Source organism: Equus przewalskii, chromosome 4, assembly GCF_037783145.1.
Source record: "Equus przewalskii isolate Varuska chromosome 4, EquPr2, whole genome shotgun sequence".
Lineage (NCBI taxonomy): Eukaryota > Metazoa > Chordata > Mammalia > Perissodactyla > Equidae > Equus > Equus przewalskii.
In genome coordinates this window covers 108,333,626-108,476,813 of record NC_091834.1, presented here as the reverse complement: position 1 = coordinate 108,476,813, position 143,188 = coordinate 108,333,626, and the positions used below count along the sequence as shown (strand labels likewise).

The 143,188-nt window shown below is 49.1% G+C and overlaps 1 protein-coding gene across 3 annotated transcripts; it reads left to right on the top strand.

Moving 5' to 3' along the window:
* Nucleotides 1-68,647: 68,647 nt before the first annotated feature.
* Nucleotides 68,648-140,260, top strand: VIPR2 (vasoactive intestinal peptide receptor 2). Of its 3 annotated transcripts, XM_070618123.1 has the most exons (13): nt 68,648-68,769; nt 71,237-71,336; nt 89,972-90,079; nt 92,691-92,788; nt 115,427-115,524; nt 125,064-125,205; nt 130,743-130,893; nt 131,620-131,680; nt 132,959-133,028; nt 133,468-133,559; nt 136,784-136,913; nt 136,981-137,022; nt 139,198-140,260. In XM_070618123.1, exons 1-13 carry the CDS (start codon nt 68,710-68,712, stop codon nt 139,369-139,371), a joined length of 1,326 nt encoding a protein of 441 aa, XP_070474224.1. In that variant the 5' UTR covers nt 68,648-68,709; the 3' UTR covers nt 139,372-140,260. The 3 variants fall into 3 exon arrangements, with proteins under 3 accessions (XP_070474224.1, XP_070474225.1, XP_070474226.1); XM_070618124.1 differs by lacking the exon at nt 136,981-137,022; XM_070618125.1 differs by lacking the exons at nt 68,648-68,769; nt 71,237-71,336; nt 89,972-90,079; nt 92,691-92,788 and adding an exon at nt 97,373-97,584.
* The last annotated feature ends 2,928 nt before the right edge of the window (nt 140,261-143,188 follow it).

Here is a 143,188-nt window from a genome sequence, read left to right as displayed (position 1 = left end):
CATTGTTCTAGGGGTCAGGTTATTATTTTCTGTTTTCCTACAAATATAGCTGTATTTTCCTACAGCTAAATGCCATACATTCAGTAGGTATTAAAAAACAATGACCTATAAAGAGAAGTTATAAGGAAGTATACCTTCAGAGAGCATGTATCACGTATGATTCAAACGTCCCTTTGACAATAGTCACAAGATTGCCCTGTTGGCACAGGTGATTGGTGGACACAGCAGGTGGTAGGTCTGCCGTTTGGAGCTGGGTGATCACAGGCGAGCCGGGTGGTCACAGGGTGGGCGCAGCAATCAGTTCCTAGCCTAGGGAAAGATGCTTATCCTTAAGGAAATGCCAATGTGGGGGAAGCTGCACCTTTATCTTAAGGCCATTTGTTCTTGTCTTTAGGACATACCAAATGCTTAAAGCAGATAGAAATGCATGTTCCGGGGCCAAGTTAAGCCCTTTTGGAAAAAACAAGGTCAGACGGAATTAGGTTTACACCAAATGGCTTCCTCATATACTCTAATATCCTACTGCTTGCCCTTTGTTTGTTAAGACACGCAGCTCAGTCCTCTAACTCTAGAGGCAAGCTGCTTCGGTCTGGTCTGCCCGCCCTGCGCTCTGGTCTGGGAACTCCGTCAACGCAATAAGCTGAGGGCCATCACATGTTTGTTTCTTCTCTCTCAGTGATCACATCCTTCCTTGACTGATTCCAGTGTCTCGAAAATTATTGTTTCATATACTTTGTCTGTTTTTTTGGTTGTTTCAGGCATAATGGTAATTATAGTCTCTGTTACTTCATCTTGTCTGGAAGCATAAGTCCTCATGCACGAGTTCATGAGACCCAGGCACGTTGAAAATGGCCTTCTGTAACGACCAACTTAGTATTTAACCTTGTAACTAATAGGAATTATGTTATATCTTTGCTAATCATGGAAGATGTCATTTGAGGAATGAAAATCTCAGTGTTTATTATCTATATAAAAGAGACTGGGAAATAAAAGTTTTGTTCAATACACCTAATAAATTCTTTCTTTGCAACATGTGATTACTGAAATATAATTTTGTGTTCAAAACATTGCAATTGTTATTTTCCTGACTCTTACTGACAGGGACCATATTATCTAGTACCTTTAAGAAGCATAGAAACACACACGTATATACACAGATATATACATATTCAAAGAATTATAAAAAGGAATTTCACTCATTTATACATATTTAAATTTACATGTGAATGATTCAAATTTACTGAGCCACTAAATAGTGTTTTAATCACCCACTGTAAATTCTATACCTCCCTCCAGGTCATCTCAGGAGTATAGACTTCATGGATCTTTTCCTGATTTTACAAACTAGAGATGATTTCTGCTTCCCCTGAATTCCTATAGTCCTTTGAGCCTCATGCTGCTTTGAACATGGGCAACACGAGCAGTTTGTGTAGCATCCACCTTACTCTGCCTTGATTCAGTGTTGTTAGTTGTCATATTTCCTCTGCCAGTGTAAAAGTTCCTTAAAAACAGCTTTATTAATTTTCAAAATCCTTCATAGCACCTAGCATGAGCACAGCAGTAGTTGGTGCTAAATAATCATCTGTTGAGTTGGTTTTAACTATTTGTGTTAGCCTTATATGATTTAACTTCAAACTCAGAAGCATCTTTTTAGCTTAAAACACCCACCGAGAGAGAGAGGAAGGTGCTAAGACAGTGCTTTGGACTGAATGACAGCCAAGGACAGGCATCAGAACAGCTTGTATGATCTTGCTCAGGGCCTGAAAGGGCCTTGGTCTCTGTCTCAGCCCTGATCTTTGCATGAGCCACCAGTTTACCTTTGGTTCACAGACTCTGCCCACAGTAACTACTGCAAAACAAACAGGAAGCTCAGGAAGACTGAATTCATAGAGCAGCATAAATCCATTCTCACTTCTGAGAAACTAACCCAAGTGCATGTAATCCTACTGTGAGCAACAATGTCATAAGACTTCCCAGCCATGATCCTAAGGCACCATGTTTCTATTATTATTCCTGCCCACAGGCGCTTCTCCTTTTTCTACACTCAGAAAGTGACTCTCACCTCTACCACTGTTTCTTCTTCCCAGCAAATGGCAGCACCATTCAGTTAGCCATTCACACCAGAAACCTGAAAGCTGTATTTGACACCATGCTCTCATCCCCTCATTTCCAAGCAATCATTAAATCATTGATTCTACCTCTGAAATTTTTATTAAATGTGTCCTCTGCTACCATTATTCCCTTCTATCCTCATCTCTTGCCTGGACGACTACGACGGCCACCATCTTGTCTCCTCGTGTCCTCCCTTGCACCCCAAATCCATCCTCAAGCATGCAGCCTCAGTGACATTTGTGAGATGTTAGTCTGATCATGTCACTCGCATGAGTAAAGGCTTCAATGGTAACCCTTTACCACTGGGATTAACCTTAGCATGTGCTTCACAGCGCTGCAAGGTCTGGCCCATGCCTACCTCACCAGCCTCTCCCTGCTTCCTTCTCTCTTTTGATCTGTGGACTTTTCCCTGACTCAGGACCTTTGCACATGCTGCTCCCACTCTACTGCTGTTTCTTTCCCCTTCACCTCACCAATTCCCACTCAACCCCCATCCCCAGTACAAGCTTTGTTTACATGCTTTTAGGATTAGTGGTGATGGGAGTTGGCACTCCTCTTAGAAATTGTCTGGTTCACCCGTATTTATTTTTTAATTCATGAATAAAATGAGTCTGAGAGAGGTCAAAAGACTAGCTTGAGGGACAGCTGGGTGATAACAGATATTTTAGAACTCAAATCTCCCACAATCTTGCATTTTTATGAAAGCAATACAAAAGCTGAATGCAAATAAATTGCCTGGTAGGTGGAACCTACAGAAAGTAGGAAATCTATCTACTATCTTTTCTCCACCTTGAATAGTTCCCAGCACTTAGTAAGTCCCCACAAATACTTGTTGACTAGGCAAATGGATAAGTTTCCCTACTCCATGCAACATAAATCTGTTTGTTACAGTGAAGTTGTGAGAATGCGTGATCTGTGTGGCATCGCCAACACCCCGTCCTTGCCCATCTCTTGCTGAACTTTAAGAAAGGCATAAATATGGATAAGCTCAGAAATGGATGTCTAAAATATCCAAGCAACACTTTTTAAAAGACTAAAGATACATGAAATAAAAATAAGACTAGCTTGAAAAGTGTCCCCTCACCTCTCCGGTCTGCACTATACAGAGTGGTTCCCAGTCCGGGCTGGACGTTAGAATCACATGGGAGGTTAAAAAAATCTAGAGGCCCAAGCTGTACCCAGGCCAGTAAGACCAGAATCTCTGAGAGCGGAGCCCAGGCATCAGTGCTTTTAAAGCTCTGCTGGTGATTCTCACGTGCAGCCGGTTTGAGAACCAGGCTATGAAGCTCTGTTAGCTCTTCGTGCAGGCCTCTGCCGCGTCTGTGATGATTTTCCCTCCTCCTTCTAACCATTAACAAGATATTCCTCAAAGCTTAAGGTAGAAACTCCTCTATCAGATCTGGTAGGGACTAGTACTTGGCTGGTTATATAAAAATTGAGTAAAGCGAGGAATCATTAAAAAAACTGCTGTTAGTGCAAAAAAATGGGGACAAATCCCCCCATCCCTGTGAGCACAGCCCTCTGCAATATGACTTCGCTGCTCCTTCCATTAAGAGTTGAATTTATGTCTTCACCTCCTTAAATCTGATGAGGTCTTCTGACTTGACTTGATAAATGGAATTCAGCAAGTGGATATTGTGAATTTCTAAGTTTAGGCTTCATGAGGCTGTGCTGTTTCTGCACTCGTTCTCTTGAAATATGGCCCTGGGGCCACCATGTAAGGAAACCCAGGCTAGCCTCCTTGAGGGCGAGAGACCACAAGGAGAGCTGACCAACCAATAGCCAACATGAGCTGCCGTAAACCTGAATGACACCATCATAGACCATCCAGCCCCAGGGGAGTTGTCACCGGACCGCAGCTGCACGAGTGACCCCAGGTAAAGCTCAGCTCTAAATATGAATCCACAGAATCATGAACAAATAAAATGGCTATTTTAAGCCATTAAGTTTTCAGTTGATTGTTACATGTAACTGATACATATACCTTAGAGATTTTATTCTGGCTTAAACAATCTCCAGATGTGTCATGGAGGCCTTTTTATTTTAAGTAAAGTGTCACCAATAAGTATTTTCTTTCTATTTCTATATTATCTTTCTTGCATAAACCACACCCATAATATAGTATCTGCAATGTCAAGTTTTGGATTTTTAAAAATAGTTCAAGATGTTAAAGACATTTATGGAATAATCTGATGCAGATGCCTCCTTGAATTTTACACTATTTTCCCAACCTTTTCCAGTTTTTTCTCCCACACATAACTTGGTAGCAATTCGATTTAATGACTCACCCTTATCAAGTCTTTCCAAAGCATTTTCAACTTGACTTCCCTAGAAATACTTCTTTTTCTCTTGGTACTCACATTTAATCAGTTTAATCTTTAGTTAAATTATGTAATTAAAATAAGCACAATTGACACAAACAGGTTTGGGGCAAACACACCGACTTTTGTGAAGTATACAACTCAAACTTGGGAGCAGAAGTAAGGACAGACTGGTAAGTAGTCACTAGTGGCTCTCGCACGACATGGGTGTGAACGTGGGTCATAACGTGTTACGAGTTGGGTACGTGGAAGCCAGTGAGGACATTGTCTTTCGCACATGACTCTCTGCTCTTTGTATGTACTACACACCCTCTCCCTCAAGGGCAGGTCCACAGCCATCGTTTCAAATTAGTTTCCGAGGTAGAACCAGACTGTCTGGGTTTTTGAGTTGCAAACATCTTCACCTCGATTTCTCTCTTGAGATTCTATCTTTTCTATTTCCTCCCTTCATGCCCTTCTCTTATACATGTTTTAAGTGTTGTGTTCTCCAGTTACTCTAAAGCTTACTAATCCCCTTTGTCTCTTACATTCCACCACATTTATAGGCTTCAATGTTCACTTTTACACTGTTGTGTTACTCACTACTCTTTCCGGTGTGTAATGGTTAATTTTATGTGTCAACTTGACTAGGCCACAGTACTCAGATACTTGGTCAAACACCAGCCTAGATGTCGCTCTGAAGGTATTTTTTAGATGAGATTAAAATTTAAGTCAGTAGACTTTAAGTAAAGCAGATTACCCTCCATCATGTGGGTGGGTCTCATCCAATCAGTCGAAGGCATTAAGAGAAAGATACTGAAGTCCACAGAGAAAGAAGGAATTCTGCCTCAGTTGAGATTCAAACTGCAGTGTCAGTTCTCCCCAGCCTGCTGAACTGTCCCACAGAATTCAGACTTGCCGGCCCTCAGAATTGAGTGAGCCAATTTCTTACGATCTTTTCCTATCTAGTATCTAAATAACTACTTATCTATCTATCTTTCTGTCTGTCTATCTATCTATCATTTGTTTATCCTATTGGTTTTGTTTCTCTGGAGAGAAACCTAACCAACACAGGTGCCATAGTCTTTTTTTCTCTAGAATGTAGGCTATTTAATGCAGTGACCAGAATGATACCTCGTTCTAGTGTGTTTACGTTATGTAACCATGTGGTAGTTTGCTGAGGACAAGACTGTGTTTATACGTCTTTGTGTTTTAGGTCTAGCACAATGTCTGATACTACAAATATTTGTTAAATGGATAAATCTCTTAGAATCAGATGATTAACAAAGGCTGAGAGAAAAGATAAGAGGAAACTTTAAAAGATGCCCAGATGAGCATAGGCAACAGATTTAGTGTTAACAATCTACAAAGTTCTAAAAGAAACCCAACTTGGATTTTGACTTAATATTTTCTTTCTAGAAATAAATATTTATGGAAAGATGGAGGTGTTGAAATTCAAAATAGGTAGTCTTAAGGAAAATATTTTCTGTACACAAAGCATATTAAATGTACAATTTTTCATGCTAGTAAGAGATTTTAAAGATTGAAAATATAATTTCAATAATGATAAGGATAGATTTGCATCTATGTCATTTCTTACAAGGACATTATGGCTATTCAGAACATACCACCAGCATTTGAAGCTGACATTGTGGAAAGTATTCCCATTTTTTCCAACAGGAAAAAGTAGATGTAGAGACTCAATCCTGGGTGGACTTTATTATAGTGTAATCAAATATAACATTTTAATGTTCAAAATATAAAGATTAAAGCTGATAAATGAGTATTTGTAAGAAGCAAATGAGCTCTAAATTTGTATTTTCATGTGATGTTTTCTTTTAACATTAGCAGGTTTTATCACACACTGCAATGAAGGGAAAACTCATTCCATTGAGCAGCTTAGGTACCCAACAGCAGAGAGAAATTGGTTTTATAATTTTTTCCCCATTAGTTTGGAGAGAAAATTGGTGATGACTAGAAAAACCTGAATTAACACGCTTCAAGTCATTTTAAACTCTTTAAAATAAGAAAATTGCAGATCTCTACATTATATCATTTATGTATGATTCCATATATGGAAGGTTCTTCTTGAATCTCCAAGGACCTGACTTCTATGTGTGAGATCAGCATTGGTCATGTGCAAGCAGTAATTTACTGCATATTTGAATATTGTGCTAAAACTATTAAAGCTTTTAGGAGGTAGCCTGTTAGTAACCATGACAACTTCTCTTAGGGAATTTCTTTGCTTAAATTAAAAAATATCAAGTGCTGATTGTTTTGCAGTAGTAAAATGTCAGGCTTAAAACTAAAATTATATATTGGGTATTATGAGAGCAGAAAAAGGTGACCAGTATCACCAATCCCTCCCTCTCCTATCAAGCCTCAGAGTTACAGAGTTCTTTCAAATTCATAAGGAACAAATGATTCTTTGTTTTCTCTTGAGGAGGGTTAGCTCTGAGCTAACATCTGCCACCAATCCTCCTCTTTTTGCCGAGGAATATTGGCCCTGAGCTAACATCTGTGCCCATCCTCCTCTATTGTCTATGTGGGATGCTGCCACGGCATTGCTTATAAACAGTGCATAGGTCTACACGCGGGATCTGAACTGTCAAGCCGTGGGCCCCCAAAGTGGAGCATGTGAACTTAACCGCTCCACCACTGGGCCAGCCCCAGAGACAGGTGATTCTTTATTCATAAATCTGTAAGAAGAAAATAGAGGGGAATGTTTTACAATCTTGGAAAGTGGAAGGTCTAAATATTTTACCAAAACCATAAGTCATAATGGAAAAAAATTAATAAATGTGACAAAGAAACTAGTGATTAGCACTTGATATGAGAAAAAGTGTGCAAACTAGATGACAAACAAAAGGCTAAAATTATTAATTTATGAAGAACTTTTACAATGGAACAAGAATAATGTGGTGACTAACATAAAAAGTGGCAGCAGATGTGAACAAATGATTAGAAAAAGAAACATTGACTAGTGAACATGAAAAATACTCTGCTTCATTTCAATAAAAGAAGAGGAATTTGAACAAATAACGTATTAGTAGTAGTAGTAGTAGCAGTAGCAGTATTTGCTGAGGAAGATTAGCCCTCGGCTAACATCTTTGCCAATCCTCCTCCACTTTATATGTGGGACACCTCCACAGCATGGCTGACGAGTGGTGTAGTTCTATGCCTGGGATCTGAACTGGCGAACTTGGGATGCAGAAGCAGAGCACACCAAACTTAACCACTGCACCATGGGACCAGCCCCAATAACATTTTATTTTATAACTTTCATATCTGCAAAGACTGCAGAGTAGGACAATACCCAGCACTGGTGGTGAACCGGCGAATAGGCACTATAAACTATTATTGGGAGTATAAACGTGTAAACTGATAGTCATCATGGGAGATAAATTGGCAATGTGCTTTTTTATTGAAATATAATTATCATATTATAAAATTCGCTACTTTATTTTATTTTTAAAAATGTATTGTCTGGAAAATGAGATAGCCAAATTTGTTAAATTTTATGTAAAGTAAAAGTAAATGGGCCATGAGAGAGGACTCAACACATCCTTTTATGAGCAAAGTGTGTGAGCTTGAGTGAGTGAACTGAAGTTTGTTATTTGATCCTTTTACTTGGTTCTCAGCTGTGCGGATAGTTGAGGATGCCAGGAGGGACTTGAATACATACATAATTATTGTTTTTCTCAAGAATTTGTAAAGAAAGACTTTGAATTTTAGGATTTCAGGTCAGATAGTTTTTCTGGACCAAATTCTACTTTTAAAATCTAAAATTCACAATTTTAAAGTGTATAATTCAGTAGGTTTTACGATATCCACAGGTTTTGGAACCATCGGCACTAATTCCAGAAGGTCTTCATCGCCCTCACAAGAGATCCCTACAGCACTACAGTCACTCCCCACTGCCTCCTCCTCCAGCTCCCGGCAACCATGATTCTGCTCTCTGTCTCTATGGGTTTGCCTATTTTGGGCAAATAATATAAACGGCTCATGAAATATGTGGCCCTTCGTGTCTGACTTCTTTAAATCGGCATATTTTCAAGGTCCATCCATGTTATAGCACGCATCAGTACTTCCTTCTTTTTATTGCTGACTAATGTTTCATTGCCTGGATAGACCACATTTTGTTTATCCATTCATCTGTTGATGGACATCTGAGTTGTTTCCACATTTTGACAGTTGTATATAAAGCTGTAATGAACATACCTATGCAAGTTTTTGTTTGAATACCTGTTTTCAATTCTTCTGAGTATATACCCAGGAGTGGAATTCTGGGTCATATGGTAACTCTGTGTTTACTTTTTGAGGAAGTGCCCAACTGTTTTCCAAAGTTGTGGCACCATTTTACATTCCACCAGCAATACACATTGCTGTTTACTAAGGGTTCTAATTTCTCCACATCTTCACCGACACTTGTCATTATCTGACTTTTTGATTCTAGCCATCCTAGTGGGTATGAAATGATACCTCATTGTGGTTTTGATTTGCATTTCTCTGATTGCCAATGATGTCAAGAATCTTTTCATGTGCTTATTAACCATTTTTACATCTTCTTTGGAGAGACATCTAATCAGATTCTTTGTCCATCTTAATTGGGTTGTCTTTTTAATTATTTAGTTGTAAATGTTCTTTGTATGTTCTAGATGCAATCCCTTATCAGATAAATGGTTTTCAAATATTTTCTTCCATTCTGAGGGTTATCTTTTTCACTTTCTTGACAGTGTTCCTTGAAGCTCAAAAGTTTTTAATTTTTGTCAAGTCCAATATTTTCTTTAGTTGCTCTGCTTTTGGTGTCACATCTAAGGAACCACACATTGCCCCAGGCAGCAGCAACTAATATATCAACATGCAAATGTTTTTGACAAATGCTCCCACGAAGCCACCTCAGCACAAGGAAGCAAGCCCTTTGAGCTGGTCCTCCAGGAAGGCACCAGACAGGTAAAACAATCAACTACCATTCCTTGTGAATGAGACCCATTCTGCCTCCTCTTGTGCTGGTGCCTGTCCCAAGACTGTGGGCTGTTAGCTTGAAGGCATCTGCCATGCTAGGGAGTGGAGTGTGGGACCAGGGTTAGTTAGAATACCACAAGACTCTCTGTTCTTACAGATATTTAGTCAACTTTTCTTGATTAAGTCCCCTGGTTGCTGACAGCTTTTGCTTAGTTTCTAGAACTGCAGAAAAGTTGATTTTGAGAATTTTTGCCAGTTTAGTCATGATTTTATGAAGAGATAGACTTTTGGATTTTCTTACTGTGCCATTTTTGCTTCTCCTTCTTTCTTGAAGGACAGTTTTCTGCATATAGAATTCTTGTTTGACTACTTTGCAGCACTTTGAATATGTCAACCCATTGCCTTCTGGCCGACATGGTTTCTGACGACAGATCAGCTGTTAATATTATTAAGGATACATTATATATGATGAGTCCCTTCTCTCTTACTGCTTTCAAGACTCTGTCTTTTGATAGTTTGATTTTTCTAGGTGTAAATCTTCTTGAATTTATCCTTCTTGGAATTCATTTGAGTTTCTTAGATGTGCAGATTAAAGGTTTTCATCTAATTTGGGAGGTTCAGGGCCATTATTTCTCTATATTCTTTCTACCCTTTTCTCTCACTCCTCTCCTTTGGGACTCCCGTTATGTAGACGTTGGTGCCCATGATAGTGTTTCACAGACCTCTGAGACTCTGTTTATTTTATTTCTTTTTCTTTCTGTTTTTCAGATCAGATAATCTCAATTGACTTATGTTCAAGTTTTCTGTTTCTTTCTTCTGCTAGCTCTAATCTGCTGTTAGCTACTGTACTGAATTTTTCCATTTCAGTTATTCTATTTTTCAACTATTTTATACTAGTTTATAATTTCTATCTGTTTATTAATATTCTCTATTTGGTGAGACATCATTCTTGTATTTTCCTTTAGTTATTTAGAGCTGAAACCAGGTCTAACAATAGCTCCTAGGACATATTTGTAATAGCTGATTTAATATCTTTGCTTATTAAGTCCATGTCTCTGATTCATCAGGGAGAGTTTCTGTTGACTATTTTTTTTCTATTATGGCTCAGACCTTCCTGTTTTGGGATATCTCATAATTTTTGTTGCAAACTGGGCATTTTAAATAATATAATGTGACAGCCTTGGAAGTCAGACCACTGCCCTGCTCCAAAGGGGCCACTGTTCTTTCTGTTTGTTATTATTGGTGCTGTTTGTTTTGTGACTTTCCTGAATTAATTCTGTGAAGCCTGTATTCTCTTTGAGATGTGGCCACGGAAGTCTCTGTTCATTTAGCTCTCTGGCCAGCTAGTGACTGAAGAGAGATTTCCCTAAACGTCTTGAACTGGGAAGTCGCACAGCCTCTGCTGTGGGGATCATGTGCTGGTGTCTCTCTAACGCTCTGGCAGGTGGTGTGCACACTGCCTCAGCCGTCATCCTGCTGTGGAGTGGTGTGGTGAGCCCCAAGTGGACACACAGGGAGAGATGTGGGCCTCTCAGTGCTCTCCTGGAGACATGCGTGTGACTCAATATCCCCAGGAACAGGTCGGGGCTTTTCAAAGCCCTTATGGATATGTTATCCCTCAGATTTTCCTTTCGTTATTCTGGTCAGCTTCTCGTTTGCCCCAAATATTGTCACTGCCTCAGGCCTTAGGCAGTTGCCACTGACTTTTTTCAACCAACATCCCAGGGAAAAGACTGTTTACACTGAGTGAGCTCTGAGTCAGGTCAAATAAAGACAAGTCCTTGAGTGGAGGTTTCCAGAGAACTGCCAGACATGTCAAGTAGGAGCAACTATCTGGGCATGGGCTTTGGGGAACTTCAAACCCGTCCTGCCCACTCTCATGGCTGCCAGGCTGCTCCTCTTCACGGCTGCCGCGCCTGGAGGCTGTTGGTTTTCAAGGCTACTGCAGACCGGTGGAGGAGGGTGAGAACAGGAAAGGTCAAAACATCATGAACATCATACCAAGATTCAGCCCTTTTTCTTGGATAAAAATTCTTTGGGTTGTTGCAAGCCTTTGGTTAATTTCTAGAATATTGAAAAAGTTTATTTTGACAATTTTGCCAGTGTTCTCATTGCTTTTATGGAAGAGTGGATTTTCAAGGTCCTTCCTCCACCATTCTGGGAATGCTGTTTAATCTGCACATGAAATCTTAAAATAATGTTTGTGTACTTACCTAGTAAAGTGTGGTTAACTACTAAAATGTGTAGTAGTCAGGGACTACTAAATAGGTAGAGATATAGCAAATGTGGAAGAATAATAAAAAATAAAGAATCTGTCTACTCAGACAAGCACCCTGGCCCCAAGCCAAGACTCAGGTCTCTCGGGAGAGGGTGTGGCTGCCACAGGAACACTCAGTGCATCAGGAGAAGAGACCCTTGTGGAGGGTGGGCCGAGGGAATGCGAGTGTCCCTATGGTGTGGCTGCCACCCCTCCCCGTGCCCCTCCATGGGCACGTGCCAGAAACAAAACCCCTTCCTCTTGCTGTTGACAAATCCTAACATCGCCAGCTGGCAAAAGAGATGTTGGCAGTGTCCAGTTCCCGTGTCACAAAGCAAGGCCAAGAAAGGTGAATTTGGATCAGAGAGGCAGTGTATAAAGCCAGCACAGCATCTTTTGATAAAGCAAATGTCCTCCTCTGCAACACATCCAGGCTCAGTCCCTCCCACGCAGACGCCGGCATTCTACGAACAACCCCCAAACCACAGTGTCTTCATTCAAATGATGCCTCGATTCATGGGAACACAGGCCGTTTATCCAGGAAGCCTTCATCCTATAAGTTGACCTTCAGATTTTTCGGATGCTCACCTGGTAGATCCCTTGAACATGTGAATTTTTTTCTTTTTAATGTTTTGTACCTCAAGTCTAGTTGGTTAAACCTGAATAGCAAGAGCCTAAGTTTTGTGAGCTTCCAATGCAATAACAGAATCGGCCACTTTGTGAAGCATAGCTCATGAACTGGCAAGTTGATTCAGACTCGTTATATTTAGTGGTATGAGTAAGTTCCAAGATGTAAACCAAGTTACAGAAGGGAACATACTAATGGGCAGAGTTGGGAGCCTCTTGGCAGCCGCCGGAAAACCACACACCACCCTCAGCGTCTGCAGCTGGCTCGCAAGATTTCCTGGGACAAAATCTCCTGGTAGAAAATTTTTAATAACTCTGTTTGAGAAGTCACCTTCCTAACACTGCCTAGCTACGTGTTCGTTTACAAAATAAAGTTGGTTTTGGGAAAACACGAGAACTAAATACAGTTGGCTGCAGGACACAATAAAGAGCTGTCATTGATGGAGTTTGGCCATTTCGGTATCACAGCTAATATGTTATGAATCTCCTCGTCATCCTGATGGCTTTCCTGCGGTTTCCCTTACTCTCCATCTAAGAGTGTGATATGAATCACCTCGTCCATCTACACTGGAACTTAAGGGGGGAAAGTAATGTAAAACGTAGTTTTCTGGAATATGAAATACAGGCAATGGGATGAAGAAGGAACAGGAGTAAACCCCTTTTTATCAGAAAGTCACTTCAGAGCACAGCCACTGTGCCCCAGGAGAAACTATTGGGAGCTACATTGCCCCGTACATGCTTGCACCAATCAGTCTGTGGAAGAAATGATCAATTTTGTTGGGGCTGTGGAGACGAGACAAGAAGAGAAAAAGACTTGAAATGACAGAACATGAAATTTCTGCAGTTGCCAAGATGATTTGGTGACTGGAATGCAAGGTCTCGAGGCAAATGTCCCTCTCTGAGCTTCCAGGAGGTAGTTTTCACTTGAGGCGGAATCAGAGGCAGAGGCCCATTTTCCAGTGTTGATGGCAGAGAGGCCAGGGCCCCAAACCACCCGAAACCCAGGCTAAGCCCAGAGGGCCCTGACCCGGGTGCCTCTCCAGCTTCCAAGCGGTGGTGTCAGATGCACTGAGCACACCCTGCGAGGCACCTGCCTGTGGGCCAGAGCTCAGAGGCCGGCTCCCCTACAGTCCCTCCAGAACAACTGACAGGCTCCCCTGTTGGTATTAGCCACCAGGAAACCAGGAATACTGGATGCCTGGCAGAGTGATTTCAAAACAAACATGGACCGTGAAATTTTTTCTAAAATTTAAAACCACTAGTCTTATCAGTGTCTTGAAGATGAAATAGCAAATAGGATATAGACATCTGTGGGCTCTCACATCCTCGCCTGCTCACAGAGGGGTGGCTTAGGAAGGGTCCATATACAATTGTCCATGACTAAAGCAGCTTGCTTTCCCCTGGAAACTGTGCCCCGGGCCAGTTCTGTTCCAGTAGCAAAGCCCAACCCAGTCGGGGGTTTAAGGGGTAACAGGGGCCTACTACGGCCTTGAGCTGCAGCTCCCTGCTTCATTAGCAGCTGCGTTGTTCACAGTCCTCTCTTCACTGCCTTTGCAGCAGGCAGGCTCTGTACCCCACTTAGTTCCATGCTGGGGAACACCCCCTAACCTTCTCCATCAACCCTATTGTGCACGTGGACAGTAAAGACTCCTCAGAAAGTGCAGGCTTGCAGGTTGCAAGAACGCAGTCTGCATTTCATCCACGCTTACTTCACACTCCCCATACTCAAAGAGCGAATGACCTGTGCAGCACCTGGAGACCCTATGATGTCATACTTGGGCCTTTTGTCTGCATGGGCATTAAACTCTTTATGGAAAATATGTTCTGCAAAAAATGTACCTTCTCACTTTTAAAATTAGCCAGGAGATGAAAATAATAGTTTTCCATTTTTGTTCTTCAAAAGAACAATTCGACCCTTGACCAACATATAGGTAGAAACTCCCTCCTAAGGGTCCAGCTGATTGCTTTTTGAGTCTAGACTAACTTCAGATTGAGCCTGTTCTCAGAGGTATGTAGGTGTAGCAACAGAAACTACTTCCAAGCTCGTCTGCAATCATTACTCCTGAGCAAACCCAGTTCTGTACCAGGTCTAACTGGCAAAGTCCACAGAGAATCACATCTTTTAAATGTCTGAAAAACAGTATCAAGGGCTTCATTATTAATAATTGCATTCAGCTTCCTTTGAAGCAAAGATACTGAATGTGGAGAAGGAAAAACAGACTTAAGTTCAAGCCATCTTTACTCTCGCTTTCCCTCACCTGGGTCAAGAAAGCGTGTCAAGGCCAACATAATCTTTGGAGTGAAAAGAGACGTTTTAGGACAAAGTGGCAGTTTAAGTTGTGTGTGGACATTAGCTCCTCACGGATCTGAGTCACAAGTTGTAAACGCCCCTGAGGGTTACAATTACAGCACCGAGTGATACCCACGGGGACACTTCCTCACACAAACTGATAAAATTCCACGTTGGCACAATTTCTAATCTGCTCCCTGCGAATCCAAGTTCCACGTATAGTGTGGCTCAGAGAGCACCGTGACCACTTGGCTCTCCTTGGCCACTCGACCCACCGGCTCCTGGAGAGTTCCCACAATCTCTCCAAGCCAGGGGTCCCAGCCCAGGCCCAGTCAGCGTCCAGCTCTGCCATCTGCAGCCACCGCTTCTCCTTTCTGAGCCTCTTTTTCTAACCTTTAAGATGTGGGTGGTCCTGCTCAGTACTAGGATTTTAGGGTTCTTTCTTTGAGGCTCATGTGAGTTCCAGCTTCCTTGTGAGGAAATGGAAAGAAACCCAGGTAAACCACAGAAACCAGTTTTGGGGTGTGGGTGGGGTGAGAGGCAGAAACAGTGAGGCTGTAGAGCCCCGTCCAGCAGCTTCTGCAGGGCAGGCCTACAGTCAGAAATCATTCTTGTTTTTGTCTAGGACAGGCATTTGCAAAAAACATTGTATTTCCCTTCAATCAATTTTCTATCTCCTCAGTTATGATTTTTTGAAAATATACACCATAAATTTGGCCTCTCCATAACTTTATTTAAAAAGTAAATCAACTAACAGGTATTTAGTAAAAACCTACTTTATAGTCATTATTGCTACACTGAAGCCAAGAGTTATATGCAAATCTTTTCCCAGAAAAACTTATTAGAGTGACCAAAGATTAACTGGTAACAAAATCAACAAGTAACTTGTTGGTAGCAATTCAAAGGAACAGCCCAGGGACGTGGTGGTGGACTGTGAGGACTGCCCGGAGTCCCCTGGCGGCACCTGCCCAAAGGCACCTGGCCTCAGGCCCTGTCACTTGCCCTCGTCTGAGTTCCTCTGTACCTGGAGGTGCAGACAGCCCCTGAGCCCCAATTCCGCCAGCATGCTGTGCCTGTCCACTGTCCCAGCTGAGGGATTCCCTCCCTCACCCCTGCTCCCACACATTTTGCGTGTACCTTTGTTATGTAACTCATCGCATCCACTGCAAAGTAAACTTTCAGTTGCTGGGATCATTCATCTTTTTACCACCGAGCCACAGTATCTGCCAAACACGCAATAGATCTCCTGTAAGTGATGAGTCGATTCGATTCTGTCTAAGAGCTCTAGTGACTGGAAATGGTCTCATAGAGGTGGCAGGGTTCCAGGTGGGCAGTGAGGATTCGGGATAAAATTCGGCCCCTGAAAGCTACAGCAAAGGCATTCTAGTGTGCAGGCCAGTGGGAGCAAAGGGAGGGAAAATAAAGGAGAGATCACAAAGGAAAAACAGACGAAGAGTTAGAATGGAGCCAGCTGTGAAGGACCTTAGACTCCAGGTGGAAGAGCTGCAGCTTGACTCGGGGACCACTGGGGTTCTTGAGCAGGAGCGTGGCACGCAGACAAAAAATACACATTCTTGATTGCTCAACCTGCCACAGACAACAGAGATCCCTTTTCGTAACTGGACCAGGAGACGAGGGTCTGGGATGGAGATGCAGAGGCCGCCTTACGAGAGGCTAGTCAGCTGTGAGAAAGGGATCAGCCTGGACGGTTAGAAAAAAGGCTTAGGACAACTGCCTTTAACTCAGTTGAATGTTTCTCTCCGTGACTAATTTAGTTAAGAAATTAGGAGGAATTTCTGTTGGTTCTGAGAGACATGACAATACTTTACTCGAAGAGGCTGTGAACTTTCCCTGTCTGCCTGAGGTTCCCTGGGCAACACAGCCATAACCCCAGCCAAACTTGGACGTGTTGGTTGTCACCCGGAGCAGCCAGAATTAGACGCAGCCCAGGGTGAGTACACATTGCAGCCTTGGGGAGGAGCCAAGGCTGACATCAGAAGAGCGGCATCAGCCGTCAGGTCAGGGGCAGGGGGACTGTAAACAGGTGAGACAAAAGGTCAGGCACTGGGGCAAGAACGCAAGGCAGGATGTATAGTCCAGCCACTTACTGTGGCCAATGGTATACATTAAGCTAAAACCAGTTTGCAAAAATTGAATTTACTGACTCACGCAGCTAAGTCCAGCAGGGTTAGTGGTCATGGACGATGTGACTGAGACGGGCCCAGTCTCTCCTCCTTTCTGGTCTGTTCTGCTCACGGTCTTAGCTCTGTTCTCAGGTGACACAGCTCACACACGGTTCTCTGAGCAACTCCAGCAGAAAGGAGGAATTCCCACTTTCCTGTAATCCTTTGGACAGGATCCCATTCTTTGTCTTGGGCCCAGAGTCCTCTCCTGTCCCTCTCCCTTGTCCCCTGCATCCCGGGTGCCATGTCCTCCTCCAGGTCCCGGATGCACTGCCTCTCCTGCAGGCTTCAGCACATGTTGTCCTACTTTTCCACCTGGAACAATCTTTGTCCAAGTCCTTGCCATCACCTGGGTCTCAGCTTAAATGTCGGTTCCTTTAGAAGGCCATTCCCGAACTCGGAGGCCCTGAGGAATGCGGCTTCTTCGCACCGTTTGCTATTTATCTTCCCCGGTAAACTGTGAGCTCTGGGAGGGCAGAGCTAGTGTGTGTGTTCCTACCACAGAATTGGTAACATAGAGTCAAGTTTCAGAGGCTCTTTGGGATCAAATACAGAAAAGCAGCAAATGTCTGTGACTGTGTGATCCGGCCTTGGCAAGCGCGCTTCTGTCCTCTGTTCCAGCGTCTCTCTGAGCTGAGCCCCGGCGGAGTGTAAGGGGTGTGTCTGGAGACCTGATTCCACGTGTGCCGCTGCGCTCACGTCCAGAGTGCTAGCTGGATCTGCCTTCCGGCCCTGCGCCTTCCCTTCTGCTGCTGAGAGGGCCACTTGCTGCTGTTGGCTCTCCCCGGGGTCTCTGGCACGGCCAGTCTAGGCGGAGCTTCCACGGCTGGGCAGTTGCACGCAACGATCTTGAGGTGCCTTGCATTGGACCTGTGCCTGTTCCTCCTTTGCTGCCGTGCCTCCTCCTGTCCTCTGTTGCCTCCTTGAGAGCCCACGTCTTCCTTGATAAAGCCTACATTTGGAAAGCTTTGTGAAACAGTCATAGGAGCTGCGAAATTCAGGCCGGCCCACTGGGTCTGAAGGCCTGGAGCTGGAGCTGTTCCACGTGCACCTCCCCAGTCACCCTCCAGAGAAACAGACAGGCGATGCGCCACCTACATAGCTAGGCTTTAGACCCAGGTCTCCAGGGAGCATTGAAGGGTGTGGAGAACACTATCCCTTTAGTCGAGATTTCCTACCAGTTCACCCCATATCAGAATCCCTGTAACCCAAAAGAAAGATATTAATAATGAGAAAGATCTTAGACTGAACCCAACGTCAGGGGTAACGTGGAGCCCTCTGAGAGGGCAGCTGGACCAGAGGGTCCATCAAGTGGGAAACTTACCGTAAACCAAGAGGAGGGTCGGCCATGTGCCAGTTCCCTGGGCCCTTTCACTACATGGCGTTTACACAACACAGGATGGGATGTGCCTTCTGGAGGAGTTGAGGTCGCTGGCACAGCGAAAGGCTTCAGAAGGACTGGCCAGTCAGGTGTGGCAGGTAAGTGGCGTGAGGCCTTCCTGGTGCCAGTGTGGCCCATCTGGTGTTGCTTCTGTTTGACCCCTCATGGCTTGCTGCCCTGGAAGCTGGGAGCCCCGGCTACCCCACCCATGAGCAGGTGTCAACACAGTGCCCACACCGAGGCCTGGAGCTTCTCCCAGATGAGGGAGGAGGAACATCAAACGGGCTGCCCCAGGCCCTTGGTTTCCAAGGGCATCCAAGGGAGAACTTTGTGGCTGTGCAAGTACTTTATAAGGATGGCCACTCAGAGAAAAGCCACTGATAAATCATTGAAACGGAGGCAAGGGACACTTTTATGCCATGATTTTCAAAAAGCAGTTTGCCTAGGGCCAGCCCCGGTGGCCTAGCAGTTAGGTTTGGTGCACTCTGCTTTGGCAGCCCGGATTCAGTTGTCCAGCATGGACCTACACCACTTGTCTGTTAGCAGCCATACTGTGGTGGTGGCTCACATACAAAAGAAAAAAGAGGAAGATTGGCAGCAGATGTTAGTTCAGAGCGAATCTGTCTCAGCAAAAAAAGAAAAAGAAAAAAGTTGTTTGTCTAAACCAATACAGTTCAATGGATAAAACACTGGCCAGGATGCTGGTCTCTGCTCTGACACAACCTGTGTGATGTTAGAAAAGTCTCTAAGCCTCTCTGTGCCCCAAACTCTCACCTGTGCAATGAGGAGGGCTAGCTTGGTCTCGCTAGAGCAGTTTCCAGCTCTGAAAGGTTTGAGTCTTTCCCACTCCAATACACTGGAATCCTATAACCATCTCTTAAACCTTCTGTCAAATGTGCTTCCTGACATTTCCTCCAACCGGTTCCTCCAAGCACACATAACAGCCAACTCCGGATCCTGACGCTACTGAAGCTCTGATTACAGATTCTCTCTCCAGTTTCGTAGTTCACTGCAAAACAAACCTTCGAGAGGGACAAAGTAAACCTTCCAACAATCGCGGCTCCTGAGTCTGCCCAGGATTGCTTCTGGGGATGTGTTGGTGGGGAGGACCGTGGCGGGCAAGAGGAGCCGGCAGCCCCGGGCAGGATGGGGAGTCGCAGGAACCCTCATCCCTGGGGCGTGGAGCTGGCTTCGCTTTCGGCAGATGCTGTTCTGATGTGCTTGTTGTCAGGACCACCGAACGACGGCCAGTCCTCTTGGAGGTCAGGTTTAGGGCAGAACTGTTGCTGCTTATAAACAGGCACAGTGGTGCGAACTTGAGAATCTTGTGGGATTCAGGGCAGTGGCCAATGGATTTCTCTTCCTTTCAGGTGTCTTTCTCGTCTGTACCTCTCTTTCCAGTTCCCTCTATGCTGCACGACCTCAGCCTGCCTTGCTGGTCCCCAGGCTGTCTCTCAAGTCTCACTGAGTCCCCAGCACTGCTTTCTTTTTTTTTTTAACTCTGAGGAAGATTCACCCTGAGCTAACATCTGCTGCTGATCTTTTGTTTTGTATATGAGCTGCTGCCACAGCCTGGCCACTGACAGATGAGTGGTGTAGGTCTGCACCTGGGAACCAGACCTGGGCTGCCAAAGCAGGGCACGCTGAACTTAACCACTAGGCCGTGGGATCTGCCCAAGCAACACTGTTTTCTTCAGGCCACTTCTCTGCCCTGAGGCCGGCACTGGTCCTCTGATTGCTGGTGACCTCAGGGCGACACTCCTGACACTGCTCGTCCCAGGCAGGCAGGTGGGCCCTGAGGCTCCTCCCATCCGTGTTGAGGAGTCATGGCCCTAAGTGGGCATGGATCCCAGGTGAGTTACCCAGGCTCTGGCCTCAGTTGTCAGGGCTTTGATGAAGCTCAGGTGAGATGGTGTAAGCATGATGCCTAATGCCAATGCCTTCACCTGGGCTTCTCTGGAGAGTCGCACAGCAGCTCACTCGCAGCCTCAGAGCTCTCACCTGGTGCGTGGAATCTCTGTTCACAGAGACGCCCCCCGCGATCACTGGGGTCTCCCTTCCTCTCCACCCTGGGGCTATGTTTGGCTGTAGCCTCGTCATATTCTGCAGGCTGGGCCCTTGCAGCGGGCCTCGTCTACCCCCATCCTCCCCAGTTCCACCTCCACCCTGCCCCCGGAGTTCCTGTGACAAGTGGAATCTGATCAGGGCACCCTCTCCTGATCCTCCGTCCCTGTAGGGTGAGCATTGACTCCACCAACTCGTTTCCACGGCCCTGCTCACCTGGGGAACTTGGATCGTGTGGGGCGTCCTGAGACGCAGTGCCAGACCATGTGCTCAGGCTGCACTCTGCCGGGACATGCGCCCAACAGCCCGGAGAACACCCGGTCTTCGTGACAGCACAGCGTCTAGGTCACCAGCTCCACCCAGTGCCCGGAACAAGCGGACCTGCCGATGTTCTCATTGTTGACCCCACTAGAACCATTCTTACAACATATTTCCTTAAAAGAGAAGCACTTTAAAACAAAACACACAAAACCAACTCACTGTATTCACCACAAATGGCCAATGCTCACAGCAGCACACCAGACGCCTCTGAGCAATGCGTACCCTCCCTTCCACCAGCAAGGTTGAGTATTCCTGTTCCTCAGCCTGTCTGTTCCTCAGCCTGTCTCTTCCTCAGCACGTCTGTTCCTCGGCCTGTTTTTTCCTCAGCGTATCTGTTCCTCAGCGTTTCTGGTCCTCAGCGTGTTTGTTCCTTAGCGTGTCTCTCCCTCGGGCTGTCTGTCAGTCTGCTCCTCAGCATGTCTGTTACTCAGCCTGTCTCTTCCTCAGCCTGTCTCCTCCTCAGCCTGTCTCTTCCTCAGCCTGTCTGTCCCTCAGCCTGTCTGTCCCTCAACGTGTCTGTTCCTCAGCCTGTCTCCTCCTCAGCCTGTCTGTCCCTCAGCGTGTCTGTTCCTCAGCCTGTCTCCTCCTTAGCCTGTCTGTCCCTCAGCGTGTCTGTCCCTCAGCCTGTCTCTTCCTCAGCCTGTCTCCTCCTCAGCCTGTCTGTTCCTCAGCCTGTCTCTTCCCCAGACTGTATCTTCCTCCGTGTGTCTCTTCCTCAGCTGTCTCTTCGTCAGCATGTCTCTTCCTCAGCTGTCTGTTCCTCAGCCTGTTTTTTCCTCCGCTTTGTCCTCCTCAGGTGTCTGTTCTTCAGGATGTCTGTTCTTCAGGATGTCTGTTCCTCAGCCTGTCTCTTCCTCAGCCTGTCTCTTCCTCAGCGTGTCTGTCCCTCAGCATATCTCTTCCTCTACCCATCTTTCCTCATCGTGTCATGCCCACCTGTACTTACTAACCAACAACACTAATTAGTAGCACACACATTGGAGAAATATGAACAGAGAATTAAAAACAGCTTTTTGTTTTATGGTAACTAAATTGAATGCTTTGGAAAGGATTGATTCATGCCTTTTGCTAAAAAAAATTGCTTGTTGAAATCAGTATGTAAAAAAGCCTCTAAAAATTTAAAAATTGTAAAAATGATGAACTGTGTTGTTCTCAAATGGCCTTACCTCAGTGTCCTTAAGTGTTTTTTCATTTTTACTCACACAATATTTGAACAGCACAGATGGTGTATCATGGGTGTGGTTTATTCCAGGAAAGATGTAGAATTTGAATCAGCAAACTTTGTTAAATGCAAAGCTACAGACTGCCATCAAAACACAAGTGAGTGAATGTACTTCTGTGTTTAAGGTGACATTTTCATGGTTTTCTGGTCAGATTAGTGGGCCAAGGGCTGCTGATGGAGTTGTCCATTCTCCGCCCTGGTCAGAATGCAGGGACCTCACCTCACTGTGCCTCCACCACCCAGCAGAGACCCTCACACCAAGCTGTCACTGAATATCTGCCAGATGAGTGAGGACAAATAAGCTCATTGGGCCAGTAAACTCACCTCGGCCAGCCTTGGCGCAGGGAGGAAAACTGACTGTCCTCCATCCTGCGTGGAGGCTCAGATTCTGTAAAGGAGAGAATGTCGAGGAGGCCCCCACACAGAACCAAACCTACGGAGGGAAGAGCCTCCGACCGGGAGCCAAGGGCAACTCTGATCGCCAGAGCCCTTCCTGGGTCACCACGTACTGCTGAAACTTTTCTGAAATGGATTGGTTCATATTTCTGGCTGAACACATTTGACTCTGTATGATTCAGAAGACACAGAAGCGTCTCGCTGTGGTTTGAGGCCTGGTTCAGAACATCAATTCTCACTGTTGGTAGGAAGTGTGGGAGACTGGGTTGAACCTGCACTGACCCCCAGGAATCGCCTGCTTGAAGGTCTTCTTCCCTGTGTCTCCCGTAATTCTCTGCAAACAGCTTGTTTTCATGTCATCTGCCTCTTTCGAAAGTCGAGTAAATCCTGCCCCATTTCTTTAAAATAAAATTCTGAATTGTTGGACTCTGATAAACTGGAACTTCCCCATGTTATTTTATAGCTAAATTACTAAACATTAGGCCTGGCTCCCCTCACTACCACCCCAAGGACATTTCCCAGGCTCGTGAGTCCTGCTCCACTGTGAACCTGCTCCCCTCACAGGGGACTGTCGGCCCAGAGACGTCTCCCAGGACTCAGAGCTCGTGGTGGGGAATCCTGAGCACTTTCCAAACCATCTGTGGAGAAGACTCACTTATATTTTTAATTTCCAAGTCATTACAGACCAATACTGTTATAAAATACAATAAAAATTAATTACCAGAAAAATAAAATTTAAAAAGATGTCCAAAAGCAAGCCCAGTTTTTTAATTAGATTCAAAAGACATAAAAACATATTTAAATACATATAATCAGGACAAGCATAGTGTAGGCAAATTACCAAAAACATGCCCATGGTTCACTGGCCAGTGTGCATGCTAGCGCACGTGTAATACTTTGTAGTTTTGCAATCGTAACTGAATGAAACCTTAGAAACAGCCATCACCCTGCGCCAGGGCTGAAAGCACCCTGCAAGAGCCAGTTTCAAGTCAGTGGGACGCATAAGCTTGCTTCTTGCTCTGCTTATCTCATCTAAGCTGGAGAGACGACGAGACGTACATGCAGGGGTAACGGACACTGACTTTTTTCACGTTTGGTCTTTAGAAACTTGGAGAAACCTGTCTGACAGAGGAGTGCTGATGGGATGGAAGAGGAGAGATTAAGCAATTTCAGCCGGTTTAGGATATCCCTTTCAACTTTATCCAGCGTGAAGCAAGCGACACCTTCAATCTCTCGTCAGCAGTCAGCACCAACCGTGCGTTCTGTAAAATCGCAGTCACTTCTCCATCACAGCTGACGAAGTAGTCCAAGGTACCACTCACTACGGTGTGGACCTGCTGTGCAGGAGAAGCGGGCGGTGCCCACGCACGTGCGAGCCCCACACACATGCGAGGAGCCCCACGCCCCCAGGCTGGCCTCACCTGGCAGACAAGGCAGGGCACTGATCACGCCTTGGGGGACTGTGAGGGGCCACATCCCATCAGGGTCCTGAAGGCTGACGCCCGACAGCTGCACTCAGCTGTCCATGGGCTGCACCCACACAGTCGCTCCTGGAACTCACCTGGAAAGGGCGGGTGTATCCTCAGCTCTAGCATTTAATGGGTTTTGGACAGCATTGTTGGGGGGTCGTGTGTGTGTGTGTGTGCGCACACAAGTGTGTGAGAAGTGTGTGTGCACATATGGAATGTGTGAGTGCGCGAGCTGTGTGCATGTTTGCATGTGCATGTGCATGCGTGTGTGAGATTGAGGAGGGACACGGGAGTTGCTGTGTGCTGCCCCCCATGGCTCCCTTAGACCCCAGAAAGCATCTGTTTGAACAGTGGTTTTCACACATGCACCCTTTTTTAAGCAGCAATGTTTTGAGTGAAATCGCCCACAGAAGTGCACCGTGTAAAACAGACAAGCCGAGTTCTCAGTTGACACTCGTGGAGGGGAGGAGAGACCCACCCTCTTTGCTGTGGCAGCCCACAGCAGCTTATCAAACCCTCAGCCCTCTACTCAAAGGTGAGGAAAGAACAGGAGATTCACGTAGGAGGAGAGCCCTGGAGCTCCTTCTGTCGAGATTCTGCCTATCTCCCTGCTCGGTGCCCCATTCTCCCCTGGGGTAACTGTCCCCAAGGTCAGTGGTGCTCTGAGCAAAACCTGGATTATGCAGCAGCTTGAAGCTGGGGTCCAGCCCTGAGCCTGCAGGCCCTTCTGGGGAGTGATGCTGAGCTTTACCCCAGTGACAGATTCATTAGCACTTAGGCCTAAATGACTAATGATCAATGACAAAGTCTGTGGGCGTTCTGAGGGGATCTGAGGCATTCAGTTCTGAAGGTGGGTGAAGGGGCTGTCCTCTGCCTGTATCAAGGCCAGTGTTCTGTCTGCTCTCTGAGGCCGGTGATGGCCACCCTGACTCTCTGGGCCTGGCTCCTTCTCTGGCATATAGATGACAGGAGCCCGAAAAATTTGATGAGGGAAGGAGGAAAAAAGGAAGAAAGGAAGGAAAGGAGGAAAGAAAGAGAAAGGATAAGAGAAATTCCCCTTGTGCATCAGTGGTTCAGCATCCTCATTTGCAGATGAAAAAACACACCCCTGATAGATTGACTTGTTCAAAAATACACAGAAATGTGCGCACCCAGCCAGAACATCTCACTTATCTGTCCATTCATGTATCCGAGGTGTACACAATGAGCTTCTACAATGTGTCGTATGGGGATGCTATGACAGAACACAGCTGCTGTCCCCACACAGGCCAGCTGGGGGTACAAATAGGTGAACAGATCATTGAAGGCATGACGGCTGCTAAGATAAGCTCGTGGAGGAGCTGCTAATCCCCCAGATGCTTTGGGGGCTTCCCTGGGAGGGGGGTCCCGTGAGCTGAGTCTTAAGGACCAGAAGGAGTTAGCCAGACAAAGGAGCGAGGACGACTGGGGAGGATTCCCGAATCTGTGGCCACATCCAACCCGAGGCACAGCTGGGAGAGATGGGCTGGCTCCACGGCCTCGTGCCTCAGTTATACACAGTGTCTTCCAAGGAACAAAGAGACCACACTGTACTTTATTATCTTAGTAAACATGACAGGTGACTCAGGGCGTGGCATCCTTGATCAAGACAGTTTGTAAAAGTAATATAAACACATTTGAAAAATTTTGAAAATAAACCAAAGGGGGAAATTCTTACCTCTAATCTTACCACTGAGCATGGCTAACACAACCGTTTGGATAAATTTCCTTATATTCTTTTTTATATGAATGTTTTGTGCAAAAAAATGTAATCATAGTATATGTACAATTTTGCAATTTGCTTTGACAGTAACCTTTGTACTGCAAGCACTGGTTCATGTTACTACACAGTCACCACTGATGTGTCTTCAGTCTGGAGCCACCCAAGGCATGGAAATCTGAGCCTCAGCCTCCCCGTTCCTGGGCGCAGGGTGCTGGCCGACACGTGGACTTAGACTGAGAGGTAGGAGTGTCCCCAGTCTTCCACCAGCGGATGAATGCCCACTGCATGCCAGGTGAGTGACCAGAAAGTTCCCTACGGCACCAACATTTCTGCATGGAGACTTGCAAATCGGGTTAAAAAACCAGGAAAGCTAGACAAGAGGATGGCGATGCCTGCTGTGTGAGCAGCGTGAAGAAAGCACCCAGGTGACAGGCTGAGAGTCCCTGCTGGGGCCAGGGGTAACCCACGCTAAAACCAGTTGTTTTATCTGTGAAGGGGATTATTTTTTTAAGCCCTATTTCCTAAGGTTTTCTCAAATAAGATGATAAAGGTTTTATAAACTTAAAAGCCAAGCAGAAAAATTAATATTACGTGACATCGCTCATTTCTAAGTTAATTCATAGTATCATTTTAGTTTAAACTAAAAATGTCAGATGAAATATTAATGGAAATTTTACATTTATTACAGAAGCAGTGAGAAGGAGCAGGCTGGGTGACTCTCCTGCTGATTTATTACCTTATAAAAGTTCCAGGAAATACATTTTGAAAAGACCATTTCCGGTCACTTTAAAGCACATCCCTGGGCAAGTGTCCAGGAGGCAGACACTTAAGCTCTTGGAGGATTTCAAATACATCCGCCGAGCGAGGACGCAGAGAAGACCGCACATCCTCACAGACCAGCCCTAGATCCCCAAGAGGAGAAAGAGTTTCAGAAAAATTGCTCCTCTGGGATTCCACCCGAGAGCTCGTCCTCGTCGGGGCCGGCCCTCAGCAGAACCGCAGAGCAGGCCAAGTTCACACTCACCTCAGACTGTCCTTCTTTTGTGTTTTTCTGTTTTTCACTGTTTTCCCACTTTTTGACAAATTTTGCCCTACTCAACCACTTCAATTATGTGGTCATTTCCTGTTTATTTTCTTCTCGTTGAAACTTCAGTTCCTGACACTCCTATTGTTGTTCATCCAAAGCCTGCTTTTTAAAATTAATTTATTTAAATAATTTAGCAAACCGTACAAAAGCGCTACCCAAAATAAAGACCAGGATGCCAGAATATTACTACCTCTGTCATAATAACCCCCCACACTTCTCCTTGGCCGATATCTTGTGTCACACTCATATGTATATTTCCATCCTGTACATACGTTCCTAAAAATCATATGGCTTCCGTTTTAGTAGTTTTTAATTCTTTGGGGGTTTTCATTTAGCACGCAAAATTACGTTGCTGAAATTCATTCATCCGGTTGCATGTAGCTGAGGTCTTAATTTGCAGTGCTATAAAATAATTAATTGTTTGAATATAGGGCAGTTTATTTTCCTGCTGTTTAGTCACTTGTCTTGTTTCCAGATTTTCTGTCACGTGAAGCATTCTTACTCACTTCTCTTGGTGCACACTCAAGGGTTTCTCCTGGGTCGCAGGAAATGTGAATGTTCGCACTCACAGCATAATGACAAAGTGCATTCCAAGCAGCTGTTCCAACATAACTCGCATGAGCAACGTGGACGGGTCTGTGTCTGCCCGTTCCCACCGCGCTCTCTCCTTGAATGGGAGTAAGTGACCTCTCAGCGTGATGGAGATGCCTTCTCCTGATCACTAATGATGCTGTGCCGTCGTCAAACATCTGCTAGGTACGTACTTCATTTTCTGTGGAGTGTGTGCTACTGTCTTTTGGACATTTAAAAATGATATTATTAGTCCTTTTCTTAGATTTCTAACAGTTCTTTGAATTACAGTTTCGAATCCTTTGTCAGTCATGCGTTGCACATAACTACTCCCACTTTGTAATGTGTTTTCAAGTTCTTTAGAGTAACTTGATTTTCTATCATCAACAGCACTTGTTGTCTCATTTAAGAAATCTTTTGTTGTCAAGGCCTGGAAGATATTCATCTGTGTTTTCTCCTGGTGTCTACCTGCTCTTCATTCTTTCTGGTGAAACTGAGCAATGCCACATGGGCACAGTCTCAGCCGTGTTCTCAGGTTGTACTAAACGACAGTGATGGGTTGGCCTTACCAGGGCTAAAGCACCTTTCCTAAACGTGGAACGGAAGGTCTGGATCCCCGATCGTGTGACTTAAGGTACCAGCTTGTTAGTGGGACACATGTTTTAAGGAGCACCCCCAACCCCACCGTGTCTCCGTCTATGGGAGAAGGGACTTGTTCCTCAGAATGGGGTCCTCAGTGCAGGCTCTCCAGGTTCCCAAGACACTGTGTCTTGGGAACGCTTCATATAGGCTTTATTTCCTTGCACTAGAAACTTCTCTCTTAGAAGTACTAAAAATGAATGATTTTGGATCATCCTGCTCTCAAGGCTCTTATTCCAAAATCAGCAAAATTCCTTCTTGCTGTGAAGGACTTTTTAAAATATTAGAAACAAGGCATTATCTTGATTCATCTTAAAAGCAAAATTACTCTTGAGTGATGTATATCCTAACTTTAACAGTGAGTCTAATACAAATGTAGACAATTTGCACTGTGATTTGAGAGAAATAATTTTGGCTTCCGTTGGACAAAGCCTTCCATTCTAAAAACAACACACACATTGCTTTACTCATTTCAACCAGAAAAAAAAAATAAAGGAAAGGAGTCCAACTAAGCATCAGAATCTTCCAAACTCGACGTCCAGAAAATGAAAACAGATGGATTGCACCTGGGTGAAGTATTCCTCAACTAGCAAACCAGGAAATTCCAGGCACCTCAACACCCACAGGAGGCAAGCGAGAGTTCAGACACACCGTGCTTCCCACATGTCACAAACACCCATCCTTTTAAGTACAACACAAATGAGAAAAGTGCACAAAACATAGATGTACAGCCCAGTGAATTGTCACAAAGCAAACACTTGTGTGAACACCACCCAGGTCAGAAATAGGATGTTGTCTGTATCCGGGAGGTGCCCATACCCTGGTCCAACCAACTCTTGCCATGTTCCCCGAAGGAAACAACTCCTTGGTTCCAGCTCGCTAGTTTACTTTGCCTGGCTTTGAACTTTATGGAATAGAAGAGAGTGCATTCTTTTGGGTCTGGCTTCTTTGTTGGCACATTTGGTGTCTGCCATGATGATCAACTCAGATCTACTTTCCAGATTCTTCCACCTGCAGGAAGTGCCATCAGCAGAGAACCCACAACTGTCTGCTCCAGTCCCGGATTGCTCAGCTGAAGAGTACTGCCTGGCCCAACGTCACACCTTTTACCAGGCCACCCCATATCCATTGGTGGATCCAGGTAGGGGAAGAAGTCCCAAATTAAGGGCCACTCTGGAGGATCATCCCGGCTCCAGAGTTTTCTGTAGGGTCTGCTGAGGCCTCTGTTGAGACTGCATCCCAGCTTGGAGTCTTCTTCACCCAGTCCTGCTTCCTTCCCTTTCACAGGTACTGACCCCAGAGCCCTCCACACTAAAACCCCAGCATAATCATTTCCATCTCATGGTCTACCCGGGAACCCAGTATGAACAGTTCATACCAGCAGCGGTATAAGAGGACAGAGACTGGGGCGCAATTTTGGAGCAAATAACCACCAGTGACAGGGCACTTATTGCAAGGAGAAGCAGAGAATGCCCCTGGCACAAGACAGGTGTGCCACAGCGAAAACTTCGACCAGTGATCAAAGAGGCAGGGTGTACTGGCAGCTGCGATATGACAGACATTTGAGAAATTGGAGAAAGGAACAGCTAGGAGGACAGTGGAACCAGATAGCAGTTGCTAACTTGAACAAATGGTGAAAAGAAGATGAAAGGGAGTGATTAGTCAGTAACTATGAGCTGAATGTGAAACCAGAGGGCCCTCAGTAGCATAAAAACGGCTCTCATCTCCTGCAGGAGGAAAGCAGGACCCATCACAGGATTCAGTCATGAAAGTGGTGGGCTCCCAAGAAGGTTAAACCCTCAAGTTCACCAGGTTTGCTCTGTCAGAGCCCGTGCCCACAGATAAGGGGGAGTCTGTCTGTTTAGAAGCTCTCTTACACAATAAGGGAAAGCACCCCAGCAGGTGGTGAAACACAGCTAGGCTGGCTCCTAGGAGCATGGAAAGAGTGAAAGAGCAAGGGATGTTTCCACCACATTAAGTGAGGTGGAAATACCAGAATTGCCGTGAAGGATGGTGAAGGAAGGATCAACAGGCTCAGAGAGGAAGCAAATATTGATAGAAGTTACATGTGATCCACAGTTGTATTTGGAGATTCCAGCACTCCTCTCAGTGATCAGTTGAGAAGTAGACAAAAATCAGTGAGGATGAACATATCTAACCCACACTGCCAAACAATTCAACCAATAGCAGAACATGTATCTCAAGTCATGTTCTCAAACACAGGCGGAGCGTTCCTTAAGATAGACCACATTCTGGGTCAGAGCTCTTGCTGTGCTTATTTGGTTATGCATATGACGAGTTTTGATGTATAGTATTTTCTTTTTATTTAGTTCCAAATATTTCTAATTTCTCTTTTGATTTGTTTTGACCATCAATTATTTAAAGTATATTCATTGTACCTGTTTTTATGGATATTTTGAGAAGTATGCAAAATAAGAGAAAATAGAGTAGAGCACCTCCATATAACTATCACTCATTTCAATGATCATCAACTTGGGGCCAGTCTTATTTGGTTTGTACACCCACACATTCTACTGGATGATTTTGAAGCGTATTTTAGTCAGCAAATAATTTCACCCATAATTATTTCAGCATGCCTCTCCAAAAGATAATTACTCTTTTAAAAACATAACCATAATTACATATCACACATTAAAAATTAAAATAATTCATTAAAACCAACAAATATTCAGTTAATGCAGAAATATATTTTTAATTTCTAAACATAAAGGGATTTTCTAGTTATGTTTTGCCTTCTTTTACTCCAACTTAATGTTGGAGTACTATGATCAGAAAAATATTTCATCTGATTTCAACCCTTCGCAATCTATTCAGCCTGCTTTATGGCTCAATACAGGCCAATTTTTACTCCATATGCACTTGAAAAAAATGTGTATTTTGATGTTCTGAGGAGTAGTTTTCCACATAAGTTAATCAGGCCTAGTTTATTACACTATAGTGTACCTCTTCTTAAAAATTCAAAGAACTTAGAACATGTTTTACTTCATTTACCACCTCACAAACCATATGTTATTTATATCATGTATGTGTGTGTGTGTTTATCTTCATTCATATTTACCACACAAATTCACTCTTTTCATTGGTCTTTATTCCTCCCTGAATTTCTGCGATTCTATCATCCAGTATCGCTATCCTCTGCTTAAAATATTTAAGCAGACTTTACACATTTCCTTTAGAGAATTAGCCCTTCTTGTGACAAAATCTCTCAATTGTGCTTGTAATAAATGTTTTAATTTTTTGTTTTCTTATTATTGAAGAATATTTTCCCTGGATATAAAATTCTAACTTGGCATTTTTATTTCTTTTAGCATTTAACAATAGCATTCTATTTTCTTCTGGACACTTTTTTTTTTTCCTGAAAAGTAAAGTGTCTTCTAATTATTATTCCATTTCATAATTGTCTTTTCCCTTTGGCTGCCTGAAAAACGTTCTCTTTATCATTAGCATTTGCAGGTTATACCATGTCATGTCTAAATGTGGTTTTGCTTGGAGTCCATGGTGCCTCTTGGAGCTGAGGTTTCATGTCTTTGTCGCAGTTTGAAATCTCAGTGATGTCCCTTCAGATGTTGTTTCTGCTTCCTTCTCTCCTTTCTCCTTTTGCAATTACAGTCACCACCGTGCTAGACTTTTCACTGTTTCCTCTATGCCTCTTAATCTCTTTCTTTTATATTCTTTTTGTATCTTCATTCTTCATTCTATAAATTTTCTTCTTAACTATCTTCCAATTCCTCTAATTGTCTCTTCAGCTCTGTCTCTATTAATCTCATTTATTCTTACTTTTGGTTATGGTTCTTTTTAATTCTAGAATTCCCATTGAATTCTTATGTCTTACGTGCATATCCTCCAAAACATCAGTCTTGTCTTTTATTGCCTTCATTTTATTAAGAATGGTGATTTTAAAGTCTTTTCTGATAATCCCACTGAACTTGTGGGTCTTTTTATATTGCCTACTATTTCTTGTATTTTTTCAATCACATTACTTGTCTCCTTGAAACAAAATTATTTTTTTAAATTTAGATGTGTACATTTTATATGAAAATATATATGTAGAATGTTTAAGGCCTAGGTTGAAGTTATCTTTCTTCAGAGAGAATTTTGTTTATTTTTAACAGTTAGCTGGGCTAAGAGCATCAGAGATCCCAGATCATCTTAATCCATTTCTAAGGACTGAGAGGATGTGAATCTGGCTGCCGCCTTTGCAAGAGGTGGTGTATTTCTGAATCTGCTTTGAAGTAGGCAAATCCCTGGTTTATCAGGTCCCTCATTTTCTCGGCAGATCCTAGATTCCGATTTTCATTCCTCTTTCCCTGAAAGGCTGTGTTGAGCTTCTCAGCCTCTCATTTGCCTTTGCCCTTTCAGAATCAGTGGATGCTTCTACAGGAGAAGCATCATTGGATTTCCTTCTTTTCCCCAGTCTTGGCCCCGTATCCCTGGTAGCTCTCTGAGGCCTTCAAACAATGCTTTTATCTTTGTCCAGCTTTCCTAGTTGTCGTCATCAGTAGGCTTTTTCTGATTTATCTGGTCTACCACAGCAAAAGTGGAATCTCCCCAAAATAATTTTTAAATTCAACTCATGAAAATTCTAAATGCATTAAATGGTGATTATGTTAGATATAAGGTTCTGAATTAACCACACTGAGGTGGTGGAAAAATAAAATGGACCTTACTCTTTGTGACAGAGACAGCCAATATCCATTTGTCCCTTCATTTTCAGGAATAGAACATCTGGTTTTTTACTGAGCATATGGCCACCTAAAATATAGCCTAACTTTTCAAGCCCCTCTTATAGTTAGGTATGCTTGAGTGCGTGATTTCCAGGTAGTGTCCTTAAAGAGAATGGCATGATTTTCTTCATTTCTTCTCCCATACTGCTGTCTAGAATGGAGAAACATGGCTGGAGGCCCTTTTACCCACCTTGGACAATGAGATGGCCTTGGCCATGGAAGACTGCAAGACAATACAACAAAATGGAAGAAGCCTGGCTTCCTGCCACTATGGATGATCATGCCAATATTCAATCAATCACTCTGGACTTCTGGAATCTTGTAGAGAAATAAAGTTCTATCTTGTTTAAGCCTTTATTGTTTTCTGTCTATTGTGACTAAAATACCCCCAAAGAGCTTATCCATAGGCATTAATTAAAAGGATACAGTCCCGGTGGCCTAATGATTAAGTTCGGTGAACTCCACTTTGGTGGCCAGGGTTCAGTTCCTGTGCACACACCATAACCACTCATCTGTCAGTGGTCATGCTGTGGTGGCGGCTCATACACAAAAAAGAGGAAGATTGGAAGCAGATGTTAACTCAGGGCAAATCCTCCTCAGCAAAAAAAAAAAAGATACCTAATATAAGACAGAACTTGGTAAGTGCCAAATGAGTAATATAAATCATATATACTATTAAAACTCACAGGAGGCAACTTGAGTCTTGTAAGTTACTTGAATGTTTAGTGAAAGAAGAATTTGAGTTTCACCCTGAAAGATGGGTAAGATTTACATATGCAAAAAGGAATGAATGCAGCAATAAACAGATGTAAAAAGAGATTAAAGATAGGTTTATGAGCAGGTAGTTGACCAAATTGGTGGAACAAACAATAGGATTCTAGTTGGGGACAGTGGGGAAATGTGACTACAAGTGTTGGCTGATATATGATTGGAGAAGTCCTTGAAACAAGCCAAAATGACTGGACTCTATCTGTTGAAAACTTATAGACAAAGAACGAACCTGATAAATATTTAATTATTCTGAGAACTGAAGTAATTCAGGGACTGATCCAAGCCATGAATTACAACCAAAGTCACCTTATCCTAGTGTGCTCTGTATTAACAGGCTTGTCAAGACTTTGAGAACCAAGACAAAGGACTTCCAGATCTTGGTATGGAGAAACTGCTCAGAGGAATCCCTTAGAACTGGAAAATGATGAAGAAAACTTGGTGGAACCTATTGCCTTACAGGGAGTTGAAACCAAACCAGAGATTTTGATGCAGAGGAAAATTATGATGATTTAAACATTTTTTTCTACCCCTCCAACAGGTTTTATCATTACATTGTCAGATGGAAAAAGTATTTGCTACAAGGCTCTGCTTTTTCTTTTAAGAAGGGCATTTCAAGAGGGGAAACCTGGCATGAGGGACGTAGGGAGACAAAGCTGTGCTTGGGAAGTCTGCTTTGAAGTGTGACTCCAATTACTGGAGATAACTGAAGAATGGGGCCAGAAGGCAGTCAACTCACCATGTAAAATATGGAATTTCAAAAAGAGTTTCCACGGAAAAGTTTCTTGCAGACACTTTTAAAAAATTAAAAATCCATTAGGAAGAAGTGGAAAGTTTGTTTCATAAAAATGTGAAAAGAAGGCTTTTGTGCATGAAAAGACCTATTCTGGAAATCATCACATCAACACAATGTTATCATTCCAGCAATTAGCTTCTTCTCTTCCTCCTAAATGGCGGCATTACAATTACCCACCTAGACCTGTGGGTGTTTGTGTGTCGTGGTGTGGGTCTGCATGAAGGAATGTAGCAGAGACAGCTATTTTCATGGAATTTTTGACAAGAAAACAAAAATATGAAAACGTTCACTTAGGTTGGGAAGGGAATCTGATTTTGAACTTTATTATGGAATGCACTGCGTTTTGAGGCAAACACAAATACCTTCTCTTAAACCATTGCCCACTCCTTCAACAAATCCAACAAAAGCCGTAAGTTGAGACAGAGTCTGTGTCCACCAAAATTCTCCCCTCCTTTTGTTCTAAGAGAATTTAACTGCGAACACAGCTGCCCAGTGACACCACACTTCCAGGCCCCACGCATTCAGGTGTGGTCATCTGACAAAGTGCGTGTGGCAAAGGACATGGACCACCTTTGTGTCTTGTTCCCAGCACCTCCCCAGTGCCGCCCCCTCAATCCAGCGGCTGCTCGTACAAAGCATCGACTCCACGCTGCCTTTTGCCTGAGCCCCTCACTGGCTGCTGTCTGGCCTTCTAAGACCTAGGGGACCAGGGGCAGGTTAGAGTGTGGGAGGGGAGAAGCCTTCTTCCAGACGGGAGAGGGCCCAGGCCCCTCAGCTCACACCCTCCACAGGAAGAGAGACACTGAAAAGGTCAGGCCTACAAGGAGGACGCTTCGAAAAGACACCAGGCGCTTACCTTCTCCCCGACACATGGGGCCTCTAGAGTCAGACCAACACCTCCCCTCTCACTGGGGGAAGCCACAGAGACTGAGATGGCGAGGAAAGGTAAATCAAATAGAACACGGATGGAAATGGCTTAATTTTCTGAGCAGAATTAGTTTCCATTTTATCACAAATAATTTCAAAAAAAAACGCCCTAAGTGGCTTCTATACTCTCTACGTACTGTGTTGGATACTTGGAGCCAAACTTGAGGGAGCTCAGAATAGTAGGGAAGATAGTTACGAATCCAAGAGAAGAAAACGTGTGAGGTGTAGACATACTTCAAGGAGGGGAATGACTGAATCTGTCTGGGGTGGGGGGAGCTAATGGGCTCCATCTCAGCTTATAGTCCTTAATCCATGGGTTTTGAAGGAGGAATAGGTGTTTGCTTGGCAGGCAAGTGCAAGAGACTCACTCCTGTGGTGTAAAATGTGAGATGGGGGCTCAGCTGAGACTGAAGATCAAGATAAAGACCGGGGCCACATCGTGAGGACCCTTAAACACTGCGCTGAGTTTGCATTTCACCAGGCAGGTGACTGAAAGCCGTGGAATTTTAAGTGGAGCAGTGGTGAGGTCAGAGCTTGGTTTTTGAAGGCATATCCTGGTGGCAGCAGGGAGCATGGATCAGAATCTGAAAACCAAGAGCAGGGAGGCCCACTGAGAGTCCTGTGGGTGGAGAGACGGGGCCCTGAGGTGGCACTGAGGTGGTGGAGACGGGGGAGGTTGAGACGTGTTCCAGAGGCAGGACTGGTGGGCAGGGGCCTGTCTGTAGGGGACTGAGAGGAAGAGGATGGGTCTGAGATGACTCCAAGACCCGGCTCCTGTGGTTTCCAGACTGTGGCGCCACAAACACAGGTGAGGTGTCAGCTCGCACTCAGCTTGGGTAAGTTGGGCTTAAACATCCCAGTGAGAATCAGAGTAAAGGCAGGTAGTAATCATGCCTGGTCTCCATCAGGCACTGCTCTGAGTGCTTGGCAAACACCATCACACAGCCATCCCTTCACAAGGTGCTGTTGCTATCACTGTCTTCCAGAAAAGCCTGAGAGGAGCAGGTGACAAGTCCAGGCAGAACTAAAATTTGAACATGGAGTCTCTGCTCTGGGCCACCACACGCGTACCCTCTCTGCTGCACAGCCAGGGCTACGGGTCCGCAGTTCAGATGAGAGGCAGGAGCTGAGACACAGTTCAGTCACTGAGCCAGAAATGGTCACTACAATTGCGGGAGTGCACGAAATTCATTCTCAGGCCAGCCAACTGGTTCTTAGTGAGCACCTTCCTACGTATCAGGTCCTGAGCTGGACGTCCTGGAGACCCAGAGACATGACACAGTACCTCCCCTCATAGCTCAAATCAAATGGTTCAATTTGGGGGAAGATAATCCTATTGTAGCATGATAGTGCTATAAGGAAATATATATATGACTCAAAGACGCATAGGGAGGAGTGTATGGGGAATGAGTTTAGAATAAGACAGGAGAGGAGAGGACCCTAGCAACACTGACAGTTCAGGAGATGTCAGTGGGAAGGGAGCCCACGAGGTGATTAAGACATGGGCCAAGGTGAAGGGGGAGAATCAGGAGTGAATGGCAAGAGAAGCTGCTGCAGGTGGAATATTTGTGCCCCCCCAGAATTCATATGTTGAAATCTAACCCCCAATGTGATGGTATTTGGAGGTGAGACCTTTAGGAGGTGACTACATCATGAGAGCAGAGCCATCACAGATGGGATTAGTGTCCTTATAAAAGGACCCCAGGGAGCTCCTCACTCCTTCTGCCAGGTGAGGACACAGCTAGAACACAGCTGTCTGGGGATGAGGAAGCAGGCGCTCTCCAGACACGGAATCTGCCAGCCCCTTGACCTTGGACTCCCAGCCTCCAGAACCGTGAGAAGCAAGTGTCTGCAGGTTAGGCTGCCTAGTCCCTGGTCCTGGAGTTAGAGCAACCTGAATGAACCAGAACAGAATCAACAGAGGAGAGCCTCAAGCAGCGCTGGCCCCCATGCCAAACACCACCAGGGAGCCAAATTGACCAAGACTGACCCCTGGGATGGGGCGATTAGAGGTCACAGTGGACGGTGCCAGCACAATTTTCATGGCTTGTTAACTTCAGTGGGCAAGGAGGAAACATGCGGCGAGGGAGCGAAGACGGTGAGCTCCGGCTCCTCTTCAGAAGATTTTGCCGGGAAGCCGCAGAGGAAGAGCTGGAAGGCAACCAGGAGAGAGCATGCGAGAAGGTTTCACATTCATTCATCTCTTCTTTGTTCCTCACGGGTTGTAAATTATTTGAGCACATTAACAGCCCGAGGTAGAGAGCTAAGAGTGCAAGAGATGTCAGAGTCTCGAGAGAGGAGAGTGAAATAGAAGAAAAGCATCCCAGCGGAGAGGGAAGGTTGTGGAATACGTCAAGACTCCTCGATGAACTGTAAGGACTCGCCATCCTCCACAGCCTTTGAGAGACTCAACTCTAAATCCTGTGAGCTTACAGCCCTTACAAGAATTGCCAAACTGTGAAAACACGAGAAGAACCATAAAATAGCTGCTCTTTCAAGTTTGACACGTGGTGACCTCTTTAGTTGTTTCCGTTGCTCCTGAGGTGAAATAGCATAGGTGCTAAATAGTAATTCACATCTAAATACGTTACACCTGGAAACATTCAAGAGTAAATGAGAACTTTACAAAAATCGTCCTATTTCAAGACCAAATCAATACCTGTTCAATGTGTCCCCCTAGAACCCCTTTTTAGAGGGTGGCAATTTGGATACCCTCTGCCCACAGAGCGTCAACTAAGAAGGAGGAAGGTTGTTGGGAGGCACAGGTGAAAGCGATGCTGAAATCAGAGTCTAAATTACAACCTAGGTTAATCTCCTGAGCTCAGTTAGCTGAAAAGCCCTTTTATTTCATTCCAGTTTCCTAACACACATCTGCCATGAGGTCTGTTCTCATTTCACTTCAGACCATGTGGTTTAAACACAGATAGAGCTCTGCTCTTCGTCCACATTTCCTTCTAAATTTGATTCTGTGTTTACTCAAGTGCAGACTTGCTGGTGAGCAGGGCCTGTCTGTCCAGAGATGGACCCTCTGCAAGGGGGCTCCTCAGGTAGCCTCGCCCTCAGCTGAAGACTTCACACCTGTCCATGTGGAGTAGGGACATTCCGTCGAGGGGTTTCTGAGCTTTCCAGGGCTATTTTTGAGTCCGACTTTAGGGATTATTTATTTTAAACAATTGTAGATCAAGAAGTCCCGAGTTAACAAAACAAAATGTTATATTAGGACCACTCGCTTTGTTGAATTTATATTAACAATGTCTCCATTTTCTTGTTCAGCGATACAGTTTTCTTTTCAGCAAAAATGCTTTTTGTGTGTGTGCTATGCAACATTGTACCAATAGTCAACAATAGTGAGTCATGCACTGAAAAATTTAAGAGGGTGTATTGTGTTATCACAATAAAACAAAATTTTTAAGAATGTTATTTTTTTAAACTCAGAGCATCCCCCTTCTCTGACGAGAGAAGAGTCATTTTTTCCCGCTGCTCTGGGGTTTTGTCTGTCTTTGGCTGCAGCACGTGAGCTGTGTTGTTCTGGGTCTAGATCTCTGGGCTTTCATCCTTCTTTCATTTCCTTTAATTTTTTGGATGGGTAGATTGATATTTTTCACCACGTTTGGGAGGTTGTCAGTTATATTATTTCTTTGAATTTTTTTCACTTCCTTCCTCTTTCTCTGCTTCGTTACTCCCATTCCACGTGTGTTGGGGCACCTAATGCAGCCCCAAACGTCTGCAGCTCTCTCTGATTTTTGTCATTTTCCCTCCATCCTGCAGTTGTTTGATCTCTGCTGATCTTTCTTCAAATGCACTGACTCTTCTGCCAGCTCGGATCCCCTGCTGAGATCCTCCAATGAAATTTCTGTTTTGGCTATTGTAATTTCCATCTCCAGAATTTTTATTTCATTCTTTCAAAAATTTCTCTCTTTCTTCACATTCTCTATTTAATGAGACGTTGTCACCATACTTTCCTTGAGTTCTTTAAGGAAGGTTTCCTGCAGTTCTTTGAAGATCTTTATAGTGGCTGCATGGAAGTCTTTGCTACGTCTACCATCTGGGCCCTGTCAAAGGCTGTTTCTGTTGCCAGCTTTTTTTCCCACGTATGGGTCACACTTTCCTGCTTCTTTACATATCTCAGAACTTTTTGTTAAAAACAGGATCTTTTAGATAATATATTGCAGCAACTCTGAATATTGATGCCCCTGCCTGGGATTGTTTGCTGGGTGGTTTGTTCAGTGCCCTGACTAAACTACTCCTCTAAAGTCTGCCTCCCAGCAACTCATGCCCACGAGCAACCTCTGATGTCTCTGCGGGATTTCTCCTATTTATCTTTTATCTTCTAGCCTGGCTACCTAAGTTCACCTTGGTGAAGGCGACTCATGCACACAAACGAGGGATGTGGTTGTGAGGAAGGACGAAGAGGAGGAGGTGAGGCTGGCAAAAACATCCACAATGAAGGGACACCTGGAGATGTTCACACTGAACGGGCAAAGGATAAATGTTGGAAGAGGATCCAAACCGAGAAAGGGGTGTCACAATCTACCACGTCACAGAAAAGATGCCTTCTTCATATGCTAAGTTAGAACACAAGAAGGTAAGCATTGTTCAAACTAGACTGAGACACTAATTCTTGATGTTTCTAATGTTTTAAGTTACATTGTACTAAATTTATATTAGTCCTACTGTTTTTCATTTCCCCATACATTCATAACCAGCAGTAAGAGAGTTTTTAATGTTTTCACAAAAAATTTTGAAGATCAGGAAACAAGTGTGACTTGTTTTTTCCATTGACTATTCAGACTGCTTGCACAGTTCAGCTTGCTTACCATTAAAGTGAGCGCAGCCTACATGCATATTTTAAGGAGTGTGGTTCTATCACCTGACGGGATTTGGGCTTTAACCAGTTTGGAAACTCCTGGCCTAGACCAGTGAATTCCACCTACAGGAGACAGAGGAGTGGGGAGCACCTGACCGTCCCATGGCCCAGACACCTAGGGGAGGACAAAGAGAGTGAAGGCCAGAGGGACTGATGTGAGTGCCGGGACCTTCCCCAGGAGGGGGAGGACAGGCCCAGGAGGGACACATCAGACAGGTGAGGGGATCGGAGGCCGGGGGAGATGCCTTGCTCCCACTCACCCTGGGACTGCTTGGTGCTGCCTCACAGGCTGCCTGGGACCAATGTGCAGTGGTCAGCTCAGCCGTGCTTTCCCTTCCAGAAGAGGCCTCAAGCCTGGCGGGTACACGGGGTCATCCTGATGGTGGAGGACTTTAAATGATACTGCCCAGTCCAGGACCAAAGAGGATTCCAACCAGATGACATGGGCCTGTCACCTGCTGCAAGGAGCCAAGCTGAGGCCCACCAGCCCGGCACCTGCATGACACCACGACCTGCGATTCCAGCGGCCGTGTCCAGGAGGCAGCAGCATTCGGTCGGACAATAAACATCATCCTGAATATCTGAGGAGGCAGAGGCTCCCCATGAGGACCTGACTCTTTCCTGCTGCCCTGAAACCATCTGCCCACCCCACATCCGGGCATCACCACAGGAGGGACCCTGCAGAGACAGTCAGAGCACGTGTCCCCAGGAAAGACCGAGTTTAAAGTCTACTTAAATGATTGAGTCAAACAGTTAATTTTTAAAATATTGCTAATCAGTGGGTGGAGCCTCAGGGCAAAGCTGGAAAACTATAGACGAATCAGCTTGCATTTCTCTGCACGTCGAGTTGCAATGAGACTTAAATTTTGTGGCACCATCAACTCATAGATTAGCTTGATGAATTAGTGAGTAAACTCATGAGTTGTCACCTCAGAGATGGAACTCAGACCTCAAGAGGAGAGAACGTATAGGTCTGGAACGACTAGGGAGAGCCTCAGAGAAATTCAGGCATGGCCCCCTGCTACCCGCCCCAGAGAAAACCCACGTTAACTTTGTTCACTAATAGCCGTAATTTCATGACTAACGATTCGTTCTTTGGGCTTCAACTTTGTTGCACATTAGCAGGGATAAGATTTTCCCATGGCTCGTCAATCTTGTGATAAAGTAACCTTGTCAGTCAGATGTCTTTTGGGAGCAGATTTTGACAGGATGAGCAGAAAAAGAACATGAAACTCTGTGTGCCGGAGTGACAACAGGAGGTGGGGGTTTAATATGAAAGAGGAGAACCAGACATTTAAAAAAACATTGAAATGTTAGGCAAGGGTAGTGTCTGCCTTTTCAGAATTCAGGATAAACTAGGAGAACTCTGACGTCATAAGTCCCTGCAACCCTGAAGCGTCAGGAAGGACAGCGTGCATGAAGACGCCCATGCTGAGCTGTGTGTCAGGTGCTAACGCGTGGGAGGGAACACAGGAATGAAACCTGGCGTCTTGTGTTTCTGCACATTTGGCATGAGAGGCTGACAGCCTTGGTTCTGGATTAACTTTTCGTGGCTGTTTATACAGTAAACAGCCTTGGGAGACACAGACAGTGTTTCCCTGTGGAGATCGGGGCAGATCCACTGACTGCCCAGCAAAATAAGACAGTGTCTCGCTCTGGGGAAACCCTGAATTCCCGTGGCGGGTTCCTCTCCTTCAACGCTCCACACCGCGTAAGCAACGTTGCTGACCTCTTCCATCACCAGGTGGACCGGGCGGGGAGTCAGCGCACGTGTAGCTGCTGCCGTCTCTGTGAGTGACTGTCCTTCCCGCCTTACCCAGGAGACCCACATCTCAAACGGCAGCAGGAAATCTCCAGGCTGACTTAGGGCTGCGAGTGGGTGAGATCTCCGACCCTTCATAATTCTCGAGGGAACCAGCGTGAGTAGGTCACCTGCAGACGCGTGCAGCAGTAAAGGGAACTCATTACCCAGAGACTCTGGGAGTACCTCTGTAGCTAATTTCCCAGAAATTTTAGGACATTCTCTTTATGACTTATTTCAGATGCTGATGTGTCTGGACACTGGAATCAGTGATTCCCTGAGAAATGACAGAGGGGCTTCCTTCGAGAAAAGTAAAACTTCACAAGTGGTTAAGTTCAAGGACGACTTGCTTTACCCAGGATTCGGGTTTGGGCTTCGGTTTCGGTTATCTTTGCTGAGTAACACACTACCCCAAGCACAGGCACTTCCTTTGCTCAGCCGTCTGTGGCTCAGGACTGTGGACAGCACCACAGGTCTGACTGGGCTCTGCTGGTACCCTGGGGACCTTGGCTGAGAAGACTGCAGCATCTGGGTTGACTTGAAAGTCTGGAGGCTGGAACATCCGGAGCCTCCTTCATTCACGTATTTGGCCCCCCGCTGGGCTAGCTGAGATGGCCGTTGACCTGTGAGGGCCAAGCTCCGTGTGGCCTGGGCTTCTCCCAGCTCCATGTGGCAGCTGGGCCCCAAGAGGGAGCTCGCTCAGCGGACGACCAGGCAGAAGCTGTGGGCATTTTACAACCTGCCTTAGAGGTCACACAACGTCACTCCCACTAATTCTACTGGTCAGAGCAGCCAGAAAACTGCTCAAATTAAAGAGGAGGGGACATAGATGCCCAGTCTTAGTGGGAGGAATGTTAAAAAATCTGTGCTCATGTTTTAAAAAACAGCCACAGCTTGCCTAATACTAAATTCCCCTGGAGAATTATATTTGTGTCTATTGCCTTTACATTAACATGGTAAGAAAAAAAAGGCAGAGAAATTTTAAACCACTGTGGCCAGTGCTGATAGAGTCTCAGTCAGAAATGAAAGGATTAGTCATCATCAGACGCTTGGGCCCCAGCAATGACCGTTTCTGCGGGGGCTTAGCAAGCCAGCCACACATCTCTAAGGAAATAAGACTCAGAGCAGGGATGTTTTGACAGGACACCTGGAGAAAGGAGAGAGAAGTGCCAAGCGCAGGCTGGGCTTCCCCCGGGGCATTTCTTGCACTGAGCTCCTCCGCAGCTAAGGGAGCACCGGGGGTCCCAGAGAGCTCAGAGAGGAAAAAGCAAGAAAGGAAAAGCCGATAGTCACTATGACCTACTTCAAAATTGTGTCCACGATTAACTCTGGAATAAATCAAGATTCCCCTGCATTTTTTGGACTAAAAATCTGCAAATGTTAAGAAACTAGAATTTCTTCTGTCTGGAAAATAAAATCATAAATTCTGGTCGTGCTTGTCAGCCCACCCACAGGGAATTCAGGAGCATTTTTTTGGCTTGGTAGGAGCTTCTGGCTAAGATGTGGGTCCCAGGAAGATATGGTTTCCAGGGACTCCCAATTATTCAAGAAGAGGGGAATTACCAAGACCCAGGCCACCTGTTTTATTAACAAGGCCAGAGAGAGAGAGATTTGCTGGCTCCCCCAGGTGTGAGGGGCCAGCCCAGCTCTGGTCCACTCACTCATGTTCCTCTCCAGTCCTCCGGTCTGTAGAGTGGGGGATGGAGGAGCTGCAGCCACAGGAACGATGTGTGGCCACAGGCTTGGAAGGTGGGACGTTTCCTGTTCAGTGCAGGCTGAGTGGGACATAGGTGGGCTGGTTACTAAGAGATGTTTGCCAAGATCAAGGTGAACATTTTAAAGCTTAACCGCCAGCAAGGGCAGCCTCTCCTGTCCAAGCTCTTTCCTCCGCTAGGTTTAATCTCTGTTGTTGTTCTCCTCATTCCTTTGGGTTGAACCCTTGGACGCTGACATGAAAAGCCAAGACAAGAACACCTGAGTGACTCGCCACATTAGACTGGGACCACCCACTGACGGCTTGACAGTTGATGCTTTGTTGGACTGAAGCTTGCCCAGCAGAGGAACATTTGAGGTGGTCAGGGAAAGGTTAAGATCCCTGGGAGAGTGGGGTCAGGAAAGGCCCAGTGCTGGGCAGCCCTAGGCTGGCTGGTGCCCACGGAAGACCTTGAGCAGGTGGTGAGAGGGCAGGCGGGGACAAGAGCGGGAGATGGAGCGCCGCCATTCACAGAAGCAGCTGTCCTGGCCAGCAACAGTGACCATCTACTCAGCACTTACTCGATGCCACAGCCATTCCAAATTATCTGTGCTTCACCTCATTTAATCTGCACAACAGCCTGAACCAATGGTGTTATCACTATCTTCGCTTTGCAGCCGAGGACCTCTTCTGTCTTCCAAAGGTGAAGAAACTTGTGCAAAGTGACAACAGGGACCAGACAATACTGGGATAAACCAGGATTCTGTTCTGGCTCACTGTGCTCCACCATGGAAGCAACACGGACTCGATGACTTCCCCCCGCCCGTTCCACAGATTACAGTCTCCCAGAGAAACCTTGACAAACGACTCTCGGGGATGGCCCCAGTTACAGCCAGCGCCCAAGAAGGGCAAGGTGAAGGAGTGTATTTGGCATCATGCAAATCCATCTTCACTACTAGAAAAACACACTTAAGTACCAGGCTTAGCATCGGATCCTTGGTTTCCATTTGTAGACGGAACGGAGCTTTAGACGGCCCCGCAAAGTTCATCCAGGATGTGACAATGTCAGTTTGGAACAGGCAACAGTAAATCATCAGAGCCAACAGCCACGTCCCGCATGGCTTCCAGCCACCAAACGTCTTCTGGACGTTGGCCTGAGAGCTGTCAGCCGCAGAGCAGCTGCCTGACCACCTGGGTCTGTGGCCCTTGGCCCCTCTCTCCAGACACACAAAGGAGGGCCTGGTCTACATGCAGCCTGCGTCTGGAGTCTGAACTGAGTCTTGCCTGTAAGAGCAAATAGAAAAAATTAAAAAATCTTCAAAATGTCTCTCTATCCTGGAAATAAATAAAACTTGAGCTTGGCAGAAGGTCTTCATGGGGTCCTGACGGTTTCCCCTGTCACGTGAGGCAGACGGGCTCTGCGTGGGAGGAAGACCCTGGAAGGGACAGAGAGGAGGACTGTCCCCCGGCAAATGAGATCTTCAGGAGAGGATTTCATTCTGACCAAAATCTGTCACCTTTTCACATCAGGAGTAGGGAGATAGAGCCTGAAATACCTGACTAATAATCTTTACCTCATTTTAGTTTTAAACAACCAATTTGTGCCCAAACAAAAGTGTTGAAGGAAAAAAGAGTCTATTTTGCTTTCAAATGTAACTTAGAAACGACTCCTATGTTCTGAGCACGTGGCACAGAGGAAGTGCTATTGTGGCCGCCAGGCGCCCTCAGCACTCACCCTCCAGGACGTGCCCACTTCAGGCCACTCCGAGTCTCTGCCTGGACTGCAGGTGAGTTGTTGCCCAGGATGCCAAGGGCAGGTGGGAGCTGGAGGACAAAGGCCTTGGCACTCACGCCTGTGGCTGGGACAGCTCCGAGGCACCTTCTGTGTTACCTCAGAGACGCCCAGTGGGATGGAGCTCCCGTTGTCCACAGCGACCATCTGCTAACTAATGACCCTTCTCCTCCCTGTCTCTCCTGTCCACGGCCCTACCGGCGCTTCAGGCCCACCTCCCAAAGCAGCCCTCGCTCAGACTTAGCCACATAGGTCTTTGTGACGTGGAAAGAAAACCATAATTTCCTGCTGATGGAGCAGAGCATGCTGCTGCTGGAGACAGTGCCTGCTGTTTTCCTGAAGGAGTGTTTTTGATTGGGTATCAGTTTTGTGACATTTTCACTGTCCTTTGAAGCCATGTGAAATTATCTAAAATATAAAAGAAAATCCATCAACTGGCTGAAAAGAATCCAGAAAAGTTAATGTTAGAGTTCTCAGTCTTTCTGCAAATGGACTTTGGAGTACCCCACGAATTGCTTTTGTGAGATGAGGCCACTTTCCTGTGGCAATAAATACTCGGCCCTAAAACTAACGAGAAACATCACGTACAAAGTGAACGAATTGAAGCGTAGAACTCAATGAATTTTACACACACACCTCCCATGTTGCCACCCCCCAGATCATGCAGAACATTTCCGACACCCTACAAGAGTCCCCCAGGGTCTCTTAATAGTCCACACACCGCCCCCCAACATAATCCCTGTTCTGACTACTGTCAACAGGATCAGTTTTGTTGGTTCTCAGACTTTGCATAATTGGGTGCATTGCCGGGGTCCCGCCCCGGCTGAGTCCAGGTTCCTGAGGGATGGACAGCGTCGGCGCAATGAGGGGAAAATAAATGGGATGTGAGACTTGGGTTGGTGTTAGCAAGTCCGACTTTACTGTGCACAAGTGTCGTTTATATATTTTTCAGGATTAGTACAGAAATGGTTCTACAAATATTCTCAGAGAGATAAGGAAGTAAAAAAAATCGAGCACAAGAATATTTATTAGCATTCCATTCTATATAGCATAAGGTTAATGATCGTCTTCTCCGCAACTAACTAGTGTTTGTTGTCTCTAAGCTAAAGGAGATAGGTACCTAGGCATCTGTTGTGATTCATGGTAAAGTTAAATCAAAGAGAAAAGGTCCAGGCCTCCGGACAGGACAGCAGTCTGTCTGGTTACATCCTGGTGAAGCCATCCCTGCCTCCCTCAATCATTTACGTCATTAGTGTAGATGGTTAATGGGAACAAAAGGCGACTCCAGGGCATCTTATCCCCAGGGCTATCTGCATTCTCAGCGGGCAGTTAAACATCTTTACATTTTCGCGCCCTTTGGGGGTGGAAGCATTCCTTTGTCTTTTAGATTGTAGAGCTAACAGTCCCTTAAGTACACTTCCGGAGAAAGTATCATTTTGCTAGTAAAGCAAAGGGCTGAAAAGCTAAGCTAAAGTGTATATCTTCAAGAATGAAAAACAGAAATAAGTATAGACAACCTTGCTAGAAAGCATGCATATAATTCAGAAAATATCAGGGGTGTCGGCCGGCCATTCTTCACCGAGGGGCATCCCTGCACCCCTCGGCCCTTCTACTCATCAATTATTTATTATTTATTGCTTTTAGGAGAAAACCTCTATAACATTTTAACAGAAAGCAGAAGGTCAAGAATAATATATAGATACTTCTTGATCATCCAATTAACCAGCAAACTTAGAAGGACGATGCATATATGTTTAGACAAAGAACTGGAGGGAGAAGGAAACCTTAAGCAGACAGAGGCCATAAACCTAATTTGACATCTTATCTGGGCAGGATTCCTTTCTGATTGTCTCAAATAGGACTGTGTGCTCCTCCAATAATTAACCGAAGAATATCTTGAAAGTTACCTGCAGGTGGTCACATTCTCTTACTATATCTAATTTTCCCAGGAGGTAGTGCCTCCCAAGCAGCCACCCAAAGGAGTGAAAACTGGAGGTTAAGAAAGGAAAAGGAATGAAGGGCAATTAGAAGCAGCACAGGTTTCAGAACTATGTGAGGGGCCGGCCGGTTATTCTTCACCAAGGGGCGACCCTGCACCCCTCGGCGTTAATCGGCTGGACCCTGTCAAACAGCCGATCAAATGATGTAGCCACGGCTCCCGGCAGTGCATCCTTCGTAGACTTTCCTGTTGGGCTCCTTCCCCATCACTCTGTCTGTGGTGTTCACCATGTCATGTCAGCGGTTGGTCCTCCGTTCACTTCCACAGAGCCCCCCAGTGCACAGCACAGGTTACCTATCCATCTGCTGTGGGTGGATAGTTGGGGTGTTTCTGATTTGGGGGTACCATTAACAAGACGGCTAAGAGTATCCTTGCACATGTGTCCTGGTGAACATTTCTGCTTTATCTTGGGTCTGTACCTACGAGTGCATCCTCTGGCCTCAGCCTCCCACCAGTGCCAAGTGGGTCAGATTACAGCCCCGTCCTTCCTGCAGTCCTGACCCACAGAGTCAGGTGCAAAATAAAACAGCTGTTTTCAGCCACTAAGTTTTCATACAATTTGTTACCCAGCCATAAATAGCCAAAATACCATTGTGGGGAGGAGCAGGGTCCACCCACAGGCTTTTCCACGCACAGAACACAACAGCAAGCAAAACTCACCGGTCGCTGACTTCATGGAGCTTGCGTTCTAGAAGGTCGTTAAGATTCCTACGTTTCTGTTGTCTGTACTCTCCCCATCTTATCTTCATTGCTGTGAGCGTCAGGGGTGGACGCGCCATGGTAGCCGAGCAGAGCCTCGGGGTCAGGCAGCTGTGTGGCTTCGCTGAGCCACTCCTCTCCTGCGTGGTGAGGACAGAGCGTGAGCCTCCCCAGTTAGACCACCACACGCTCAGAGTCGAGCTCACGCAGCACTTAATAAATGATACCACGTAACCAACGGCTCCAAACTCGGGGCGTCCCTTCTTCTAACAGCTTCCAGCTTGAAGTGTGAAGATGACCTCTTGGTGGCTGCATCTGGGAACTTGAAACCTTCAAGGAGGCATCAGACTCTGTGCTGAGAGCTCGTCTGGAGGCTCCGTGTTTGTGGCCATGCCCCGGCCTCCCCTGTGCCAGCAGGACCCTCCTGGTGTGGCAGTCAGTGAGGAGAGGGCAGCATCAGTCACATTCTCTCTGCAGCTGCAAGACATTCAACATCACCAGGGACCTGTTTCAGCAAATTTTGCTGCATAAGTTACTTCGAAACTTAATGGGTTCAAACAAGCATTTTATTTTGCTTATACACAAAATTCGGGGGCTGGGAATTTGGCAAGGACTTGGCTGTGCATTTCTCACTTGAGATCTCTCATGTAGTTGCGGCCTGATGTCAGCCGAGGCTGCAGTTGTGCGAAGGCCCCAGGGCTGGATGCCTGTGACGGCTCAGCCCATGTCGGGGAGCTCACTTCTGGGAGCTCAGCTGGGCAGTCAGGCAGAGCACCCACATCGGCCTCTCCACGTGGGGCCCTCCCGACAGACTTCTCACACTGTCTTCCCCCACGTGAGCACCCCACGAGAACCAGGCGGAAGCCCACGATGCTCTAGCTTTCAGTAAGTGAAAAATTCAAGTTGGTTTTTAAGGACAAATTAGCAGACTGTTTAAAAGTACAGCTAATAAAATGAATTTAAAAATCAAAATTATTTCATGAGCATTAACTTCAAAAATAAGATACGATTTTATTGGTTTTTTAAAACTCGCTGTAAATGATTTCTTCTTGCACAAGTTGTCCAGAGCTCACCCAGACCTGGGCTAGATGGTCCCTGTGCATGGGTTACAACTTCCCATGTGCTCAGAGGTGGAAGGGACAGAAGTGCTGGGAGTGGGGGGGGTTCTGTCTGAAGGGGTGATTGGGCCTCGCTGAGGAGACCAGGGCCTGGGCAGGAGCAGCAAGGGCGGAGTTCCCACGTGGGGCAGCTCCAGAGATGTCGCTGCAGGCAGGAGATGTCTGCACTGGATTTGAGCAGAGTGTTCAGGTCAGAAGGTAACAGACTGAGTAGTTCAGTGGAGACGCTCGGAGGAGGGGAGAGGCCTGTTCTTGGCACTGAGCTGTGGCTTTAGAGAGCCAGGCTGATGTCTCTCCCAGGAACCTCATCCACTGTGACCACACCAACTTCCTGGGCCCCCAGCCATGGTTTCTGGCAGGCAAGAGAGCACCTTATTTTTCTATTTTCTTAGGAATTAAATTCTAAGAAGATTGCATTTCCAAAAGAGCATTTCATAAACAGAACTGTAAAGAAATGGAAAGGTTGAAAGAAGTGTTTTCTTATTCAGAGTGAAAAGAATGTGAAGCAGCAAAATGGCATTAATAAAGGTCATGCTGACCTACTTTTAATAGACTTCCTCAATTTCCTTAATCTACCCTCAACTTACTCTGATTCCCTATCCTGAAGTTAGGGAGTTTGCCACAAGCTGGTTCATCATTTTCGGTTCCTACACACTTTGGTAATGACATCGACAAATTTCTTTTTAAATAGTCCTTTTCTTCAATTAAAAGAACAATAGGGGCTGGTCCAGTGGCGTAGCAGTTAAGTTTGCATGCTCCTCTTCAGCGGCCTGGGGTTCGCCGGTTTGGATCCCGGACATGGACCTGCGTGCTGCTCGTCAAGCCATGCTGTGGCAGGCGTCACACATATAAAATAGAGGTAGATGGGGACAGGTGTTAGCTCAGGGCCAATCTTCCTCAAAAATAAGAGAAAAAAGAAAGGGGCAATTATTGTTTTAAAAAATAGGAAAATGGTTCTGCAATATTCGTGGCAGTGGCTGGGCTAGGCCTTGTCTCCAACTGAATAAATGATGTGTTTCTAAGTATAATGATCGTCTCTGGATGAGTGAGGTTTTCCTCTTCGGTGGACAGGCAGGGACGGGAACTTGGAGTCGTGGAACCCTCTCCTCCAGGACAGCTGAGGCGGCGAGGGCCTGGCAGGAGGCAGCTCCCTCCAGGTTTGCCTGCTCCTCATTTGCCAGAACGTGACTGCACTCCCCTGCTGGCAGCAGGGGCAGCTGCTCTCGGCCCCATGCTTCCCTGTGGCCCTGAGAGCCAGAGGCTCAGCTACTGTCATCGGATTCCCGGGTCCTGCCTTTCCCGGTGCCAGGAAAGAGGTGCCTTCAAGGAGGAGGGCACGTGTGTAGACAAAGCTGTGGGCCCTAACATTAGACAGCTGGGCTTCTGCCTCCAGCTCTACCACCCAGTGTCTCAGGTCCTGTTCTCTTCAGGTTCCCTCTCACTGAAACAAGAATTCCAGTAGCATTTACTCCATAGGGTTTGGTGGGTTTAACAAAATGTTCACGGGAAGTGCCGGACGACATCAGCTGTCAGGCCTCTGGGCTGGCCGGGCTGGGGCCGGGCTGGGGCCGGGAGGGAGGCGGCCTGAGGACAGTCCTCTCTCTGAAGGGCTGCGGCGTGCCCTGCACCCGCACGGCCCCAGAACTGAGGAGCTGGACCCAGAGGCTGCCTGATGGCAGGTGGGAGCACGCGCCCTGCACCAGCTCTTCTTACCAGTCACAGCCTGTGATGGCAGGAGGTGAACCCTGGGGCAGTTGGTAGGCATGGTGCACCACACCTGCTTAGAGAGTCATCACTGTCTACACGGGGACGTTAGGATGAGGGGGGAGTGCGTGCCGGGGAAGCTGCTTAGAAGCCACAAGCCCATCGTGCCCATCAGCACACGTTGTATCCCTCTGCTCCGAGGCTGCGTCCACGCAGTGGGGTGAGGGTCCCTCAGGTCCCTGTGGCTGTGGAGACCCTGGCTGCTGCGGAGTTCCTGGGGGGATCTTGGGCCGGTGACGACATACGGAAGTCGGATGATCTCAGATAATCCAATTTCACCACCCACTCCTTCCCGAGAAACTTCGGCCTCCCGTGGCTAGCGTGGGAAAGCCAACGTGGGGTAGTTTTTAATTGTCCTGTCTGCTCTCTGCTTTTTCAGCCTCCTTTTCCAGTTTCCCACATCCTGTTTTCAATCCTCACTCAAATGTACTTTACAAGCTGGAAGGAGAGTACGCTGCGTAAAGAACGCTAAGGCAGGACGTGACCCGCTTGAGGAAAGAAGCACTTTAAAGCAATCAGCAAAAGTGCTCTCAATTATAAGAAGGAACAATTTTCAGAACTGTGGGCTGATTTGTGGGTTTAGCGGATCTTTGTTTTCTGCAGCTACGAAGTGTCCAGATTGATGTTTTTAGCTGTTTCGTTGACTCATAAAGGCATCTGAGTTAAAGTTCAGTATTTATTTCCTTTATCATCCACCTATCCATCTAAATTCCGTATAATCGGCAATTGAGTTTGCTAGAATAGACTGATGCCAACATGGTTTCCCGTGACTGCTGGACGTGACTCCCCTGCAGACTGTGAGTTCCGTGAGGCCTGAGCCAAGGGCCTGGTCCTCAGGGATGTTCCTCTGTTGTCTGACTGACACGTACCGGCTGCTAACTGAACACTCGTCAACTGGCGGATAATCAGCTGGACACTGCGGTTTTGTCTGAAAACTGCAGGATCATCTGAAGATGGGCTGGAGGTGGCAGAATGCCACAAATTATGATGCAGCAAAGACTGCCATGTTGAAGGCCCTACCCTGGCACCACAGGAGATGACAGAAATGTGGACACGGCCCATCCTTGACAAGTTCACGACCCAGCTGAGGGGGCAAACACAAACAAGCAGACGGCTACATAGGTCAGCACGTGATTAAGTGTCAAAATGAGTGGCTCTGACTCCAGCTACCATCCCTGTGCCAGACGGTGAGACCACATCCCAACAGCGTTCCCTTCATCATGATGTTGGAGCTTTGACCCAGTTATGCCGGGCAGTGAGATGAGATAATGACGGGGAGGGGACACGGAGCCCCGGGGTTCTGCAAATGTCTAGACCTGGTTCCACAGGTGTTTACGTTCATGAAACACGTTGGCTGAGCCCTTCTCATCGTGTCCTTTGCTGTAACTTATGCCTCATTCTAACAAGCAAAGAGGAACAGGCATTTTAAAAGTGCAGCCATGTGCATCATTTGGTTGACTCTGGAAACCTGGGTGTTTCCAGCACACAAAGCCTCGCCGGGCACCTGGAAGTATCACCAGGAGCTGGAGAGGACAGGTGGACAGGGGGATTCTTGGAAACGCACCCCCAGGTGCCTCTTGCCTGAAAAGCTTGTGTTTGTTCCCTCCTATCCATCTATTCGTGTGGGAAATTTCCCATCTGATATTTGTAAACTCAAAACTTGTCACTAATGGACTAATTAAGTATCTGAAAAGTGAGTTTTGCCCTGCGATGTCTTATTCTTTGATGACCCTCTGCCAGTGAAAGCATTCAAGCCCTGTCCTTTTCACACAGGCTGAAGAGCATCGTGTCAGCTGGAAATGGGGTGTCCCAAAGCCTTATGGGAATCTCAGCACAAAAATGGGGAATAAAATTGTTCATCTTCTTAATGAGATGTATTGTGTGTACATGTGCTTGTATGTGTATGTGCATGTGCACGTACATGTGTGTACGTGTGTGTGCATTGTGTGTGCGTGCGTATGCATGTGTGCATGCGCGTGTATGTGTGTGTGCATGTGTGGCTTTTCCTAAGACTCTGCTAAGCCCGGTGGTGCCAGCCCTGACGGGCAGGGAGAGGCCTCTGGTTATTCATCTCTCCTAGTACCTGGCTTGGTGCCTGATACAGCCCTTGTACTAACAAATTTATATTAAATTTATTGTGTAAAATTTATTAAATATATTTCTTTAATAAATAATATTTATAAACATTTATACTATTTAATACATATATTAAATGTATATTTATTAAACTGAAATAAGTAGAAACCACAGGAAAAAGTTAAACTGAAGAAAATGTATTTCTACAGGTATATTGTTGCATTAAAAACTTCAAGGGTAACTTTTATTTTTGTTTATAAAGTAATTATTTACAAACTTTAGCAAAAAATAGAGAAATAGAAGAAAAATGTAAAGGACCCACATTGGAATTCTTGCATTTTAGCACACAAAACTGGCTATCACAAAACCGGGCTCAGTTGAGTGTGAAGACACAGCAAAATTCTGCAGTTGACAGATTTACCCTCAGAACCTCCACCCCTGATCCCCCTCGATGTCCGTGGCTCATCCTCCCAGTTTTCTCTGCTCACGCCCCCTCAGTCTCCAGTGTGAAGCCCCCCATGAGTGTGTGTAAAAACCGTGACCAAGCCTTGGCCAGAAGTCCAAGTGCTGATGGTGGAACCCCCAGGACCGAGGGAGGGATGGTGGTGCATGGAGTCCGGGGGTCCTTCCTGCCATGTCATCTGCCAGTTTATGGTTCAGAAACGGCCTGTTTGACCATCTTTCTAGGTAATGATACTAAGTCCAATTAAGTTGTCAAATGTCTCAAATACCTGGATCCCTGTTTCGAGGGCCATCAGTGTCCACCTGTCAGATGCACTCGGGACCCAGGAGCCTCACACGGATGTGAGCCACTGGCCGCCTAGGGCAGGGCTCACCTGGGCCTTGAGTTGGCAGGGGACTTGGAGTGGGGCAACGGGTCCCCAACCAAAATGACCAAGTAAGGGACCCTCTGCACTGTGTGAGCTGGCTTTTTCCCCCTAGAAATTAAGATAATCACTCCAGCCTTCTTTAACCAAGGACACAACAGAACGTGGACCTGGCATGCATGCAGTGAGGTGGGTGGGTCCACGGTGCAGTGACAACGCAGGGCACAGGCTGCCCAGGCCCCGGACACAGCAGTTCAGAAAGTCCTATAGCCAACTTCTAAATTTTTCTGATAGAAATGCACAGACCTGATAAAACATCTCCACACATGCATTTTGATGCCAATGTGAAAGTGAAATACAAATACATTTTTAAAACTCTAATAAAGATTTCAAACGCCCCTTGCATGCCACCAGCCCTGTGACCCCAGGGCCTCAGCTACCAGCCATCTCAGCTCTCCGCCCCTGCGGGTCCCTCGGAGTCCTGGTGCAGCCTTCCTTCTTCACGTTCCTGCCACAGGCCTGCTCTGCCACACTGGCTGGGCCTTGGCTCCGAGCAGGTGGCTCCACAGGCATAATGTCACCCCTGCTGGAGCCACACTTGGGCCACCTTTCGTGGAAAATGCTCTCCCTGCTCAGTGTCCTGAACGTGCCCCACACACACGTTCTCTCCGTCATCCGGCCGTGACTCCACGAACACTGGACACTATTGTTTGCTTATGTGCAGCCACACCCAAGAGACACTGTTTTTTCAGTTCCTCTATCTTTTTTACTAATTTAATGTCTGCTCCTCTCATTTTTTATGGTTGCCAGTAAACTTGACTCAAAGTTTCTAAACTGCTTTGAACTTGGCTGCCAGAAAAATCAGACCATCAAGCTTACGTCTAGTGGTGACAACAGAGCCACAGACGGTGAGGATGGACCCTGCTGTGCGCAGATCCACCAGTGCTGCTGCTCCTGGCGTCTTCCACTCGACGACTCTCCTGGAAAAGCAAGTGACCCCTGCGCTTCTTTTTTCTTTCAGATGAAGAACTGACACAAGATCGCAGGTTGTTGGTCAAAATTACAGTCAGAACGAGACCCAGCCACGGTCACAGGCAGTTTTCTCTGCTTCCAGGTGTAAAATCAGTCCTGAGCTTCTGTCTTCTAAAGATGTATAATAGAATAAATTGTAATAGAGGAAATTTTTCCAGCTTTGACAGCATAGAAGGTAAAAAGCCTCATTTTGTCCTTCAAAGAATACAAATAAACATGAAAACGCAGCAGAATCTAATTTTTAAACATCAGTTTAGTTTGCTTTCAGAGTGTTAGAGGAGTCAGAATAGCCATTATCCTCTCTACTCGCTCATTTTACAAATGAAGGGACTCGCCACCCGAGGGGTGACACAACACCAGGGGCACACGGCCGGGCCACCATGAAACCCATTCCCAAGGCTCTTTTCCTCGGCCGCCACAGGCTACAAACGAGAGGAGACCACGTTACCTAATGATTGGGCATCTGTGTCAGAGAGGAAGTTCTGATCAGCCACCACGAGCTCCACGGCTGGGGACGCGTTCCTGGTAGCTGGCGGCAACGCTGCGGGTCCTCTGCTCAGTGGGACCCACGTGACTCGACGGTCCCCTCGCCCCGTCTCCGAAGCGCATTTGAAACTACAGCAAGGACCTAACGAGAGATTAGAGAGGAGCAAAAAAGATGAAAGAACAGAGAATACACAGCCACTTTCAGTGAAAGGACAAGACCAGCTGGCATTTTTATTCCCCGGGTTTTGTGTGAAGGAGTTAGCGATGGAGGACAGCCGGGCGCACCAAGCGCTCACGTCCACGCGATGCTTCAGCTGCTCCCGGCAGGTGTTACTAATTATTTAAAGGGCCGTTTGAGTAATTAATTATCCTCCCCTGTTCACTTTAGAAGCAAACCTTTAAACTTAGTGCCATTCACCAGTTTACTCCTCAGATTCTCATTTCTGCCGAATATTCAGTTAAAAACAGGAGTTGTTTATTTTGTTTTCCTTTAAACTTGTTCATTTTCTTCTCTTCTCCCTAAAAAGCGGAAATAAGCCTTTTGAAGGGCAGCACAGTCTTGCAGATCCTGACTTCCTCTAAAGATTCGTAACTTTCTGTGCACTGATTTCTCCCCATGCCGTGGCCAGGGCTTTGTAAAAGGACATCAGGTGGGGCCCTTCTCAAATCCTTTATGACCCCCCCTTTGTCCACAGAGGCAGAAAACTCCACGTTCTTGGTGTGGCGGCCGCAGTTCACCTCCAGATCTGCTCCTGGCCGCAGGCCCCTCCACAGTCCGGGTCCCACGGCCACCCAGACAGCTGCACTGGCCCCTCGAAGCTCCGGCCCGGGTGGCCTCTGGCGTCTGCATTCCCAGGCCTCTTCCGGGCCCTCCTCCCTCTGGCCTGTCGCCCCCTTGGTACTCTCACTGAAGGAAGGGCCTTAATGTTGCACAGAGGGGACACGTGACAACAACGACCCAGTGAACTTGAGGCCCAGCTGACCATGGCTGGAGCCAGAAGCACTTTCCATCCCGAGTCCCCTTCCTCTGCCAGGCGCCTCACCAGGGCTCCCTCTGCCCCGGCTTCTTCTCTCAAGGAGCAAAGGTCTGATTTACCAATTCATGCCAAATATGAGTGATTGGACCCCTTTTGCTTCTCCTGAAAACATCAGCCATTTGAGAGGGAATCAGAGGGAACAGAATAGTCCAGGAAAGTGCGAGCGCCCAGGCGGAGGGGAGATTCCTGGAGAAGGCCCCGTGCCCCAAAGACCAGTTCACGTGCGCCACCTGTGACGGGCTCCAGGAGGCGTGAGGGATGAGAGCTCATTGCAAGACACCGTGCAATCCACCCGTCTTTCCCGGGGAAAGAAGTAACACCCCTCCTTTTCCCGCTAGCAACAGCGGCCTCATGCCTCCGGTGCGTGGGTTTAGGAAGATGTTTTCCTGCTCACTCAACCTCCCTCCACCTCAGGAAGTCGTCACAGATCTCACTCCCTCTTTCTCGGTGAGAAAAGCAGCCTCAGAGAAGCTCAGGGGTCGCCCAGACCACACGGGGGCGAGGAGAAGGGGAACTCGGATTTCTAACTCCGGGAGCGGCTCCCTCCTGAGCTTCTCCACGGGCATTTCTAGTCTGTCGGGAAACAACAGATCACACCCGACTGCCACCCTCGCCCAGAGGACGCCGTCAGTTCCCTGTCTTTAAGGCCTGTGTTTTATGTTAATCATACAATCTCCAACAGAAAGAAAAGAAGGGAATTGATTTTTCCCACTCTGTATGTTTTAAATTTAAAAAAATTGAGATTTCTTTCTCAGCTCCCCTCTCTGACACCACCCTATAGTATGGGGACCAATTTTAGGAAACCACGGACACTGAAGTTGTGCCCGTGTCTGGAGTGGATGGTCATGAAAGATGCAAGCCCTGTTCGGCCACACAGCCACCCCTCCTCAGAAAGCTCTGTGACTGCCCAGGGAGGGAAACGCTGCCCCAGATGCTTGGCCAGAACCCAGCCTGCCCGGTTAGAAGATGAATACTCTCGAGAGGAAGCAGCGGGCTCAGGTGAACACAGTGAAACGGCTTATTTCTCCCCAAGGTATCGCCTGGACTTAATTCACTGTGCCAGTCGGCAGCGAGTCTGCAGCGGAGCCCCAAGGCCGGCGATTTCCGAGTCAGGAGTCCACCCTTCTCAGGAAAAGGTAGCCCACTGGCCAGCGGGCACTCTGCTGGGGGGATGGGGAGATGAGGGGCAGAGCCACTGAGGTCTCAAGACAGGCCAGCCCCAGTCAGCACCGCTAGGGTCATCCCACCCATTCGCTCCCTTGCTCATTCAGCAGACAGTGAAGGCCCACTCTATGCCTCCTACAGTGCTGAACCTCCCAACCTGTAGGTAAGGAAGGCAGACAGCAATCAAATCATCTCTCTAAACTAATATAACATGATATAATATAATATAACTGCAAATTAAGAAGTCTACGTGAGGGGGCCGGCCCCAGGGCCTAGTGGTTAAGTTCGGCCTGCTCCACTTCGGCAGCCTGGGTTCAGTTCCCAGCACAGACCTACACCACTCAGCATCCATGCTGTGGCAGCAACTCACACACAAAATAGAGGAAGACAAATATGTTAGCTTAGAGAATCTTCCTCAGCAAAAAACAAGTTTACACGAAGACGATGAACCCTCTCAGTGAAGGAGAACCTGCAGAGCTCTGAGCCCTGTTGCAAGACAGCTGAGTCAAGGCCCAGAAGAGAATGAGGCAGTTGCTTCTTGGAGAACTGGTCTCAATCAGAAGTAAAACCTCCTGGTCGTGACATGGGCTGTGTCTGGTCTGTGACCCAACTATACCATCCAGACCCAACAGAAGAGAGAAGGTGGGCGGCCACAGCTCCTAAAAATCAGATTTGGATTCGGCTGTCAGCCCACATTGAGCTCCACTGTCAACAACCGGTCCCAAGCACAAAGTCAGAGGCTTCTTTAGACTGACCAGCTTCTCCTCAAGAGCCGGAGGCCTCGCCTCTGTAGGCCCACCCCGCCCCGGGCTGCCCACCCCCACGAATCCACACACCCATGCACCGTCCACACCCAGTACTCGCACACATCCTCTGAGCTCTTCTCGGGTAGCCGTTCTGGGGCCATCACACGACCTGCGCTGTGGGGGGAGGGGCCTGGCTGGCCTCACACTAAACTTGCTTAGGTAGATCAAGAGTCTTCATTTCTCCTCAACAAGGAAACACAAGATGCTTCCAGAAATGGGGGACAGGGCAGGCTTTCCTCAGGCAGGGACGCCTGAGCTAAGATGGGAGAAGATGAGAGTGTTAACTTGGTGGCCCTGGGAGTCTCTCAGGCAGAAGGAAGGTCAAGGCTCGCACAAGGTGGGGGCGGGAGTAAAGCAGGGGTCAGGTCACCCGGGACCTTAAAGCGTAGGGTGACTGTAGATGACGTCCACACAGGACACTGCTGAGGATGCAAGGGGCCCCTCGCAGTCACAAGGCAGAGGGCAAACAGGCAACGATGCAGGCACGGCATGAAGCCAACTCACTGAAAGGCACATTGAGGGTTTGGGCCACTCTCCGAAGAGCAGTGGGCCTAGGAGGATGCTGGGCACAGGGAGTGGTGAGATCAACACACATTCCGAGGGTGGGCTTAGTGGGTGTTCAGCAAAGCCTGTGGCTGCAAACATCCCCCACCCTCTGCCCTGTCACTGCTAGGAGCCTGGCATCAGGTTCCTTCCAGCCCTGTAGGAACTCCCAGCTGCCCCCTCACCACCTGCTCACAGCCCCTGAGCTCCCTCTGATAGCTCACGATTGTGGCAGTCAGCGGGAAGCAGAACCTGGGGCACAGGGCAGACCTTTGAGGTGGGGGACAAGGAGAGAGTATTGGGGGAGTGAGGCATCTGGGCAGGTCTTACCTGTAAGGATATCCCACATCTGGAAGGCTTGAGCTCAGCATCCTGGGTAGAAATAGTGTTAAATCCTTGCTGGTTGCTTTCTTGCTTAGTACAGAAACACGTGACTTGGGTATCTAAAATGTTAAATGCCCTTTGTGAGTTTTTAAAAGAAAAGCCGGGGGAGCGATGAAGCACTGGGAGATCCCAGCTTAATGTGGAAGAAACTGCTTTGTCTGAAGTGCCCTGGGAAGGGTAGGAGCAGAAAAGAATGGAGGAGGAGCCGCACCGAGCTCAGACTCTGTCCTGGTGCTCACTGCGGGGTCAAAATGGCACTGGCATCACCTTGGACCTGAGCCGAAAGCTGCTTTGGAGAGTAACTGCACCATTTAGGTATAATTTATATCGAGAGACAAGAAGGACAACGTATAAGATGGCAGAGTGTGGGTTGCAGAAGCCAAAGGGAGTTGAAGGTGTGTTGAAAGGTTTGCTCTGTTTTTCCCCTTCTCTTTTGCTGGAAATAACGCACAATCTGCACTAATCTCAAGGATTCTAGACCAAGTGGAGAGAGTGGAGCAGAAATAAAAGGCATCGTGCAGCTGAGGTCACTGCTCTCCAAGCTGTTAATCTTCAGCCTTTTGGTCTGAATCTATCCACTCGGTAAAGTCAGCCTGCCATGTAAAATATTACAGCTATAACTGCCAAGGCTTTCCTGTTTCTAAAAAAGTACAGAAAATCTCATCGATTTATCAGCTAATCTGCTGGTCAGTTAATGAGTTGATCTATTCTCCCTGAACTTAACCAAATATTGAGTAAACATTGGAGTCCATCTGATTTATACTCTGGAAAATACTTTGAAAAGTAATCCAGTACATTCCACCTCTCTTCTGGCCTGTATTTCTAAAAAAACAGCTTTCAATTCCAATTTCTAATTCAGCATGTGAGGACCTTGGAAGCCCTCACTCTTGTCTTCACAACAAGAAAAAGCTGAACAAACTGAAAATCAAAAACTCATGCTAGATCCATCAGAGAATTGAGGTCAGAGGGCAAACCTCTGCCCCCAAAATTCGAGAGACAGACAGGCCCATACAGAGAATCACAGCTCACAGCAGCAAAAACCCAGGAGCAGAACTTTGCGGAACCAGTGCTGGGGTAGGAAAACCTAAGCTGTAATTGACTAATTGATGGAGGTTCATTGTGGACAAACTTGAAAGTTAAAAACTCTGGGGGGACCCAGTCCTAGGAGGGCCTCACACTTCTGTGACTTTTACCTCCAGGAGTGGATAAGGTTCTCACAATGAATATCAGAGAAAAATTCCTTTGTGCTTCTCACAATGGAAGGGGGAAAGGAGCCATTTTGAAATACTCCAGAACATTCTGTTCTTAATAAGGCTTGCCTCAGGGGAAACTAGTTAACCAGAGCCAACCTGGGGGCAGGGAAATGCCTGACTCCAGCCACCGTAGCCATCCCATACCTCCTACAGGGAAGAAAAACAGAAGCACTGGCAAAGTTCACGGTCCCAAGGCAAAGGCTCACTAAGGCCTGGGACCTACCCCCAGGACTGCAGATGCTCCCCTCCCCACTCATCACCACCGCCACATCCACGGGGCTCCTGTGGGACAAGGCGAATAACAGAGAACTGCTCATCTCAGACCTTACTGGAGAAGAATTCTCTAGGGAAACCCAAAGACAGCACAGCAGAAAAATAAACAAGGACCCCAGAGGAAGTTTTAGCCTCTGACACCCACAGCCTCAGCCACAGTAAACACAGCCTAACCCCTGGCCAGATAAACATAAAAACCATTACTAAAGGCCTGTTTACGTCAGTTCTTTTTTCCCAGTATATCATGTCCAACTTTCAACAAAAAATTACAAAGCATACTAAAAGACATAAATCACAGTCTGAAGAGACTGAGCAAGCATGAGACACAGACTCAGACATGGAAGAGACGTTGGAATTATCACACTGGGAAATCAAAACAACTATGATTAATATGCTAAGGAGAAACATGGGCAACGTCAAGAACACATGGGTAATGTAAGCAGAGAGTAGAGGTTCTAAGAAAGAACCAAAAGGAAATGCTGGGGGGTTAGACACCATTAACAGAAATAAATGCCTAGGATGGACCCATCGGTAGACTGGACGCGGCTGAAGGAAGAATCAGTGAGCTTGAAGAAACGTCCATAGAAAACCCTCAAACTGAAATGCATTGGGAAAGAAGAATGAAAAAGATGCAACAAAATATCCAAGAACCGTGGTACAATTACAGAAAGTGTAACAGGCACATAACAGAAATACCAGAAGAAGAAGAAAAGGAAAGAGAGAAATGAAGAGGAGAAATATTTAAAGCAATAATGACTAAGAATTTTCCGAAATTAATGATGAGCACCAAAGATCCAGGAAACTCAGAGAACACCAAGCAGAAGAAGTACCAAAAAAATCTACACCTAGACATATCATATTCAAACTTCAGAAAATCAAAGATACAGAGAAAGTCTTGAAAGAAACCAGAGGGATAAAACACCTTATATACATATGAGTAAAGACAGGAATTGCACCCAACCTGTCTTCAGAAGCTGTGCAAGAAGAGAGTGGAGTGGAATATTTAAAGTGTTGAAAGAAAAAGCTCATCAGCCTAGAATTCTGTATCCAGCAAAATTAACACTCAAAAGTGAAGGATAAACAAAGCAGTGCTTACAGGGAAATTTATAGCATTGAATGCATACATTAGAAAAGAAGAAAGACCTAAAACCAGTCATTTAAGCTTACACTTTAGGAAGCTAGAAAAAGAAAAGCAAAGGAAATCCAAAGTAAACACAAGAAAATAAATATAAAAACTAGAGCAAAAATTAATGAAATAGAAAACAGGGAATCAATAGAGAAAAATCAATTAAGCCAAAAACTGATTCTTTGCAAAGATCAATAAAATTGATAAACTTCTAGGCAAGTTTACTAAAAATAAAAGAAACAAGACATAAATTACTAATGGGGCCCTCACCGCTGATCCCATGGACATTAAAGGGATAATAAAGGATTATTATGAACAACTGTATACCCACAAATTTGATAACTTAGATGAGATGAACCAATTCCTTGAAAGATACAATCTACCAAAACTCACAGAAAGAGAAACAGATAATCTGAATAGGCCTATATATTAAAGAAATTGAATCAATAATTAACAACCTTCCCAAACAAAAAGCACCGGGCCCAAATGGGTTCACTGGGAAATTCTACTTAACATTTAAGGAAGAAATTATGCAAATTCTCTACAATCTTTTCCAGAAAATAGAAGAAGAGGGCATACTCCTAACTCATTCTATGAGGCCAGCATTACCCCAATTCCAAAACTAGACAAAGACATCGTTTAAGTAAAGAAAACTACAGACCAATACCTCTCATGAACATAGATGCAAAAATACTTAACAAAATATTAGAAAATCAAATCCAACAATGTATAAAAAGAATTACTCACCACAAATAAGTGAGATTTACTCCAGGTATGCAAAGAGGGTTCAACATTTGAAGATCAGTTAATATATCTATCACATCAACAGGCTAAAAATCATATGATCATATAAAGTAGATGCAGAAAAAGCATTTGACAAAACCCAATACCCATTCATGATAAAAATTTCTCAACAATGTAGGAATTGAGAGGATCTTTTTAAATTTAATAAAGAACATCTAGGGGAGAAAAGATCAGGAGTAAGGCCAGGGTGTCCCCTCTCACCACTGCTTTTCAACATCATGCTGGATACTAGCTAATTCAATAAGACAAGAAAAGGAAATAAAAGGTATGTAGATTGGGAATAAAGAAATAAAACTGTCTTTGTTCACAAATGACATCATTGTCTATGTAGAAAACCCCAAAGAATCAACAGTAAGAAAAAACTTCCTGAAACCCGTAAGTGATTACAACAAAGTTGCAGGATAAAGGTTAACATACAAAAGTCAATCACTTTCTTATATACCAGTAATGAACAATTGGAATTTGAAATTAAAAATATAAAATACCACTTACATTAGCACCAAAAAATAGAAATACTTAGATATATATCAAACAAAATCTGTACAAGATCTATATAAGGAATACTATAAAACTCTGATGAATGAAATAAAGGGAGAATTAAATAAATGGAGAGATATTCCATGTTCATGGATAGGAGACTCAATATTGTCAAGATGTCAGTTCTTCCCCAGTTAATCCACAAAGACAATGCAATCCCAATCAAAAGCCCAGCAAGTTATTCTGTGGATATGGGCAAACAGATTCTAATGTTTATATAGAGAGGCAAAAGATCCAGAATAGCCAACACAATATTGAAGGAGAAGAAGCGACTGAGAGAACACACACTACTCAACTTCAAGACTTGCTATAATGTCTACATTAAGAAATCAGGACAGGGTGGTATTTGTGAAAGAATAGACAAATAGATCAATGGAAGAGAAGAGAGAGCCCAGAAATAGACTCCCACAAATATAGTCTGCTAATCTTTGAAAAAAGTAATTCATGAAGAAAGATAGTCTTTTCAGCAAGTGTTGCTGGAACAAGTGTACATCCACATGCAAAAAAGTGAATCTAGACACAGAGTTTACACCTTTCAGAAAAATTAACTGAAAATGGATCATAGACCTAAATGTAAAATGCAAAACTATAAATCTCCTAGAAGATAACATAGGAGAAAATCTAGGTGACCTTGGGTTTGGTGAAACTTCTACTCTGTGGAAGATACTGTTAGGAAAATGAGAAGACAAGCCACAGACTGGGAGAAAATATTGTCAAACCACCTTTCTGATAAAGGACTAGAATCCAAAATGTATTAAAAAATTCTTAAAACTCAATAATAAGAAAACAAACAATATAATTTTTGAAAATTAGCAAAAGATCTGCACACACGCTTCACCAAAGAAAATATACGAATGGCAAATAAGCATACGAAAAGATGCTCCTCATCATATGTCATCAGGGAATAGCGAATTAAAACAATGAGATACCACTACACACCTACTAGAATGGCCAAAATCTGGAACACTGACACCAAATGCTGGCAAGGACGGGCAGCAACAGGAGCTCTCATTCACTGCTGATGGGAATCCAAAATGGTACAGCCAGCTTGGAAGAGTTTGGCAGTTTCTTACAAAGCTAAACATACTCTTATACAATCCAGCAATTATGCCCCTAGGTATTTACCCAAATGAGTTGAAAACTTATGTCCACACAAAAACCTGCTCATGAATGTTTATAGCAGCTATATTCATAATTGCCAAAACTTGGAAGCAACCGAGATGTCCTTCAGTAGATGAGTGAATAAATAAACTGTAGTACATCCAGAAGATGGAATATTATTCACTGCTAAAAGGAAATGAGCTATCAAGCCTCGAAAAGACGCAGAAGAACTTTAAATGCATATTGCTATGTGAAAGGAGGCAAGACGGAAAGGCTCCCACTGTGAGTCCAACCATATGACATTGCGGAAAAGGCAGAACCGTGGAGACGGTGCACCATGGATGTCAGTCAATAATAACATGGGCTCGTCAGCTTTAACGAGGCGCCACAGTAGTGCAAGATGTTAATAAAGGGAAACCTGTGTGGAAGCGTGAGGGGGACCCACTCAGCTTCACTGTGAACGTGTAACTGCTCTACAAACCAAGGTCCACTTACAAAACCACAACTTTCCAGATGCGTCTTAGGTGTCACCACCTGCATCCCCTCCTCTGGGAAACCCTGAGGAGCAGGTCTCTCCACATGCTTCTGCAGCCTCTGGGCCAGGCTCAGCTGAGAATGACACAGCAGGACATGAGAGGGCTCAACCAGTTACCTCAGCGTTTACGCCCAAAGGCCATCCCCACTATGATCAAGAGCCCCACGTTTCAAAGTGAGGTGCTGGAGCACCGACAGAGGATTTGCCAGGAGAGGGACCCGAAGGGTCTGCGCCCGTCAGCCCAGAACCACCTGGAGGCCGAGGGAGAGAAGGCGGCACACAGTAGGGATGCTTCACAGCTCCCTCCTCATAAGGGGACCGGGGGTGCTTCCCCTCCCACAAACCAAGGGAAGTAGCCACAAGACCCATTTGGCAGCTCAGCCTGTGTCCTCCTAGGGAGGCAGGAACCTCTCTGACTTGCGCCTGGAGTGTCTGAAGGTGAGGCCACTGCGACTGGCCGGCTGGCGGGCTGCCCGATGCAGAACCTGAAGAGGAAGCGGTGCTGGCAGCGGCCTGCGTGCCCCACTGGCAACGCAAAGGGTGGTTTTCATTTTCCTCAGCCAGGTGTTGACTCCCATGGACCATCTTGAAACTCCTTCTCCTAAGAGGACCATCTGGAGAGGGAAGGTGATCCCAATAGAAGGGAAACCTGTGGGGGCTGCAGCAGCCTGAGGAGCAGCCCCTGCACTGGAGGGCCTGCGGCTGGGGAGTCTCCACGTGCGGGGTCGGGGGAGGCCTGAGGCGCTCACAGAGGCAGCCCCTGCTGTGCCAGCTTTCTGACCCTGGGCTCCTGCAGGCTGCAGTGATGAAGGGACAGAAGGCGAAGCAGAGAGGAGACTCCCACCCCCACCGCTGTGCACAGCTCCCAGCCCAGGTCCAGGGCCTTGTGTGGGACTGGGCCGGCGGGAAGAGACCCTGTCAGTTACAGGAAGTTGAGAACTCTGCCACCGCTTGGTCCTGGGCTTTTCAACATCTGGAAGAGAGTCCATGGCTGACTGCACTGTGGGGTCATGCAGGGCTGCAGTCACAGGCAGGCTCGCGCCAGTGACTCCATCTCACTGAGTGGGTTGGCTGCGGTTGATAGTAGGAGGGGCTGGAAACTGCTCAGACACCACTGACCCGTCCTGAGGCCAGGGCCTGGGCTGTGTCTGTGTCCGCTCACAGCACAGCCAGGGGTGGGGCCGAGAGGGGCACATCCCCAAGGCAGCACATGACATCTGTACACTCCAAAAAATGCTCGTGAAGGCTTCCCACCGCCACTCTTGAGTCTAGCTTCATAATCACCTTGAGAAGTGGGCCAGCACGTATTAGGAATTCCACGCCACAGCGAATACAGTCTTATGTGACAAGCATGCACTGGGCACCAGCTGTGTCCCACAGCATGCCCTGAGTGTGGGGGTGCCCAGGGGCCAGGATGCTATGTGCCCATCAGAACTGGGAACAGCTGTAGAAGATATGCTCTGAGTCAGCTTCCAGGAGCCCATGGGGCACAAAGCCAGGGGCCAGGCTCGGAGGGCGCTCCCCAGACCACCTGCTGATCCCCCATCACAGCTGTGAGCACCAGGCTTAAGAAAGGGGGGAGGAGGAAGTAAATTGTTTATTGAAGTCTAGCATTCAGGCTTTTAAAAGACACCAAAGGAGGGACCCAGGCAAATGGTGAGTTTCTTCGTAGGTAAAGTTAAAAATGGCCTGTGGGGTATGGGGGCGTGTCCTCCACCCAAGCAGGCATGGTCCCCAGAGTCATGCACCTGGACTCTGGGCAGGCAGGGGGCCAGAAGGACCTCGGGGTCCGTGTATTCGAGGCTCGGTCCTCTTGGGAAAGCACAGGGTGCCGGCGCAGTATTCCACCCTCTTCCGAGCACCAAGCCCAGAGGCTCCCCTCGCGAATCAATAGGTTTCCGGCTTCTGATTGTGGGGACAGCACAGCAGTAGTTGCTCAGCTTCCACCCCCAGAGGGTTGATTCTCTCCACTCAGAGCTCAGCCTGGAAAACTGGGGAAGCCACAGGCATGGGAGGGCCAGGAAGCACGTGAAGTGCGGGCCCAGCGTCCAGGCAGGAGGCGGTAGCAGCTGAGAAGTGCCTCACAGGGCTGATGCCCCCCGACTGGGGCCTCAGAACACAGACCCCCGCAGGTGCTGAGGGTGGGGTGGTAGGAAGCGGCGAGGAGCAGGAGGCAGAGGCGGGGCCCTTGTGACCAGGGCCAGCTCCCACAGGGCCTGGGCACCGCTCAGTCAGGGGGCTGCCACACCTTAGCCCGGCAGTGTCAGGGGTCCAGCCACAAGACCACCAGCCCCCCACATCAGGCACGCGCAGCGGAGCCCCTCCCCCCAGCCCTGAGGACATGTAGGCTCCCCCGCAAGGCCAAGTGGAAAAATTCCTGCAAGAGTGGGCAATCACCCAAAGGAGACAGAGTCCCCTCTGACTGACAAATGGAAGTCCCACCCGACCCAGCATCAGCGGGATCCTGAGCAAGGCAGGGACAGACAGAGTGAAAGAACCTCAGTTGGGCATTCTGTTCTGCAGTGTGTCAGAGTCTGACTCCGGTTCAATTCTGACCTATCTCCACTGGGTCGAGACCCTCTTTCAGGACCTCAGGCCTCTGGACTTGTCCACACCTCCTGATTTCTCCAGTGCCCCTAGCACGTTGTTCTCAGGGACCCCCATCTCTCACTCCTGAGCATCCTTCCAGTCTCACTCAGAGCTTGCTCCTCCTCCCATTTGCCTGCATCCTGTCATCACGCTTATTTCCCCGGCGTCACCCACCCCTACCTGCTGGCCTGCAGACTCCCGTCTCAGAGGAGACTTTGTGTCCTCCCTGCTCCAGGGCAGTCGTGTCTAGAGGGTAGGCCCTCAGCAAAGCCTTCATGTGCAGTGATGACCTTGATCTGACAGCCGCCTTAGGGGAAGGGCGGGCACCAGCATTCTCATCCACAAATGGACAAACAGCTCAGAGAAGTCCATCAGCTTGTCCAGGGTTGGAGAGCGAGTAAAAGAAATGTTGGATGCAGAGTCCATAAGCTTCCAGACCCCAAGCTGCATACCTGAGCTCGCAGATCTTGGTCTGTAATACTGTCCCCCTGAGATAGGAAGAAAGATGATAGACGATAGACAGACAGACAGGTAGATGGACGACTCCAGACACACAGATGTTAGATGCTGATGGACGAATCGGTGGTGGGGTGGTCAGAGAGGATACAAACCGTGAAGCCAGTGAGGTGAAACTTCAGGAGCTGAGCCTCGGTAAAGGGCAAAAGGATGTTCTTTGTACTCTTCTTATTCTAACTTTTGTGTAAGTTTAAAATTATTTTCAAAGAAGTTAAAACCACAGAAAAGTCACGTCTTATTTTTCATTTCTATGCTTCTCCATTGGCCGGGTAACAGCCGGATCCAGGATCTTCGGATGTTAAGGGGACCGCCTTCCGGAGGCTCAGGGGGTCTCAGGCCCCCGCGACCCCACCCACTGCCCCTTTGGCTGTGAGTCCGCGGGAGACAATGACTTTCCCGGTTTTACACGGGAGGCACGGAAGACCTGCGGCCACGCTGAGCCCCCTAAAATGCACTCCACCAAAATGCACTCCAATTTTCTTCTTGATTTTCAGTTGCCCCAAGCCAAGCCCTTGGGCTTCAAAGGCAGCCCACCCACCCACTGGGTTTCCGGCCACCTTTGGGGGCGTCTTTAGGTTATTATCTAACAAGGAGGACACAAGCAGGTGCAAACCCACCGGTTCACGCCTGGAGCCCTGTCTGCCCGTTCCCTGTCACCCCGGAGTCGCCCTCACCCTGACTGCTCAGCCTGGAGGTGGGCGGGCACTGCGGCCCCCGACCCACCTGTGCGCACCCCTCACCGCCTCTCCTGGCTGCGGAAGAGGGGAACAGGCAGCGCGGTGGGAGGGGAGAGGAGGGAGAGGCGGGGCGTGGGAGGAGCGGGAGCAGGGGAGGAAGGGGGTCACCGGGAGGAGGGGGGACCCGGTCGGGAGAAGGAGGGGGCGGGGCCGGGCCGCGGGGGGCGGAGCGGGGGGCGGGGGCCCCGGCGGCGGCAGCTGCGGGCGCGCGGCGCGGGGGCGGGGCGGGGGGCGAGGGGGGAGCGCGGTGCTGCGCTCGGGCGGGCGGCCGGTCGGCGAGCGGAGCCGGGATGAGGACGCCCGCGCTTCTGCCGCGCGCGCTGCTGACCTGCTGCTGGCTGCTCGCCCCGGTGAGTGCGCCCGGGACCCCCGCTCCCTGACCGTGGATCCATGTTTCCCCCAGAGGGGAGCGCCCCGTGCGCCGGGCTGCACTTCCCTCCCGAGTCCCGGCACAGGGCTGGCCAGGGGCGCGGGGCGGGGTGGCGCGGGGCTGGGGATGCCGAGCTGGCCAGGGGCGCGAGGCGGGGGCGCGGGGCTAACCAGGGGCGCGGGCCAGGGGCGCGGGGTCGGGGGCGCGGGGCTGGCGAGAGGCGCGGGCCGGGGGCGCAGTGCTGGCCCAGAGTGCTCCAGAGAAGGAATAGGGTCCCCGGGGGCGTTCCGGACCCTCCCCAGCGGAGCCGAAGCACCGCGCTCCGCGCCAGCCGAAGTCAGCCTTCGGTGGGAGATGCACGCGCCGTCTCCCCGGCACCGACTGCCCCGGATTTGCTGGGCAGGATGCTTTACTTCCCCGGGGCTGTCAGAGAGGAGCTGGATCCCCCGCCTCCAGGGATCGCGCCGGCGAGGCCCGCGGGTCCCGGGGCGCCCACCTGCGCAGGCTTCCCGCTTCTGGGAAATGGGTTTGCTTCGTCATTAACGGCTTCTCCTTCCGCTCCTGGCGCTTGTCACTAGTTTCCCTGTGTTTTAGTGTGTGTCAGGGGCAGACGCAATGTGGCGAAAGAAAGTTTCCTTTTGGAAGTATTCCGCTTTGATTTTTCTACCATTATTTAAAAGCACCGAAGGAAATTACATACCGAAGAGAAGCTGGTTAAATGAGGGCATTAATAGATTATTTAGTTCCCAAGAATTCTTCCTTTTATTTGAAGACCTTTTAGAAACAAGTTCGAACCTTATTTCTTGCTTCCTTCCTCGCGGACTGAAGACTGTTGTGTGTGTGCACGTCGTATTGTGTGTGTGCACGTCGTATTGTGTGTGTGCATGTCCAGCCAACATCGCAGGCTCTGTTGATTCATCTCCCCTGAAGGTTGTGCAGCTGAGGACGGAGCTATCTGGGGAAAGCAGTAATTGCTGAGGCTGTCTCCTCCGTGTGGGGGCGGGGGGGGGGGGGAGGCATAAGCCTGCCGCCCTCCTTGTGTCCTGTAAAGGTTCTCCTCCCTCGGAGGAGGGCTGTGAGAATAAGAACCTTGCTACTAATTGCAATGCTTTGGAAGAGCTAGTTTGTTAAAAGTACCGGAAATTATTGTGGTTAATGCTGCTTTAATTTCTAAGATGTCCCAAAATAAGTCATCGCTCTGCATATTCCAAGAATGTCAGGTATTATAGTGTCTTTTAATACCTTAACAAAAATTTATTTTTCTTTTTAAGTCAATATGATTTCCCTGATTCTGAAATCTAAACCATTGGCTTGTTTTTCCCATAGAAAAATATAGCCTGCTTGAAACCAGGATCTTCTGCAGTTGGAGGTTGTCCAGTAATAAGCTAGGGGAAGAAAAAAAAAGCTTTAGATCTTTTTTAAAATGAGGGTAAATGTGATGAAAGTATACAGCATTACGTTTCTTCTCTTAATTCTGTTAGGAAATTCTATTCCTGGTTAGAATTCTAATTGACCTATTTCAATAGTAGGATAATTAAACATAGATGGTCATAATATAGCCAAGAGTATGATTCTTTTTAGTAAAAGTAAAATTTTCTTCAGACACAGGAGGGGGTGCACCTCCAACCTACCATGTATTTGGGGGGTGCCAATACAAAAAGAGAATGTTGGACCTTTGTAAAAATAGAGATCAGAGACTATTATCTTCTAAGACTGAAACACGTGGTTTTGTCTTTGCACACACAGACAGACAATATTAACCACTGTTTGTGTCACATCTTTAGTTCCTGTGACAGATCCGATGTGAACTCACCCATCCCTTGTTTAGTGGAAGCCACAGTGATGGGCTCTCCCCAAATTCTTCTCCTTGTTTACCCCTCGAATCTTTTTGAAAAGCTCCTTCACACCAGAGTCTAAGGCTGGGTTTGCACGATGACCTGCAGCCTCTCACCCTGGGGCTGTCCTGTTGGGGCTCCTGGCAGTGACGAGGGCAGAGACTGTCCCTGGAGGATGAGCCGGCTCTAGGGTGGCTGGCGTGCCATCCTTAAGAATGGTCTTAGGAACAAACATGTATTTACTCTAATTAAATCGAAGCCTATGAAATGGAGGACTCCAGTATTGAAAGATGATTGGATTAAAGAGCTCTATTGCCGCCAAATTAGTGCTAGCAACATGCAGTGTATTACGTTAGTAAGTTTGTTTTCCGTGCAAAAAAAAATATATCCTATTAGGTTTCATATTTGTTGTATAACTCCTTTACAAAGTAAATAGTGGAGGTTTTTTTTTTAATAACCATGCCAGAAATATGAAGGTGATTCTTTTAAATGAGTGTTAATTTGGAAGTGGTTTAGAACTGTGAGATTTTGGGGGTTTTGTAGAACTTTTGCTTGACTTCCTTCTTCTGTTGGGATTTTTTAGTTATTTCTGTTTTTTTAAATCTTGACCAGGTGAACAGCATTCACCCAGAATGCCGATTTCATCTGGAAATACAGGAGGAAGAAACAAAGTGTGCAGAGCTTCTAAGGGCCGAATCAGAGAAATACAAAGGTGAGGTGGGGAGCTGATGACTAGGACTGTGCCCGGGGACTCAGAGACCCCACAGGCCCTCTGGAATGGGTGTTTCTGGTCACCTGCATCTTCGGGAAAAAGGGAAAAGGTCCGTTTCCACTGTTTTTTCATGAACTCTGGTAAAACTCAGAGAGCATGGTGGTGTTGGGCCAAGGGAGAGCTTCATGTAAACCTTTCAGAAGAAAGCCTTGATCCTTAACAGTAGCAGTTTCCGTGGTTTGAGATAATACACCAGTTACTAATTTCATGGCGTTGTTATGCTTTGCAAAAGCAACTTCATTTCCACGAAGTGAGTATTTATCTAATTTCTTGCATTTTAAAGTGAGTTACATCACAGATGATTTCGGTCCTCTTAAGAACCGTGGGAACTTGTCAGAAATCAAACAGGAAAATGAAACTCATGTTTTCCTGCAGACAGATCTTTGTGACTGCAGCGAAGTGGCTGATTTTATTTTCTCCAGGTCGAGAAGGAGTGCCAGGACAGCAGGCACTCCACCTGGGCACATTCACATGCCTATAAACTCACAAGGTTCTGGTATGACACCCAGAGGACAACAGGAGCAGAACCCTTTTGCCCTTCAGCTTTCTTTTTCTCTGTTCTGTGTTATTATTTTATCCTCTTCAAGAACAAATTAAAATCAAAATATGACTATGTGTCAAAACAGTGTAGTGTCCCGCAGGGGACCCCAGACCCTCAGTCACAGATGTGGGCTCTGCTTTGGACCAGCACTGCCCAATAGAAATAGACCTTGAGCCACATAAGAATTTGAATTTTCTAGTAGCCACATTAAAATAAGTAAAAAGAAACATGCGAGATATTTTATTTATCCAAATATATCTGAACCATTATCATTTCAACTGTAACTGATATAAGATACTGATGAGAAATTTTACTCTTTTTTTTGTATACTAAGTGTTAGAAACCCAGAGTGTATTTTGCACTTTCAGTGCATCACGATTTGGACCCGCCATGTTTCAAGTGCTCACAGGTGGCCAGTGGCTCCTGCACTGGACTGACGCTAAAACTGGCATCCTGTGCCCCTTCCTGTCCCCTCTGGAGCCTCCACTTCCGCAGCTGAAAAGTGAGGTCTCTGGCTCCAGGATTCCTTCCAGCCTTAAAGATCTGTGATTCTGCGGGGCACACATGGCCCTGGGGCCCACATCTTCCAAATGGTCTGGTTGATCTCTGTCCAGAGGAAGGCAAATGAAGTAGCTCCACAGCAGACGTGGACTGGATGTCCGTCCCATGCAAAGCCATGTGCTGACCATTAGCCACTACAGGGATGGATGAGACATGGGTCCTGCCAACCAGGGCCTCGTGACAAAACAGTCGTCATGGTCACTGACGTCCATTCCCTTCAGTGAAAATTAAGAAATTTAGGAAAAGTAAGTGTTGAGTGGAGATGGTCTACAGCCTTTAGAAGCATCTCGTTAGTGGCCAGTGAGCCCAGGTCCTGTCAGCACATCCCAGCAGCCCACTGGCGAGGCCTCCTGCATGGAGTGGGGCGGGCAGGAGTGCCATCTGCTGCATCCTCAGTTGCTGACCTCGGCCTCTGTCCGAAGACCCGGGGATGGGAACTCCACCTCCTCACGCCATGTTGGACAGTCATGCTGCTGATGGGTCCTGAGGCTGCCTGAGGATGGTGTCCACTCGCGGGCATTAATTTGCCTCCTGGAGCAGCAGTGAACAGAAGTGCTCCTTCCCAGGAGTGCGTCTTCCAGCATTTAAAGGGTGTTCGTAAGCGCTGCCTTCTATTCCAATTCCTGCATCCGTCTTCAGGACGCACGCACGTCCCAGGCCCTCTGCCACAAGCTCTGGACGCACAGGCACTCCCGAAATGGTGGAGAGAGGAGAGCTGTACCATTGGTGTTGCTGACGCAGGGTCGTAATGGAAAGCAGACCAAGTCGCAGTCGGTTTTATCATTGTTTTATCATTGTTGGTAAATTCTCTACAGACCATGCACCTCTCCCCTGTGGACACCTCGGCTGGCAACTGCTCCCCTCCTCTTGCCTCTCCCAGAAATGATGTTTTAGGGAAAAGCTCCTAAAATACTGTTGTAGTGTTTCTTTCTTGTCACTCTTGACTTCCTGCTTTCATCAGGAACATTTTGTTAACAAACAGAAGACTGGCCCCGTTCCAGTGGGCAGCAGGGAGCTCTTAAGTTTTGAAATGTGGAATGTGGCCAGGACTTTCCCTCGGAGGAAGTCCCCTCACACTTGGTCAGGGGGTGGCTGACAGTGATGGAGCATCTGTAAGTTTGTGCCAGTGACTCACCTTGACAGATGCGGGACGAAGGGAAGCAGGACTAGTTCAGGGAGGCTAAGTTCTCTGCCGTTGTGAAACAGAATGTTGTGATCCACAGTCAGGCCTTTTTTGTATAAAAGATTCTTTTTTACTGGTTGGCTCACATAGATGGAGCATGGCCTTAATTAGTTCAAAACAATGTCATTTTAGTTTTACTCTATTCCACAGGCACAGGTTTGACCCCTAATCCCTGGCCAGCCATTCAGGAGGACAAGCCATTGGCCACAGGGGGAGCTGATGGCCAGGCAGGGATGACACGCTGGCAGAGGGGGTGGGGGTGGGGGGGGGGGGAATGGGGCAGGGGCAGCTGCTCCTCACAAGCCTGGGTTGTCGCTGTGAGGAAATGCAGGCACTGAATTCTCAGCTTCCTATTTTCAGAGAACATCAGAAATGCAAAGTTGATGTAAAATATTCCAGTTTCTTAAAAGTTTGCAACTAGTGCTTAAAAAAACTTCTGTGGGAGCCAGGCAGACCTCCTGTGTGGCAGATATTGCCTGGGAATGGCCAGGCGGCTCTCAACTCTCAACGTGGTGGCTGGATGCAAACCTGACCCAACCGTTGGAGACACCTCATGGAGCAGAGATGCGTCAGGACATTTTAAATATTCACTGGGAGCTCTTGTTCCTCCTGCCTTGATTCAGAGTCTCTCAGAGGTGGTCTGTGTGTCGCCCACGTCAGATGTGCTAGGTGGCAGTATCTAAGGGCAGAGTCTGTGAAAATCACCGAGTTCACCTCGGCCTCAGCTCAATCAGAATTAGGTAGCTTTAGACAAAGGCCACCAGACGTGGCCCTTGTTTGGAGCGGTGGAAAAAGAGATGACTCAGTGTTCTTGCGAGGACAGGTATCAGTCCTTGGACATTTTCTCATATCAAGGACTCTCCCTATTAACGTTAGCTCTATAGCAAAAATATCTGCATCTGGCTCGCCCCACCTTTGTGACTTGCAGGAAGAGCTGGCTAACAGGCCCTTGAGCGAAAATGTGACGGTAGCTTAGGCCTGGCCACCCGTCAGCTTTCTGTAAAGAGGGACAACTTGTGTTCTAAATTCCTTTTTTCCTTTTTACTCTTCGAAATATGCATGGCTTGAATGCCAAGGATATAAATAGTAATAAGTTACCAGAATAAAGATGCGTAGATGAGATGACACAGCCAGTGTGCAGAGGGAAGGCCTTCTAACTGGATGGGGAGAGCACGTCGGCAGTGGACGTCTGCTTCTTGAGGTGAGAAGTGAGAAGAGACATCAAGGGTCTGCAGTAGCCACTTTTAGATTCTGTAGGATTAAGAAACTGATGTGAAAGAGCACCAGAAACAGGACAAAACTGGTTTTCAGTTCTAGTGAGGTAATTTGTGTAAGTCTCACGAGGAATTCTTGTTATTCCTTGTTGAGTCTAAAACAAACACAAACCAACCAGCCAACACATAAGTCCATACAGAAAGCGATTTCAAGTGTAAACCCCTTTAAAGGATTCACTTTGTAAGAGGGAAAAGCTCGGGAGGTACTTAGAGCTTTGTGACTTGATATTGATTTGTTGCTGAGACTAACTTAATCCTGCCAATATGCATATGAGGCACTCTGCGGCCACAGATGCCTAAAAATATAGCTAAGACGCAGCCCTGTTCCCAGCGTATGGCCCGCGCTGACCCGTAGGTGGGAGGGAATGAGTCAGCCATCCCAGGCTTTGCCCAGTCTTCCTGCGTATGCACAGGTTTGGTAGGAACTTTCATGTGACTTTGTATCATTTATGCCCAGATCTGGAGAGGATGTGGCCTGTACTTGGGAGGTGCAGACGTGGGACCTGTGTCTTCTTGGTGGTTCCATGCTCCAAGTCGTGCTGTTACGCTGTGTGGCTGAAATGGCTGTGATGGCGAATGTCAGTTTTGGACTGGGGCCATGGGAGGTGCCAGACTGAAAACCTGATATTTTTTGACTTTTTTTTAACAAAGGCTTCTGGACTGATTTTGATCAACTTATGAAGAGCTGTGACGGGTTTGGATTGTTCCCCCACTTGTGCTTGCAAGTTAGCATGCCACAGCTTCAGGTGCCTGCAGGAGACACGAGACCCTGGTCAGAGACAGACGTCATTGCACCTGGCACAGCAGGTGTCGTGGCTCCCTTTTCTTGAGTCCCACAGGAGCCGTGGGAGCAGCCACATAGATGCACTGCCCACGGTCGGTTTGTATCATAGCTGAGGAGCCCCCAGTGTCACAAGGAAGCTGCTGATGCTCCTGCCCAACCTTTGCTACAGAGAAAGATGCTACCTCAGTTATTGAGGTCAGCCAAGAGGGAGGCACGGAGCGCACTGTTGCTCACATCCCCCAGCTTGGTGTTGTCTCTCCCGGTCAGCACGTGAGCTGCTGAGGAGCGGCCACCGTGGTCGCACGTTCCCATCCTTCACAGACGCATGAGGAAGGCGCACGAACAGACCACTCTGTGTCATGTTCACACGGCTCTGAATGTCGGGAAGCCCAGGCACAGCCCAGGGATAGGCCGCTGCCCTTTGACATCAGCGTGATGCTGGAGACCTCCTAAAGGTGGCCCGTTTCTGCCCTTTTAATTTTCTCTCTGATGTAGTAGTCTTTGTTCTGGTCCGCACTTCTCTTCGGGCTGACGAGGTAAACAGCCTGGTCTGTTTTTCCCTTAGGATTGGATCTTTTCTTTTTTGACTGAGTTTCTTTTAATTTCTAAAGTCTTTAAGATCAGCTACTCACCTTGGATATTTAAATAATAATCATGTATTGGTTTGAATTTTAAAGTAACAGCTGTAAATTTATTTTTTACAGGAAATAAATCTCACTGAAAAAACTTCTACCCTGAGTGAAGTCTTTGTCTAGACTCGTAAAGGAATGGCACACCAGAAATCAGCTGCTGGCCACAGGGCCTCTGCCTGGAGTTGCTGCGGTCGGGGGATGAGGGGCGTTCGCTCCTTCCTCGGGTTCTGTCATTCGCTGCTGTTTCAGCACGTTTTTACTGAGCATATGCTGGGTGGGAGGGGTGATGAGAGACTGGGAGGCACGGTCTCCCCTCTGGGACCCGAATCAAGTCCCCGTGCATTGGGATGAGCAGGACTAACAGGGCTTGGAGCCTCTGGATTTCTGAGGGGAAACCAGAGAACGGGAACTTGCAGGAACATCAGTCTACTTGGAAGCAGACACTGACAGTGATGGAAAAATGACCAAGGACTGACTTCATCTTTACTCAGAGAAGAGGCAGAAGAAAGGTGGGAGGGAAAACTACCAAGAAAACGGCAGCTTTCTGATCGTAAGCTAATCGGTGATCGATTGGCACTTGGGAAATTTCCTGTAAACCTTCCACAGGCGTCCCTGCTGTTCCGTGACCTTTGTGTTTGTTTCCCTCTGCCACGTGCGTCCTGTGCTCGGCCTGGAATGGACTGACTCCACCCAGCCCACCCGGTTCCCGCCCACAGCTGACGGCGCCCCTCCCCACAGGCTGAGCCCGGCGCCCCATCCCATTCCCCTCCCGTTGCTTCTGTCGCGACAGTGGACACGAGCCCTCTTGTCCGTCAGGCATGGGATCCCTTCCCGGCGTTCCTCAGCCTCCTGCACCAAGGCGTCTGCTGGAGGGACCCTTCCTGTATGGCCCTGGTAAATCCAAGGAGCAGACGGCACCCCGGTGCCCGGGCAGAGGGAAGGCCCTGCACATGCCCTGCCCCAAGAGGCTGTACACATCCAGTCTCAGGACAGGGCAGGAGACGTCCACCTGGCAGCCGTCGGGGGAGGCCTGGCCTTGATGCTGGAGGTGGTGATCAGGTAACCCATCTCACTAGGCAGCCAAGCGCAGAAAAGTGAGGCACCTCCCAGGAGCCTCGTCCAGAGGGCAGAGCCAGCCTGGGCTCCAAGTCGGACGTCTTTTCACGAGACCACGTCTGGTGTCTCGGGAGATGGAGACTGTGTGTTGGAAGGGGGTTCTCTCTTTAATGTTCGCTTCAAAGGGCAGGAGGCTCCTTCGAGTATCCCAGTGTCGCCAGCTGAGGTTGCGTCTTGCCCTCCTGCACACTCATGTTGGTTGTTTGTGCTGTCATCCCGAGCGACCCGGTGGAGAAGGACTCCGTCAGCTGCTGAGCCTGGTGAGGCCAGCATTCTCCTCTGTCCTGCAGTGGTGGCTGTGACGGTTCGGGCAGCTCTGTGGTCTGGTGGTTCCACTCCTGGTGGGGCTCGCTCAGTCCTCTGTCTTTGTGTGTGTGAACAGAGGCCCAGCAGAAGTAACCGAGGTTTATCTGCAGGTGGCGATCACACAGGCAGGCCCAGAGCTCCCTGACATCTGCGCCACTTTCACCGTGGTGCTTCCTGTGACCTGCAGTTGGCAGGGCTCCCCCGCCTGAGAATTAGCACTTGCAAAGGCTCCTTTTCTCCATCCTAGGGAAGTGTTAATACGGCTTTCCACCTAATCTGTGACTTCTTCGCAGCTCCTTCCTTCCCTGCGGGGGCAGGAAAGAGGTCTGTCTGAGTTGACACCAAGGGTGAGGCCAGGCCACCTGGCTGGGCCCTGCCCGCTGGCCCCCAGTGACAAGGACAGCACGGTCATCCTAGGTTCCTCCAGCGAGCACCTACACTGTGCGCCCGCGAGGCCCTGGGCTAGGTGCTCTGGACACTGAAAGGCAGACTCGAGATGATCTCCTGCCAGAACACGCCGTGGGGGTTCGTTCGGGGGAGACAGAGGGAGGATTTCCACATGGGCCGGGGGGCTGGCTTTGTTCCAGAGCCTGGAGATGGTAGGATTTGACGTGTGGTGAGGTGGGAGCAGCACATGTCAGCCACGCAAAGCAGCCTGAGTGCGGCCACGGGAGGAGGGGAGCTGGGCAGGCTGGGTGGTGGACACAGGACGAGCAGTTTGAGGACAGCAGAGTTCCCCCACGGCCTGGAGAGCTGGGACCTGAGGGGGCAACTGAGGAATTCTGAAAAGGGGGGTGTTTCTGTGTGAGCTGCGTGTCAGGAAGGCTCATGGAGCAGACGCTTCTGAGATGCTACCCTAAGGAGATGATGAAGATGTTGGTTGTGGACAGCGACTGGAAAGCGTCATTTCAACGATGGTGGAGCCAGAAGCCTAGCTGCAGGGTGATGAAGACTGGCAAGTCCCTGTGGCTGGAGAGGGTGGGCAGGCTACTCCAGAAACGAAGAGAAAGAAGACAGCACAGGAGCAGCTAAGAGGCGGGAAAAGTGCGTTAGGGTGGGGACTGTTGCGCGTGTGCTGGAGCAGAAGGGCAGGGTGTTACAAGACTGGAGAGCCGGCAAGTGGGACCGTTTTGGGCAGAAGGTACTGAGGCAGGAGGAAGACTGACTGAGGGGCGGCCTGTAGGTTGGCCCTGGAAGGAAGAGGAGGGGAGGGAGGGAGGCAGGGGAGGCATGTGGAAGGCTGAGCACCAAAGGGCCGGGCACAAGGACCCTTGGGAGGTTCTGCTCCTGGGGTGCATGGGGGCTGGTGAGGTCGCTAGGACTGTGACCCCGGACACTGACTTGTGGACATTCTAGGGGTGCCAGGCAGCTATGCCACACCAGTCCCCTCATCCTGCAGACCTTGGACATAGCCACATCTCCCACCAAGGCTGGGAGGGTGGCCCCTGTGGTCTCACAGGCAGGAGCTGTAGATGCCTGTGGCCTGGAGAGCAGGGCGGGCGTTTCTGCACTTGCCTGGTTCTCACACTCAAGCGACACTCAGCCATGCGTCTGCTGATGATTTATCAGCCAGGTCATGACACTGGTAGATGTATGTGCTGGGACCGTCCCGGGAAGTCACCCAAGTCTCCGTCGTAAATCAGTGGGAGATTATCCTGGGAATGACGTGGCAGGACTCCCCACGCGCTGCGTCCCTGCCTCAGCCTGAGCCTGGCTTTCTGCAAAGCGTCGCTCGGCTCTGCCGCCTGGAGTTGGTGCGGCACCAACAGCGTCCCACGTCGTTCCCAGATGTTGGAGGGAAGGTTTTCAAGAACTTTTAACGTGTAAGGAAACAGAGGCTGTTCATAAAAGATAATAACAGCAAACATCTCAAAGGGTGAGAGGACAAGCGTTTTGCACACAATTTTGCACACTCCCCAGTTTTCCTAAAGTGACGCTTTTTTGGGACCTCACTCAGGTTCCCGTGTCAGTGCGGTGTTGGAGGAGGAGGCGTGAGAACACTGCTCCTGTCTGTGAGGGGTTTCGTGAGTTCCTGGGCAGCAAGGGTAGCTGGGGGCCCAGACCACAGGCCTGACGTCAGAGGACATTTGGACTTTCGGGGTTTATTGGATTCAGGGTGTTTTTTGAATGTATAGGTTCACACTGGATCTCTGTGTTTCTTTGAAAAACCCTTTTGTTCGGTTAACAGCTTTGGTTAATTCTGGGTTTGAAGTCTTGGTTTAATGTCAGTTCAAGTCCCAGGATATGACTCCCACGCACGGAATCTGCCGGAACCACTGCGCCCAAAATAACACTTTGCTACTTCCGGATTCAAAATTCTGAAGTGAGCCCATTTCAAAGCACTGTCCAGGGCGAAGTCCCGCAAGTGGTGTCTCCCAGGCCTGAGTGTGTAGTTCACCTCCAGGCTGCTGAGGGCGGATTATTCAAGACCCTGATCAGGCAGAATACGGAGGCATCCTGGAGTTGTCCCGGTGAAATGTTCTCTGCAGCACGCTCACTGAGTTTGCAGTCCCAGCTCTGCCGCAGGGCCCAGGCTCCCCTTGTGCAATATCTGGGTGTCTTGTGCAGTGACCCGAGGAGGCAGCGTGGTCCTGGGACCTCGGCCTCCGCCTACTTAGCTGTTTCTCTCGGGGCCTGAAGGCTTGACCTGCTGTGTGGACTCGTTTATGAGCCAGGGGGCGCTGAGGAGCCGGTCCCCAAGCTAGGCCTTTGTTGGCATGGTTGACGTTTTCCGCAGCAGGAAGCGCTCGTGGTCAGGGCCCCCCTGGTCCAGGTCACTCCATGGGTAGAGCAGCCTTGGGGCATAGTCGATGCTCAGTAAACGTCTGTTGAAGAATGAATACTGATCAGTGCAGGTTCCAGGCTGGCACAGCTGCAGTTCTGCAAGATGTGTGAAGTCACGAGGAAGCGCACTTGTCGCTGCGACAGGGTATTGTTTTGTTCTGTCTCGGGGGCAGTCAGCTTATCACACGGGAGCATGTCCTGTTTCATTGTCTTTCAAGTGGTTCCTCCAGCTCCTGACGATGGCCACCCTTCCCCATGTGGTCATCTTCGCCTGCACTGGCCGTCTCTGAGGTTCCAGAGCACAGGCTTTTTGTTAGTTCTGACAGGACGTTATTGGGATATTTCCCCTCAAGCGGCTCCTTCCCACTCTGTTCCTGCCAAAAGTGGTTCTCTTCATCATCCCTGATTGCACCATTTCTAAAGCGGCATGTGGCACTGTGCCCAGCTTAGCGAATGCCTGGATGTGGCTTTCCTTGTCTCACTGGCAAATGTTTCAAGGACAAACGATGTGGATATGCACCTTAGAACAGCAGGAGGAGGACCCTTCATTTAGCAGAATTTGATCACCACCGTTAGTGTCCAGATTACCAGGGATCCTACAGGACTTAGCATGACTGGATATTTGTAACCAGCCGCCTGAAGCAGCAGCATCAGAGATGTCCAAAGGGGAAACCAAGACCGAGGGGCTGCCAGGAAAATCTGGGAGCAGGAAGTGTGGGCCAGTGTTTCGGGGTCTCCATAACCAGTGAGAGGTTTATGGGTGATGGTGTCCGCGGTCCACAGGGCTGGGCACTGGGACCCTCCCGGCATCACAACCATGTCCTGCAAGGCTTTGTCGGCCTCACCCGGAGCCTTGTTTACAGTAGACACTAAGACAAAGAGTCCTGGAATGCAGCTTCTGCAAAGCCGTGTTTTTGTACCACTGCTCCTAGCAGCTGCTCAGGGTATAACTTCCATCTCTCTGCCCCGTGCATCCTGAACTCACGGAGCAGAGACCCTGGGGTCCCTCCTGTGTGGTGTGGTCAGCGAAGGCCACTGGGAAAGGATGCCTGAGCATCCGGGAGTGGCAGTATTTTCAGGGGTGGTCTCCGAGCAGAAAGCCAAAGCAAGGTAGTATGAGAATGTTGCTAAATTGCTCCCAGTGAAGGTCTATTCTCCTTATAACAGGGCACAATTGGAAATATTGGCCACATTACCAAGGCTCTGACTAGAATGTTACATTTAAAGAAGATGTACATAGACTCAGAAATGACCAGACAGCTTGAAGGAACTGCCTGGAAAAATCAGCCTAGTACCTTGCTTACAAGTTTTCAGCAAAGCAATCTTAAAAAAGAGCTTGTATGATCAATCACTATTTTTGCTGAATTTATATAAATAATCAGGCCAAGTTTAATACAAACAAATTAGTTTTACTATGATTATCTTTAATAAAGATGGGATTAACTGGAGAGAAAAATTATGCTTGCCCCTTTGTAGATATTAAATTCTAATCCTATTAACTGTCTTTAAGGTTTTGTTATACCTATAAGCCAGACTGGATTCTGAATTCTTCTAGTGCCCTTAAATATCTGGCTACAATACTCCAAACTGACACTTACAATTTTACTGCCCCTGAAATCTCCTTGGAAGGGACTCTCTACCCAGATGGCAGCCTAGCTTCAGGGACTTGAGTCTTGGGTGCACACCTCACAGCTAAGGAAGGCTCCACCTGACATCTAGTCCTATGCAAACACTGGAGACCTCCAAGTCAAATGGACTAGGAAGAGATGCAGCCGACATCTCAGGCACACGGCTTTCCCAAGATGACCAGACCAGACCTGTACACCCTCATCCCACTGTTGTTTCTTACTTTATTTTCTCCCTACCTTTCCTGGAAGGACAGTGTCCTTGTTCACATTTCCCAGTCTCTTGTGAAAGGGAGAAACCTCTCTGATTGCTGGATTTGCCATCAGAAATCTTGGTCTGTCCAAGGCAGTAATGACCCCTTACTGCATCCAGTAAGTAATTTGACTGGGATTCTGGATGCTGTTGTTTGTCTAAATTGATCTGGTCCACTTTACTGAATGAGGGTCCTGGGCCCACCTAAACTCATTCCTTGCTTTGATTAACCCAGCCTTGGAAGGGGAAAACAAAATATTTTGAATATTTTGTGAAAAATGTTGTGGGGCCATTGATGTAAGTTTAATCATTTGTATATTTCTTAACACGTCCACGTATTTAAGCAACCTCTCGGTATGTAACAACATAGAATCTGAGCCTTGATTATATAATGCGAACGCCTCTGTGCTGGTGAATGAGTGAATAGTACTTATGAGGGAGCCTTATGTACAGTCCCTGGTTGTACTTTCATATGTGGAGGTTTTGGTAATGGCCTTTGTGCTTGGGCAACTCATTGCCTTGACAGCAGGAGAACACAAGGGCAGTGTGCCTTTGGGGTATTCACGTCCTATCTCTCTACGTAACCAAACAGAGGCCTCTCACTGGTCTGTTACATTAAGCCACTATAATCATTTTAAACGATAACTTCCAGAAGGTGTACGTGACTCTGGGTTTACGTCCATAGGAAGAGCTTTCTTCCCATGGATTGGAGTGAGTGTCAATGAACAAGTGATCAGGAATCTCTCCATGACTCTAGAAGAGTTGGCTGACTCCACAGCCAAAGCAATTTCAGCTCAGCAACAGTCACTTAACTCATTGACCAAGGCAGTCTTGGCTAATCATGTAACCCTTGATTACCTCCTCGCTGAGCAAGGAGGTGTCTGTGCAATGGTGAACGCCTCCTGTTGCCCATGGACAAATGCCTCTGGGGAAGTAGAAACCAGTTACATAAGGTTAGAGAGCAAGCACTGTGGCCTCAACCAATTTCACCTGACAACCCACTGTCTTTTGATTTGTTCAGCTGGTACCTTCAGGTCTGGGCTCCTGGGTTAGAACCATCTGCAAACTGGGTTTGTTGTATTGCTCTTAATCTTACTCTGTATACTTGTTCTGAAGTTCTATACCTACTGCCTGTCGAACCTCTGTAAAAATGACATGCCCAGTGAGGTGATGCTGGCTCAGCACTTGATCTCCAGTGCCTACGACCTTGGAGAAACATAGATTTTAGATGGGAAATGCCTGAGAGTTCTCCCTCCTAACTTCCTTCTTACTCAAATGTGGCCTAAATGGTTTCCAACCACTGTGCACCTTCCCTCCAATGTGGGACACAACAACCAGGAAAGGTCCTTCCTGGCACTGAGGGACAAGACCACCATGTGCAGAGAACCCGACTGTTGATCAGAGATGCTTTCAGACAAGACCATTATGTATAGAGACCCTTGTCTGTTGATTAGAGATGCTTTCGGAGAAAGATCTTGACCAAAGGGGAAAATGTGGAAATTAATAAGAGAAACCTTAACTAAATTGCAATCAGGGAGGCCTGAGGGGAGCTCTCACCCCCATGGCACATTGTCAGCTACACCACATAGGAAGCGGTGGACACTTGCATCCCCAACAGGAAGTAAAAGGCGTCAGCTCAGCCAATGAGAAAAGCTGCAGCTCAGCCAATGAGAAACCCCGCAGCCCAGCCAATGAGAAATGCCACAGCTCAGCCAATGAGAAGCTGTTGACCCTTGAACCATGCCTCTCCCCCAGTGGACTTTCCTTTAGGACAGCCCCTCCCTCTCCCCCTTTTCTCTATAAAAGCAGCTCCCTCCTTTGTCCTCTGGATTTGCCTGTGGGTCGCCATAGCATGGATGTCCTGAGTTGCAGTTCTTTTGGCTATTTCCTGTTAAACTTGTTTTGAGGGTAAAATAACTGGAAAATTTGCTTTTTAAGTTGACACACCTTAGTGCCAGAAAGTTTTGTTTCTTGCTTTCTTGTCCCACTCACCTGTTCCTGCACCCCTTCCCCACATGCCATCTGGAACAGTATCATTCTGACGATGAAGTCTTCTGATGCTGGTCTGTCTGGTGCTCTCCTCGTAGGCAGCGCGGTGGTGGCTGAGTCCCCTCCTTCTGTGGTGGCCGCTGACTCTCAGTGCTCACTGCTCCCTGTACGTGCCTGGGAAGTGCACTTCTGTCACACTGTGCAGGTGAGGACGGTGAAGTCCATCTTCAAGCGTCAGGCCCACCAGAGTTTCCCAAGCTGTTCCACTGCTGAGCTGTCTCTCTCTGTGAGCTGATATTTGTAGGAGGCTGGATTTCTCTCGTGGTGGAACGTGGATAGATGAGAATACAGCCAGTGCCTGCAGTGCCCCAGGGACCCCAGATGGAGAGGGCAGAAGGAATGCATCGGTGTCTGTGGTCCTGGTCACAGCCTTGTCTGAAACATAGGCCCTGGTGTTTTCTGTGAGAGTGCCCATAGACTCTTCCCTTTGTCCACACATGTAAGTGTGGAGGGATTTATTTCCATCACATGAGATTTAAGGAGGAACCTGGACTCAGATACATGCGTTTGGCTTCCTGTCCAGGGCTTTTATCACAAAATATCTTAAACATGGAAGACTGAAGTGAGCATGTCACCACAGGTCCCCAAGCGCAGGACCGATAGCAGGTCCTGGGAGATCAGAGAACGCCAGTGGGAAACAGCGGCCTTCTAGGGAGAGAGCAGTGACAATGACATCCAGTTCTGGTCCTGCTCTGCTCTTCATCCTGGGGCAAGTGTATTCACTCTGTGAGCCATGTTTCCCCACCACAGAGTGTGGGGGTTGTGGCTGTGAGGATGAAATACAGTATTTGTAAAAGCTTTTTCCTGAAGTGTAGCAGCTAACTGGTAAGATTCACATGTGATTTTCTTGAAAATTAATTGATGTTTATATCATTGAAATAATGAGAAAATAAATCCAAAACTGGAAACAACACATGCACTGTCACCTGTGAGACGTGTGACTTGCCTGGGGACATTCTGGAGAGAGAATTGTTCTTCAGGGACAGGGGGATTAGGTTCCTTTTAACTGTGGCAGATTCCTCCCTGTTTGGTGAGATTCTCCCATCCACGAGGGGATCTCAGGCAGGTTGCATCACAGCTGTCTTCCTCAGAGTCCCGTCCTCCATGCCACGTGTTTCCAGTATATTGATGGGAGCGTGTTCTAATAGCAGCCCTCCTAACCCTGTTCACCAGCGTCTACGTGTGCTCCAGTGAAGGTCGAGAAAGGTCCTCAGGCCGCACCGTCCATGAGACCAGCTGATCGAACCACTGTGTCTAGAATACTGTTTTCAGGAGATGATGCTGCCTTTCAAAGGAAAACTGAGGAAGCCACCACCGTCAGTTCACCTTGGGCTCCTGCAACTTTCTTTCCCCTTGGAACTCAGCGCCTTGGCCAGGCTCCTGGTGAGGGATCTCTCTGCCTGCCCGGCACCTCCTGGCAGCCTCTGGGAGACTTTGCCGAGTCACAACACAGCGATGCCTCCTAATCTGCTACCTCCCCCACGACTTAATTAAAGAGTGTGTAAGTTGATGAAATACAAAAAAAAAAAGCATCGTCTCTAGGAAAACTAATTTGTATGCTTTGGAAAGATGGAAAAAGTGAGTTGCTGATTAGCTATAGCGTTAGAGATGAGAATGACAACTGGGGTTCATTGCTGGAAATCTAGCTTTGCAAGAGTCTGAGTCCACCTTCAATACTCTGAAATTTGAAATCATAGAGGGCAGGTTGGGGAAATGATTTATGCAAGAAAAATGGTGAGAAGCCCAATCGAGAAGCCCATACTCAAAGGAGAGGTTTTGGCTGTTATGTTCAAAGTTAAAGTAATACACACACATTTCTGTGTTTTAAATTAATATGTGATGATCAGGCATTTTTTTTCTGGTCCTCTACCATACTTTCGATTCACCAAGCTACTAACCATCACTTTGGATAAAAGAGCTTCTTCACCTCCTTGTTGGTAGGTTTTGAAAGACAAGATTTGTGCGTTAACTGAAATATACATTTTCACAAAAAAATTACCACTTATATTTATTCATAAAATATTTCAGATGGTTTATATTGGGCATTTTTAGCTGAAAAAGCGTGACACAGGGAAACTCATCTGTCAGTTCTAGTTTATCCTCAGCATTAGTATATATACAATAATGATGGGTTTTATTATTTTCTCTTTGCTTTAAGCTTCTTGATAATTTATGAGTGGCCTGTTAATTTTATATTTTGTTTGTTTGTTTTAACTACAGCTCTAGGATGGCGCTGTCCAATAGAGCTTTCTGTGACAGTGGAAATGTTCTATGTCTGAGCTGTGCTACGATAACCACAAGCCATACGTGGCTACTGAGCATGTGAAATGTGGCCACTACAACTGAGGGACTGAATTTTTAATTGTATTTAATTTTAATTGATTTAGATTTAAATTTAAATGGCCACATGTGGCTAACGGTTGCCATATTGGAAAGTACATTTCTAAGATTTTTTCTCTTCTTTGTGCCGGTGTACACCACTTGATTCATTTTCTTTCATCTATTGGTTTAACTAAAACTTCTAACATTGTTGTGACAATGTGACAGCATTGTATCCAGCCAGGCTCCCGATTTTGGTTGTATACTCTGTTTAACCATTTCTAATACTTGCTATTTTTAATAAAGGGCCTTTGTTATCTTAAGGCCGTCTCGTTATTACTTTGAGTTTTTTAGAATTAGGAATGGTTGCTGCATTTCGTCAAGTAGCTTTTCAGAGTCTATTGATATGAACAAAATTTTCCTCTTCTTAGACTAACCCTTGATTTTATTGTCACCGTCTCAAATATCTAGGCTGCTATGAATGTGACACAAAAATAAACTTTCACCCAGGCCCTGACTGCCACAGCCATGTGTCTTAGACGATCTGGGCTCTTTACAACTTTCCAGACAAGCCTCTCCTCTGAGTTTAACATCTTTGCTCACGCTGTCCTCCATGGAGAGTGGCCCCTCCTTGTCAGCTTCTGTCCGTCCTCCAGTTGGGCCTCCAGCAGAGTCACCTCACAGTTGTTGGTTTACGTTATTATGAGCACAGCTGACCATATAACAATCAACTTTTCCTTTCTTGTACAACTTTGTGCTTTTCCTGGAACAGGAAGTGCCTCATTTTTCTGTTGCTTAGTTTTCTATACATCTACCAATAATTAGGCATCAAGCTTTGTACCAGAACAACGACAACAGCACACTCAAGACAGTCAGACACATGAGGAAATCACAAGTGTTATTTTTTCCTTAGCGTCGCTGCTCCTGGACCCTCCATCCTCCGGTCCCACTGGGCCTGGTTTGGGGCCTCCTGTGGGTCCTGTTCCACTTAGGTGACGTAAGCCTCACTTCCGGTAAAACCCAGCAGGGCAAGAAAGGCTGGAGGTCTCAATGGTCAGAATTCAAACTTGACGTGATTCTCTCGAATCTCGTGACCCGTGTCTGGTATCCCGGCGCCCAGCACCCGTCCAGTGGGCAAGCATCGCCTGTGTCTTGCTCCCTGCCCTCCCGCAGGCTGTGCTGCAGCCCCCTCTGCTCTGCCTCATTGTTTAACACACACATATGCGCCCTGTCATCAAAGTTTTATTGACATCTCTTGGTGCTGCTCTTTCAAGTTTCTTGACTCATTTTTGTGATATTTGGGAAGAGGAGAGAAGCTCATATATCGCTGATCGGCGGGCGTTGCTCTCAGACTCATTGCATATGTAAAGGCCTAAGTACCAGCCTGCCCCCACCCCCCCATCCACACACAACCCTGGGCCCTGCCCACTCCTCTTCACCCTGGACTGCGGGTGGAAGGTCAGTTAATCTCTGCCATTGGGTCGTCAAGCGCCTCGAGTTTGTGCTCGTCCTCTGAAGTTTCTGCACGTGGAGTTCAGTAAATGAGGAAAGAAAGGAAAGGCTAACCAGCGATTGGAGGAAGCTCAGTCAGACTCGAGGAACTTGAGTCAAATCCTACTGCCATGTGAAGGTTGCCCGAAGCGAACCCACGGATGTAATCTCTCTATTAAGGTGTCGTTATTAAGCAGAAATTTTTTGTTTTTCTGGTGGACAGTTGAACCTTCAAAATAATCAGCAACCAAACTGTCAGGATTTATCTTCAGTAACTGCGCCACTTCACAGGGCTGGAGGTGCTTTGCCATCTCTTGGTTTTTCTCTGGTGACCTGGACACCCTCACTTTCCTCCCGTTGCTGACTCTCCGTCGGGAACCTGGCCCTGGCGTGTTCATCTGAGCCTCGGTGGCGTCCCTCTCTCTCTGGAGCCGGAGTCAGAAGGCACTCAGCGTGCGAGCTTAGTACTTTAAACAGCATCACCATCATGTCCCCACAGCCTCACACAGAGCTACTCGCTCCCTGGTCCCTCAGCCTGGCACGTAACCGGACTTCCCAGGGGTGCCTTTGTTCTTGATGACATGTTCTGAATATTTTTTTTTAAAGCAACATTTTCTTTAAATATAGTATGAATTTATGTACTTATTTAATCATTAGTACATAATTCAATTTTTAGAATGAATATATTTTCACTTTAAAAACATTTAGAAAGTATTTTCATCTGCAAAACTTAGTTTTTCAGAGGCATCTGTATTCTTGAAAGTAAAACACTCCCATGTTCAGACAAAAAGTGTATATTCTGCGTTGACACATTCCTGCGGTTACTGTGCGGGTCTGGACGGCCAGAGAGCAGACCTGCTGTTTGTTTTCACCTGGGCACATTGCTCCTCCAATGCTGAAGTTTGAATACATTATAGCATTTTAGAGGTCACAAAACGTAGTAGAAATACCGTGGGCTTGTAGTAAAAAGCCCTGATTTCGAGTGTGGATTCCACCCTGGTGTGCGTGACCTTGAGAGATTGCTGCACTGTCTGAACCTGAGTCCTTCCAGTCTGCGGGGTGATGGGTGGAGTATCGCGTGGTTTGCCGAGTGGTGGTTACTGAGACCGAGTAAGAGATCTGGAAAGTGTTTTAAGCTGTAACATTATGCACATTGAGTGGTTTGATAGCCCCATGAGGGTAACCTAAGACCTCATCACAAATATGTCATCTTGACTGCTGTAATCAACTAAGTCTTATCAAGTGTTTAAACTTGCAAATTATCCTGGAGGTTGACTTCCCTAAAAGCACAAATGGCATTCGTCCAGGGGACTCTAAGCCTCCAAGACTCGCAAAAATACCCAGTAGTGCCCATTTTATCACACTGGGGGACACACATCAGAGGAAGAAAGTAATGATTCTATTAAACTTGAGGGTGTGCAGTGCACATTGGATTATTCAAATGCTCTCTGCTGCAGACCTGATCATTTCTCTAAAGCTGATTAAAATGCACACAGAGCTAAGTACATTCTCAGTAACATTGTTGGTGCAGGTTTGTTTCACAGAAAAATAATTTGCAAGATAACTGTCTGCTGAATGGGCTTTCTATTTGCAAAGCTTTCAACACATGTCCTGTCCACTGAGGCTTCCGTCCCTTCATCCTCTCTCTCCCTTCCAGCCTGCAGTGGAGTCTGGGACAACCTGACGTGCTGGCGCCCTGCGGATGTTGGCGAGACGGTCACAGTGCCCTGTCCAAAGGTGTTCAGCAATTTTTACAGCAAACCAGGTACAGTCTGTCTGTGTGGTTTCTGGGTCCTGCACAGGGTTTGCATCTGAGGGGCCGGCTTCCCCATGTGCGCATCAGTTTACTGAGGCAGGTGCAGCTGTGCCGGCTTGTGGGCGTTGGTTTTAGGGAGCAGGACGAAAAGCTTCCTCCCCCTCTTTCTTACCTTCCTCTCACCGCCCATCCTCTCTCACCTCCCCATCTTCTCTCTCACCTCCCTGTCCTCTCTCACTTCCAATCCTCTCTCTCACCTCCCATTCTCTCTCACCTCCCCGTCCTCTCTCACCTTCCCATCCTCTCTCACCTCCCATCCTCTCTCTCACCTCCCATTCTCTCTCTCACCTCCCATTCTCTCTCTCACCTCCCATCCTCTCTCTCACCTCCCTGTCCTCTCTCACCTCCCTGGACCCTGCACATTGCTACCTGAGGTGTCTCCTGGAAGCTCACCTCCCACCTGTGCCTTCAGGTGTCTCCGAGGCGTGTGAAGCCGGGCGCTGTGGGGGAATCTTGACTTTATAGTGTTTTCTTTAGATTAGTGGTTGCCTATAAGAAGTGAGGAATGGCCGGCTCAGTGCCCACTCATGGCCCCATCCACAGAGCTCGGGTGAGGTGCCAGGACTGGGCCAGTGCAGACTGGGTGGCAGGCGTGCAGTGCAGATGAGGGGCTGACTGTCAGGATTGAAACGGGGCCCTCGCTTATTAGCTGTGTGACTTTGGGCAAGGGTCCAGCTTCTATTTTTTTTTTTTTGAGGAAGATTAGCCCTGAGCTAACTGCTGTCTTTTTGCTGAGGAAGACTGGCCCTGAGCTAACATCCGTGCCCATCTTCCTCTACTTTATATGTGGGACGCCTACCACAGCATGGTTTGCCATGTCCTAACCCGGGATCTGAACCAGCGAGCCCTGGGTCGCTGAAGCAGAATGAGCGAACTTAACTGCTGTGCCACCAGGCTGGCCCCAGGGTCCTGCTTCTTTAAGCCTCAGGATGCTGTACAGTGGGATCATCAAAGGCCTCCTCAGTGGCTGTCAGGGTTAAATGAGTTGATACGAATGTGGAGTCTGGCACAAGCCTGGCTCACGGGTGGGGCTTGGTGAGGGTACATGGCTGCTCCTCCAGTGACTCTCATCCTGACTCTGGCGGGCAGACCGCTGTCTCCTGTGGGCCTCGGTCTCCTGCTCTGTGAATTGGGGCTGTGGGCCCCGTCTCTCAGGAGCCGTGCTGTCACTGGCCACTGTGGGCCCTGCCCTCTGGGAGCTGGAGTCAGAGGGACTCGTGGGTGACGGTGTGGAGAGAGGCTGGCAGGGCCGGCCCAGGCAATGTTTCCAGTGGCTTTGCGGAGGCCACCCCACCCACATCCTTTCCACTGGACCGGGGTCTGTGGTCTCCCGCCTCTGCCCACACAGCGCGCCCAGAATTGCTTGTGCCGTCACCACCTCGGTGTGAGTGCTCTGCACTTGATTTCCTCTCAAACCATCAAATTGATCAAAACAAGTGAACAGGTGGGCTGCCTTGGTGTGGAAGAAGTAAGGGGCTTTTGAGTCAGAAGAACTCTCTGCCGCTCAGTCGTTACAGACCCTGGGGCACCCACTGAACCCCAGACCGTCCTCTTCCCATCTGTAGGTGGGGGACAGCAATGCCTGCCAAGCCTGCCTCAAGGTCGCCCTCAAAATAAAAAGACGTCACGTGAGCAAAACATTAGCTAAATCTGAAGGCTCTCAGCCCACAAGTCACAGAAGCTGGGGGGCGGGCGGCTGCCCAGGGAGACAGTGGGGCCCGTCCCCGCGGTGCTGACGGCAGGAGGCGCCTTCCCAGGTCTGAGCCTCCCAGAGCCACCAGCAGGCTCCAGGCGTGACACAGGCCACCAGTGCAGCCTCTTGTCGTCCCTCGCCCCTCAGCGCCTACAGAGACCGTCCCCTTGCTCTGTGTGGTCGTCTACAAAGGACACCTCCTAAATGGAGGGAACGTTGCCTCCCTGAGTTTAGCAGACAGGGCCAGGTTAGTTGGGAGCCAACAATGGGATTATAAGGTCAGAACTGCCTTTATTTCATGAAATTTAAACTTACATCCAGTATCTTTTCCTCCAACCTCCGTGACCAAGTGGAGCCTGCCCTGTGTGCTCTGGTCCCTGTGCCACAGGGCAGAGAAGGGAGGGGACTGGCCGGGGGTGGGCAAGACACTGTCAGGAGCGGGACTGGAGCAGGACAGAACGGGATGGCTACTCCAGAATGATCAGGATTTGGCTGCACGTCTCTCTCACTTGACAGAACAGGCGAGTCTGTTAGTTTTCATTCTGCTCCGTGATAATAGTAACACTTAGTATGACAGCAGTTCCATCTTGACTGCTGTCCTCACTGTGTCTGTGCCCCAGGCCCCAGGTGCTCTCCCTCGGGCGCTGGGCCCACAAACGCGAGGGAGTCGCTGCCTGGGTTCCCTGGACCAGGCACCTGAGTAAGGTGGACACACACCCTGTGAAGCGGCACAGCTGGACCAGACTCGGGGCTCCCCGCTGACCCCCAGGGAGCATTTCAGGACACGCAGGTGTGAGCCCTGACTGGGTCGTCACAGTAAGCCCAGTTTCACGACCTTAGATCAAACGCCTGAACTTTGTCTTCCAGGAAACATAAGCAAAAACTGCACAAGTGACGGATGGTCGGAGATGTTTCCAGATTTCATAGACGCGTGCGGCTACAACGACCCTGAGGACGAGGGCAAGGTGAGGGCTCCCCACATGGTTCTCATGCCTCCCATCCGTTTGCTAACAGTGCTCGCTGAGCGGCATCCGTTCGTGGCCGCACAGCTGAGATCTCGTTTCCTCCGAGCGGCTGCTTCTCGTCGCCCAAGTCCAGCCACATCCCCTGTGAGCCCTGCTTCAGGCCTTCGGATTAGTTATGGTTCCTTCGTTCTGGAAGCGAGAAGGGCTGGTTCCCTCCTCCTGCTGTTGGTGTGGTGGAAGGTGACGCCGAGAGCAGGCTCCCTGTGCACGAGACAAGCCTGGCGAGCGTCCTTTCTGCCGCTGGGGTTAAGATTTGCCATGACGTGGGCTGTTAAGTCCGTCCCCGGCCGGCTGCTGGTGGTTTATCTGGGGCCGGGCCGGGGACACGGCCTGCGGCAGGCAGCCCCTCAGGCGGCTGCGCTGGCCACTGTGGTTCTAGGGTGTTGGAGGTGAAGCCTTTCTCCAGGAGGCGATCGTCTAAATGACTCCAGCTCTGCCTGGGGCCTGTGCAGGAACCTCCGCAGCCCAGCTCTGGGTCCCGCACGCTCACCGGCAACGTCTACGACTGTGGCTTTGTCTTGTTACATCAGAAAACCAGATCCCTGCCATCCCCTTGGGCCGCGTTTCTTTACCCCATAGGGTGTATGAGCGCCTCATAAACCTGCAGTAGGCTGAGTCCCCTGCAAACGGTGTGTGGATGCATACACTGAGGCCTCCAGAGAGCCTCAGGGAACACCACAAAGTGCCGGGTGGAAACTCTGTGCCGCTGACACCCCGCTCCCCTCTCGCCCGCCCCTCAGTCACCGCCCCACCTGCACATTGGTCTGGCTCCCGCCACCCGGCAAGACCGTGGGTGACGTTGCTGTCAGACGGCTTTTCCCAGGGGATTGACACGTCTCCCCAGATTCCTTTCATAGAGGGGCTTCCTTTGTTCTCCTCACCAAGATATAATTTAAAGCCCGTTCTTTTCCCATCAAATTATTAAAACCTAGAAAAGGAAGTACCTTATATTTTAGCCAAAATCCTGTTAATTGGAAGAGAAGTGACTTCACTGACCCCTGGCCAGTAAGGACGATGTGGGGTGGCTGATGTCGTTGGGTGCGCCGTGAACCGGATCAATGACCAGTATTATCTCGTGTGGTTTTTTTATTGAGCTGTGATTGACACGTAGACATTGTATATATTTAAGGTGCACATATGGGATGTTTCCACACAGACACATGGTGAAATGAGTCCCCTGATTAAGCTAACTAACCGTCGCCTCACATATTTACCTTTTTTTGGTGAGACAGAGAACTTATCACTGGAAGTTTGTGCTCTTTGACCAGTGTCCCCTGGTTCCCCCACCCACCGCTCATCTCATTCATCTTGATGACAACTCACTTTACTGATGGAGAAACTGAGGTAGGGAGAAATGACATGAGTGGTCAGAGGCCCAGTCGTAAGCAGAGCCATGGCCTGGCCCCTGCGTCCTTCTGCTGGACGGGCAGCTCACTCCTGCTCTCCCTGTGTGGGTTGAAGCAGCAGCAATGGGCGTGGGACAGACCTGGGCTGCCAGCCAGGCCCTGGGGCCGTGCTGACCCAGCAAGTACGGCAATGCCAGCGTGACTGCCCTTCTAGGGTGGTCAGGAGAGAACCGGGCTGTGTCCGGCCCGGCTCCAGCCACATGGCGCACACCAGGCGTCCGGAGCCCATCAACGCAATTCTGGTCCTTCTCTGGGGGCCTCTGCTCAGACCCTCAGCTGTGGGGAAATGAGAGTGTCATCAGACACCTGGCTCTGCTGTGCGACGTTGCGGTGACGAGGGTGGCATCTACGCTGGACCTTTAGAGATGAAGCTTCTTTTTGAGCCTTGGTGATGTGAGTGAGAGAAAAGGCTCATTCTGTGCGGTTGGATCTGAGCCTCCCTTTGCTCGGCCCTCTGCTCCCTTCTGCTGTGCATAATCGCTGACATGGGCTTTTCTGTGTCAAACATATTTAGCGTTCCCTCAGCGCTCGTCACCTTTGTGACAAGTAAAGGCCTTGGGTGGTGCCTACATTCGCTCGGGCCAGTGCAAGAGCCGCCTCGGGGCCTGTGTGCATCTGGGACTCAGTGAGTATAGGATTGGCACGGGAAGAGGCCAGCCCCATGGCCAAGTGGTAAAGTTCACGTGCTCTGCTTCCGTGGCCCAAGGTTTCACAGGTTCGGATCCTGGGCGTAGACATGGCACCGATCGTCAGGCCATGCTGGGGCAGTGTCCCAACAGCACAACTAGAAGGATCTACAGCTAGAATATACAACTATACTGGGGGGCTTTGGAAAGAAGAGGGAAAAAAAGGAAGATTGGCAACAGATGCTAGCTCAGGGCCAATCTTTAAAAAAAAATAACCAGGAACGGCACAGGAATTTGTGCTGCTGAACTCTACCCCGCAGGTCCCAAAAGACACTAAGGTGTGGTTACCAACCCCACCCCTGATGTGGCTGTGAAAGACGTGGACGTAGGACGGGCTGAGAACCGACTTCCATTCGCAGTAATATCGGCCACTTTAGAAGTCAAAGACCCCTGCCCCCCGCCCCTCAGTTTCCCCGGGGTCACACCCTGTGTGGGCAGCATTCCCAGGAAGGCCCTTCCAGGTCGACTGGTCCTTGGAAAGACCTGTAGCCAAATCTGCCTGCGTGAAGCATACACACCTATAATTTCCTGATGCTGTTCCATCCGTGTGAAGAGCTGTTTTTCTTCTTAAACATTTCAGACATTCTGCAAATATCATGAGTGCATATTCCCTGCTGATGGATTGAAAGTCAAAGTATTTTAACGTGAGAAAGTGAAGAAAATGATGGCCCAAACCAAGTGAACGATTTCTTCCCAATTCCCGTTTCCACTGTCCAGATCCTTCCTTTGTTGTTTAGGGAATCGTTTCAAAGATGAAAACCGCCAGCCTTGCAGATGCCAAGGGTCGGGACGGGCTCCCGGGGCCTCTGGGCAGGAGCGCACCCATCACAGCCCGAGTGGCGTCTCCTCCGGGTTGAGGGATGGGGCAGCCCAGGGATGGAGCGTTCCTCCTGCCCCTCAGTGAACTCCGTGCTTCACTGTCACTCCTCATCTCGTCAGCGGCCCCTTTCTTCCCAGTTCCATGTTTTTAATTGGATTTCCTGCTCCCATACAGCCAAACTCTGCCCTGGATGTTGTGTGTGCAATCTTTGTTGGTTTCAAAATTACATAAATTCAAGGAAAAAAAATTAGCCTCCACAAAAGCTGCAGGCTTGACTACATGGTGAGAGAATCAAAAGATAAAATAAAGTCAGGAATGGAGAGTCTCTTGAAGGAAAAGATTTGAAGACCCCAGGGGACCTCTCGCACAATGGCAGGAGCCACTGTTGTGAGGCTGCTTCTCGTTCCCACCACGGGAGGTCCACAGAGTCGTGAGGGGGTTGACGGCAGTCTGGGCCTTTATTTTCTGGGTCTCACGGCCGCAGCAGGATCTGAAGCCGGCCCGGCTTGGCTCAGGCTCCCTCTGTGGCCGTGTCCCCATTTCCATTTGCCAAGGTCTTCCAGGCTGTGTCCCTCTCCGAAACCAAGCTTCAGGAGTCTGCCTTGGCGTGAGGAGCATTTTCATCTCAAGCCGTTTATCTTTTAATCCTTGGACAAAGGGTTTAATCCCATTAAGAGGATTTAAGGAGCCCCTCCCCCGGGCCCAAGGGCATCACACCAGCAGCTCCTCTGTCCCCATGTTCTCGCCCACTGGGTGCTGCATGAAAAGCAGGTCTGATGGAGACCACGAGACCCTCTCAACCGCCCCATCCTTGTTACGGGAACTGAGGGTCCCTGCTCTCTGGAGGCTGGCCCAGCACCACGTTCTCAGCCTCGGGTGGGACTGGCCCGTACCAGTTGTTGCCCCTGCTGCCGTCTGTCTGGTCATCTGCCCCCAGACCCAGGGGCTCTCCTGACTCAGTGGCTCCTGCCACTGCGCCTCCGTGGACCCTGTTCTCCTGACCCTCTTCCTGCACCACAGGCCTCGAGGCTCCAGGTGAGGGAGCCCGCGGCCAGGCTCTCTGCCCTATTTCCCACCTGCTGCCCAATGACCCCACCTCTGATCTTCCAGGGGTGCCGAGAGCCAAAGAAACCTAGAACGCCTGGAATTTATCGACCGCAGTAAATCTCTATGGGCCTGGCGGTGGCCTTCTTTCTCCTGAATATCACAGTCTTCCAGAAGAATCCAGAGGCCTCCAGGGCTACACTTGCCCTCTTGGCTACATCTCAGTCACCACGAGTGACTCTGCCCTCACAGCTGCCCCGGCCGACTGCCCGGCCACCTCAAGGAAGGACAGCAACCCCGGTGACACCCTGGCGTCCTATGTGGTAGACACGCAAGGCAGTGCACTCCATATGTCTCCTCTGTTACGTATTTGCTAACATATTTCTTAAATAAAGAGACTTCTGCTAAATTTAGCCGAGAGCGCTGTCTGGCATGTCCGCAGTCCCATGCATCAAGTGGACACATTTCTTCCATATTATGCCATATTCCTAAAAATATGTTTGCACTCCCCTCTCGCTTTCAGACCACGTGGTGACTCCTTCCCACTGACCGCTCAGGTCCCCTCTCAGGTTCCCCCCGGACAGCACAGACACGGCCACCCTGTGTCCGTGGTGCTTCTGCGTCAGGCCCTCTTTGGCGTCCCGCTCTGTCCTCATGGGCCTGTTGGAACCGCTGCCACCCCCATGCCTGAGGCGGGTCCCGCAGGGATGTGCTGAGCAGCCTGCCCGTGGAGGCGGAGCCTGGGTTGGAGCCCCAGAGATGGCAAAGCATCGCCTCAAGGTAGCAGACTCGGGTGTGCCGGCCGACCTGAGAGGTCCAGGGCTCCTGCAGCCACAGTCTGCTTCTACTGTGGCTGCTGTGGGATTCAGCTCCGAACAAGGTCCGGGGGCGGCGTCTTTGCTTGATTCACGTCGAGCGGCAGGAGGAAGCTTCCTGCCCTGGCTTTCAGGGGCATGCAGTGCCTTGCTCACTGCAGCCCTCGGAGGCGGGCGGCTCTTCAAGGGAGGGGGCACTGGGAGTGGGGACGGGGAGCCAGGCACGCACAGGACCCACTCCACGGTTCAGACAGGACATGGAGGAGCAGCGCGTCAGCAGGGGAATGGGCGTCCGTGCCCAGAGCGTGGCACACGGCGCCGCCCATGGAACAGGCCTGAGCTCTGTGGAACAGGCAAAGATCTGACCACGAGCAGAAACATGGCTCAGAAGATTCGGGGGACAGACACAGTTATTAGGTCTTTTTATGCTAGTATTAACTGAGCCTGTGACAATGATGCTTAGTACTTGTCCAAGAAAGGAGTGAGTCTAAGTCCAAAGGAGAAACAGGTTGAGGGAGAGGAGGTTACGAGGAGATCCTACAGAAGTGCTCGAGTCCTGGGGAGGGGTGATTGGGTCCAGGAGATTCTCCCACAAGAAGGGAGATGAGGCACAGAAGTTAGTGGTTGGTAATCAAGAAACAACAGCACAGGAGGGCAGACTAGGGTGATGTCCAGGCAAGAGACGACACAGGTGGGTCAAAGGAAATACGAAGAAAAGGCTGTCGTCCAGGAAGGAGACCTGGGGTGCTGGGGAGGCCAGAGACAGCAGCCTGGCAGGTGGGGAGGTGCGCTCGGGAGCCCGTCCACTGCGGCTGCCCAGGGCCCTGCACTGATGGACGCGGCCTCCATTTCTCCTAAGACGATGATGGAGACGAAGTGTGTCCACAGGGCTGGGTCACCAGGCAGGACTCAGGGCTGCAGCCTGGGGCCCTGGTCTCAGCCTGGAGCCATGCTCTGAGGAGCGTCTGACGCCCGATACCCCCTTTGCACTGGGCTTATACCTGATCAGCCAGGCTGGAGAAAGCAGATAGACGTGTGAGGCTCGGGTGCAGGCAGGCTGTGATGCTGGAATGCAGGGCCGGCCCTCGAGATGGGTCAGGAAGGAAGGCACTGGTTCTGGGGCAGGTTGGGGGCACCCAGGCCACTTGCTGGGGAATCCTGCTAGTTTCTCCACCTGAAGTGCAAATTTCAGGACCAAAAGTTTATGGTCCTAAGAAATACCGAAGAAAAGTGTGGCAACTAGCAGTATGTGTGTGACTGGGGACTAAGGAGCTGTGTCTAAAACCCAGAAAAAAGACCAAGTTCTGAAACGGTCACCTACTGACTGTCACATGGCACCACCGGTCACATCATGTGATGACTGATGGTGGGGCGGTCGGGACCACGTGGGCTTGGGGAGGCGGGGCCAGGAGCCTGCTAATGAAGGTCGGGAGGAGAAGGGGCCTTGCAGCCAGGAGCCCCTACAGGAGCAGTGTTCTCCCTTTTAGAGGCCCTTTGTTATACTTCCTACTTTCTCAAAAATAAGCATGTCTTACCTTTGTATTCAAATCAAATTTTAAGTCCAAAAGAACCCACTTAAATGTACGCCAAGGTTGTCAAAATCCTTTCTCAGTTATGTTGCCCTTTAACCCTGGACCATCAGGACAAGAGGACACAGTCGTCACACTCCCTCTGTCCTGTCTTCATAAAGCCTGTTTGGAAGTAATTTACCTGCGCAATAGGTGCTGGAAACCCACGCGGTCCTGAGCCGATTAGCCAGGTGTCAACATTTCACCACGTTTGGTTTCCCCTTCCCTCCCTCGAGCTGGGGGCGCATGAGCAGGGGCACGATCACTGAGCACGGGGTGCCCAGCCCAGCTGGGTTCAGCACCAGTCCCAGGTCCTCAGATGTCACTGACGGCTGCAGGCGGGAGCCTCACTGGCCCCCTTGACTCTGAGGGTGAAGCGTCGAGGACTGGAGAGGTGCTGAGTCACAGCTCAGGGTGTGCCCTGTCCCATCGTGCTCGGACCACCCACAGACAACCCCAATCACTCCACGGAACTGAGGGCGGAGGTGCTTGGGATGTGGCCCTGTCCTGCGATCGCTTACCCCTCGGCTGCGATGCTGGTGCGTCAGGGGCAGAACCGGGATGCAGGAAACCAGCTTCAGCGTGTGGAGGGTGGGGGTTTGTCCTGAGCTCCACCGTCACAGAATGTGTACAAAGCAGGCTTGAGAAGTATTTCTTAACCTGAACGAGGAGGAGTTGGGTCGTTGGATTGATAACCTTTAAAATCTCTTTCATTATGAAAATGTTTTTCATTATAAGAGCAAGACAAGTAAAATAAATCACCTATGAGCACTTGCTGAGAGCAGTTACTAAGCTCTTTACGTGGATTATCTCATTTAATCCCCCAACAAGCCCAGAGATAAAGCGCTGTCATTATCATCACTTTGCCGTCAGGAAACAGACGCCAAAAGTGAAACTAACCCACAGCCCCATCCGTCAGTGATTTAGACCCACAGCCTGAGGTGGTCCCCGCTGTCTTTACACTACAGCCCTTGATCTTAGTGGTTAGTCCAGCTCCACGAACCACCATCTGTGCTCTGATGGGAGCATCTGTTCCTGTGCTTATCTGCCATCTGTGTTTCTTCTTTGGTGAGGTGTCTGTTACGGTCTTTGGCCCATTTGTTTATTATTGTTGAGTTTTAACAGTTCATTGTATATTTTGGATGACAGTGTTTCTTTTTTAAAGATTGGCCCTGAGCTAACATCTGTTGCCAATCTTCCTTTTTTTTCCTCCTTCTCCCCAAAGCCCCCCAGTACATAGTTGTATATTCTATTGTAGATCTTTCTGGTTGTGCCATGTGGGACACTGCCTCCAGGGTCCAAACCGGTGAACCCCATAGGCCGCCTAGGCAGAGCACATGAACTTAACCACTTGGCCACAGGGCCGGCCCCAATAAGTCTTTTATCAGATGTGTTTTTTGCAGATATTTTCTCCTGTCTGTGTCGTCTTCTCATTCTCTGACATTGTCTTTCGTAGAGCAGAAGTTGTTCGTTTTACTGAAGTCCAGCTTGTCAGTTATTTCTTTCATGGATAGTGCCTTTGTTGTTGTGTCTGAAAAGTCATTACCAAATCCAGCGTCATCTAGATTTTCTCCTGTGTTATCTTCTAGGAGCTTTATAGTTTTGCATTTTACAGTTAGGTCTGTGACCCACTTTGAGTTAATTTTTGTGGAGAGTGTAGAGACTGTGTTTGGATTGGTTTTTTGCATGTGAGTGTCCCCTTGCTCCAGCACGATCTGTTGAAATGACTGTCTTTGCTCCACTGTGTTGCCTCTGCTCCTGCGTCAAAGATCGGTGACTGTGTTCGTGTGGGTCTATTTCTGGATGCTCTGTTCTGCTCCACTGACAGATTTGTCTGCCCTTTCACCAGCACCACCCTGTCTTCATTTCTGTAGCTTCATCGTCATTCTCACAGCTCTGTCTCTGCCACGCGGTCGCAGGGCCACAGCTTGTCTTGTGTCCTCGCTTCTCTTGCAGACCTGAGAAGAGCTGCTGGTTGTTCAATCTGTTCAGATTTTTACTAATTGTTAGGGTGGAGTGATGACTTCCAAGCTCCTTAGATGCGAATCCAACCAATTCTTGTTAAAGAAAAGAAAATGAAACAAAACTGTTTTTTCTCCCTGAGGGGAGCCCCCTAGAGTGAGATGACATCATGGGGCTCAGGCTTGAGTCGGCCCTGCAGCCCTGTGTCCTTAACCTCGCCTCTCACCTCCCTGGGGCTGGTTCCTCATCTCTGTAACCAGAACATGGCAATAACACTTGATCCGCTTCCTTCACCAGGCTGTTGGGAGTAAGTGAATATGTTGATTATTATATTATGTTTTATAAATTGCAAAAAGCTTCACCACTGTTATGATCATTGTTAGTCTCCCAAGCAGAGTCAGTGGGTCTAAAAAGATATTTTGCCAATAATTTGCAAGAAGAAAAATTCAACTTGCTAAGATTTTTACAACAACATGTCACGATGAGCTTCATCCTGAATCTTGAGACAGATGCATAAGCCAGGAAGGGGCTGTGATGGCCTGCTGTGCACTCAGGAAATAAATGCAACCTGGACCACATTTCCCACGAAAACAGGTTGCAGTTTCTGACGGTCTCAGAAACATTTGTTTTAAAACAAACAAAGCCTCGACCTTCCACCTTTTAAGGTGAGAACAGGCACCTCCTTGTGTCTGAGACAGAGGCCATGTGGTGGCCTCTGGCAAGGGCTACTAGTCCGAGGGCTCCCGAAATCCAGCCACAGCCCTGCTGGAAGCTGCCAGACCAAGGCCCTGGACTGGCCAGCACACGCCAGGGTGTTGTGCAGCACAAAGCAGACAGCGCCCCGCTAGGCCCTCCGCCCGCTGCCGCATAAGGAAATGGGGCATGTGAGTGCCTGGCCCAGCACCTTCTCCGAGGAAGACCTGGTAGGGAAACAGGACTGTGACCGTGCGTCGGGAGGACTCAGAGCAGGGAGAGGCGAGGGGAGGGTCGCTCAGTGTTGACACAGTCGGTAGCGCCCAGACGTCCCTGCCCAGCCTGACCAGGGTCCCCCAGGCTTCCCCACGTCCCGGCCCATCGCCTCCCAGCCCGCTGGACCGTCTCTTTTCTCCCTCACCCGCTAAGTACTCCCATGGTTCTACCACCTGCCTCCGCCTGCCAGCTCCTGCCCCTGCAGCTGAATTCTGAGTCAGACACACAGGTGAGCACTGACTCGTGCATTCTTGGTGTGTGCTGTCCTGTCCACCCAACAGGCCTTCGCGGGCTCCCAGGACTGGGGCAGTGCCTTCTCATTCAGGTGGGACCCATCCTGCAACCACGCTCTCCGGGGATCGACAGTGTTTTCCTTTTGGTTCCCACAGCACGGTGCAAAGTGCTGTCCATCCATTGATGGGTTAATCACATGAAGCGGCCGCTGGGGAAACCTTTGTTTCCCAGATCATGAGGCCCGTGATGAAGGCCACACAGGGTCAGAAGAGGGTCGGTCTCCCGAGTTGGCACATCTGCTCCAGGTGAGGTGAAGGCGGAGGGGGCTTTTATCACAGCTTCTGAGACGGCACTGGGCTGAGTCCGGGATCTCTGGTCCAGCCAAGGGGCTTCAACTTTTTGATTAAAATCCACAGTTAGAAATACGTTTCACCGTGACTCAACACAGACGTTCACAAATCCATGTTTTTCTATGCTACCCTTCTTTAAACGTTGGTAGTTACACTGAACTGATTGCATAACCCACTAGCGGGTTATAAATAGGAGACTGTATACCCTGCCAGCCCAACCTGGCCTCTCAAGAGAGAAACGGGGAGCTGTTAACAATTTCTGCAGGACCACAGACATAAACCAGGCCTGGCCTGGGCGAGTGGGAGGGTTTGTCGCCCTAGTTATGACTCACTGTTTGCAAAACACTGGCCAGGCCGCCCGTCCCGCGAGGAGGGCGCTCTGCCGCGTCACTCCAGGGCAGACGTGTAATGGGAAAGGCTCACTGGGAGGGGCTCAGACACCTCCGTCGGACACACTGTCCAGATGAGCCACAGACCGAGCGGCAGGCCTCTTCCTGGGGTGCTGGCCGCCAAACGGCAGGACTCCAGCTGAAGGCCAGCGTGGAGCCTGCCTGCCCGACTCAGGAGCGACTCAGACTACCCAGCACACGCGGCTCAGGCCACGCGGCACTCAGAAGCATTCCTCAGCTGTTGGCCTGACTCCTGGTTCTGTGACGATGAGCATGTTCTCTGAAGTGCTTTTTCTTTTTTTTCAAAGATTTTATTTTTTCCTTTTTCTCCCCAAAGCCCCCCGGTACATAGTTGTATATTCTTCGTTGTGGGTCCTTCTAGTTGTGGCATGTGGGATGCTGCCTCAGCGTGGTTTATATGAGCAGTGCCATGTCCGCGCCCAGGATTCAAACCAACAAAACCCTGGGCTGCCTGCAGTGAAGCGCGTAAACTTAACCACTCGACCACGGGGCCAGCCCCCCTGAAGTGCTTTTACAAGTAAATCAGAGTCCCAAAATTGTGATTGTGACATGTGGCCTTGAGAGCATCTCTCCTGGTCAACGTGCGGTGACAAGGCTCCTGTGATGCCTGGTCTTCAGGGACCCGGGTCACCGGGGGGTTCCTGCCAGGCGTGTGGAATTGCAGCCACTGGGTCACCCTGCCTGCAGGGCCAGCCCCGTCCCTGCTCCATGGGGCATCCCCCCGAAGGACACTTGGTACCAATTAGGCTGTACAGCCTTTCTGTAAGAAGTCAGCCCTGACTCAGTTACCTTCCTGACCGTGGGCTGCTCGGGAGCAAAGGCCTCCGCTGCCAGCCCTCCCTCCCGGCTTTCACTCCTATCCTAAGCAAAGCTGTGCCACCCAGGTATCCTCCTGTGGGGCCCAAAGCTGAAGCAGTTTGAGGACTTGCTAAGAAAAAGAATGCAATATCAAAAATACAAAATTGAATATAAAAGTGAAGGCTTATTTTGGATAAAGAATGAATCACAGGTTACTGGAGCCTCGGATGTCCAGGTCCTCTTCCCCTGAGATCTCTCGGCATAGAGATGCATCCCAGCTCTCACAGGGGCGAGAGCAAGGGACCGAGTCCTGACCTTCATCAGCACCGTGGTACATCCAGCCTGGACTCAGTCACGTCACTTGTGGGGAGACCGAGGCCAGGCCAAGCGGGTCCCCAGCTCCTGTCGGTGTTCTGCATCAGGGCGGGAGGGCTGCTCTGTCGCGGGATTGCACCTGCAGCCAGGATGCGCCCATGGTGGAGACTCACAGTGGAAACAGGGAACCCGCCACATCCGCTCACTGTTGAGGAACAAGGTCCGTGACGCCTCTGGCTGGCACATGCAGCCATCAGCTGCTGGCTGGGGCCTGGGTCTCCCCTTGTTTCTGGACGACAGGGCTGTGATCATTCAGAGGTTGTTTACTCGGAACAACAGTGTTTCGTCCACAGGCTAAAGTGCACACGCCCCTTCTCACCTCCTGCTGGAGAACAGCAGGTGGCCATCTCCAGACAGCAGCCCCCAGACAGCGGTCAGCGGTCAGTGGTCAGCCATCCTCTGGAAGAGCCCAGCCTGAGGCCGGAGGCGGGCAGACAGCAGCCGCCTTGAGAACCAGCAGGCTCCTGGCTCCTGCGGCGGGAGCTCAGTGGGTTTTGGTCGCTTCACACTGTCTGCTGCTCCTAATGGGTGTCCTCTGCTCCCCGACATAGTCCCCAGACGCTCCTCTTACATCTCAAGGGAAGCTCAAGATCAGGGCCTTGTGCGGTCACGCGTCCCTGTTGGGGATGAAGGAAAAGGCGCCCTGCTGTCCTCACTCCCGCGGTACAGAGAAAGGACTGAGACGGCTCGGCCGCCGGCCCCAACCTAGATATTCCCAACACCGTGGCTGTGCTGTCTATTTGTTGACTGCCCTTAAACCTTGGCTCCTGTTTTGCTGGTGGACACATGCACCCCAGCCCCCGTTTCATCTCGGTTTGAAGATCATGCCACACAGTCCTGAGAGATCTGGAAGCTGTGAAGCTCTGCCACCTCAGCTCCCAGGGCTGGGCTGGGGCCTGGGCCAGGAACGGGGCGTGTGCCGGCTCTCACAGAGCGTCAGTCCCCTCGACGTAGGCTAGCGAGTGCAGGGCAGACCTGGGAGGGCAGCTTCCTCAGGGAGGCACCCCTGATAGTAACTGCTGAGGGGAGGGGAGAAGATTAAGATAGACATTCGAAGTCCCCAAGTGTCACCAGAGATGAGAGAGCGAGGAGGTCGTCATGGGGACTGAGTGTGAGGAGCCGGCAGGAGGGAGGCGGGAGCCAGTGGTGCCTCGTTAGAGTCAGTGAGGGGCCGCTGTGGAAGGCCTCAAGCGGGACAGGAGTCACAGCTGCACTGCATCCCCATCTGCAGTGTAGACCAGCGGCTCTGGAACTTGAGCGGCACCAGACTCCCCCTTGGGGCTGCCAGCCCCACCCTGAGGCAGGGCTGTGAGGGCCTAAGAGTCTGCATTTCTAGCAAGTTCCCAGGTGATGTGTTCCTTCTGGTCCAGGGGCCACACTGGGAGAAGCACTGATGGCAAGATCATTCCCTATCTCAGATGCACGTGGAAGTCCCTTGGGAGCTGGCCCGAGCCTGGGCCCACCGAGGCAGAAAGCCAGTCTCTGCAGGTGGCGTCCAGCACCAGGCAGCTCTGGCCGCAGCCAGGCTTGAAAACTGCGGCCCTGAGGCCACTCTGCAGAAAGCAGGACCAACCGGCCCCAGGGGCTCAGAGAGCGCAGATGGCGTGCTTCACGGGTGGGGGGAGACTGTCCCTCCTCAGTGTGGTGGGGTCTGCCGGCTGCTCAAACGCTTGTGAGAGGGCACCCGGAGTGACCCCGAGATTTCCATGTGGTGACATCTGGTATGTGAGGGCATCAGGAGGGGTGTGGTGCTGGAGGCTCAGATTTCAGGGCCAAGTGCTCAGAGAAAGGGGCGGCTTTATGCGCCAGGTTTCATGCATGCTGAGTCGAGGTGCCTAGAAACATGTAGGTAGAGAGTTCTGGAAGGCCAAGGGACCGAATGCCTGGAGGTGCCAGAGAAGTCAGGACTGGAGCTCCTGGTCTCTGATAAGCAGTGTTCACAAAGGCTAAAACCTAGGGGCTGGCTGAGATCTGCAGGGAGGACGCAGGAGGGAGAAGAGCAGTGCCGAGCTGGAAACCGGACCTTCTGGGGAGAAGAAAAGACACCAAGAGAGGATGATGCTGGGGAGCCAGAGAGGGCCAGCGGACAGAGGTCTACCCAGACACAGGCGGACCTCACTGAGCAGGGGGCAGTGCCCACAGAAGGCAGGGCAGTAAAAGGAAGGGGAGGAAGCTGAGATGTGGAGGGTGTGTCTGTTCTGGGCTGAGAGATGGGGAGACAGGTGGGGCAGGAGGGGCGGCATCCCCAGGGCAATTCGTCCAAGATGGGATCCTGAGCTGATCTCAGATGGAGCGGGGAGGTGGGCCCAGAGCCAGGCAGAGGGAACAGGGAGGGAAAGAGGTCTGGGGCTTTCTACGTGGTGGTCCCAATTGTGGGGGTGAAGTAGGAGTCGAGGTTCTTTGCTCAGAGTGAAGAGGAGGGGAAGGGGGCTCTAGAAAACAGTGGAGAAGGTGTGAATCCATGCTGAGTGAGCAGCAAAGCTGAGCCAGGACTCAATCATTCGCAATTGAGGTTGTTCCCAGTATCCTGTTATTTTAATTAATAAACAAACATGCACAGATCTCAAATTCCTGGTCAAAGGTATGAATATTTTTAATGTTCTTGATTATACTGTCAAATGACTTTCCTAAAAAGGCACGCTCATGCATAGTTCACCATTTGTGGGGTGATTTTGAGTGAGCCCTGATCACACCTTCGTCGCGGTTTCATTGAGGATTCCCGCTGCCTTCTCTTCTGGGTTTGCGCACCCCGTGCACAAGTAACAGTTCTGCTTCTTCTTGCCCATGTGGAAAAAATTTCTCTTTTCCGTGTTCTATTTTGTTGGTTAAATTTGAAAGATGTTTAGTGGTGGAAGCAGCAGTGGGCATTGCTGATGAGGGAGAAGCTTTGAGCAAAGCTCTGCCCGTGGGCTTCCAGGTCCTTTGGCCCCTGAAATTATATGCAGAATTGTCTCTTGTGCACACAGGCATTTTTTTCTGAGGAAAGTTTCCACGGCTTTCCTCAGATAGTCCAACAACGGCTCCACAACCCAAAAAATGCTTAGAGTGTGACCTGGCATTTCATCATTACGCGTGGTGCTCCCTGAGCCCAGGGTTAATCGTCCTGACTAGTGAGTCCTAAGAAACTGTCATTCTGTTTAATTAAAAATAACAAGGATTAATGAATGTCTATTGAGATAAGTACTTTTTAATTGACATATGGTTGTAATATATTGTATTAATCATAATGCTGTATTTTCTTTGAATACCTGGGAAAATCTACTTGGTCGAGGTGTGTGGAGGTTTTTAACATGCTTCTAAATTAATTTTATTTTATCCTAAATATTTTATTTGAGATTTTTCCTTCTGTATTTATAAGTGAAATTAGTCTATAATTTTTTGTTTATTGTTTGTTTTAGTATATTGTCTGGTTTTGATATCAGACATGCCAGTTTCATAAGTAAAATGCTATACTTTTCTTTTATTTGTTATTACATTCTGGAACAACTTTTATATCCCAGGAATAATTTGTTCCTTAGAAGATGAGGGGGCTGGCCTTGTGGTGTGGTGGTTAAGTTCATGCACTCTGCTTTGGCAGCCCAGGTTTCGCGGGTTTAGATCCCAGGTGAGGACCTACACCGCTCATCAAACCGTGCTGTGGCAGCATCCCTCATATAAAGTAGAGGAAGACTGGCACAGATGTTAGCCCAGGGACAGTCTTCCTCAGGGAAAAAAAAAGATGAAAGAACTCACCTGTTAAAACAGCTTGATCTCAGAGCTGTTTTTACAGATTATACTTCATCAATTTTCTAATAAATGTTTTCCCAGGTTATTGCTATTTTCAGCTTTCCTTACATCTGTTGTGGTAGTTTTTACTCTCAGAATATTACCCATTTACTTACGGTTTGACTGTGAACATGGAGTTACACAGAGCACTTTTTCTAATTAGAACGCGAATGTGAATGAAACACAGTCTAGACGTTCATTTCTTGTTATTTTCCTTCTTTTGGTATTTCGTATGTGTGTCCATTATACTGGCCTGTACGGTGCGGTCGCTGAGCCGCTCTCAGTCGCTCACCTCGGCAGCTCCCTGTGGAGCAGGCACTGCACACCAGCACCATTCTGGGCATTTTGTATCTGCATCAATAAATAAAAATCGAGAGCCCGCGTCTTGTGGAGTGTCTGCCAGAAAGGCCTGACCTTCTGGCTCCTTCTTTTTTGTGCTTTTATCATTATTATTTCCTTCTTGCTTTACTTGGCTTGTTTTATTATTTTTCCAGCTTCTTTAGTTGAATGCTTTATTTTCTTATTTATTAACAAAGGCATTGAAGGCTGTAATTACAACTCTGTTCATAACTTGGTTTGAAATGTTCCCATTTTTTAAATTTTTCAAACAAATTTACTGGTTTTCTAGTTTTATTTTTATACTTTAAGAGTTTACTTAGGAAATAAGTTGGGCATTCGTTACTTGCACTGCTCTCTTCAGTTTTACAATCACGCGTCTCGTATTCCGTGAGCTTTAAAGATGTAGGACTTTGTGTCTCTGGTTATTTGTGTCTGTTCTGTCTACGTGTGTTTTATTGCTGCCTGTGCAATCATTCATTCATCCCACAAGTATCTAATGATCCTGCTGCACACATAGTGAATTCCCACCTGGCAAAGACGTGGGGGCCCGTAGCACTCTCTTCATTTGCCTTATCCGGATCTGAAGTTAAAGGGAAAACACTTCCATCTATTCTCTTGTGAACAGTCTTCCTAATATTTAAGGTTGCTTCTCATTGGCTGAACTGCCCTTGTGGACAAGGAGGAGGCCTGGGCCTCGGGTCCAAGCTGTGTGTGAATGTGGTTCTGACCTCTAGGAGCAGCTGGAATCATGAAGAATAAAATGCAGTGCTCACGGCAAAGATCGGGCAGGGACCATGGAGACCTCAGAACCAAAGCCTCACTCTGCCAGCCCCAGATGGGGACAGGCACGCTCTGAGGGGCCTGAGGCCACGGGTCTAACGGGGGACCCCAGGGAAGGAAGCCGGGTGGAGGCAGAGCCGGGGACAACTCTGGAGTCTGCAGACGGGGCACTACGTGGACCCTCCGTGCAGTTCTTGAAGCTGCTTAGCTGGTTCAGCCATTTCTGATATAACCGTGCTCAGCTCCCCAGGGACCAGGTTCTAAACATTAATTCTTATTCTGCAGTTCTGTCCATGTAGATGGTAGTACAGAGATTGGATGCCACCCAGAAAAACCCTAAAAGTCATTCATCTTCCGCCTTCTGCAGAAAGCCCTCATTGTTTCTTGTGATTTGCCTCATTCTCTCAAAATGTGGCTTTGAGAAAAGTTTCCTGTCGGCGAAGCACCACGCATGGGTCTGTGGCCGTTAGCTGGTCTCCCTTGCCTTCGTTCCGGACGTTGCTCATGGCTGTTTTGTGGTCTGTTCTGATTAGACCTTCCCAATGCTGCCTTTCACTCCAGGTTTCTAACTCGCTCTGGGTCTGCTCTGCTTCCCCGAGGCCTTAGCAAGGCAATTTGCCCGTAACAAAATTAAGGCTTCCTAAATGATTGAAAACTAGGGATGTGTAAAGCTCAGACCAGCTGTAAGTGAACTGACACAAGCTGAAATTCGGGTGTTCTTTCTTCTTAGTGAACACAGAAACAAGGAATTTAAACTCACACCTGTCCCCATTTCTAGCTCACGTGTCATTTCCTGGGACAGTCAGTCCCCAAAACACGTTCCCGTGGTGAACGCATGTCTGAGTCCCTCGTGGGTGTTTCCCTGTTTCCCAAGGCACCACAAAGTGTCTGGGTCCAAGTAAGTGTTCAGTGAATGTGTTGAACAGGATGAATTTAATTAGCCAGTGATAGCAAACATGCTCAGCAAGAAATAAGAATCTTACGTAAGAAACCGGGGGTAAAAAACTCCTTCTACAAATCACCCAAAAACGATAAATGAGGTATAACAATGATGCTTTGAAATGCATAGCTGAGATTTGAAGAAAAAGAGAAAATCTCAGAACAGAGCTGAGAAACAGGTGCCAGGCAGCGGGGGTGTCTGGTTCCCGGGGCATCTGCTGGCTCATTAATGAGGAGCGAGGATGAGCAGCCTCACAGAGCAGATGAGGTGGGAGGCTGGAGGCAAGAGCTAGACCAAGAATCTGACCATGGAGGTGACAGGGAAAGTTTTCTTTATCCACCTGCGCATTCCTTGGGGATGATTTTAAATCTCTCCTGAGAGTCTGTCACCGTGAGGCCCGCCTGTGAGTCGGGTTTTTCTGTCTACGTCACCTGCATGGTACAGGAACTCTGAGCTCAGACCTTCACGCAAAGCGCTCCTGGAGTGGTGGCCTCGAGGGCCCCTGGCAGAAGCAAACACAGCTTCCCCTGGAAGGAGACATCTCCCCGGGCCTCACAGACTCCCACTGACCAACTCCAAAGAGGAGCTCACGTTCCAAGTGGACAGACTACGTGGAGAAAGAAGCCACTGTAAACCAAGGTCAGCCAGTGACAGACAGCGAAATCACGTCCTCGAAACCTCAGGTAATGGAGTCATCAGGCACAGAATGCAAATACGTTCATTTAAAATGTTTTTTTAAAAAAGAGGATGTTGAAAATATGAACCAGAAACAAGATACTCTTAAAAAGGACTTTATCTGGGAACAAAAAGAAAATCAAGTAGATGTATCCAACAGCCAATCAGACATAGACGAAAAGAGAGTTCTGGAATGGGAGGGTAGATAGAACCTGCAGATGCAGCACAGAGCAGGAGAGGGGCGGATGGCAGAAAGGGCTCGGAGGACCAGGGTGTCAGGTCCAGCACAAATCCGGTCCCGGTCTCAGCGGAACACGGAAGGGTGATGGCCGAGAGTCTTCACAATTTTCTTCACAATCTGCATCCTCAGATGCAGAGAGCCTGGCCATCCCAAATACAGTGAATAAAAAGAGATCCACAGCCAGGCAACTGGTGAAACGAAAATGCCAGAGCTGAAGGCCTTCGACATGCAGCGCGAAGGACGGGTGCCCATGCAGGAACAGGAGCAGCAGGGCAGCTGGCGCCCCACAAGTTCCTGTCCACTCGGAATGGGGCGCCAGCTGGACCTCCACTCAGAAATGAAAGAGGAGACGTTTCCAGAAAAACAAAAGCAGACAGGATCCACAAACAGCAGACCCTCGTTAAAAATGCCTGAAGAAGGTGCTTCAGGAAAAAATTAATCAGAAGGAAGAACTAAGAATCAAGAAAGAATGTGGGCAAGAAAAAGGGGGAACCTAGCAGATGTTTAAAGCAATAATGAAATGGGGGGCACTAAGAACCAGGGGCAGCAAACTCTGGGCAGCAAGCAGCCCACGGATAGGGTGACGGGAGTGATACGAGGTCCATGTGCAGAGTAAACCGCCTGATCAGAGTGGGCAACAGCAGCACGTCCTGTGTGGGAGCGCACCGACCACAGCGATCCGGCCGCTCGGAGTGCTGCCCTGGCACCTTCCCCACGACTTACTCAATGCGGCTTTGGTTTTGGCGTCTGTTAGCAGGTATGTGTTGTCCTTGTGTTGTTTTCTAGGCTTTGGGGAGGTTTGAAATACTGCATTTTCCAGCTGTTTAACCTGGACTCTCATCACCAGATGCAATGATGGAAAGCTGCTCAGAATCCCCCGGTCCTGTTTGTAATCCCTCAACCAGGAGAGAAAATAGAAAAAGGACAAAACCTAAAATTACGGTTTTCGAGGACATTTTTGGAACCCTAGCATGTCATCTACTTTCTTCCTGAAACTAAGCTGTAGGGCACTGCAGTCTGAAAGCTAGAAACTTGAGGAAATTCCACAGGGACCACCGTGTAAGGCCTTGACAGGAAGTCGCCTCCTAGAAGGAAGTGGCAGCCTTGGCTGCTGCCTTCACACAGCTCGGCTGTGACCCCTTCAGAGCATCTGCCATCTTCACTAATTAAGACCCAACTCGCCCCAAGAATTCATCAAGAGAAGGAGAGACCACACACACCGTGGAACGCAGAGGTCTCCGTGTGGGAACACTTCCCTCCTAGACTGAAACATCCTTGCTTCTGATTGGAAGTTGGTCATGTCTGTTGACAGGACGGTCTTAGGAAGATCACAGGGCCTGGGTCCCGCCCCCACCTCAGCGAGTCACTCGCTCGTGGAGTTGAGAGAAGCTCAGTGATTTCACACAGCTGACCTCCAGGAAGGGAAGGGAGAGCCATCCTGGTATCTGGTGTCAGGTGCCAGGAGGGCTCAGGTTTTCAGTAAACAATTGATCATTCCGTGTTTTTGGCTTTGCAGCTCAGTCCTGGGGACGAAGGGGCCAGGCCTTGGGAGTTAGCCCGAGGCACCCTCCCCTGGGCTCTTGAAAGGGAGGGTCTGCAGTGAGGGTGGGCAGCTCCCGAAGGGTCTGCTCACACCAGGTGCTGGACACTGCTCTGCTGGGCCACAAACAGCACTCGACGACGTGGGTGAAGCGCTTCCCTGTGTTCAGCAAGCGGAACGTGAGCGTCGAGTCTGTGAGACTCTCTTTGCCTCCTCCCAGGCCTCGACAGAATGCCCAGGGCTCGCCAGCGCTGGAGCTGACCTGCCTGCCTGAGGCTTCCGGGGTCGCTGCATCTCCTCGCGCCCTCTCCCTCCGAGCCCGCGTTTCCTGCTTGATTGTGCTCCTTTTCTCTGCTGGGAATCGAGGCATTTTCAGAATCTCATGAGCAACTGAGCTCTGTACACTCTTGAGACTTAAAACATCCATATTGAGCTGAGAGTTTTCTATTGAAAGAAAAGTCGAAACTGCAGGTGCTGAGATGAGCAAGGCTCTATCCACGAGGGTGTCGTCCTCCCACAGGCCGAGCTCTGCTGTCGGGGGAACATCAGTGTCGTTGTGAACCTGTGTGCTCGATGCGTGAAGAGGAAGACTCCACTTGACCTCTCCAGGCTGCGAGGTCCCGGCTGTGACTCCCCATCGCATTTCCTGCTCTTCCACACACCACCACTCCACACCCAGAGGCTCACGTGAGCGCAAGCCCTGGAGCTGTGCAAGAAGGCAGCGGCTTCCACAGGGACCAGAGCATCTGCTCCGTCTTCCGAGATGTGGGATTCAAGTGCACGAGTGTCAGTTACATGATGACGGTTGAGTCTGGTCTCCAGTACTAGTGGAACTTTCCACGAGGATGGACACGTTCTCTATCTGCTTTGTCCAGTGTGGCAGCCACTGGCCACACGTGACTTTGAGTGCGTGAATTGTGACCAGTCCAGCTGAATAACTGCTGGATTTCCTGCTGGATTTAAATGAATTTAAATTTTAATTAATTTTAATTAAATTAAACTTAAAGAACCACATTGGGCGAGAGGCGTATTGGGCAGCCCAGGTGTAGACTCCTTGAAATTTATAATGGGGCCTTGGTCGGCCTATTGAGGTTTAACACAGAAAAAAGTCTCGTCTAAAATTTATTAATACATTAGTTTGCCAGATCAAACTTCAGGCTAACCTTGATTGTTTGAACTATTCGAGAGGCTGTACTAATTAATTCAGTTTTCTCATTAAATATTAACTAGAGACTCATTTTTTCCCAGACTTTATAGTTTGTTTCTAAAATGTATTACTAGTCCAATACCAAGCCTTCAACACAAAGTGGTATTAAGTAGAGAGAAAACTTTCCTGGAAATGTGGCACTTTGATTGGAAAGAACAAGGCAGGGTGGGTAATGGGTGCCATGCAGACGAGCCTGCAGGGGCCCACAGACCTGCCCTGCCGGGAGCAGAGGCTGCCCACTTCACCACGCACCTCTGACAGCCCCGTGGAGCTGCAGGAGCAGGGCCCAAGAGGACAGCCTGCCGGCAGACCTGTCGTCGATGGGGCTGCCTCTCCAACCCCAACCTGGACCCTGAGTTGGCCCACTCTGCTCACCAGGCCTCAGCTCCTGGTGACTGTCGGACGCTCACAGTAAACACAACCCTTCTCTAGAGGAGTTTGGACCAAGCTGCCTTTAGAAATCAGCAGCTGTGAGGACCGTCTCCTGCATCCCCACTCCTCCCGGTGCCCAGTGCAATGTAAAACCCAGCGAGATCAGGACTTATTTACAAAATCAACCCATCCCTGAGGCTTCCAGGGCCCTCTCACGGGAAGCGCCCCTCTGGGTGCAGCATCGGGACAGTGGTCCTGAGGCGTTTGGGGCTGTCTCTGGGGAATTGCCCCTCTGGGTGTAGCCTCAGGACTGTGGTCCTGGGTCGTCTGCAGCCCTCTCTGGGGAATCGCCCCTCTGTGGCAGCATCAGGACAGTGATGAGACAGAGAAGCTGGCGACGTCTTCGAGTCACCCCCTCCCTGCTCCAGTTTCATAAGAAAGATGCAAACCATGCAGTACCCCAGAGTTATCATGAGTGATTACACTTCCTTAGAGGTGTTGCTGGCCTGCCATGACTAACACTGAAGTCATCCCTAGAGGCCCCATTCCTTCTGTGTAGGTTCCTTGTTGAAATAGGGCTCCCAGCGCTAATGTCACAATGATTATCATTAATCCCCCCTCTCCTGATGATTTCATGGAGTTTAAAAGTATCAAGCCGTGTAGCCTGCTACACCCAGAAGTGTCAAGGAAACTACAATTACAAGATACTGCAGTGCAGCCACCGGGTCTGGGTTAGCAGAGTCCCTTTGTTTGAGTGTCTTCCGTGTGCCTGTAAAGGCATGTGGTTTTTGGTTTACTCAGACCCTGTGTCCACACAGCTTGTTCCCCACCCTGGAGGGCTGAGCCCGTTCCAACCCCTTTGGGATGGAGATCAGAGCCTTCTTTGTACGTGGTCCAACCTTTCCTTCGCTCCCTGTCTCTCTTGCCCCTTCCTTCCTTCCCTCTTTCCTTCCCTCCCTCCTTCCATCCTTCCTTCCTTCCCTCCTTTCTTCCTTCACTTTCCCTGAGGGTGGCAGGTCCTGTTTCCTCCAGACAGATTGGCTTTACAGACACCATCCAAAGTCATTCACCATGAATTATAAGGGAAAAGGTGGGTTAAAGAGGGGAACATAACTTTTGGTTCAGAATGGAGGAGGGACTGTAAGCGATGCCGTCTCGTGCGTCCAGGCGATCCGTGGCTGAGAGCCTCTGTGAAGGGAAAGGCACCGTCAGATCTGGGACCCGGCCCTTTGTCTGGTGCTAGCCACCAATGGCTCACAGACACGTTTTTCCTTCTTTGCAGATCACGTTCTATATTCTGGTGAAGGCCGTTTATACCCTGGGCTACAGTGTCTCTCTGATTTCCCTCACGACCGGAAGCATAATTCTCTGCCTCTTCAGGTGAGTATGGAACGAGCAGCTCCACAGAGTGTGAGGCGGGGAGATGGTCCGCGTAAGCCGTCAGGCCCGGCAGAGGAGCGGGGAGACTCACTGCCCCGAGCCTGGTCATGCTCTCCCGAGAGTGCGAGAGTACAGTGTGGTGCTGACGTTTACGTCCTTGTTGAAACACCCTGCGTTTCGTATATAAAGAGGTAGGTCCCTGGAAGACCCGGCTGGGAGTTCAGTGCGACTGTCGTTTAGTAAGTGCTCAGCCATCATGCAAATGCCTCAAAAGCACAGAAGCAGCGTGATCTTGACCTTGCCCCTCAGAAGCACCTACATTTGCCCATTGGTTTCTGTTGAGAGACACAGTAATGTGTTCCAGAATGTGAAGGAAGCAGCCTGGCTGCCTGTGTTCAAGTCCTGGGTCAGTCTCTTAGGAGCTGTGTGACCTTGGACAAAGTACTCAGTCTCTCTGTGCATCTGTAAAATGTGGATGCTAATGGAACCTACATGGCATGTGATAAGCGCTCTTTAAATTTTGCCTGTTTTTCCCCTGGCAGTGAGGGTAGAGCACCCCCACCTGAAGTTCTGGTAGGTCTCTCCGGTGACTAACTCCATACATCCTGCAGGTGGCTGGTCAGTTAGAGGATAGAAGCTTTGGTCCCAGAGCAGAAGCTTCTGTCTAGGAAAAGCTAGTAAGTATTTTTAGGGTTAAATCCGTGTCTTAAGCATCACTAGCACTAAATAAAATGGACGGTATCTGGCTTATTTTAACAGGGCTTTGCTTACCACCTATCTTATTTCTCTTGGCTAAAATATAGTTCAAATGTCGGCCAGTACTCAAATAAAATCAGTGATATCACAAATGCAGTACTTTTAGAACTGTCGACACAAATAATCCATAACCAACCTATAAATCAAAATTGGGGTGAGTTTATTATGAGCCAGAGCGAGGATTATAACCTGGGAAGGCCTTAGAAGGCGTTCCACAGAAGCATGGGTTTCAGTAAAGTCTTATATCTTTTTAGAAGAAAGAAGATACATTAAACATACCCAGGATACATTTTCAAAGAGGTATTCAGTTGCAAATTAGCGGGTCAACATGACCATGATGCCAGGAAAGCGAACAATCTGGGTGTCACCAATAGGGTGTTACCAACAGTACCAACAGGGTGTAGGAGGGGCAGTCTGCATTCCTTAACTCAAGAGAAATTCCTTACTTTAATGGATAAACAGACGTACAATGTGTGTTTGATCGGCCATAAGTCAGGCTTTCTAGTTTAAGCTGAATCATTTTTGAACTCGAATAGTTACCCCATCTACCTCAAAACGTGAAAATCTCGTCAGAACTTAACAACTCATTAAGAGAGCCGTACTTGGAAGTAACATAAATGAGTGAAAACTGATGAAGAGTCTAGCTGGGAGATCGAGCAAAGGCGATTAAGTCGTTCTTTCCATCCTTCAGGGACCTCAGATGTATCGAGTGCTTGGTGCTTCTCAGAAAGACTAAGTCAGTGCCTTTAATCCAGAGCCGTACTTCAAAAAATGTCATATTCTAGTTCATTAAAGAAACACTGATACAATATTAATATTTATTCTGCTATACTCTTTTTACTATATATTTGAAATCTTCAAATTGTTAAAAATAATAAACATCTAGGGAGGTAAGCTGGCACAGGGTAGCTTGGGCACGTCAGCTTCTTTTTAAAGAGCTCCTACGTGGAACCGTCCGTATTCTTGACATCGGAAGCTTCTCTCAGATTTGTGCTGGTGACATTTGTAATTAGGCAGCCTAATGGCATTTGAGAGTTATCGCAAATACGGACATGATCCTTTAAGAGAATCTCAAATGGTTTCATGACTATCAAACACAATCTTCTATACGTGGACATCATCAGTCACCTACTGGTGACACAGTGTAAAAAGGACGTGTCTGGATGTCATTCTGCCGCCAGTTCAGTGTGTAACAATTGCTGAGAAGAGCCCAGAGCCAGTGTACACTTCTGGGCTCTGCCTTCTTCCTGGGCCACCGAAATGCTGTCCCCTTCCCGCCTGCATCTGTCAGATGTGCTTGCTTCTCCGATGCCACTTCCTTGGAGAGCCGTGAGAGTGAGTCGATTCTAACATCCATATTATAAAAATAACACACTCCGTTGTCCTGGTGATTACGCCCAGGAAGCAGAATTCTTTGCAGTCACTGAAGATTTATTCCCCATAATACCCCATAAGCCAAGAGAGCAGTAAGTGACCATGTTCTTATTTTACACACAGAGAAATGGAGCGACTTATTTCTTAGGCCGAGTCCCAAAGTGCAGGGCAGACCTGGCTACCACACACACAGCCTAGTTCTGTGGGGAGTCTCTGGGCGGTCGCCGCAGCCCATCCTCCAGTGCGTATGTGACCCAGGGACCTGACACAGCATCTCTGCACCCACAAGCGCAGCAACAACAGCAGTAATTGCTAACATGCGCCGTGCCTGCACTTTACAGGTGCTTCTAGATTAGTCCTGCAACCTCTCCACCAGGTGAGAGCTGCTGCCCCGGTTTTACCAGTGAGAGAAAGGAGGCCCAGGGAGGTGCCACACGTTCCAGCCCGTGCGCTGGTGACTGCAGAGCCTGACTCACGACCGCGTGCAACACCCCCTCACCTTGGGAGTTGGCATGTTCTGAAAAGTCCGTTTCCAGCCGTCGTTAATGAGCAGATTTCTGCCCGGCTTGTCTGGAAGCCACACTCTCAGTTACATCCATCATCCGTTAGTAGAGCCATACTTGGAAGTGAAGCTTTAAATTGAGTGCTGGGTGATGAAGGACGCAGCTAAGACACTCCACAAACATGGAGCGTGTGGGATGAACGTGTGCTCTTCTCCGAGTGGTGACGGTGAATCCCAAACCCGCTCTGCGGGTGAGAAGGAGGGAAGGGGGACAAAGACAAGGAAGGGAAGGTGGTTTGCAGGATGAACACAGCAGGCGAGAGGAGCGGCGGCGGTAACCCAGCAGCCTGGGCGTGGGGAACTGTGTCCAGAGAGCAGCGGGGATGGGAGTGCAGGGCAGGCAGGGGTCCTGAGCAGGTCCCACCGCGCACCGGCCCTCTGCGGCTCCAGCTTGCTCCTGAGACCCAAGGAAATTTACTTTGTATTTAATATATTCATTCACTGAGGCTCTGCAGCAGCATTAAATACAGAAAAATAAACCTTTATTAGTGAAGTACATGTTCAAGCGGGTGAGTGTTGTATGTGTTCAAGTGGACACCACGTCCAGATCAAGACACAGGACACTGTTAGCACCAGAAGCCGTCCCCGAAGCCACTGTCCACAATCCCCGCTGCCCAGAAAATAGCATCGTTCAGGTTTCCGTCAGCATAGGAGGCTTCTGCCTCGTCTCTGGGTTCTTTCATTCAGCATTTTGTGGGGAGATTCATCGATATTCTTGTGTGTAGTTATCCTGTTCTCTTTCACTGCCGTATGAATGTAGCAGCGTTTATTTATCCAGTCGACTGTTCATGGATGTACAGGTGACTCTCAGGTTGGAACTGTAGCAAATAATGCTGCTATGAATATTGCATTATACATTGTCTCTTGCACATGTGGACACACTTCTTTAGATATACATGTGTGTGTTTTTACATGTCTACACATTTATATTGGTTTATTTCGTATTTATATTACATTCACTAGTCATAGGCTATGCATAGGTTTAGTCTCTCTAGATACTGCCAACTAATTTTCCAAAATGTTTGTACCATTGCACACACCTACCAGCAGTGAATGACATTGCTATTTGCTCTGCATCCTTGCCACCATTCGTTATTGCCAATTTGTAGATTTGGCCATCCCATTGGGTCTACAGTAACATGGAATCATGGCTTTAATTTGCATGTTCCTGCTGGATAATGAGGTCATATGTGTGGAAGTCATTTGTTTGAAGTACAAGTTCAAGTGTTTGCTCATTTTCCTATTCTGTTGCCTCTCTTTTCTTTAACTCATTTTTAGGAGTCATATAGTGGAGTCTTTTGTCAGATATGGGTGTTACAAATTTTATCTCCACCTCTGTGGTTTGACTTCATTGCCTTAATGAGTCTTTTGATCAACAAAATTCTTAATTTTAATGACGTCGCTTATCATTTCTTTGTTATGGTTAGTTCTTCCCGAGTCCTGTTTAAGAAGTCTTTGGTATCCTCATCTTTATTATCGCCTAGAAATTTTATTACTTTAACTTTTCATATGTAAGTTTATGATCCACCTGCAGTTTAATTTTGTGTGTGGCGTGAGGCAGGGCTTCTGGTCATTCGTTTTCTTCAGGACGTGTATCCAGTTTATCCAGCACCGCTCACTGAGAAGACTGTCCTTCACACGGCTTTGCAGAGGTGGCCGTGCGATGGTGTCTCCTGGGACTGGACACTCTGTTCTGTTCCATTTGGTTCTCTGCTATCACTGGTCCATTTTCACGCTGTTGTCATTGCTGTACCTTTATAATACATCTTGATTTCCAGCAGTATATGCCTGTTGACTCTTCTTCTTTGTTAGGAAGAGTTTCCAGTTGTGCTTACATGTGAATTTTTCAAAATCAGCTTGTCAGTTGCCATTAAATAAAATGCTACTGGGATTTCATTTTTGATGGCAGTGAGTCTATAGATCCACTTGGATGGACTGGAGATCTTTATGATTTTGAATCATCTAACCTGTGATCAAAGTATATACTTCCATTTGTTTAGGTTTTTTTCAGTTTCTTTCAATAATGATTTGTGGTTTTCTGAGTAAAAGACTCGCACATCTTTTGATAATCATTCCTAGGTATTTGTTTGTGCTATTGTATATATTTTGTAAAACTCCCTTCTAATTGTTTCTAGAAAAAGAATTTATCTCTGTATATTAATCTTGCTTCAGCAACCTTGCTGAATTTATTTATGAATTCTATAATTATTCTGTAAATTCACTTGGATTCTTCTATGTGCAGCTTATGTTTTTGTGAAGCACAGTGTTAAACAGAAGGGACTGGAAACACCTTTTCTTACTTCTGGGCTCGGGGTGCGAGCTCTCAATACTTCACTATAAGCATGACCTTGGCTGCAGATATTTTGAAGATACACTTTACCAGATTAAGAACGTTCCTTTCAGTTCCCAGTTTTATGAGTTTTTAATCATGAATAAGTATTGAATTTTATCACTATTTTTCTGCATATATTGAGGTGAGCAGATGGTTTTTATCATTTTTTTCATTTAGTGTGAAAAATTGCATAGATAGGTTTTCTAATATTAAATCTACCTTTCATTCCTCAAATTAACCCCACCTAGTTGTGACATATTATTCTTTTACTATATAGCTGGGTTTAATTTTCTAATATTTTGTTGAGGATTTTTGCATCTACATCCATGAATTTAATCTACAATTTTCCTTTCTTATAAAATTAGGCTTTGATATGACAGTTATACTGGCCCCTAAGTGAATAAGAAAGCGTTCCCTCTTTCCTATTCTTTGGACTAGTTTGGGTTAGATAAGGTGCTGTTTCCTCCTTAATGTTCATAGAATTCACCAGTGAAGTAGTCTCGGCTGAGAATTGTCCTGGAAGACTTATTTTTAGGTTCAAGTTTTTAAAAACAGACATGATGATTCAGATTCTCTATTCTTATGTTAGTTATAAGTTGTATTTTTCAAGGAATCTATCCATTTCATCTACATTTTCTAGGTTCCCTTATTATATTTTTAATGTATATAAGAGCTGTACTGATATCTCCTGTTTCATTCCTGGTATTGGCAATTAGTTTTTCCTTCTTTTTATCTTGATGAAGCTTACTGAATAAAGTTTTATCAATTTTATCAGTGTTTTCCTAGAACCAACTTTCGACTTTGTTGGTTTTCTCTCTTGTATGTTTATTTATTAATTTACTGACACCCTCTAATCTTTATTTCTTTCCTGCTGCTTTCTCTGGTTTTAATTGGAGTTCTTTTACTAGCTTCTGAAGATAAATACTTACAACATTCATGTTCAGTCTTTCTTTGTTTAAACTGCGTTTATTTATATCTACAGATTTACCTCTCAGCCCTGCTTCAGTTCTGTCTTTCAAGTTTTAAGATGTCTGTGTGTTCCCCATTATCATTTAGTTCTAATTTTTCTAAGCTCTTCTTGTGACTCTTTGTAACTCGTAGGCTATAGAAATCTGCAGCTTAATTTCCAGTTCAGCTCTTTGTTGATTGTTTCTGGCTTGACGTGTGATGATCAGAGAGGAGCTGCATGAATTCAACCCTCTGAAACTTGTTGAGACTTGCTTTGTGATCCAGAATGTGGTCTGTTTCAGTAAAAGTTTCCTTTTCATGTGAAAACAACGTAAACTCTGCAGTTATTGTTTGTTATGCCTCATTTGTCATTTACATTGTTTGTTGATCATGTTATTTAAATATTCCAAATCTTTAGTGATTGTTGTAACTACTTGTTCTGTCAGTTACTGAGAGACACATGTTAAAATCTTCAACTATAGCTGTGGACTTGTCTATCTCTCATTTTATTCTTTTTCTCTGTTTACTTTATATATTTTAAGGTTATGTTATTAGGGACATACAGTTTAATGTTTTATCTTCCTATTAAACTCTCTGTGTTCAGTAATGCCCCTTGCCTTAAAAATCTACTTTATCTGATGTTCATGTAGTTGTCTTAGCTTTCTTTATTTGCTGTTTGCAAAGTATATTGTTTTCTATGCTGTTACTTTGAACTTCTGTGTTTTATATTTAATTTGGGTGTCTTATAAGTTCCACTTAATTGGTATTTGCTTTTTATTTCCAGTCCAACTATTTTTATTTTTAGATGAAGTATTTGTACACTCACATTTAGACTCCTTACTCACAACTTGGAGCTCTAATCCACCTTCTGTCTGTTTGCTTTCTCTTGTCTCAGCTCTTTGTTGCTTCTACACTCATTTTGTGTTTATTTTTTAACTGATCAAGTATTTTTATTATTCTACTTTTCCCCTTTTACATGGTTAGTTACATATTGTTCATGTGGCTGTCACCCCAGATTTACAGCATGCATGCTTGTCTCATGGAAGTTAACCTCCAGTTACTGTTTTTACTACTTCCAGTCAATAGAAAGACTTTACATTTTAATTCCATTTACCCCCTCATGCCTTTTGTGTTATTGTTACGTATTTTAATTCTACATATAAATACCACAAGATTTAATTATTATTGTTGTTGCTTTAAACGGCAGCATTTATGTAGTTACCCGTACATTTATCTTTCTTGGTGCTCTTCGTTCTTCCTGTATTTTCGTGTTTCCATCTGGGATCATCTTCCTGCTGCCTGAAGATCAACCTTTGGTGTTTCTTCCAGCACGGCCTACTGAATGAGTTGTCCTGGTTTTTGATTGCCTGAAATCATCTTAGTTTTGCCCCCGTTGTTGAGGACATTTTGGGGAGTGTTGGGTTCTCCGTAGAAAACATCGCACTGAAGACGGGCATCCTCACTTTCGAGAAGTCAGCTGCTGGTCTCATTGGCGTTCTGTTGAAGGAACGCGTCTTTTTCTCTGTGGGCTTTGAATTTTTTTTTGCTTTATTTTTGGTTTTCTGCAGTTACACTGCCATGGAAATTAATGTGGTTTTCTTTGTATTTCTCCTTCTTGGGGTTAATGGAGTTTCTTTAATCTGTTATTATGTTTTATCAGTTTCAAAAACTCGTTGGCTAGTATCTTCTCAAACATCTCTTCTATCTTAATGCTCTCTCCTCTGAAACCCCCTGTTCACATGTGGTCAAGGTCCTCACCATTTCCCTATATTTCCTGCTAGTTTTGTATCTTTTCCACTATTTTGTTCCTTGCTACTTTAATCTAGACATTTTCTACTAATCGGTTTTCCAATCCATAATACTCTCATTCACTGTGTCTAATCTAATGTTAGACCCAACTATTTAATTCTTATTTTCAGGGATCCTTCTAAGTTTTCAAATTTTCATTTAATTTTTGTAATCAATTACATTCTCTAATAAAATTCTCCATCTCGTCATCCATTTTCTTGAATGTATTACTCAGAGTAATTTTACAGTCCATGTCTTAAAATAGCAGTATCTGGAATATCTACTATCTGCTTTTTTTTTCTTTTTAGCTGTGTTGGGTCATTTGGTCCTATTTCTGTCATATCAGTAATTTTTTATTGAAATTACAAATAATTAAATTGCAGAGGTTTTGGGTGATGTCTCACTCCAGAGAGGATGTAGTTTTCCTGGCACGATGGGCAGACCGCCCTGAGCCGACCAGGGATCGAGTTGATTTGAGGCTGCGTTTCAGGCTTTGTGGAGGCTGCTTGGTTTCTGGTTTGTCTTTGTTCCTGGGTCTTAGCTCTTCAGGGGTTTCAAATGAAAGCCTGGAAGTCCCTCTACTCTTGACACCCAGAATTTCCACTTTTGTCACTCAGTACATGAGGTTGCTAAAATTTCTTCCAGCTGCTTTGCTTTCTCAGCTGCTGCTTCTTGCTTCATTCCAGCCTCTCAACCACCACTTGAACACCTTGGGGATAAAAAAAAAGGAAAACCTTAGTAGGTAACTCCTACTGGAATTTGGACTCTTTTCTCTGTGTTTTCCTTTTCTCCAGAATCGTTGCTCCTCACGTCTGCTCCCTTGAAAGCCCTTATCTTCCCGTGTTGTCCACTCTGCCCAGAGACTGTTATAGGCTCCAGGCTTCTGCCTTGTAAATGGCCGCTATGCCCTGAGGCACGAGTCAGCCAACAGCAGGAGGAGGGGTGGGCGATGGACACATCTCTGTGCTTTTTCCCTTCCCCCAGGGTCCCTGTCCTTCAAGTCCCAGCTGCTTTGGCTCCTCTCGAAGCCCTTAGACAACTTTTTGAACTATGTTGGCCCCTTGGTGGGAGGGTAGTCAGATAAGCTTTTCCTCCGAAGCCACAAGGGGAAATCCACTTCAGAATATATTTTTTAATGTTCTTAAGAGTTTTTAACCTAAATGTAAACCTAAAACGTTAATGTGTGATGGTCTCCGAAGCGCATTTGTGTGGAACAGCTTGTTTCCTAATGACTCTAAACATTTACAAGTCAGGTCACATGTCCAGCTAAGTCTTCACAAACACAGAATTTGTGTTAAAAGAGAAGTATAAACAAAATGTTTCGAACATTTTTTAGAGAGGCAAGATATCACATAAAGTAGTTCAAAGACAGGTCATTTGATGTTGCTCTTGAGGAAATTCTCTGCGTACAGCTTGGGCTTCACATCGGGGATGTGGGTGCACACCGCTGCAGGCTCAGGACCCCGTGCGGCTGCGCTTCATGCATTTACCCTGAAATCCTGTTTCCAGGACTAAGGAGATAGTCACAAGCAAGGGAAGAGATTTATATACAAAAATGTTTATCATAACACAAAACTGAAAACATCCTAAACATACAATCAGGAATAGTTAAATGACCAACTTCCATAAAAAAGAAGAAAGCTTTAAGATTAAAGCCACATAGGCAATTATTAAAGTGTTGACAAAATCAGTGTTTATCTATCCCTCCCCACCACTCCTGCTTCCATCCCTCACCCACCACCCCCTTCCCCTCCCTCCCTCTCCCCCCCGCCCCCACAGGAAGCTGCATTGCACCCGGAACTACATCCACCTGAACCTGTTCCTCTCCTTCATCCTTCGAGCCATCTCAGTGCTGGTCAAGGACGATGTCCTGTATTCCAGCTCGGGCACGCTGCACTGCCCCGACCAGCCGTCCTCCTGGGTAAGGCTGACCCTGCACACAGTCCTCTCACAGAGGGAGGGTGGCCTGTGTGACCTCTAGCCCCCCAACCTCCCTTCTCACTGCCAACCCCTTTTCTCTGCCTCAACTTCTCGTGGTGATGAAGTCCCACAGCCGTCGGAGGTCCTGGGGCGGGTGGTGGGGGAGGGAGGGCAGTGTCAGGCCTGAGGAACAGAGGGCCTGGCCAAGAGGCCGGGACCCAGAGCAGCCCAGGTCAGCAGGTGAGACTGCGGTGACACAGGCAGGCAAGTGAGCCAAGTCCCAGACACGGCCCAGGTCTCCAGGCTGGAAAATCCTGACATAGATGGACACACACATTGCCACTCTTTTCTCCCAGCATCTCCCAGATCTTGAGCAATGGGCGCTTCCATCCGCTTGCTGGGAGGCAGTCACCTGTGCGGTGCCTGAATTCCACGCAGCGCCAGCCGGGAGCCCCTTGCATGTTGTGAATACGCTTGGGTCCAGTTCTTTGATACGAGGATAAACCATCTTGGTTATTAGTGTCTACGAATGTAGTCTAGGCTGTTCCACACTGCCCGTGCTGTCCTCACCCCCGGCTGGGTTTGTGGTGGATATTAGTGGGTCTTAGCACTGAGTTCATTTTGGTACAACACAGATTGAGCTCTTCCGATATGCAAGTCATCCTACGAAGGTTTTCTCTGCCACCATACAATGCCATGGTGTCCTCAGAATCTTTGGCAGGCGTTTGGTTTCTGGTTGATGGCTCTTAATTTGATGGTAGCTTCTGAGGTGGGCTCCTCTCATCCGTAAGGAGCCAGGATGCTGGCTCTCGTCTCACATTCTGAATGGATGGAATCATCTGCTGGCACTGTGCTCTGGACTCAATGGATTTGAATTAATTTAGTTTTAAGATGATAAAGCCCTTTGTAACGCCACAGAACATCAACTGTGTCGTAGGCCTGCAGGTCGATATATTCCTGGGGACAGTCGGCTCTTGATGCACGTGGATTGAATTAATAAAAGGAGCCTGTTGTGATTACAAAATTAATAACAAGATCCTTCCCTTGGAAGTCTCCACCCACAAGTGGACATTCGGGCCCCTGGCACAGGAGTCTCCAGTGTGCACGACGAGGGTGAGACCCCAGCTCACGAGCAGGGAGCACGTGAGTCTCCAAGCTCTGCTCGGAGAAGCCCTCCTTTCTTAGCCCTTTACTAAAGGACCTGGTGACCCTGGTGGCCCACAGACACCATGCATTTGACGGGAGCAGCGCTCTCGACTCTCCTGGCTCGTAGACAAGGACCTGATAGGCTCCTCACGAAGGGTCAGGGAGTGGTAGGAACCCCGGGGCAGCAAGAGGTGACCCTGCCGTGCGGCCCCCCCATGCTAGGAGCACTGCACTCCCTGCTGTGTGTGGGTCTCCTCCCAGAGCCACGCTGTTTGTGGGACACTGTTGGTGAGCACCCAGGGACTGAGAGAGCGATTCACCCGTTCTGCAAGAGGACTCTGGGCTGCAGGACCCCAGCCACCCGCCCAGCCTTACAGCACCATGCCCTTGATGGGCTGCCATCGGGACTCAAACCCGGGACACCGGCAGAACAGGCCTGGCACTGCGTTTCCAGCAAGTTCTCAGGACTGAAGTTTGGGATGGGGGAGCAGGTGCAGGAGTCCTTTGTCCCAGAGCTGTGAGAGCGGAGTGGAGGGTCCCAGCTGCACCCCTGGCACCAGAAATCACCCAGACTCCCGTGCCAGCAGAAGAAAGAAGGGAGGGGGGCAGGAAAGAGGAGGGAGGAAAGGACGCGCGTGGCAGGAGAGAGTGGGGACAGGAGAGGAGATCTGGGTCTTCCCTGTACTGTCCCCGGGAGAAGGCTGAGGTTTCCTGTAAATTAGCCAGAAATAGCCAGACCTCAGCAAGAGGGACAGGAGTGAACGTCCTTCCCCTCAGCTGTGTTTCTTGGACGTTTTTGTTCCCAGTGGGTTTAGCCAAACCCACATTATTCTCCCAAGCAGAACACCTGGGGCAGCTCCCCAGGGAGGTGCAGGGGTCTTTTCCTCAAGACTGCAGTCGCGAGCCGAGAATGAGAGGGAGTCTGTCCGCCTTCAACAAGGCTCCCCCCTGCCACGCCCCTTCCTGCATGGCCTGGACAGTGGCTGCCCCTGGGCTGGCCAGGCTGCCCGAGGGCAGAGAGGGGCACACAGGCAGTTTCTTCTCATGGAGACCAGAGCAGATGGCATGTAGGATCTACGGGGATTCTCAAAACCCCAGCCTCAGGCTTTCCAAGACGCTCCCTGAGAGCTCGAGTCCCCCTGCCTGGGGGGTCAGGGGTGTACACTGCAGCCATGAGGCCAAAACATCTAAACAAGGACACCCCAGCCCAAAGCTGACCTCTGACCTGGCCACTGCCTGCGGCCTTAGGGGGCTGGGGAGAGCATGGGAGCCAGAGACATGGGCTGGAGGTCCAGCTGAGGGTCCCACATCCCAGAGGGTCCTGGGCCCACCGAGCTGCCATGTTAGCCCACAGCCTAGGTCAAAACGGCAGAGGGATCAGGAGGAAGGGAAGCGAGCAGCGCAAAGTGAGTGAGAGTCCGTCAAGACACACATGTGCACATGCACGCATACACATGCGAAACACATGCACACGTGCACAGAGAGATTCACATGTGCATGTACATGTGCAAACACAGGCATATGTGTGCAGACACACAGAGGCACCTGTGTACACGCAGAGACATACAAGCACACACATGTGCACACACCCCTTCAGACTCTGTTCTGTCCCGTGTTTGGATCTGTCCCTGGAAGAGCTGGTTTGGGGGTTTGCGAGGTGCTGTGGGAGCCCCATGTCCTCAAGTGCACTGCAGCTGTGGACACAGGACACACGTGAGGCCGCACAAGTGGGCATTGCCATGGGCGTACAACGCTGCCCTTCACTGTATGCACAATGAGAGCTCAGGCATCAGGCCCACACGTGTCCCCAGCCCTGTAGCTGTCTGCTTCATGGCATTTTCACACATTCAAATAAATTTTTTTGCCTGTTTTTCTTGCTCTTAACCAGCAAGTGCAGATGCCGTGAGTGCCCCAGGGACCAGGGAAACACCTTGCACCCCTGCAGGGCTGGGGTGGACGAGCGTTTCCAGGGTGTTCCTGATTGTGCCTCTGACAGCCCTGGGGTGGGTGTGGCTTCTCCTGAGGAGTTGGGCCTCGAAGAAGCCAGGTGCCTTGTGTGAGGTCATAAAGCTGAACAGGAGACAGAGCCTCCGCCCCCCGTGCCACCATTGCCTGGCTCCTGTGCACACTTGGGCTCCCTCCTTCTCTGTGCTGGTTTGTTTGGTTTTCATCTAACTTCCATGGAAAACCATACTCTAGTGTAGAGAAAATTAACAACGGGATGAGCACCTGGGACTCGACCTCCTGCAGGAGCCCAGGTGAAGACGAGGCTCATTCCCCTCGGTGCCCAGCAGCGTGCGGTGGTAGGAGGCTTCTAGCCCAGGGGACGTGTCGGGGTGGAACCTGCTGCTAATGGCCAACTGGCCTTGGCCAGTCTCCTGCCCTGGTGTCCGTGGGGCATGCCGTCTGGTCGGCAGCCGGCCCTGGAGCACCCACGTGGCCCACCCAGCCCGTCCAACCTGACGGAGGAGGATTGAAACCATCGCTGAAAATAAAAGGTCAGCACAGGCTTGTCACTCCCCAAGCCCCGTCCTCAGGGAGCGTGTCGATGGTGAATGAGCAACAGAAAGAAGTACAGGGATGGCGTTTCACAATTTTACCAAGAAAAAGGAATCATCTTCAACACTTTCTGCGTTTTTTCCTTCATTCAACAGGACATCATGGCAATCCTCCAAGTCGACGAGTGTGTCAGGTAGCACAGGAGTGTGTGGCTGTGACGTGATTTAGTCAACCGTTCCACCAGTAACGCACACCTTGGTTTTCCGGGATTTACCACCACAGACACACTGCACGTGTCTTCACATTCTGTGTTGTTTCTGTCAGGTGGAACTCAGGAGTGAAACGCATCAAAGGGCTCGTGTGTTTTAAATTGTAATAAATGTCGCTGGATTGCTTTCAAAAGCCAGAGACAACTGACACCTGAACCAGCAACGTGCAGACTCTCCCTCCTGCACCTATGGAGGACGTGGATTGTCACGCTTTGCCCGCTGGTGGGCACAGAGTGCGCCGTCCTGGACGCCTGACACGATTTCTGTGGCTGTTCAAACGAGTGGTGCTAAGTCACGAGTTTCCCAAGTTGGTTCTTCTGGTTCACAGTTGTGTTGTTATGTGTGTCTTTCCACTGATGGTGGCCCAGGTCACAACATTCACTGGGTGGCTTCCACCAGCCGGATCCCGCTCCTGGCACTGGAGATCCGCGCTCACGTCAATAAACAGAACCAGTATGTGTGAGCACCTCAGGAAGGCAAACTGAACCTCGCACCTCTTAGGAGAGAGATTGGGGGACCAGGGCTGGAGGTGGGGGTGTGGCGAGGCAGAGGGACGGGATCCAGGGTGAGGGGCCTCACGCTGAAGCTCCTCTCAGCCCGGGGCCGGCCTGGAGGGCTGCTGCGAGTTTGCCATGAGCACATCCACCCCAAAAATATGTGTGAGTATATCCATCCCATATTCACAAGTATATCTACATATGTATGTCTGTATGCCCACCCCAAAGACAGATTTAAGTATATCTACAGACATATATATATAAAAATATTCCATATTCCACATATAAGTATATCCACACACATATATGTAAAAGTATGTCCACATGTGTATATCCACCCCCGTATAGAAGTATATCTACCCATATATATATAAATATATCCACATCCATATAAAAGTCTGTCTATGTATATAAATATGTATGTCCACCTATATATATTTTGAGAAGAGCCTGCAAAGATACAGAAAGAATAGAAATGAAGTGCATTCTTTTTCAGTACACTGTGTAAACTGAGTGATTAAAAGCAATTTCACGCGGCTCATGAAGTTGAAATACCTGGTACGTTTAGTTATATGAAGGTCTGAGAGATTAAAATACTATTATTTGTTTTGTATAACATGTGATTCTTTCCCTGTGAAAACCATTTCAAAACTTCAGGGGAAATCATTGATTTGCTAGGTTTCTCTTGTTTTCCCCTTTATTTTTTCACCTCTTGTTAAGAGAAGACGGCAAGGAGGAGCAGCGAGAGGGACAAGTGGGACTGAGAGAGTGGGGCTGAGAACGCAAGACGGTGGTGAGGACGGGAGGAGAGGTCAGGAGAGCCGGCTGAAAACCACACGTTCCAGCAGCTGGCTCTCAAAGTCACGAGTCCCTCACACTCAGGGACGGCTGGGTACTTCTGCCTGCCTCATCCCCCATTACCTTCCAGCGAGTTCAGAGTCCGGGGTGTCACGGGTGACAGGGCCTCGCTCTAACGTAGCGCACACGTCCAGCCAGCGCCTCGGCACTGGGGTGTCCTTGGTTCCTTACACGAACGTGTGTGCCCCGTGCCCTGGGGCAGCTCCGCCCGCCATGAGCCGTTTCTGCTCCAGTGGGGCCACGCTCTCGCTCTGTCTGTGACGTTCCAGGTCGGCTGCAAGCTCAGCCTGGTGCTGTTCCAGTACTGCATCATGGCCAACTTCTACTGGCTGCTGGTGGAGGGGCTGTACCTCCACACCCTGCTGGTGGCCATATTCTCCCCCAGCCGCCGCTTCGTGGCCTATCTCCTCATTGGATGGGGTAAGGACTCCCCTCCCTGGCGCCCCGCGTGTGTGCCCGATGCCCCATCTGCCACCCCAGTGCCTCCAGTTCCTGATCCTCGTCCCCTCTGACCTAAATGCACTTTTTCAGCTCAGAAGAACATTTTGCCGCTCCTGTAGGAGGCGCTTCAGGTCAAATTAGGAAAGGATTTTCCAGGATGACTGGAGGTTCCCACAGGCAACACTTTAATATTTCTGGGAACCGGGAAGCGAGTGTAAAACTACTCTAGACTCCCATTCGTGGAGCATTCCCTGGTGGGGGGAGTCAGAAAGAAAGGAGCAGCAGGAAGTTCTTCCATCACGAGGGCCTGACAACACGCCAGTTAGCAGGGGCCTCGCAGGAGCCAGAACTGGAAAGGGGTGTAAAGCTGGGGGACACCCACCTTCACAGCGGGGGCACCTTTCCGGTTGTCGCCACGTCAGTGCACACACCCTCTCCTGTGCTTCAGTGACAACGCTCGCCACGCACAAGGATTCGTTCCAGGCCTGTGGAGGTTCAGCTTTCAAACGTGTATTTACTTATCTCCATGCTTAGTAAGCCTGAGCATAACCTTGTATACATTTATGAAGAGTTTCCACTTAATCTTCTCATCAGAAAGCCCTCATTCATAACGACCCTGGCTAATGGAGGCGCCCACCATGTCCCTGCAGGGCTGTTCCAGGGTAACCAGCGCAGGGCTGTGGGTAACCAGGTGTCTCTCTGCAGGCATCCCCACTGTGTGCATCGGGGCGTGGACTGCAGCCCGGCTCTCCCTAGAAGACACGGGGTGAGTGCTCTGCCCACACTTCTGCCTCCAGACAAGAGGGAGTGGTACCCACTGCCTCTAGATGAAAGAGAGCAGTACTCTCTGCCTCCAGACAAGAGGGAGCAGTAGCCATTGCCTATAGATGAGAGGGAGATGTGCTCACTGCCCCCAGATGACAGGGGTCAGCACTCAGTGTTTCTAGATGAAAGGGAGCATTACCCACTGCCTCCAGATGGGAGGAGCAGTACCCTCTGCCTCCAGATGGGAGGAGCAGTATTCTCTGCCTCCAGATGACAGGGAGCAGTACCCTCTGCCTCTAAATGGGAGGGAGCAGTACCCTGTGCCTCCAGATGACAGGGAGCAGTACCCTCTGCCTCCAGATGGGAGGGAGCAGTACCCTCTGCCTCCAGATGACAGGGAGCAGTGCCCTCTGCCTCCAGATGGGAGGGAGCAGTACTCTCTGCCTCCAGGTGACAGGGAGCAGTACCCTCTGCCTCCAGATGGGAGGGAGCAGTACCCTCTGCCTCCAGATGACAGGGAGCAGTACCCTCTGCCTCCAGATGACAGGGAGCAGTGCCCTCTGCCTCTAGATGACAGGGAGCAGTGCCCGCTGCCTCCAGATGGGAGGGAGCAGTACCCTCTGCCTCCAGATGACAGGGAGCAGTGCCCTCTGCCTCAGATGACAGGGAGCAGTGCCCTCTGCCTCCAGATGACAGGGAGCAGTGCCCTCTGCCTCCAGATGACAGGGAGCAGTGCCCTCTGCCTCCAGATGGGAGAGAGCAGTACCCTCTGCCTCTAGATGACAGGAAGCAGTGCCCTCTGCCTCCAGATGGGAGGGAGCAGTGCCCTCTGCCTCCAGATGACAGGGAGCAGTACCCTCTGCCTCCAGATGGGAGGGAGCAGTACCCTCTGCCTCCAGATGACAGGGAGCAGTACCCTCTGCCTCCAGATGGGAGGGAGCAGTACCCTCTGCCTCCAGATGACAGGGAGCAGTACCCTCTGCCTCCAGATGGGAGGGAGCAGTGCCCTCTGCCTCCAGATGGGAGGGAGCAGTGCCCTCTGCCTCCAGATGACAGGGAGCAGTGCCCTCTGCCTCCAGATGGGAGGGAGCAGTGCCCTCTGCCTCCAGATGACAGGGAGCAGTACCCTCTGCCTCCAGATGACAGGGAGCAGTACCCTCTGCCTCTAGATGAGAGGGAGCAGTGCCCTCTGCCTCTAGATGAGAGGGAGCACTCATCCTCGCGCACCTGGTTTGTAGGGGGATCAGGGGTGATGTGATCTTCCTTCTCTCTTCCACAGTTGCTGGGACACCAATGACCACAGTGTTCCCTGGTGGGTCATACGAACACCAATTCTAATTTCTATCATAGTAAGTAATCTCTGTGCCGAAACGAGTTCCCCATGGGCTGCACACTTTGGTGGAGAGCGAGCCCCTTGTCCTCTATTAAAGATAAACAGCCGTGTCCTGCTCAGCCTTCTTGCATGCTCCCCTCCAGGGGAATCACCATCAGGTTGATGAGCGATGTCTGGGCTGAACTGCATTTCCATTGGTCCATTTCACATCTAAGAATTAATTTACTCATGCTGCACAGCCTGGGGTGATAAGATCGGGCACACAGCCGCCTGGGCTGCCCTGCTCCGACATGGAGGCAGACCCGGCTGGGCAGGGCTCCGTGCTTCTGTAACCACAGCCCCACCTCCCCCCAGCCCTGTTCTGGTGAGGAGCCCACCCAGGCTGCAGACCCCCCCATACACCACCTCCTTTGCAGGGGAAGACACACACAAATGTGTTGTCTCTTTCTGTGCAGGTCAATTTTGTCCTTTTCATTAGTATTATACGAATTTTACTGCAGAAGTTGACATCCCCAGATGTCGGCGGCAATGACCAGTCACAATATAAGTGAGTATGAGTTTAGATCCAGTGCTGAGCAGCCCTCAGACCTCACACGGCCTGGGACCGAGGGCAAAGGGGAGGAAGGCATGGGCGGAGAGCAGAGAGACTGGATCTGGTCTGGGCACCCAGCACATGGCCCAAGTGTGCCTCTTGGAGTCGCTGGAGTGTGCTCCTGGCTGGTGTGCAGGGACCTGCGTGTGTCGGGTGAGAGCTCGAGTCTTGTCTGAGGCAGGGCGATGCACGGGGATGGTCTCGTGAGCCCTGCTTCCTTGTCGCGTGGACTTCCTGCAGTGAGCTTGTCGCCAGAGGGTTTTGCCCACTTTCCCATCTTGTAATCGACTTTTTCTCCTTGGCCACCCATTATTTGTATTTTATGTTTGATTCTTTCTCCCCATCAGACCACATGGTCCATGCCGGCACCTAATGCTGAGCCTCGTGCTTAATAATGTTTCATGTTTATTGACCAAATGATTACATGACGATGGCTGTCGTCCTCCCCATTCAGTGGGAAAGAGAACGATGTTTCAGTAAGTCACCCACAGTCATCCAGCTAGTTAGTGAGGACCTGAGGACTCTGTAAAGGAATTTAAAGTCTATAAATTTCTATTAAGAATTTATAAAGAAAAATAAAGTCCGCAACTTGAGTATAAAATAAACGCTAGCTTAGTGTGGAGTGGTTGTTCCAGCTGGTGGGCGCCTCGGGCTCAGACAGACCAGGGTTGGAATCGCAGCTGCTGAGAGCTGTGTGGCCCTGGGCAGGTCACCCTACTGCCCACTGGGGGGGCCCACTCAGGGTCTCCTTCCCTCCTTGGACAACCGGGGGACCTGGGGAGATGGAAGGGCAGCGTCCCTCGTGGTCAGGAGCCCGATGCTGGGTGTATACACAGCCGGAGGCCTGGGGGAAGTGACCGCAAACTCTGTGCCCCAGTGTCCTCACCTGTAAAGTGCAAATAATACTACTTTTCACGGAGGTTATGAGGATTCCTTGAGTTAACATTTGAAAGACATTCGGTGCCTGGCACCAGTGAGCACTGTGAGAGTTTGGTGAGCGGGGTGCCTCTAACTGAGCCTGGGATGTAGAAAGTCCAGGGAATTGGTTTCTCTGCCCAGCGCACATCAGAGGAGGCTGCACGGACCTGCAGGTGGGATTCCACTCAGACCACAAAGGACAGAGCGGTTTTGGCTGCGCCATCTGAGCAGCATTTAGGGCTCATGTGGGGAGGGGGCCGATTCCCAGGACCTACCCGCCCCTGCGGCTCGGGGACCAGACCGTTCTCAGTCGCCCGTCACATCGAACTGCTGATTTTCTGCAGGCCTGTTTAGCTTCCATGCTGGCCTTTTCCCCGGGTCCTTTGGGAGTGTTCGCTAGGCAGATCTTAGAGACAGACACTTTTATTTTGGAAACAAAATCATCTGGGGATAATAGATTCTGCCCTTTTTCCAGGACAAGAAAGGCAGAGTGTCTGTGACACTCCCTCTGCTTATATCTTGACGTCTCTTCTGTGAACTGTCTCATGACGGTGGCAGCAAATCTCCCTGGACAGGGTCCCAGGGTTCCAGCCTCACGGAAACCCTTCTCTAGAGATGCGCCCATAGCAGACTCTGGACGTCTGAATGGTGGGGGCCTGGCAGGCTCCCGCTCCAGCATCTCACTAAAGGGCACAGCCCACTACAGGACCCCAGCTTTTTCACTCACCAGCCGACTCGGAACCAAGATGTTAAATGCAGCGGGTGCACCACGGGCTTATAAAGGTCAACGTGCGTGCCTGCAAGCGGGCAGCGCGCAGTGGTCAGTGATGGCCTTCCTCACTGACTGGGCTCGGACCGTGCTCACTCCTGCTGCAGAATCATTGGGGCTTCTGGGGTTTGTGCAGATCCCCTGAAACAGGGGAAACCCTGCTTGCTGTAAACTCCACAGGATGTGGTGTTCTGTTGTGAGGGAAATTTGGAGAAATGAACACATTTATCGAACTTCTGCATTTCTGCATTCGAGGCCCTGACTGCTAGGTTTGAGGCAAGTGCTTCAAAAATATGTAAAGAAATTTGAGACTTCTTTCTAAGTGTTGGGCGGGGCCAGCTGACAAGAGAAGCTGGGAGAGGAGCAAAGCGGAGCCTCCTCCCTCAGTTCCCCCCACGCAGTTTCCAGGACAAGACTGGTGGTTGGAGAGACCCCTGGATGTTTGTTTAGGGGACCTTGTGCACACACATCACCTGGGTCCTGACTGTGCCTGGGGGCTGAGGTCTTGCACCCCAACGAGCCCCAGTGACCCAGTACTCCTGATCCACAGACCTTGTTGGAGCGCAGGGGTCAAGTTTGGCCACACACTGGAATCACCTGGAGGATGTTACAACTCCTGATGCCGGGTCCCACCTGCAGAGACCCGATTTAATTGGAATGAGGAGAAAGTCTGCACTTGAGCAGTTTAAAAACCTCCCCAGGTGATCCTGACATGCAGCATTGAGAGTCGCTGGCTTAGAGCAGCAGTTCTCAAAGTGGGGTTCCCAGGCAGCAGCCTGGGACCCAGATGGAAATGCTGACTCAGCTCACAGAGCCAGGAATGAGGGTGGGGCTGGCAGTCTGCATTTTAACGTGACCTCTAGGTGATTCTGGTGCAGATGAGCTGGAGAAGTGCTGACTTAGAGAACCACGCCTGCGCCTGCGTTTGCTGATGGGGGAGGGGGTAGAGGATAACACTGCAGCCTTGGGGAGGGAGGAAGTGAGTTCAGCTCTTTGTTTCCCACACACAATGCAACATTGCAGCAGAAGGCCTGCTTTTTAGTGATGGAGGGTGATAACTCTTTGATGGACAGAGAAAGTACATCATTTCCCTGATTCCACAGAATCTGTGGGATCTAGCACACGGGTACCCGCCGGGAGGGTAACGCCGGCTGCAGGGATTCTGTCCGGCTCCTGTCGGAGCCTCACCCCTGCTGAGTCCCTCATTTGATCTCAGAGTGAGGCCTGTCTCTGTCCTTCCACTACTGGTAAGGGTCCCAGCTGTCAGCCAGGGACACGGGGCAGTAGGACCCACAGACCAGCGCTGTCGCTGGCCGGCTCCTCGAGGTTCCTCTTCAGAGCTCTGCTGCCTTCTGAGGATAGTGGCTTCATCGCCGCATTTGCACATTCTGCCATAAAGTGGGGGGCGTTACTTAGGAGAAAAGGCGCGTCCTGGTGAGGCCCCGGCCCCCCCAGGCCCCGGCGCAGCGCTTAGGCCCTCTCTCCGGCGCAGGAGGCTCGCCAAGTCCACGCTGCTGCTCATCCCGCTGTTCGGAGTCCACTACATGGTGTTCGCCGTCTTTCCCATGGGCATCTCCTCCAAGTACCAGATACTGTTTGAGCTGTGCCTCGGATCCTTCCAGGTGCGTGCGGGGGCCTGGGCCCGCCTCCCGGGCACGGGCGGCCGCTGACGACCCTTTCCTCCCGCAGGGCCTGGTGGTGGCGGTTCTCTACTGTTTTCTGAACAGCGAAGTAAGTCCTGCGTCCCGCCTCAGGACAGCAGCAGACGTTCCATCCGCGAGGGGTTTCCTAAAATGCGCCGCCCCGCCCCCGCCCCAGAAGGAGGCCTGTCTCCGTGGGGTCAGCCCTGCCCGGCTCTGCAGCTCTCTCGGCCTAGTAGCTGCGGCAGCGCCTTCTCCAGCCTCCCGCCCGCCCTTCCAGCACGTTCCCAAGCCGCCTCCTCTCCGCACCCCGGACATGATCGCAGTCCTGTGCAGTCCCACTTAGAGAGCTCCCGAGCGGGCAGTGAGGGACCCCGGCGGGGTCTGCATGGTCCCAGTCTTGCTTCTTGACCCAGGACCTGTGGGGCCCAGACATGAGGGCCCTGCAGACCCAGGGCGGGGGTGGGGAGACGCGCCTGCTCCTGCAGCTGCCGCCAGGGGCTCCTGAGGAAGCACGGGAGCCCCTCGTGCGCCCCACCACCGTGGGCTCTGCTCTCTGTTGTGCCCCCTGACTGCCCTCTGCCTGCCCTCCTACTGCCCTTGGTAGCCCTCTGCTCTACCCTCTGACTGCCCCTGGTTGCCCTCTGACTTCCCTCTGCTCTGCCCTCTGACTGCCCTCTGCTTTGCCCCCTGACTGCCCTCTGCTCTGCCCTCTTACTGCCCCTGGTTGCCCTCTGCTCTGCCCTCTGACTGCCCTCTGCTTTGCCCCCTGACTGCCCTCTGCTCTGCCCTCTTACTGCCCCTGGTTGCCCTCTGCTCTGCCCTCTGGCTGCCCTCTGCTCTGCCCCCTGACTGCTCTCTGCTCTGCCCTCTTACTGCCCCTGGTTGCCCTCTGCTCTGCCCTCTGGCTGCCCTCTGACTACCCTCTGACTGCCCTCTGCTCTGCCCTCTGGCTACCCTCTGCCCCTGACTGCCCTCTTACTGTCCCCTGCTATGCCCCCTGACCAAGATCTGCTCTGCCCTCTGGCTGCCCTCTGCTCTGCCCTCTTACTGCCCCTGGTTGCCCTCTGCTCTGACCCCCGCTCTCCCCTCTGACTGCCCTCTGCTCTGCCCTCCCACTGCCCTCTGACTGCCCCCTGCTATGCCCCTGCTCTGACTGCTCTCTGCTCTGCCCTCTGGCTGCTCTCTGCTCTGCTCTCTTACTGCCCCTGGTTGCCCTCTGCTCTGCCCCCTGACTGCCCTCCGCTCTACCCTCTGACTTCTCCTGGTTGCCCTCTGGTTGCCCTCTGACTGCTCTCTGCTCTGCCCTCTTACTGCCCCTGGTTGCCCTCTGCTCTTAGTTCTGACCGCCCTCTGCTTTGCCCCCTGCTCTCCCCTCTGACTGCGCTCTGCTCTGCTCCCTGACTGGGCGCCATCCCTTCTTCTCACGTGCCGACGCCCCGCTGTTCCTCAGGCCCTCTACATGCTCATGGGGTCCCCGCCCCCCGCCGTCAGCGCCGTGCTTCCACCGGCCGGCTTCCCTCCCCATCTTCCAGCGGAGCCCCCACGGCGGCAGCAGGAGGAGCAGGACAACCCCCTGCTCCGCTAGTTAATCCTCTTCCCCCTGAGCTTGCTGCTGCCCCGGCGGCACCTCCTGCCGTCCGGGTTCCCCAGACGGGAGACCCCTCAGAGCCTGACCGGGAGGCCGGGACCCTTCTGGGCACCGGGTGGTGGCTGTGCCTGGCGGGGTGCACGCCCGGCACCCTCCCACCCGCCCCCGATGCCCAAATGCAGGCGCTGCAGTGCACGCCGTGGCCGCTCTTCCCTCTGCCGCAGTCGTCCTTTCCACTACTCCCCCCACCCCCACCCCCGTTCTTGGCTTCCTCCCTGCTCGGTGGGGACACCCCCCACGTCTACCATAGTCGAGCATCTCTTACCTGCTCTGTTCTCTGCCTTCACACTGGTCCAAGCGACCCCCCACCTGCCTCTCCCCACTCTTTCCAGCCTACCCCCAACACCCTCACTGGGGCCAGAGCGGCACCAGGACCCCACGAGACGCCCTGCCGCACCCCTGGCTCCTCGGAAGCTCCTCCCCGAAAGTACCAGTAACCGTCCCGAGGTCGGCGTGTCGCCGTCTCACGCACATCTCTCTCACCTGCGCTCAGGGCTTCAGGCTCCGGGCTGAGCGCCTTCCCCTCGGCCTCCCGGCCGTTTTCCCGGGGGGACACCTGAGCGCCCGCCTGGGCTGGACGATGGCTGAGCGCATCCCCCGCCTTGCCCCCACCAGGTGCAGAGCGAGCTGAGAAGGAAATGGAGGAGCCTGGGCCGGAGCCAGCCCTCCGGCCGCGACTACCGGCTCCACAGCTCGTCCATCTCGAGGACCGGCTCGGAGGGCGCCCTGCAGGGCCCCCGGGGCTCGCGCGCCGCATCCCTGCTGCAGACGGAGACCTCGGTCCTCTAGGGCCCGCGGGGCCGGGGCGGGGCGGACCCCCGGCTCGTCCGCCCCCCTGTGCTTGTCCGTCTGCGGAGCAGGGTCACGCCGTGACCGACGGGGACTTAATCCAGTTGTTCAACTCCGTCATTTAGGTAATTTTGTTCATAATGCTGTTTGGCCTTGTAGACAGACCCATTTTCAAAGAGAATAGGGGAGACCGAGGTGGCCCCCGAAACGAGGCCGACGCCCCAGAACGTGAGTCCAGCCGCCGCGGAAGGAGAACGGGGGTCCCAGCCTCGTGAGTTCTCGGCGGGGAGCGGGCCCTCCCCGCGTGCCGCCAGCGCTGGCCCCCGCCCGGCCCTCGGCAGCCCCCCGCCTGCAGCACGTGCAGAAGCCGGGGCACGACCTCCTGGCGCCGCTCCCCAGGCGAGTCCTCCCGGCCCTCCGGCTCCCGCTCGCCCCACCGTCCAGGGCTCTCCTCTCCCGGCTTCACCAACGCCGTGGCCGCCCGGCCCGAGGAAAGTGCGGAGAAGAGCTCAGGGTGTGACAGCATGTCGTAGCGGTCACCCCGGGGCATCGGCGCTGCATGAGGGCCCCTCGACCCTGGACAGACGCCTCCCGGGTGACTTCAGCCCCCTTCGCCCAGCGGGGCTACCTGCGGCCACGGGGTGACCTGCAGCCAGGCTTCCGTTCAGGCTCCGGGTCATCAGGGCGACACCAGGCATTTTATCTGGTGGGCGTGGAGACCTATTCTCTTTTTCATGAAAATAATCTTGAAGTCATTTCTATTTAAATAGAGAGTTATTTTAACAAAGTGTAAAAATGAGTCAAGTGCTCCTGTGTTGCTTTAACTTGTAAATGTGGACGGAGTATCCACACGTGTAAACACTCAATAAAACCTGATTTCATGTCTGTCCACTGAGTAAGAAGCCGCTCTGACCAGCGAATCCGGAGGCCCTAGGCTCTCAAACTGAGGATGGACTCACATTTTCAGCTGAGCGCTGTCACCCCAGGAGGACGTCTCCTCATCTAACCTGGAGCTTGGATGGAGGAGGGAGAGGAGGGCACGGCCAGCGTCCCCAAGGCACGATGCCGCCTGTCAGGGCTTCCTCCACAGAGCAGCTGGGTAGGGGTGGCAGTGACTGCCCGGGGGTCTCAGCAGCCCTGGGGATGGGAGCCCTGTGTCTCTCAGCACCCCCTCCAGCTCCTCAGAACCTGAGACCGGGCTGAGTGTGTGTGCACGCATGTGTGTGCATGTGTGTGCTTGCGTGTGTGCCTGTGAGTGCACGTCTGTGTGCATGTCTATGAGCTGGCCATTAACCTCGTTTATGTCACAGGCAGATAAAATCTGTTTCTAACGAACTCCTTGCCCAACCAAACTGCTTCCTTTCAAATGGAATATAGCACACCACCAAAACCAAATCCTTGAGGATTTTCCACCAAATCCACCAAAAGCAAAGCCTCCAGGCCAAACTTGGAAATGAGCCAGGCAACCAGCCTCTGGTGAATTTCCCCAGCACAAAGCAGGGGAAGGATGGGGAGGAGGGTGGGCACGAAGCCTGGTCCAGGCCTCTGTCACCAGCATGCTCTTAGCCGTCTGCTGGTGGAGGGGCTCAGTGAGGACTCGCTCACACAGGAGCTGCTCCAGATGAGCTGAAGGGGGTGAAGACTTGATGGAGACCGAGACCCGAGCGCTCAGGAGCCGCCCTGAGGAAGGCGCCTCCTCTCGTGATGGAAAGAGCCTGCCTTCCTTCTCAAGAATGGCAGTTTTTTTAATGGCTTTTTTTTTTTTTTTTTTTTTTGCTGAGGAAGACTGGCCCTGAGCTAACATCTGTGCCCATCTTCCTCTACTTTTTTAATATGTGGGACTCCTACCACAGCATGGCTTGCCACGCAGTGCTGTGTCCACACCTGGAATCTGAACCGGTGAACCCTGGGCTACCAAAGCGGAACATGCACACTTAACCGCTGAGCCACCGGGCTGGCCCCAAAATGGCTTTTTTCCAGGTTTTCAAGTTGCAGAAATTATACAGAAGATTTATAAAACCTCAAATATTATAGATAAGTGTTACCTAGAAAGTGAAAAAGCTCTGAATTGCATCCTTCTTCTGCCCCCTCCCCTCCAGCGGTAAATCTTATGGGTGACTGATCCTGTTCCCAACATTTTCCTCTATGTCTAAGTGACCTTCTCCCCCCCACACCCCCCCACACCCCCCGTCTCTCTTTCTTCTTTTTCTCCATGGAAATTAGGGCATTTTGTATAGAAGTTTCTGCCACTTGCTTTGCTGGTTAAGGCAGATTGGGGGGATCTTGGCTGTCCACATACAACCTGCTTCATTTTTAACAGCTGCATAATATTCCATGGCACGGACATACTTGGTTCCTTCCATCTGTCCCCTGCTGATGAATGTTTGAGTTGTTCCTATGCGTGGTCATGTGTCTGCCCAGGTTCCTACAGAATGAACTCCCAGAAGTGGAGATGCTGGGTCCTGGGTGTGCAGGTTTAACTGCAGAGGGTGTGGCAGCTCCTCCCCCACAAACACCAGCACCTTGAGCTCTCCTCTCTTCCTCCCCCAGTCGCCTGTCTTTAGTCGTGAGGGACGGGAACATCTCTTTACAGAAAGCTTTTTCTTCGGTTCTGACTTAAAGCTGAGCCTCAGCCTGACCCACTGACATCGCGGTGGAGAGCCAGCCCCGGCTCCTCCCGGAGGCCACTCCGCCTGAGCACAGGCCTGCTCAAGTTTACAAACTGACCTCTTTATCCTAGGAAACGAGGACACACGCAGCAGAGGCTGCCGGTGATCTGCATTGTCGTCCACCGGCACTTTCAGAGGCACCGCTTCTTGTGTGGCCGTGACAAAGGATTTAGGGCATCTTTTATACAGAAAGTGTTGTTTGGAAGATGGGAAGAAAGGGGACTCGCTTTATCTTCTCTAAAGGTTTAACGAGGAGAGTGGGGGCTGTAGAGGCAGCCGTGGCTCATGAAAACAGTCCCACTGCACCCGCCCAGGGGCGCCCCAACGGAGCCCTGACCAGCAGGCCTCAGCACGCACACTGCCCCCAGAGCCGTCACAGGATCCTTGTTAAAGCTACTTCTGTCCAACACTGGGAACTGAAGAAACAACAGAAAGAATAAACTATTAGAATTTAATCACAAAATAATGAGACCAAGCAGGACCAGTCTATCTTTGAGATTTAGGATTTTACTCGTCCTCGTGTGCTGAAGGTTGTAAGTGATAAAGTCTAGGAGAGCAGTACGTAAACTCGACACCTTAAAAACACAGGCTTTCATGTTTGAATAATTACAGTTATGAATCTAGAAGATGCAAAACTTGTGATTTTCAAATCTTAACATGAATGCTTATAATCCTTTGAGATTTGAAAACACACAATACACTAAACCCCAGTATACAGTGACTCATGGTTCTGCAGATTTTGAAACAGTAAATTATGCCCTCCCGACTCGCCTGCGATGGAAACCCGAGTATTTGTCTGTCCTTAGCTCCATAGGAGCTGGAGACGCGTGAGGCGCCATCTCTGTGAGTTTCATTCCAGTTCCTGCAGACGCACATACAACACACATGAATGCTTGGACAGGAGCATTTGCTGGAAGCACCCGGCTGCCTCCCCATCGCCCTCCGAAGAGGATGTGGGTTGGCCTCCCCAAGCCTCTCTCCTCTCTCCCTCCTTTCAGACACCTGGGGCTCTGTGAGGAGAACCTCCAGGAAGAGAGAAGGGCTGGAGAGGGTTTCCTCATGGGGGGGTGGAGAGGCAGGGGGGTGTGATGGACCATTTTAATAGAACAGCACAGGAGGCAGCAGAGGAGCAGCCATGCCGGACAGTG

Bases quoted from the DNA above. Each gene is read 5' to 3' on its own strand.
- VIPR2 (XM_070618123.1), top strand. From the start codon at position 68,710: ATGAGGACGCCCGCGCTTCTGCCGCGCGCGCTGCTGACCTGCTGCTGG. The intron at 92,789-115,426 runs GTGAGGGCTCCC...CCTTCTTTGCAG, and splicing joins ACCCTGAGGACGAGGGCAAG to ATCACGTTCTATATTCTGGT. The intron at 125,206-130,742 runs GTAAGGCTGACC...GTGACGTTCCAG, and splicing joins CCGACCAGCCGTCCTCCTGG to GTCGGCTGCAAGCTCAGCCT.